Below are 112,918 nucleotides of genomic sequence, written 5' to 3'. Positions count from 1 at the left end.
GATTAATTTCATAAATGCTGCCCGACCTGCTGAGTTCCTCCAGTGTTTTCTGTTTGTGTTTCTTTGGATTTCCAGCATCTACAGAAATCCATGTGTTTGAGATATTGAAATGTACATACTTTTTGAAAATTGGAAATGGATGGAGACACATGGATGAGTGAATCCTTAAGACCATCAGATATAGGAGCAGAAGTAGGCCATTTGTCCCATCGAGTCTGCTCCACCATTCAATAGTGAGCTAATCCAATTCTTCTCGTCATCTCCACACCCCTGCCATCACCCCATACCCTTCGATGCCCTGGCTAATCAAGAACCTATCTATCTCTGCCTCAAATATACCCAATGACTTGTCCTCCACGGCTGCTCGTGGCAACAAATTCCACAGATTCACCACCCTCTGACTAGAGTGATTTTTCCGCATCTCAGTTCTAAATGGATGTTCTTAAATTCTGAAGTCGTGCCCTCTTGTCCAAGAATCCCCTACCATGGGAAATTAATTAATTCCCTACCATGCAGATGATACTAAGGTAGGTGGTGTTGTGGATAATGAAGTAGGTTTTCAAAGCTTGCAGAGAGATTTAGGCCAGTTAGAAGAGTCGGCTGAATGATGACAGATGGAGTTTAATGCTAATAATTGTGAGGTGTTATATTTTGGTAGGAATAATCCAAATAGGACATACATTGTAAATGGTAGGGCATTGAGGAATGCAGTGGAACAGAGAGATCTAGGAATAATGGTGCATAGTTCCCTGAAGGTGGAATCTCATCTGGACAGGGGGGTGAGGAACGCTTTTGGTATGTTGGCCGTTATAGATAAATAGATACTTTATTCATCCCCATGGGGAAATTCAACATTTTTTTTCCAATGTCCCATACACTTGTTATAGCAAAACTAATTACATACAATACTTAACTCAGTAAAAATATGATATGCATCTAAATCACTCTCTCAAAAAGCATTAATAATAGCTTTTAAAATGTTCTTAAGTAGTTTACTTAAATACATTAAGTCCTAACCCCGGCACTTTAACATATCTTACTCCTGGCGGTTGAATTGTAAAGCCGAATGGCATTGGGGAGTATTGATCTCTTCATCCTGTCTGAGGAGCATTGCATCGATAGCAACCTGTCGCTGAAACTGCTTCTCTGTCTCTGGATGGTGCTATGTAGAGGATGTTCAGAGTTTTCCATAATTGACCGTAGCCTACTCAGCGCCCTTCGCTCTGCTACCGATGTTATACTCTCCAGTACTTTGCCCACGACAGAGCCCGCCTTCCTTACCAGCTTATTAAGACGTGAGGCATCCCTCTTCTTAATGCTGCCTCCCCAACACGCCACCACAAAGAAGAGGGCGCTCTCCACAACTGACCTATAGAACATCTTCAGCATCTCACTACAGACATTGAATGACGCCAACCTTCTAAGGAAGTACAGTCGACTCTGTGCCTTCCTGCACAAGGCATCCGTGTTGGCAGTCCAGTCTAGCTTCTCATCTAACTGTACTCCCAGATACTTGTAGGTCTTAACCTGCTCCACACATTCTCCATGAATGATCACTGGCTCCATATGAGGCCTGGATCTCCTAAAGTCCACCACCATCTCCTTGGTCTTGGTGATATTGAGACGCAGGTAGTTTGAGTTGCACCATATCACAAAGTCCTGTATCAGTTTCCTATACTCTTCCTCCTGTCCATTCCTGACACACCCCACTATGGCCGTGTCATCAGCGAACTTCTGCACATGGCAGGACTCCGAGTTGTATTGGAAGTCTGATGTGTACAGGGTGAAAAGGACCGGAGAGAGCACGGTCCCTGCGACGCTCCTGTGCTGCTGACCACCGTGTCAGACCTACAGTCTCCCAACCGCACATACTGAGGTCTATCTGTCAAGTAGTCCACTACCCAATCCACCATGTGAGAGTCTACTCCAATCTCCGTTTGTTTGTGCCTTAAGATCTTGGGCTGCATGGTGTTAAAGGCACTAGAGAAGTCCAGGAATGTTATCCTCACAGCACCACTGACCCCATCTAGGTGAGAGAGGATACACACTCACAGCATACAAAATCACAGCATTGAGTATAGGAGTTGTGATGTAATGTTAAAATTGTATAAGGCATTGGTAAGGCCGAATTTGGAGTATTGTGTACAGTTCTGGTCACCGATTATAGGAAAGATGTCAACAAAATAGAGAGAGTACAGAGAAGATTTACTAGAATGTTACCTGGGTTTCGGCACCTAAGTTACAGGGAAAGGTTGATCAAGTTACGTCTTTATTCTTTGGACCGTAGAAGGTTGAGGGGGACTTGATAGAGGTATTTAAAATTATGACGGGCATAGATCGGGTTGACATGGATAGGCCTTTTCCATTGAGAGTACGGGAGAGTTGGGGGCAAAAATTTAAGGTTAACACTAGGGGAATTTCTTTACTCAGAGAGTGGTAGCTGTGTGGAACGAGCTTCCAGTAGAAGTGGTAGAGGCAGGTTCGGTATTGTCATTTAAAGTAAAATTGGACAAGTATATGGACAGGAAAGGAATGGAGGGTTATGGGCTGAGTGCGGGCCAGTGGGACTAGGTGAGAGTAAGCGTTTAGCATGGACTAGAAGGGCCAAGATGGCCTGTTTCTGTGCTGTAATTGTTATATGGTTATGGTTATTAACTTTACCATATCTAAACTGTTCAGGCCTTTTAACATTCAAAATATTAGTATAAATCCCCCTCATTCTCCTGAACTCCAGGGAATACAGCCCAAGTGCTGCCAGATATTCCTCATACGGTAACCCTCTCATTCCTGGAATAACTCTCCTGAATCTTCTCTGAACCCTCTCCAACGTCAGTATATCGTTTCTAAAATAAGGATCACAAAACTGCACACAGTACTCCAAGTGTGGTCTCCCGAGTGCCTTATAGAGCCTCAGCATCACATCCCTGCTCTTATATCCTATACGTTGAGTAACGAATGCCAACATTGCATTTGCTTTCTTCACCACCGACTCAACCTGGAAGTTAACTTTAAGGGTATCCTGCACAAGGACTCCCAATTCCATTTGCCTCTCTGCATTTTGAAGGATCTCCCCATCTAAATAATACTCTGCCCATTTATTTCTTCCACCAAGGTGCATGACCATCCATTTTCCAACTTTATATTTCATTTGCCATTTCTTTGCCCGTTCCCCGAAATTATCTGAGTCTCTCTGCAGTCTTTCTGTTTCCTCAACACTACCCGCTCCTCCACCTATCTTTGTATCATCGGCAATTTTAGCCACAAATCCATTAATGCTGTAGTCCAAATCATAGACATATATCGTAAAAAGTAGCGATCCCAAAACTGATTCCTGTGGAACTCCACTGGTAACTGGCAGCCAGACAGAATACGATACATTTATTCCCACTCTCTGTTTTCTGCTGACCTAGCAATGTTCAACCACGGTAGTAACTTCCTGTAATTCCATGACCTCTTATCCTGCTAAGCAGCCCCATGTGCGGCACCTTGTCAAAGGATTTCTGAAAATCCAAGTACACTATATCTATTTCATGTCTTTTGTCCACCTGGCTTTTAATTTCCTTTAAAATTTGCAGTAGGTTTCTCAGGCAGGGTTTTCCTTTCAGGAATCCATGCTGGCTTTGGCATCTCTTTGGCTTTGGCATGTGTCTCAGGTACTCCGTAATCTCATCCCTAAAAATCGATTCCAACAACTTCCCAAACCACTGATGTCAGGAATCCATGCTGACTTTGGCATCTCTTGTCATGTGTCTCAGGTACTCCGTAATCTCATCCCTAAAAATCGCTTCCAACAACTTCCCAACCACTTTTGCCGGGCTAACAGGACTATAGCTTCCTTTCTTCTGCCTCCCTCCCTTCTTAAATTGCGGGTAACATTTGCAATTTACCAGTCATCTGGTACAATGCCAGAATCTGTCGTTTGCTGAAAGATCATCGTCAAGGCCTCTGCAGTCTCTCCAATTACTTCCTTCAGAACCCGAGGGTGCATTCCATCAGGTCCAGGAGATTTATCCACACTCAGACCATTATCTTCCTAAGCACCTCCTCAGTCGTAATTGTCACTTTCCTGATACTCTTGAATGTCTGATATACTACAGACATCTTCCACTGTGAAGACTGATGCAAACTACTCATTCAGTTCCACTGCCATCTCTGCATTTCTCATTACAATATCTCCAGCATCATTCTGTATTGGTCCTATATCTACCCTTGACTCTCTTTTACCTTTTGTATACTTAAAAAAGCTTTTAGTATCCTCTTGGATATTAGTCCCATGCTTACTCGCATCATTCATCAGTTCCTTCTGAATGACCTTCCTAGATTTCTTCTGCAAGTTTTTAAATGCCTCAAATCCTCTATGTTCCCATTAGCTCTGGCTTCCTTGTACACCGTCTTTTGCTTTTGCTTTGGGTCTGACTTCACTTGTCAGCCTTGCTCTTTTCAATGTTTTGGGTGATTTTCACTAATTTCAAAGGACTGTGCCTCAGACAGCTGGGCTGTTGCAATGCATCTCTAAAGTCTGACAGCAGAGTAAGGAGTGAATCTTTGATGGAGCAGAGTCAGAAACCAAAGAGTTGCCAGCCTGAGTCAGGGCTTTGGGGCTCCGGAAAGAGATGGGGCCTGGAGTTTACAAGGAGGAGGAAGACAAGGAATCAGACCAACAGGATGTGGCTACAAATGAAAGATCAGAAACATTTGGAAACTGGTTGATCGAAAAAAAAGGTGGTTTATTTCTGCAAAATACTGGTGGAAATCAACAGATCAGGAAGCAAATGTGGAGAGGAATAAATAGACAACATTTAGGCCGAACCCCTTCAGAATGCCTGGACTGTATACTCCTCTGCTTAGCTGCTGCATGCATTGCAGAATTCCTCCTGCATTTTATGTGTATGTGTCTACATTTCCAGCAACAGCAGAATCTCTTGTGTTTCATATCTGCATTTTTAAGAATATTCTACTTTGGCATTAAACACGCAGAAAGTTTGCTGATATTAATTGTATTCATTATGGGGGCTGTTTTCTGTGTTAAAAGAGCTGCTGAGTTTTCTATACACAAAAAAATTGATATGGACATGTAACTGGTGCCTGCGGAAACTTTTAATGGCACCGTGATTACCCAGAAAGCGCTGCGTTTGAAAAATTCGGCATCTTTGACGCCTGCGCTAAAGCCCCGATTGAATGCGCAGGCGTCAAAGATGCCGATTGTCCCGAATGTTGCGCATGCGCAGTTCACAAAAGGCCTCGGAAACTCGGCGCAGGTAAGAACGATTTTCTGGGTCAGCCTTTACAACACCGACTGAGGGACAATTGCAGTGAGTCCAGTCACTCGACCCTCAATCCCGGCACAGTCCTGCTCTCGTCCCTCTTTCTCAGCCCCACGATCCTTATTCGGACCCCGGGGAGCTTCCGGCTGATGAGGGAATGGGAACAGATGGATCTCTCAGACAGAGCTGAGCTCCAGCTATCTAAATGTAAGGATTGGGAACTCGGAGATAGGGCACAACAATCTTTTACATCAGCTGTTGAGAAAATCACATTTGTTTTAACTCCAATCCCAAACAGGAGAAAATCTGCAGATGCTGGAAATCCAAGCAACACACACAAACTGCCGGCGGAGCCCAGCATTAGTACTCTTTTCCATAGATGCTGCCTGGCCTGCTGAGTTCCTCCAGCATTTTGTCTGTGTTGCTTTGTTCCACTTCCTCCTGGTCTGAACTTTTCTGCCCGTGAGAACATGTTTTGATTCATTCTCTCTGGGAAGGTAATTATATCAAACAGCTTTTTGCCCTGGGCAACGATTAGTTTTCACATCACAAATGTGTCAGATGTCTCCAATGAGACAGACTACTGCCCTTCCCTTCACATTCATTGGCATTGCCATCAATGAGTTCACCATGAGTTCACCTAGGGGAGGGTTCGGGGAAATATTTATGTACAATACAGAAACTGGTATTATCTGTGTCTATTGTGGAGATGCAAAAGTTGCTGGAGAATTTACAAGTGGGAAAAAGTGGAGTGATACTTGGATATGTGACTTTTTGAAGTGTAATTTAGCAAGAAAACCACATATGGACAAAGTACAAAAGCTCTGGTGAGAAAATCCTTCATTACCCGTTACAGGCCTGTTACACAGGTTGTGTGAGAGTGCAGGTGAACTTGATCAGACCCAGAGGAGATCAAAGTTCTTTTCAACAGTGATTTGCTAGCTGTTAAAATGAATACCTCTCTATATAAAATTCACTGTGCACATGTTGACACTGGATTAAAAAAATGCACAATACAGGCTTCATGTGCACACTGGTCATTAGAAATTAGAGGGGACATTGGTGGGAAGGTGGGGCGACCTCCATTGTCCCTGTTGCCCTCACCTACAAGATGTGCATCCAGATGCAGCTTGTAACCCTGCACTTAAGGAGTTGGAGCTGGAAATGGATGAATTCCGGATCATCCAAGGAGTTGGAGGAGGTGATAGATATGATATGAAGAGAGGTGAGTTACACCCAAGGTGCAGGACACAGGAAACTGGGTGAGAGTCAGGAAGGGGAATGAGGTTAAACAGCCCTCACAGAGTACTCTTGTGGTCAACCCCACAACAACAGGTAGACCACTTTAGAAACTGGTTGGGGGGGGGGGGTGGGTTAGTTAGGGGAACAGAACAAGAGGGGACTAATACCTTTGTGGTAAGGCTTACTACAGCTAGTGTCGGGGAGGGGGGGCTGATGTGGTTAAAATAAGTTGTAGGGGGAATGGGAGCCAGAATGAGAGAACAGATAGTGGAAAGGGTGAATTGAATTGAATTTATTACATACATCCTTCATATACATGAGGAGTAGAAATCTTTTGGTTACGTAAATGTGCAATGTGTAATTTGTAGTAATTCATAATAAATAGTTTGCACTTAGGACAGTCAGTATAACATAGAAATCAATTAATCAGTCTGATGGCCTGGTGGAAGATGATGTCCTGGAGCCTGCTGGTCCTTTTGCTGTGGTACTGTTTCCTGGATGGTAGCAGCAGGAACAGTTTGTGGTTGTGGTGAATTGGGTCCCCAGTATCCTTTGGGCCCTTCTTCCTCAGTACAGCTGTTCACCCTCTCAACAGCAAAGGGATTTACCCTGTCTCCATTCCTTCTGTAATCCACAACCAGCTCTTTAGTTTATATGACATTGAGGGAGAGGTTGTTTTCTTGACACCAGACAGATGTTGTTCAGACCTGTTAATTTGTAACAGCTTCCCAATATTTTTTGCTCTATTATTTACCCTCTCTTTAGCTTTTATGTTGGGTTTGGCTTCTCATTTCAGCCATGGTTGTGTCCTCCTGCCATTCTAATGCTTCACTGGGATGTATCTACCATGCACCTCCCGAATTGTTCCCGGAAACTCCAGCCATTGCTGCTCCATCGACATTCCTACCAGTTTCCCCTTCCAATCAATTTTGTCCAGCTTCTCTGTCATAGAAACCTGGAGAAGTTCAGTGCAGAAACAGACCATTTGTCCATCTAGACAATGCTGAAAACATTTAAGCTGTCTGATGCAATGACCTGCACTGGGACGATAGCCCTCCATACCCCTACCATCCAGCTGCCTATCCAAACTTCACTTAAATGGTGAAATCGAGCTCACATGCACCACTGTGCTGGCATCTCATTCCACACTCTCACAGTCGATTCAGTGAAGAGCTTTCCCACATGTTCCCGTTAAATTTTCACCTTCCTCACTTACCCATGACCTCTGGTTGTCATCCCACCCAACCTCAGTGGAAAAAACCTGCTGCATTTACCCTATCTGTACCCTCATAATTTTGCATACTTCCAACAAATCCTCAAAACAATGTATAGTTTCCTTGTTTATGCTTAGAGCCTTGTTTAGGTGCATAAGATGATGAGGGGCATTGATCATGTGGATAGTCAGAGGCTTTTCCCAGGGCTGAAATGGCTAACAGGAGGGGGCATAGTTTTAAGGCGCTTGGAAATAGATACCGAGGGAAAGTCAGGGGTAAGTTTTTGCATAGAGAGTGGTGTGTGGGTGGAATGCACTGCCAGCAGCGGTGGTTGAGGCAGATACAATAGGGTCTTAGACAGGTACATGGAGCTTAGAAAATAGAGGGCTCTGCGCGAGGGAAACTCTAGGCAGTTTCTAGAGTAAGTTGCATGGTTGGCACAACATTGTGGGCTGAATGGTTTGGAATCTGCTGTGGATTTCAATGTTCTGTGTTGAACAGTGAAATAACTTTGGCTATCCTACAACCCTCTGATAACCACCCTCCCCCCACCCCCCATTCACTAAGGATGATTTGGTTATCTCTGCTAGGGGCCCGACAATTTCTGCACTTGCCTCCTGTAGGGTCTGAGGGAGCACCATGTCATGTCTTTTTCCACACTCCCATAGACCCTGTGTCCATCTCCTGAGTAAATAGAGATGAAAACATATTTAACATCTCCCCCATCTGCTTTGGTTCCTCACGTGGATTGCCATTCCGGTCTTCCAGAGGATCAACTTTGTGCCTTACAATCCTTTTGCTCTTAATCTATCTCTAGAATCCCTGAGGATTATCCTTCATCTTTTTTGCGACAGCAACCTCATGCCTTCTTTTAGCCATCCTGATTTATATCTTATTTGTTCTCTGGCATTTCTTATCCTCCATAAGTACCTACCTGCCTATCCCTGTTATACAACTCCATTTTGTGCTTCACCAGGGTCTCAATATTTCTTGAAATCCAAGGTTCCCTACAGTTTCTATCTGTATCTTTTATTCTGAGAAGCACATACCCACTTTGCTCTTTCAAAATTTCACTTTGAAGGCCTCCCACTTACCAAGCACACCTTTGCCATAAAGCAGCCTGTCCCAGTCCACAGTTGCCAGATCCTAGTATCTTAATTCCAGGTGTTGATCCATTCCCTGAACACATCCACCTTTCCTATCATGCTCCTTGCATTGAGATATACAGGGTTCAGCATATTCACTGCACCATGCTCAACGTTTTTCATTCCTGACCTTGTCTGAGGTCTGAACAACATCTGTCTCCACAACCTCTCCTCTATCTGTTCTGTCATTCCCCCTGCAACTTTAGTTTACCCTCCCCCATGCCCCACCTCCCACCATGCAGCTCTATCACCCCTTTGGTTTTCATCTCCCAGATCAATAAAAAGGAGGTGCATACAGGCAGATAGGAACAAATGGGCTACTTATGAGATACAGGAAATTCAAGTGAACACTGATGAAAGAAGGCATGAGGTTGCCCCAGCAGACAAGGTGAAGGAGAATCCTCATGGATTCTGCAGATATGTTAAGTGCAAAAAGATTGCAAGGGAAAAAATTAATCCTTTGCAAAATCAGAATGATAATCCGTATGAGGAGACAAAATAGATGGGGGAGATTTTTTCTGCATTCGTATTTACTCAGGAGGTGGACACAGAGTCTATAGAAGTGAGGCAAAGCAGCATCAACTTCATGGAGACTGTACAGATTACAGAGGTGGAGGTGTTTGCCGTCTGAAGGCAAATTGCCATGGATAAATCCCCAGGGCCTGACAAATTGTTCCCTCGGACCCTTTGGAAGACAAGTGCAGAAATTGTCGGGGCCCAAGCACAGATATTTAAATCATCCTTAGTGACAGGTGAGGTACTGGAGGATTGGAGGACAACCAATGTTGTTCCGCTGTTCAAGAAAGGCTCTAAAAATAAACTAAGAAATTGTACATTGGTGTGCTTGACATCAGTAGGGGAAAAGTTATTGGAACTTATGTGCAGGAACCAGATATATAAGTATTTGGATAGATGTGAATTGATTAATGATAGACAACATGGCTTTGTGCTTGGTAGTTCATGGCTCACCAATCTTATAGAGTTTCTCGAGGAAGTTATCAAGAAAGTGGATGAAGGCAAGGCAGTGGATGTTGTCTACATGGACTTCGGCAAGGCACTTGACAATGTCTCATATGGGAGGTTGGTCAAGAAGGTTCAGTACTCAGCATTCAAGATGAGATAGTAAATTGGACGAGACACTGGCTTTGGGAGAAGCCAGAGTGTGGTAGCAGATGGTTGCCTCTCTGACTGGAGGCCTGTGACTAGTTGTGTGTCATAGGGATCAGTGCTTGATCTGTTGTTGTTTGTCATCTATTTCAGTAGTCTGGATGATAGTGTGGTTAACTGGATCAGTAAATTTGTGGATGACACCAAGATTGGGGTGTAGTGGACAGCGAGGAAGACTATCATGGCTTACAGTGCGATCTGGACCAGCTGGAAAAATGGTTTGAGAAATGGAAAATGAAATTTAATGCAGACAAGTGTGAGGTGTTGCACTTTGGTAGGACCTACCAGTGTAGGTCTTATACAGTGACTGGTTGGGCACTGAGGAGTGTTGTAGAGGAAAGGGAACCGGGATGTCTGTAATTCACTGAAAGTGGTATCACAGTTAGATAGAGACGGAAAGAAAGATTTCAGCCCATTGGCCTTCATGAACCAAAGCACTGACAACAGTAGATAGATGAAAGTTGTAAAAGAGGTTCCGAGAGTTCAGAGAAAATTCACAAGGATTTTGCCAGGTCTGGAGGACTTGGGTTATGAGGAAAGATTGAGCAGGTTAGGACTTTATTCCTTGGAATGTAGAAGATTGAGGGGAGATTTGATTGTGATAGAGGGGCATAGATAAAATGCAGGCTGGCTTTAACCACGGAGATGGTGTGGAACTACAACCAGAGGCCATAGGTTAAGGGTGAAAGGTGAAATGTTAAGGGGAACATGAGGGGAAACTTCTTCACACAGATGGTCATCTGGGTGTGGAATGAGCAGCCAACACAAATGGTGAATGCGAGCTGGATTTCAACATTTAAGGAGTTTTGTGTAGGTACCTGAATGGTAGGGGTGTGGGAGTGGGGAGTTTAAATAGTTTAGCACAAGCTAGATAGCCCAAAGGGCCTGTTTCTTTGTTGGTACTTTTCTGCAAGAGCCTTTAACAGCTGTGCGGACCAACCATTCATCTCAGCAAGAGATTTTTATAAGGCATTAAAACTGTGGCACTTTAAGTTAATAATACATATAAGAAAATCCCAGCTGCACGTCAAGAAAGACTATTTGTGTGAGAATTTTTCAGTTACTGTGTGGCGAGGCACCCATGCAGCTCAGCAGGAACAGGGAATAATACCAATGGAGGGAGACAAACTGAGCCAAGGCACAAATTGGAGACCACAGAAATGCCCCATTCCTATAGAAACAAGAAGAGCATCAGGGAATTGATGGTTATTCCAGATACCAGCACTGTGCCCAGTTAGAAGATGATTTCTCTGTCCAACTTGGGTGGAACCTCACTGTAACAGTGTGATGCTGGATCAGACCTTGGCAACTCAAGTAATCTCATCCGAAATGTTGTCCTACACCCAGTGATGGATTTTGTAAATCTTTTTACAGGTTAAAAACGAGAAGGAATTTGTCTCCCGGAAGCTCAGACATGGCACACCAGTTTTGCTGTCTCTGTCTAGATATTTAAGAAGTGAAGCAAGGGATTCAATCGACCATCCTACCTGATCAGACTACGGGGCAGGATTCACTCAGTCATTTGTCCAACTGGCACGCCCGTCATTTTACACAGGGGAGAGCCCATTCTTCTGCTCAGACATTGAGAATGGATTCAGTCAGTCATCTCAACTGAAAGTACATCAGCAAGTTCACACTGGGCAAGGTCATTCACCTGCTTAGTCTGTGTGTAAGAAAGCACTTAGTCTGTCATCCCACCTGTGGACACACCAGTCAGAAGCTGGTCATCTGCTGAATTTCTGGGAAAGGATTCACTCGGTCATCTGACCTGATGGCACACCAGCGAGTTCAGACCGGGGTGCGGCCGTTCACTTGCTCGGACTGTGGGATGAGATTCACTCGGTCATCCACCCTACAGAGTCACCAGCGAGTTCACACTGGGGAGAAGCCATTCACCTGCTCAGTCTGTAGGAAGGGATTCACTCAGTCATCCAGCCTACAGAGTCATCAGCGAGTTCACACTGGGGAGAAGCCATTCACCTGCTCAGACTGTGGGAAGGGATTCACTCGGTCATCTGACCTAATGGCTCACCAGCGAGTTCACACCGGGGAGAGGCCATTCACCTGCTTGGACTGTGGGATGAGGTTCACTTTGTCATCTCACCTACTGACACACCAGCGAGTTCACACTGGGGAGAAGCCGTTCACCTGCTCAGTCTGTGAGAAGAGATTCACTCACTCTTGCACACTACTGATACACCAGCGAGTTCACACCGGGGAGAAGCCGTTCACCTGCTCAGTCTGTGGGAAGGGATTCACTCAGTCAGCCAACCTGCAGAGTCATCAGCGAGTTCACACTGGGGAGAAGCCATTCACCTGCTCAGAATGTGGGAAGGGATTCACTCTGTCATCCCAACTACTGAGTCACCAGCGAATTCACACTGGGGAGAAGCCATTCATCTGCTCAGTTTGTGAGAAGAGATTCACTCACGCTTCCAGCCTACGGAGTCATCAGCTGTTTCATACTGGGGAGAAGCCATTCACCTGCTCAGTCTGTGGGAAGGGATTCACTCGGTCATCTGAACTGAAGGTACATCAGAGAGTTCACACTGGGGAGAGGCCGTTCACCTGCACAGACTGTGGGAAGGGATTCACTTGCTCATCTACGCTGAAGGTGCATCAGCGAGTTCACACTGGGGAGAGGGCGTTCAGCTGCTCAGTCTGTGGGAAGGGATTCATTCAGTCATCCAACCTGCAGATACACCAGCGAGTTCACACTGGGGAGAAGCCGTTCACCTGCTCAGACTGTGGGAAGGGATTCACTCGGTCATTTGAGCTAATGGCTCACCAGCGAGTACACACCGGGGAGCGGCCGTTTACCTGCTCGGACTGTGGGAAGGGATTCACTTTGGCATCGAAACTAGTGAGACACCAGCGAGTTCACACTGGGGAGAAGCCGTTCACCTGCTCAGTCTGTGAGAAGAGATTCACCAACTCTTCCACCCTACAGAGACACCAGCGAGTTCACACTGGGGAGAAGCCTTTCATCTGCTCAGTCTGTGGGAAGGGATTCACTCGGTCATCCCACCTACAGAATCATCAGCGAGTTCACACTGGGGAGAAGCCGTTCACCTGCTCAGAATGTGGGCAGGGATTCACTCAGTCATCCCACCTACAGAGTCATCAGCGAGTTCACACTGGGGAGAAGCCGTTCACCTGCTCAGTCTGTGGGAAGCGATTCATTCAGTCATACACCCTGCAGATACACCAGCGAGTTCACACTGGGGAGAAGCCATTCACCTGCTCAGAATGTGGGCAGGGATTCATTCAGTCATCCCACCTACAGAGACATCAGCGAGTTCACACTGGGGAGAAGCCATTCACCTGCTCAGAATGTGGGAAGAAATTCACTGATTCATCCACCCTACAGAGACACCAGCGAGTTCACACTGGCGAGAAGCCGTTCACCTGCTCAGTCTGTGAGAAGAGATTCACCAACTCTTCCAGCCTACTGACACACCAGCGAGTTCACACTGGGGAGAAGCCTTTCACCTGCTCAGTCTGTGGGAAGGGATTCACTCGGTCATCCCACCTACAGAATCATCAGCGACTTCACACTGGGGAGAAGCCGTTCACCTGCACAGAATGTGGGCAGGGATTCACTCTGTCATCCCAACTACTGACACACCAGCGAGTTCACACTGGGGAGAAGCCATTCACCTGCTCAATCTGTGGGAAGGGATTCACTCAGTCATACACCCTGCAGATACATCAGCGAATTCACACTGGGGAGAAGCCATTCACCTGCTCAGAATGTGGGCAGGGATTCACTCAGTCATCCCACCTACGGAGACATCAGCGAGTTCACACTGGGGAGAAGCCATTCGCCTGCTCAGAATGTGGGAAGAAATTCACGGATTCATCCACCCTACAGAGACACCAGAAAGTTCACACTGGGGAGAAGCCGTTCACCTGCGCAGTCTGTGGGAAGGGATTCACTCAGTCAGCCAACCTGCAGAGTCACCAGCGAGTTCACACTGGGGAGAAGCCATTCACCTGCTCAGAATGTGGGAAGGGATTCACTCTGTCATCCCAACTACAGAGACATCAGCGAGTTCACACTGGAGAGAGGCCATTCACCTGCTCAGAATGTGGGAAGAAATTCACTGATTCATCCACCCTACAGATTCACCAGTCAGTTCACACATTCTGAGCTTTTCACCTGCTCAGAATGTGGGAAAGGATTCATTCAGTCATCCCAACTACTGGCACACCAGTCAGTTCACATTCTTATTAATGCCTTGCTTTTGCTTGCTGAGGACATTCATTTTAAGAGAGAGAGTGATTAAGAAGTCAAATCAGTCTGGCTTGCAGCTTGTTTACATCGCTCACAGCTTGTTTAGATTTAACCGAGGACTCAGACACTCAGAGTCAGGCGGAGATGAAGGAGGAAAAATGGAAGGATCGAAACCAGGGAACTAGTAGCCAAGGGTCACTGCTTAGAGCTTTCCTATGCCCACAAGGGTGGGTTAAGTATCAATTCACCATACATCGAATGTGTGGTTATCACCTCATTTGATCCTTAGGTGTGGATCCGAATTGGCGTATCCTGTGAAGACCACTTATGTGTTAACCCTTGTCTGGGTGTAATGTGATAATTTACTTGAAGATGATACCCCTTGTGACAAGTCACTTTCGGTGATAATTCGTATGTGATTTGAAACGACAACGGATAAAGTCTACAGCGACTGTTCTCTCATTTTACCACAATGGAACCTTTGGAATTCGATGTAATTGCCCCCTCTCGACATTTACCCTGGATTACAAATATTTCTCTTTCATCACCTATTCCGTGGATGAACTGAACTTCCATACTTTACCATCTCAAGACTCTAAGCCTTGTTTCCGTCGAGCTCAATAGTTTGGGAGTTATATTTACACACATATATACACATAACACTGTTAACTTTTATTTATCTTGCTTAATTTACTTTGTTATAAGTAGATACTAATAAAGATAGTGGTTTTAACATCAAAACCAGACTCCAGGAGCAGTCAATTGCTGCTGGTTCATTTCTAAAGCTTTTGTTTCTAGGTTTTTGTTCGTAACAAAATTGGGGCTTGCATCTGGGATATGAACAAATTTGAGGGTGTGTTGATTAATTATTGATTTCATTGGAGAAATCCCTTTTGATTTATTTGTGTGTGCAAAATCAGCAGCAATGGATGTTGTTATATGTCTGGTAGCACCAACCTCTGAGGCATTAGAGGACGTCAGAAGGATCGTGTTGTTGTGTATTGCGAAAAGGTTTAAAATTGCTAAGGTGAAATTGACAATGAGGAAGGCACAGATGCAGAGGATTATAACTGAATGTTATGTATTTGAGGGTGTGTTTAACATGGAGGAGTTGGAGGTGTTTCCTAAAAGTAAACCTAGTGAGCTTGAGCTCCATTACAAGTTAGAAAAGTTAAAGATGGAGGCTGCGGAAAGGCAGAGGCAGTTTGAGGCTAGAGAGGCAGAAAAACAGAGGGAGGACGCAGAAAGACAGAGGGTGTTCGAGCTGGAAAAGATAGAGAGATTGCAGCAAAGGGGTCTAGCGTTAGACTCTGGTGATAAGTCTGTGGGCAGTCGGGAAGTTAAATTGGTACCTCCACTTGACGAGGCAGAGGTTGATAAATACTTTCAGCATTTTGAGAAGGTTGCTCAGAGTTTAAAGTGGCCAAAAAGGGTTGGCCTATTCTCTTACAATGTGTAATTGAGGGGAAGGCTCAGCAAACCTATTCTGCTTTGACAGTTGATGAAGCAGCTGATTATGACATAGTGAAACAGGCTGTGCTCAAAGCTTACGAGTTGGTCCCAGAATCATACAGGCAAAAGTTTAGAAATTCAAGGAAATCTGTGAACCAGATTTATATGGAATTTGCTTGTGAGAAGTTTGTGTTTTGACTGCTGGTGCACATATAAAAATATAAATGATGATTTTAACAGCTTGAAAGCATTGGTTGTAATTGAAGAATTCAAAAGGTGTGTCCCTGATGACATAAATACGTATTTGGATGAAAAGGATGCTGCTACATTGCAGGAGTCTGCTAGATTAGCAGATGAGTTCGCTTTAACTCATAATGTTAAATTTACCCAGAATAAGAGTTTCCAAAAGAGTAGCAGGGATCACCAGGGTAAACCAGAAATTAAAGCTGGGACTAGTGACAAGAGTAACGATGAAGGGAAGCAGTTGAAGGAGAAATATTCTGGTTTGTCTTGTTACTGTTGTAATAAGCTGCTCATATGATGGCTAACTGTTCTATCCTGAATAAGAAAAACAAAAAGGAGGCAGTCCCAAATGCCTGTATTCAATATATTGAAGCACCTATAAACCCACAGGGTTCTGAACATTCTGTTGAGGCTCAGTTAAGGACTGAGAGGTCTGACCGAGTTAAGAAGGGATTTGATCATTTTATGTTAGATGGGTTTGTATAAGTAAAGGAACGGTCAACCCCAGTACCAGTGAAAATCTTTGAGATACTGGGGCTTCTCAGTCACTTATATTAGACAGCGTTCTAAAGTTTGGTGATGAGACTAACACTGGCGAGGTAAATCTTATTAAGGCATTGGGAGCGGCATTTTATTATAGGCATTGGGGCTTCTGTGCCATTGCACAAGGTAACTTTACAGTCAGGGTTGGTTTCCAGACCTGTTAAGATTGGATTATGTTCCAGTTTACCAGTGGAAGATGTTACTTTGCTGTTAGGGAATGACCTGGCAGATGGTAAAGTAGTTCCTGCAGTGCAGTTGACAACTAAGCCAACCACTGACGACCCAGAGATGGATTTTAACATTTATCCTTCCTGCGCAGTAACTCCAAGTATGGCTAAAAAGTCTGCTGATGCAGACGGTTCTGTGCAGCATGATTCTGATACCCATGATAGCCAAAATCGGGATTCAGGTTATGCTGACTTGTCAGGGACTTTTCTGCCTTCATTGTTTCAACAGGATTCAGGTAGTAAGTCTGATGAGAAAGACTTATCCCTGTCTAGGAAGGAGTTTATAGCAGAATAGAACCGGGACCCTGAGATTGAAGTTTTAAAAGAAACAGCTCTCTCAGATGATGAGATTAAGAAAATGCAAGTCGGGTATTATCTCAAGGATGGAGTGTTAATGAGGAAGTGGAGGCCACCTGCCATACCTGTGAGTGAGGAACGGACAGTTGTTCACCGAGTTGTAGTTCCTAAAGTGTATAGGATAGAAATGTTAACTTTGGCCCACAGTATGCCCTTAGGTGGCCATTTTGGAGTGAATAAAACTAAACAGGATTATGAAGGAATTTTACTGACTAATTTGAGGAAAGATGTTGTGATCTTTTGCAGAGCCTGTCACACTTGTCAAGTTGTGGATAAACCTAATCAGGTCACCCCAGTGGCCCCACTCCGGCCTATACCTGCATTCAGTGAACCCTTTTCCAAAGTTATTGTGGATTGTGTTGGCCCATTGCCAAAGACTAAAGCTGGCCATCGGTATTTGCTATCTATTATGAGTACCTCATCCAGATTCCCAGAGGCAATACCTCTCAGGAATATTAAAGCTCAAACTGTGACGAAGGCTCTTACCAAGTTTTTTACTCTATTTGGTTTGCCTAAAGCAATCCAGTCTGATCAAGGAAGTAATTTTACATCTGGTTTATTCCAGCAGGTGGTTTATGAACTGGGAGCTAAATGAATTACATCATCTGCATACCATCCGGAATCACAAGGGGCTTTAGATAGATTTCATTCTACCCTCAAAACAATGAATAAGACATACTGTGTTGAAAATGGAAAATACTGGGATGAAGGAATATATTTTTTTTGTTCACAGTAAGAGGGTCAGTACAGGAATCACTGGGCTTTAGTCCATTTAAATTTGTATTTGGTCACTGCGTGAGGGGACCTTTGACCTTGTTAAAGGAACAGTGGATTGTTGGGATGTACATGTTAACTTCTTAGACTATGTTTTGAAGTTCAAAAACAAACTACACCAGTCCTGTAGCCTAGCAAGACAGAACTTATAGATTTCTCAAAGCAAAATGAAGTTTTGGTTTGATAAGCAGGCTTGTGAAAGAAAATACCAGGTGGGGGGTAAGGTGCTTGCCTTATTTCCAATGTGGATGAATCCAGTTAAGGCGAAATTCAGTGGACCGTATGAAATAGTCTCTCAAGTAAATGACGTGAATTATGTTACTAAGACACCCGACCGACACAAACCAACACAGGTCGTACACATAAATATGATACAGACTTATTTTGACAAGCAGGCACCATCTATGGGTGTTGTTATCAAAACGTATGAATCTGGCAACCCTGAGAATGAAACAATTGACTCATCTGAGACTTTTCACAAGCTAAATATGGTCCCAGTTAGGCTAATGAACTCAGTTGTTCAAGAAAACATTGATAACAAGTTGGCTCATCTGCAGCCAAAGCAACAACAACAGCAGAAGAAATTAATTCTGAAGTTTAAAGGTTTATTTCCCAATGTTCCCAAGCAAACCACGGTCGCAGTACACGACGTAGATTTCGGACCAGCCAAACTGATTAAACAACACCCATATTGCATGAAGGTAGAAAAGTGTAAATTGGCTGAGCAAGAAATTGAATATATGCTGAACAATGGTATTATTAGGCCTGTGATTATGGACTGTGCCTCTAAGAACCATGTCTGTAAGAGAGAGAGAGAGAGAGAGAGAGAGAGAGAGACGAGCACAAGCGGCTTGTTACAGAGACAGATAGAGCGGAGGGCCTGCATGATGGACAGCTGGTGTTCAGCACAATGGTATTTAAAGGAGTGTTGCTGTTTGTTTTTTAGGACAGGCAGACACACAAAGGCTAGTGGGAAGAGTTGTCACTGAAGTTTTAAATGCCCACGGGGGGGGGGGGGGGTGAGGATCAGTTAAGAGGAATCAGTCTGTGCCTATTAGTGCATGTAAGAGCGACCCTGTGAAATCTGCTAGAAACCCTTGCCTGGGTTGGTAGATTGTCACTTGAAGATGCTGCTCTTAAGTTGGTCATGTTTGGCTAACTTGGAAGATTTGGAGGACATCGGAAGAGGGTCGATGACACCTGTTTGGATGCCAAATCTCTCACTCACTTCAATCCCGTGAACTGAACTAAATATCCTTACCGCACCAGCGTAAGACTGCATCATTTACCAGCTAAGTTTGGGAAATATATATTTACACCTATATATGCATAACACTGCTAGATTTTGCACTGATTATGGAAAGGTAAATGCAGTAACAAAAACAGATGCATATCCTATCCCTAGGTTGGATGATTACATCAATAAGGCTGGAAAAGCTAAATTTCTTACAAAGATTGATCTGCTGAAAGGGTATAGGTGTGTTCTATTGACGGACAAAGGTAGAGAAATTTCTGTGTTTGTGACACCTTCTGGGTTGTACGAATACAAAGTTTTGCTGCTTGGAATGAAAAATGCTCTAGGAACATTGCAGAGAATGACTGATTCTGTAATTCGAGGGTTGGAACACACAGATACCGATACTGATGACTTAGTCACAGGGAGTGACACTTGGGAAGAGCATATCTCTGCAGTAGAAAAGCTGTTTGACAGGCTTTCCCAGGCCAACCTTACAGTTAACTTACCGAAGAGTGAATTTGGCCATGTCACTGTGACCTATCTTGGCAATGTTGTAGGTCAAGGCAAATTGGTTCCTGTTCAGGCAAAAGTCCAGGCAATTTTCTGAAGTTTCTATTCCGACTGGTAACAAGGCTCTTGGAAGGTTTCTGGGAACAGTTGGATATTATCGTAAGTTCTGTAAGAACTTTGCTTGTATCGCTTTTCCGCTGAGTAATCTCCTGAAGAAGGGCGAAAAGTTTGTTTGGACCGAGCCTTGTCAGAAGATTGATTGAAAATTATTATTTGAGATTAGGCCAATCAGTGTAGTGTCGTCAACAAATTTAATTCACAGATTGGAGCTGTGAGTGGCGACACAAGTCGTGGGTGCACAGAGAGTAAAGGAGGGGGCCAGGGAGCAACCCTGAGGGGTATGTGTGCTGAGGGTCAGAGAGACAGAGGTGAGAGAGTCCACACTTAGCACCTGCTGACGATCTGACAGGAAGAGCGGGATCCAGCTGCACAAGGCAGGGTGAAGGCCAAGGTCTCTGAGCTTCTTGTCGACACTTCACGCCTTGGTATGGCTACTGCTCTGCCTATGATTGCAAGGAACTGCAGAGCTTTGGAGAACAGAGAACATCAGAGAAACAAGCATCTCCTCCATTGACTCTTCCTACACTTCCCCTACCTCAGAAAAGCAGGATATGAACTCAAAGATCCTCACAATCTGGACATTCTTGCTGCAAACCTGCTCTCCCTTCAAGGAAGCGATAGAAACACCTTAAAGTGTGTACCACCAGGCTCAAGGTCGGCTTCCTGTCTGCAGTTAGAAGCCAAATGAATGATAAAATGGACTCGACCTCACAATGTAACTCGACGTGACCCTGCACCATATGTCTATCTGCACTGCACTTTCTCTGCAGCCATAATGCTTTGTTACAGTTATTGTCTTGTCATATATCAGCTCAATGTATTGATCTGTGTGGATGGTACGTCAGGCAAGATTTTCACTGTAGCTCAGTACATGATGATAATAAACAATATCCCCATTTTAATTGTGTGGAAATATTAGACAGACTGAGATTCTGCTTTGGAACCACAGAAGGAAATTTAACTGTTGACTTTTCTGAGAAATACCAATAAATAGAATAGGCTTCAATCTCACATTACGGTAACTGGGATCGTGACCGGTGGTGGGTCTCCCATATCAATATCAGAATCAGGTTTAATAGCACCGGCATATGCCAAGAAATTTGTTGTCTCTGCGGCAGCAGTAGAACCTAACTCATAACAATAGATTTTAACAGCTATGAATTACAAAAATATACATATTCTATAGTTAAATTAAATCAGTAGTACAAAATTTAAAAATAATACAAATGTAATAAACTATTTTAATTGTGTGGAACTGTTTGACTGGGTTGTTGCTTTGGAAATTCTGGAGTGAACGGTACATATTTATGAGAAGCTCTGATAAATCAAAAGGCTAAATTCTCACATAAATGGGTCACACATCCAGAAACATCGGCTGCACTTCAGCCAGTAAAGAGTGGAATGAAACATGCTGAAAATATTGCAGAAAAAGAACATTGTCCACACGCAACGAGAGGAAGTGACAGATCTGGATCTCACGTCCTTGTCTGAACGAGGAAAGATGAAGCTACACGTACACATAGAGCAGTGACCCGCAGATGCTGCAGATCTGCAGAGAAACGTGAACAGGAAACGGGATCAGGTGACGGGTGGAGGGTCTCCCATCTGAACCGCTGACTCCGCTCCTCACCCTCACACACTGCCTGACCCATCCGCTGCATTTCCCACATTATTCCATACTTACACCAGATACGTGTTTAGTTTTTCCCTCCATATCTTCCCTGTCCCTTTCCCTCCACCCCCAGGTCACAGAGTCATGGGCTCAATTCCCATCCCAGTACAACACACAATTCAGACCCAAACAGGAAATGTTCAGTGTTCATTTAAATCAATCTATGTTTATAAACACTAATTTCTATTCATATTCCTCCAGCCTCACTGGACAGGAACACTGAAACATCAAATGAGAAACAGCAAGAGGAGGCCATTCAGCCCCTCTAACCATCAACAAGATGGCGGCTGCTCTCCCATCTCACATGTTTCTGCATGATGCTCATTTCCTCGATCCCTTTGGTCTCCACATATCTGCAGGCCTCTGTTTTATGTGAGGACGATCACCGAGTATTCACTATCCTCTGTGGTGGGATTTACAGACATTCCCCACCCTCAGAGTGGAGACATTTCCCCTCATCTCAGTCCGGGGCAGTCCATCCCCTTTTTCAGAGACTGGGATTCCTGGTTCAACTGGTAATGATGTTGTGTATTTCAATGTGTTCACCTCTCAGTCCTCGATTCTCCAAATGAAAGGTTTATCACATTTGATCTTTCTTATATGATGACCCCACCACTCCAGGGGGTCAGTCTGGTGAATCTTCATTGCACTCTCTATAACAAATACTCTCTAACCTCTTTGTTAATCCTCTATGGAATTAATTTCCATCTTCTGTTGCCCCAAACACTCACCTCCCACCCCGTCACTATTTCCACCTTCCCACCTCCCCCTCACCTGGATCCACCTCTCACTCCCCAGCTCTTGCCCCATCCCCACCCCTCACCTCTTTTCTCTGACTATTTCCCGTCCACTCTCAGTCCAGAGGGAGGGTCTCGGCCCGAAATGTTGACGGTCCATTTTCCTCCACAGATGCTGCCCGACCCACTGAGTTCCTCCGGCAGTTTGTTCTTTGGTCAGTAAACCCGTGTTAGTATGGGGAGCGGGATTTTACACCATATTCCAGGGACAGTCTCAACAAATCCCAAATAATTGTCACTTTGCCCGGACCATTGGCCCCGCTTGCAGGGCAACAGTCTGCCGGTGTTTGCCCTCCAATGTGGTGAATCCCTCTGCTCGCCACCACCGTGGTCTCAGACATTTCCACAGATGAGCCCCTCCTGTCCCCACCGGGACAAACATCCTGTCTGCCCACTCTCACACCATCTTCATCCTTTCAGTAAAATCATCCTCCTCTCTCCCGGAATCGCTGACGGGCCGAGCGGTCTCCTCCTACCTCTGAGCGATACATCAGGTTCCGGGCGCAGGAGACGCTGCACAAACGCCCCAACTTCCCTCGGAGGGAAATGGAAATAAATCAGAAAGCGAACATTTACTTTGGGATTTGTTCCGCCCTGACGGGAGATCGACGCTTGAGCGGGAAACGGTTTCAGCGGGGTAACGCCCACTGGGCTTGTTCGCCTCCGTTACTGGTTGTAACCAGTGATTGACATCGCTTCGTACCAATGGGAGTAGCGTAGGTCCTGAAGCTTTGTTTTTCAGCAGTGGGGGAGGGGTGGTCACGTGATTGGTAGCTCAGCCGTTAAACCGATAAAGCTCGAGCTCTCCAGCGCGTGGGTGACGTAAACACCGCGCACGCCAGGGCAGGTCCCGGTGTGGGGACCTATGTGTGACGTCAGTCGCGTGGATTCACCTATGTGACGTCACCCGTGGGAGAGCGCTCCCATTTAATAAAACACCTGAATGGACGTTTCTGATGATTTCAGTGGGACAACATTAATCACGGGTTTCATCACTGAATCCAGTGTTGTCTGATGTAAAGTCCCTGTTATGTGTCCGGCTGTGCCGTGTTGTTGGTGGAGTGGGCAGCGTGGTGTTTGTCTCGATTCGGGTCACAACACCAGAATTGCCAGCGGGGTCCAGACACAGTGTATTAGTCAACAGAAAACCTCTCGTCCCTGTAGTCTTTGTCTCCTGGTAAACTCAACATCCTGACAATGTGGACCATAGACACCCCTTCCTCTTTAAAGTCAGTTATACATTCAGACAGCTGATCGCTGAGAGGAATTATATTTATTAGTCATTAAAGTTCGCCCAGATTCGTTTGGACGGATTTGATGTGGAGTTCGGGGGTGTCGCAGTGAAAAGGCCGGACGGCCGAACTCTCTCCGTTGTCCAAACATCCTTCCAGGTGAGGCGACACTTCACCTGTGAATCTTCCGGGGTCGCCTATTGTGTCCGCTGCTCCCGATGCGGCCGCCTCTACACTGGTGACACCAGCTCCTCTGCAGTTGTGCGGGGTAGGGTTGTTTTTTTGGGGGGGGCAGATCGATGTTATATCCTTTTGTGCGTGGGGGGTGGGTTTTGGGGGTTGGTGATCGGGATGCCGTTCTTTTTGGAGGGGTGGGAGTTTGATTTTTCTCTCCGAACGACTTTCATGCTCTTTCTTTGTTTTGTGGTTCTCTGGAGAAGAAAATAAAACGCAAGAGTTGTTTATGGATACCTGCTTTGATAATAAACTGACCTTTGAACTATCCGCTCCCAGCGGGACTTCCCGGTGTTCAAACATTTTCATTCCGATTCCCATTCCCATTCCCGTTCCGACGTGTCAAACCATCGCATCCTCTTCTGCCAAGTTAAGGCCACCCTCAAGGTCCAGAATCTGCACCTTATATTCCGTCTGGGTAGCCCTCCCCCCAACCTGATGGCATGAATATCGATTTCTCCTCCCGGTGAACAAATCTCCCTCCCTCCCACTCCCTCTCTTCCTCGCTGACTTTTCACGTCCTCTCACGTGCTTAGCACGTCTCTCTGGGTCCACTGCTCCTATTCGCCACTCTCCTCTCCTATTAGATTCTATTATCTTCTGCTCTTGAGCTTTCCCATCTACCTGGCTTCACCTATCACCATCCAGCCAGCCATTTTCTCGCCCGCCCCGATCTTATTCAGATATTTCCCCCATTCCATCTCAGTCCTGAAAGAGGGTACAACTGGAAACGTCAACTGTCGACTCTTTTCGATAGATGCTGCCGGGCCTGCTGAGTTCCGCCAGCATTTTGTTTGTGTTGCTCTGGATTTCCTGCACCTGCAGACTTTGTCGCGTTTGTGATTTACCACTCCGCTGTCCCTCCCGCCTCCGATTACAGGGGGCTCTGCATGGACCGCTGGCCACTAGTGGCGATATGCAGGCCTCCGGCCGCGGGTGTCGCTGTACGGACCTTCGGCCACTAGTCGCAATGTGCAGACCTCCGGCCACCCGCGGTGCTGCGGAGAACCTCCCGATAAACGCATGCGCAGTGCCGACAGCCGCGGTTGTTGGCGGTTCTCCGACTCGAGCGGAGGGGTGAGTGGTGTTTGATCCCGGCGGGTTTGTGTAAATTTGGGCCGGTTGGATTGGGAAAGGACCGGGCCCGAGCTCTGCCGGACGGCTGCAATCTTTTAGCTGCCGGAGCTGTTCGAGGGGTGATTGATAAGTTCGTGGCCTACGTTAGAAGGCCGAAAGTTATGTAGCTCTCGGTACATGTACGTGCAGTTCAACTCTTTGAGTGATTATGCAGAAAGTTTGAACAATAACTTTTGCGGGTTTTCTGTTTCAGATAATTGAAAATTGCTAGGTTTTCTAAAATCGACCCCTTCCACCTTAGGCCACGAATTTATCAATCATTGCCCTATTCATGTGATGAGCACGTACACAAATTGGGTGTCACACACACACACACATATATATGTATGAATGGGGCTTTTTATAATGTCAAGCACTAAACCAAGATGAAAGAAAGATATATGAATTCCAGAGCTCCACAGAAACACAGTGATAGTTAAGACATTAACAAGATTATAGCCAGTCACTGCATTTCAGTATACAACTGGTACAATAAAACATATTTAATTTAATTTAATAATATGATAGTTTTTCACGATTGCATTCACCAATTATCATGAAATTGAATTATCAAGCAAGTGAAGTAATGTTTGCTTCGAAGCCATAGGGTTGTTAGTGAGAAAAATTTACTTTCGTTTTAGTGAGTAATCCACGGACCACCACAGTCACAGTTCCACGATTTCACCAGAAACGATCAAATATCCTATCCTAATGTTATTAGTGGTATTTTCCCCACCAGCCACCAACCCCTCTCCCTAACCCCCGCTGTTAAATTTCCTGCTTGTTTATTTTGACTTATTTTCTAACAGAAGTACTGGAGTGGTTCTCCGGTGAGCTCCGGCAGCATTGCACCCCTGTTTAGATCCAAGTAAAATGGACCCGGGGATCAAGCTGCCCTGGTTTATGAGGTGTTGAGTGAGTATTTCTGGTCTGGGATCAAATGTTTGTTTCTGGAGTTCCTTTGGAAGCAATGACTGCTAATCTGAGGAGAGAATGAGTTTGTATTCCATCCCTCACAAGGAGAGGCTGTGAGTAAATGGTCTGTTCTGTGTTTGAACCAGTAGAAATAGACCTGTTTGAACTGTGTTTGGAAATTCCTCTTCGCTGTCACCTGTCTGTCAGACAGTGGAAATCAAACAGAAACTCAACTTGCACTAAAAATCAAAAATTCTGAATCCATTCTGACAAAAGATTGTGAGCCTGAATCGTTAACTTTGTTGTTCTCCTCACAGCAGTTCCTTACCTGTTGAGCGATTCTGGTGAATTCAGTTTCTTTTTATTCCATTCACTCTGGAATGGTTTAAATTTCCTGATTGTCTGTTATGCTTGGGAATGTGTTCAGTGCAGTTGTTGGTAAGAAGGTTCACATGAATAATCTCTGGAATGATCGGCTTTATGTATGAGGAGCATTTGATGGTTCTGGGGCTGTGCTCAATGGAGTTCAGAGGGACGGTGGGGGTGGTGGAGGGATTAGTAACAAGGTTCACGTGAATAATCTCAGGAATGATCGGCTTTATGTATGAGGAGCATTTGATGGTTATGGGGTTGTGCTCAATGGAGTTCAGAGGGACGGTGGGGGTGGTGGAGGGATTAGTAACAAGGTTCACGTGAATAATCTCAGGAATGATCGGCTTTATGTATGAGGAGCATTTGATGGTTATGGGGTTGTGCTCAATGGAGTTCAGAGGGACGGTGGGGGTGGTGGAGGGATTAGTAACAAGGTTCACATGAATAATCTCTGGAATGATCGGCTTTATGTATGAGGAGCATTTGATGGTTATGGGGCTGTGCTCAATGGAGTTCAGAGGGACGGTGGGGGTGGTGGAGGGATTAGTAACAAGGTTCACGTGAATAATCTCAGGAATGATCGGCTTTATGTATGAGGAGCATTTGATGGTTCTGGGGCTGTGCTCAATGGAGTTCAGAGGGACGGTGGGGGTGGTGGAGGGATTAGTAACAAGATTCACGTGAATAATCTCAGGAATGATCGGCTTTATGTATGAGGAGCATTTGATGGTTATGGGGTTGTGCTCAATGGAGTTCAGAGGGACGGTGGGGGTGGTGGAGGGATTAGTAACAAGGTTCACATGAATAATCTCAGGAATGATTGGCTTTATGTATGAGGAGCATTTGATGGTTATGGACCTGTGCTCAATGGAGTTCAGAGGGACGGTGGGGGTGGTGGAGGGATTAGTAACAAGGTTCACGTGAATAATCTCAGGAATGATCGGCTTTATGTATGAGGAGCATTTGATGGTTATGGGGCTGTGCTCAATGGAGTTCAGAGGGACGGTGGGGGTGGTGGAGGGATTAGTAACAAGGTTCACGTGAATAATCTCAGGAATGATCGGCTTTATGTATGAGGAGCATTTGATGGTTATGGGGTTGTGCTCAATGGAGTTCGGAGGGACGGTGGGGGTGGTGGAGGGATTAGTAACAAGGTTCACGTGAATAATCTCAGGAGTGATCGGCTTTATGTATGAGGAGCATTTGATGGTTATGGGGTTGTGCTCAATGGAGTTCAGAGGGACGGTGGGGGTGGTGGAGGGATTAGTAACAAGGTTCACCTGAATAATCTCAGGAATGATCGGCTTTATGTATGAGGAGCATTTGATGGTTATGGGGTTGTGCTCAATGGAGTTCAGAGGGACGGTGGGGGTGGTGGAGGGATTAGTAACAAGGTTCACGTGAATAATCTCAGGAATGATCGGCTTTATGTATGAGGAGCATTTGATGGTTATGGGGCTGTGCTCAATGGAGTTCAAAGGGACGGTGGGGGTGGTGGAGGGATTAGTAACAAGGTTCACGTGAATAATCTCAGGAATGATCGGCTTTATGTATGAGGAGCATTTGATGGTTATGGGGTTGTGCTCAATGGAGTTCAGAGGGACGGTGGGGGTGGTGGAGGGATTAGTAACAAGGTTCACGTGAATAATCTCAGGAATGATCGGCTTTATGTATGAGGAGCATTTGATGGTTATGGGGCTGTGCTCAATGGAGTTCAGAGGGACGGTGGGGGTGGTGGAGGGATTAGTAACAAGGTTCACGTGAATAATCTCAGGAATGATCGGCTTTATGTATGAGGAGCATTTGATGGTTCTGGGGTTGTGCTCAATGGAGTTCAGAGGGACGGTGGGGGTGGTGGAGGGATTAGTAACAAGGTTCACGTGAATAATCTCAGGAATGATCGGCTTTATGTATGAGGAGCATTTGATGGTTCTGGGGTTGTGCTCAATGGAGTTCAGAGGGACGGTGGGGGTGGTGGAGGGATTAGTAACAAGGTTCACGTGAATAATCTCAGGAATGATCGGCTTTATGTATGAGGAGCATTTGATGGTTATGGGGTTGTGCTCAATGGAGTTCAGAGGGACGGTGGGGGTGGTGGAGGGATTAGTAACAAGGTTCACGTGAATAATCTCAGGAATGATCGGCTTTATGTATGAGGAGCATTTGATGGTTATGGGGTTGTGCTCAATGGAGTTCAGAGGGACGGTGGGGGTGGTGGAGGGATTAGTAACAAGGTTCACGTGAATAATCTCAGGAATGATCGGCTTTATGTATGAGGAGCATTTGATAGTTCTGGGGTTGTGCTCAATGGAGTTCAGAGGGACGGTGGGGGTGGTGGAGGGATTTGTAACAAGGTTCACGTGAATAATCTCAGGAATGATCGGCTTTATGTATGAGGAGCATTTGATGGTTATGGGGTTGTGCTCAATGGAGTTCAGAGGGACGGTGGGGGTGGTGGAGGGATTAGTAACAAGGTTCACGTGAATAATCTCAGGAATGATCGGCTTTATGTATGAGGAGCATTTGATGGTTATGGACCTGTGCTCAATGGAGTTCAGAGGGACGGTGGGGGTGGTGGAGGGAATAGTAACAAGGTTTACGTGAATAATCTCAGGAATGATCGGCTTTATGTATGAGGAGCATTTGATGGTTATGGGGTTGTGCTCATTGGAGTTCAGAGGGACGGTGGGGGTGGTGGAGGGATTAGTAACAAGGTTCACGTGAATAATCTCAGGAATGATCGGCTTTATGTATGAGGAGCATTTGATGGTTATGGGGTTGTGCTCAATGGAGTTCAGAGGGACGGTGGGGGTGGTGGAGGGATTAGTAACAAGGTTCACATGAATAATCTCAGGAATGATCGGCTTTATGTATGAGGAGCATTTGATGGTTATGGGGTTGTGCTCAATGGAGTTCAGAGGGACGGTGGGGGTGGTGGAGGGATTAGTAACAAGGTTCACATGAATAATCTCAGGAATGATCGGCTTTATGTATGAGGAGCATTTGATGGTTATGGGGCTGTGCTCAATGGAGTTCAGAGGGACGGTGGGGGTGGTGGAGGGATTAGTAACAAGGTTCACGTGAATAATCTCAGGAATGATCGGCTTTATGTATGAGGAGCATTTGATGGTTATGGACCTGTGCTCAATGGAGTTCAGAGGGACGGTGGGGGTGGTGGAGGGATTAGTAACAAGGTTCACGTGAATAATCTCAGGAATGATCGGCTTTATGTATGAGGAGCATTTGATGGTTATGGACCTGTGCTCAATGGAGTTCAGAGGGACGGTGGGGGTGGTGGAGGGATTAGTAACAAGGTTTACGAGAATAATCTCAGGAATGATCGGCTTTATGTATGAGGAGCATTTGATGGTTATGGGGTTGTGCTCAATGGAGTTCAGAGGGACGGTGGGGGTGGTGGAGGGATTAGTAACAAGGTTCACGTGAATAATCTCAGGAATGATCGGCTTTATGTATGAGGAGCATTTGATGGTTATGGGGTTGTGCTCAATGGAGTTCAGAGGGACGGTGGGGGTGGTGGAGGGATTAGTAACAAGGTTCACGTGAATAATCTCAGGAATGATCGGCTTTATGTATGAGGAGCATTTGATGGTTATGGACCTGTGCTCAATGGAGTTCAGAGGGACGGTGGGGGTGGTGGAGGGATTAGTAACAAGGTTCACGTGAATAATCTCAGGAATGATCGGCTTTATGTATGAGGAGCATTTGATGGTTCTGGGGTTGTGCTCAATGGAGTTCAGAGGGACGGTGGGGGTGGTGGAGGGATTAGTAACAAGGTTCACGTGAATAATCTCAGGAATGATCGGCTTTATGTATGAGGAGCATTTGATGGTTATGGGGTTGTGCTCAATGGAGTTCAGAGGGACGGTGGGGGTGGTGGAGTGATTAGTAACAAGGTTCACGTGAATAATCTCAGGAATGATCGGCTTTATGTATGAGGAGCATTTGATGGTTATGGACCTGTGCTCAATGGCGTTCAGAGGGACGGTGGGGGTGGTGGAGGGATTAGTAACAAAGTTCACGTGAATAATCTCAGGAATGATCGGCTTTATGTATGAGGAGCATTTGATGGTTCTGGGGTTGTGCTCAATGGAGTTCAGAGGGACGGTGGGGGTGGTGGAGGGATTAGTAACAAGGTTCACGTGAATAATCTCAGGAATGATCGGCTTTATGTATGAGGAGCATTTGATGGTTCTGGGGTTGTGCTCAATGGAGTTCAGAGGGACGGTGGGGGTGGTGGAGGGATTAGTAACAAGGTTCACATGAATAATCTCAGGAATGATCGGCTTTATGTTTGAGGAGCATTTGATGGTTATGGGGCTGTGCTCAATGGAGTTCAGAGGGACGGTGGGGGTGGTGGAGGGATTAGTAACAAGGTTCACGTGAATAATCTCAGGAATGATCGGCTTTATGTATGAGGAGCATTTGATGGTTATGGACCTGTGCTCAATGGAGTTCAGAGGGACGGTGGGGGTGGTGGAGGGATTAGTAACAAGGTTCACATGAATAATCTCAGGAATGATCGGCTTTATGTATGAGGAGCATTTGATGGTTCTGGGGCTGTGCTCAATGGAGTTCAGATGGACGGTGGGGGTGGTGGAGGGATTAGTAACAAGGTTCACGTGAATAATATCAGGAATGATCGGCTTTATGTTTGAGGAGCATTTGATGGTCATGGGGCTGTGCTCAATGGAGTTCAGAGGGACGGTGGGGGTGGTGGAGGGATTAGTAACAAGGTTCACGTGAATAATCTCAGGAATGATCGGCTTTATGTATGAGGAGCATTTGATGGTTATGGGGTTGTGCTCAATGGAGTTCAGAGGGACGGTGGGGGTGGTGGAGGGATTAGTAACAAGGTTCACGTGAATAATCTCAGGAATCATCGGCTTTATGTATGAGGAGCATTTGATGGTTATGGGGGTGTGCTCAATGGAGTTCAGAGGGACGGTGGGGGTGGTGGAGGGATTAGTAACAAGGTTCACGTGAATAATCTCAGGAATGATCGGCTTTATGTATGAGGAGCATTTGATGGTTATGGGGTTGTGCTCAATGGAGTTCAGAGGGACGGTGGGGGTGGTGGAGGGATTAGTAACAAGGTTCACATGAATAATCTCAGGGATGATCGGCTTTATGTATGAGGAGCATTTGATGGTTATGGGGCTGTGCTCAATGGAGTTCAGAGGGACGGTGGGGGTGGTGGAGGGATTAGTAACAAGGTTCACGTGAATAATCTCAGGAATCATCGGCTTTATGTATGAGGAGCATTTGATGGTTATGGGGTTGTGCTCAATGGAGTTCAGAGGGACGGTGGGGGTGGTGGAGGGATTAGTAACAAGGTTCACGTGAATAATCTCAGGAGTGATCGGCTTTATGTATGAGGAGCATTTGATGGTTATGGGGTTGTGCTCAATGGAGTTCAGAGGGACGGTGGGGGTGGTGGAGGGATTAGTAACAAGGTTCACGTGAATAATCTCAGGAATGATCGGCTTTATGTATGAGGAGCATTTGATGGTTATGGACCTGTGCTCAATGGAGTTCAGAGGGACGGTGGGGGTGGTGGAGGGATTAGTAACAAGGTTCACGTGAATAATCTCAGGAATGATCGGCTTTATGTATGAGGAGCATTTGATGGTTATGGGGCTGTGCTCAATGGAGTTCAGAGGGACGGTGGGGGTGGTGGAGGGATTAGTAACAAGGTTCACATGAATAATCTCAGGAATGATCGGCTTTATGTATGAGGAGCATTTGATGGTCATGGGGCTGTGCTCAATGGAGTTCAGAGGGACGGTGGGGGTGGTGGAGGGATTAGTAACAAGGTTCACGTGAATAATCTCAGGAATGATCGGCTTTATGTATGAGGAGCATTTGATGGTTATGGGGCTGTGCTCAATGGAGTTCAGAGGGACGGTGGGGGTGGTGGAGGGATTAGTAACAAGGTTCACGTGAATAATCTCAGGAATGATCGGCTTTATGTATGAGGAGCATTTGATGGTTATGGGACTGTGCTCAATGGAGTTCAGAGGGACGGTGAGGGTGGTGGAGGGATTAGTAACAAGGTTCACGTGAATAATCTCAGGAATGATCGGCTTTATGTATGAGGAGCATTTGATGGTTATGGGGCTGTGCTCAATGGAGTTCAGAGGGACGGTGGGGGTGGTGGAGGGATTAGTAACAAGGTTCACGTGAATAATCTCAGGAATGATCGGCTTTATGTATGAGGAGCATTTGATGGTTATGGGGTTGTGCTCAATGGAGTTCAGAGGGACGGTGGGGGTGGTGGAGGGATTAGTAACAAGGTTCACGTGAATAATCTCAGGAATCATCGGCTTTATGTATGAGGAGCATTTGATGGTTATGGGGTTGTGCTCAATGGAGTTCAGAGGGACGGTGGGGGTGGTGGAGGGATTAGTAACAAGGTTCACGTGAATAATCTCAGGAATGATCGGCTTTATGTATGAGGAGCATTTGATGGTTCTGGGGTTGTGCTCAATGGAGTTCAGAGGGACGGTGGGGGTGGTGGAGGGATTAGTAACAAGGTTCACATGAATAATCTCAGGAATGATCGGCTTTATGTATGAGGAGCATTTGATGGTTCTGGGGTTGTGCTCAATGGAGTTCAGAGGGACGGTGGGGGTGGTGGAGGGATTAGTAACAAGGTTCACGTGAATAATCTCAGGAATGATCGGCTTTATGTATGAGGAGCATTTGATGGTTCTGGGGCTGTGCTCAATGGAGTTCAGAGGGACGGTGGGGGTGGTGGAGGGATTAGTAACAAGGTTCACGTGAATAATCTCAGGAATGATCGGCTTTATGTATGAGGAGCATTTGATGGTTATGGGGTTGTGCTCAATGGAGTTCAGAGGGACGGTGGGGGTGGTGGAGGGATTAGTAACAAGGTTCACGTGAATAATCTCAGGAATGATCGGCTTTATGTATGAGGAGCATTTGATGGTTATGGGGTTGTGCTCAATGGAGTTCAGAGGGACGGTGGGGGTGGTGGAGGGATTAGTAACAAGGTTCACATGAATAATCTCTGGAATGATCGGCTTTATGTATGAGGAGCATTTGATGGTTATGGGGCTGTGCTCAATGGAGTTCAGAGGGACGGTGGGGGTGGTGGAGGGATTAGTAACAAGGTTCACGTGAATAATCTCAGGAATGATCGGCTTTATGTATGAGGAGCATTTGATGGTTCTGGGGCTGTGCTCAATGGAGTTCAGAGGGACGGTGGGGGTGGTGGAGGGATTAGTAACAAGATTCACGTGAATAATCTCAGGAATGATCGGCTTTATGTATGAGGAGCATTTGATGGTTATGGGGTTGTGCTCAATGGAGTTCAGAGGGACGGTGGGGGTGGTGGAGGGATTAGTAACAAGGTTCACATGAATAATCTCAGGAATGATTGGCTTTATGTATGAGGAGCATTTGATGGTTATGGACCTGTGCTCAATGGAGTTCAGAGGGACGGTGGGGGTGGTGGAGGGATTAGTAACAAGGTTCACGTGAATAATCTCAGGAATGATCGGCTTTATGTATGAGGAGCATTTGATGGTTATGGGGCTGTGCTCAATGGAGTTCAGAGGGACGGTGGGGGTGGTGGAGGGATTAGTAACAAGGTTCACGTGAATAATCTCAGGAATGATCGGCTTTATGTATGAGGAGCATTTGATGGTTATGGGGTTGTGCTCAATGGAGTTCGGAGGGACGGTGGGGGTGGTGGAGGGATTAGTAACAAGGTTCACGTGAATAATCTCAGGAGTGATCGGCTTTATGTATGAGGAGCATTTGATGGTTATGGGGTTGTGCTCAATGGAGTTCAGAGGGACGGTGGGGGTGGTGGAGGGATTAGTAACAAGGTTCACCTGAATAATCTCAGGAATGATCGGCTTTATGTATGAGGAGCATTTGATGGTTATGGGGTTGTGCTCAATGGAGTTCAGAGGGACGGTGGGGGTGGTGGAGGGATTAGTAACAAGGTTCACGTGAATAATCTCAGGAATGATCGGCTTTATGTATGAGGAGCATTTGATGGTTATGGGGCTGTGCTCAATGGAGTTCAAAGGGACGGTGGGGGTGGTGGAGGGATTAGTAACAAGGTTCACGTGAATAATCTCAGGAATGATCGGCTTTATGTATGAGGAGCATTTGATGGTTATGGGGTTGTGCTCAATGGAGTTCAGAGGGACGGTGGGGGTGGTGGAGGGATTAGTAACAAGGTTCACGTGAATAATCTCAGGAATGATCGGCTTTATGTATGAGGAGCATTTGATGGTTATGGGGCTGTGCTCAATGGAGTTCAGAGGGACGGTGGGGGTGGTGGAGGGATTAGTAACAAGGTTCACGTGAATAATCTCAGGAATGATCGGCTTTATGTATGAGGAGCATTTGATGGTTCTGGGGTTGTGCTCAATGGAGTTCAGAGGGACGGTGGGGGTGGTGGAGGGATTAGTAACAAGGTTCACGTGAATAATCTCAGGAATGATCGGCTTTATGTATGAGGAGCATTTGATGGTTCTGGGGTTGTGCTCAATGGAGTTCAGAGGGACGGTGGGGGTGGTGGAGGGATTAGTAACAAGGTTCACGTGAATAATCTCAGGAATGATCGGCTTTATGTATGAGGAGCATTTGATGGTTATGGGGTTGTGCTCAATGGAGTTCAGAGGGACGGTGGGGGTGGTGGAGGGATTAGTAACAAGGTTCACGTGAATAATCTCAGGAATGATCGGCTTTATGTATGAGGAGCATTTGATGGTTATGGGGTTGTGCTCAATGGAGTTCAGAGGGACGGTGGGGGTGGTGGAGGGATTAGTAACAAGGTTCACGTGAATAATCTCAGGAATGATCGGCTTTATGTATGAGGAGCATTTGATAGTTCTGGGGTTGTGCTCAATGGAGTTCAGAGGGACGGTGGGGGTGGTGGAGGGATTAGTAACAAGGTTCACGTGAATAATCTCAGGAATGATCGGCTTTATGTATGAGGAGCATTTGATGGTTATGGGGTTGTGCTCAATGGAGTTCAGAGGGACGGTGGGGGTGGTGGAGGGATTAGTAACAAGGTTCACGTGAATAATCTCAGGAATGATCGGCTTTATGTATGAGGAGCATTTGATGGTTATGGACCTGTGCTCAATGGAGTTCAGAGGGACGGTGGGGGTGGTGGAGGGAATAGTAACAAGGTTTACGTGAATAATCTCAGGAATGATCGGCTTTATGTATGAGGAGCATTTGATGGTTATGGGGTTGTGCTCATTGGAGTTCAGAGGGACGGTGGGGGTGGTGGAGGGATTAGTAACAAGGTTCACGTGAATAATCTCAGGAATGATCGGCTTTATGTATGAGGAGCATTTGATGGTTATGGGGTTGTGCTCAATGGAGTTCAGAGGGACGGTGGGGGTGGTGGAGGGATTAGTAACAAGGTTCACATGAATAATCTCAGGAATGATCGGCTTTATGTATGAGGAGCATTTGATGGTTATGGGGTTGTGCTCAATGGAGTTCAGAGGGACGGTGGGGGTGGTGGAGGGATTAGTAACAAGGTTCACATGAATAATCTCAGGAATGATCGGCTTTATGTATGAGGAGCATTTGATGGTTATGGGGCTGTGCTCAATGGAGTTCAGAGGGACGGTGGGGGTGGTGGAGGGATTAGTAACAAGGTTCACGTGAATAATCTCAGGAATGATCGGCTTTATGTATGAGGAGCATTTGATGGTTATGGACCTGTGCTCAATGGAGTTCAGAGGGACGGTGGGGGTGGTGGAGGGATTAGTAACAAGGTTCACGTGAATAATCTCAGGAATGATCGGCTTTATGTATGAGGAGCATTTGATGGTTATGGACCTGTGCTCAATGGAGTTCAGAGGGACGGTGGGGGTGGTGGAGGGATTAGTAACAAGGTTTACGAGAATAATCTCAGGAATGATCGGCTTTATGTATGAGGAGCATTTGATGGTTATGGGGTTGTGCTCAATGGAGTTCAGAGGGACGGTGGGGGTGGTGGAGGGATTAGTAACAAGGTTCACGTGAATAATCTCAGGAATGATCGGCTTTATGTATGAGGAGCATTTGATGGTTATGGGGTTGTGCTCAATGGAGTTCAGAGGGACGGTGGGGGTGGTGGAGGGATTAGTAACAAGGTTCACGTGAATAATCTCAGGAATGATCGGCTTTATGTATGAGGAGCATTTGATGGTTATGGACCTGTGCTCAATGGAGTTCAGAGGGACGGTGGGGGTGGTGGAGGGATTAGTAACAAGGTTCACGTGAATAATCTCAGGAATGATCGGCTTTATGTATGAGGAGCATTTGATGGTTCTGGGGTTGTGCTCAATGGAGTTCAGAGGGACGGTGGGGGTGGTGGAGGGATTAGTAACAAGGTTCACGTGAATAATCTCAGGAATGATCGGCTTTATGTATGAGGAGCATTTGATGGTTATGGGGTTGTGCTCAATGGAGTTCAGAGGGACGGTGGGGGTGGTGGAGTGATTAGTAACAAGGTTCACGTGAATAATCTCAGGAATGATCGGCTTTATGTATGAGGAGCATTTGATGGTTATGGACCTGTGCTCAATGGCGTTCAGAGGGACGGTGGGGGTGGTGGAGGGATTAGTAACAAAGTTCACGTGAATAATCTCAGGAATGATCGGCTTTATGTATGAGGAGCATTTGATGGTTCTGGGGTTGTGCTCAATGGAGTTCAGAGGGACGGTGGGGGTGGTGGAGGGATTAGTAACAAGGTTCACGTGAATAATCTCAGGAATGATCGGCTTTATGTATGAGGAGCATTTGATGGTTCTGGGGTTGTGCTCAATGGAGTTCAGAGGGACGGTGGGGGTGGTGGAGGGATTAGTAACAAGGTTCACATGAATAATCTCAGGAATGATCGGCTTTATGTTTGAGGAGCATTTGATGGTTATGGGGCTGTGCTCAATGGAGTTCAGAGGGACGGTGGGGGTGGTGGAGGGATTAGTAACAAGGTTCACGTGAATAATCTCAGGAATGATCGGCTTTATGTATGAGGAGCATTTGATGGTTATGGACCTGTGCTCAATGGAGTTCAGAGGGACGGTGGGGGTGGTGGAGGGATTAGTAACAAGGTTCACATGAATAATCTCAGGAATGATCGGCTTTATGTATGAGGAGCATTTGATGGTTCTGGGGCTGTGCTCAATGGAGTTCAGATGGACGGTGGGGGTGGTGGAGGGATTAGTAACAAGGTTCACGTGAATAATATCAGGAATGATCGGCTTTATGTTTGAGGAGCATTTGATGGTCATGGGGCTGTGCTCAATGGAGTTCAGAGGGACGGTGGGGGTGGTGGAGGGATTAGTAACAAGGTTCACGTGAATAATCTCAGGAATGATCGGCTTTATGTATGAGGAGCATTTGATGGTTATGGGGTTGTGCTCAATGGAGTTCAGAGGGACGGTGGGGGTGGTGGAGGGATTAGTAACAAGGTTCACGTGAATAATCTCAGGAATCATCGGCTTTATGTATGAGGAGCATTTGATGGTTATGGGGGTGTGCTCAATGGAGTTCAGAGGGACGGTGGGGGTGGTGGAGGGATTAGTAACAAGGTTCACGTGAATAATCTCAGGAATGATCGGCTTTATGTATGAGGAGCATTTGATGGTTATGGGGTTGTGCTCAATGGAGTTCAGAGGGACGGTGGGGGTGGTGGAGGGATTAGTAACAAGGTTCACATGAATAATCTCAGGGATGATCGGCTTTATGTATGAGGAGCATTTGATGGTTATGGGGCTGTGCTCAATGGAGTTCAGAGGGACGGTGGGGGTGGTGGAGGGATTAGTAACAAGGTTCACGTGAATAATCTCAGGAATCATCGGCTTTATGTATGAGGAGCATTTGATGGTTATGGGGTTGTGCTCAATGGAGTTCAGAGGGACGGTGGGGGTGGTGGAGGGATTAGTAACAAGGTTCACGTGAATAATCTCAGGAGTGATCGGCTTTATGTATGAGGAGCATTTGATGGTTATGGGGTTGTGCTCAATGGAGTTCAGAGGGACGGTGGGGGTGGTGGAGGGATTAGTAACAAGGTTCACGTGAATAATCTCAGGAATGATCGGCTTTATGTATGAGGAGCATTTGATGGTTATGGACCTGTGCTCAATGGAGTTCAGAGGGACGGTGGGGGTGGTGGAGGGATTAGTAACAAGGTTCACGTGAATAATCTCAGGAATGATCGGCTTTATGTATGAGGAGCATTTGATGGTTATGGGGCTGTGCTCAATGGAGTTCAGAGGGACGGTGGGGGTGGTGGAGGGATTAGTAACAAGGTTCACATGAATAATCTCAGGAATGATCGGCTTTATGTATGAGGAGCATTTGATGGTCATGGGGCTGTGCTCAATGGAGTTCAGAGGGACGGTGGGGGTGGTGGAGGGATTAGTAACAAGGTTCACGTGAATAATCTCAGGAATGATCGGCTTTATGTATGAGGAGCATTTGATGGTTATGGGGCTGTGCTCAATGGAGTTCAGAGGGACGGTGGGGGTGGTGGAGGGATTAGTAACAAGGTTCACGTGAATAATCTCAGGAATGATCGGCTTTATGTATGAGGAGCATTTGATGGTTATGGGACTGTGCTCAATGGAGTTCAGAGGGACGGTGAGGGTGGTGGAGGGATTAGTAACAAGGTTCACGTGAATAATCTCAGGAATGATCGGCTTTATGTATGAGGAGCATTTGATGGTTATGGGGCTGTGCTCAATGGAGTTCAGAGGGACGGTGGGGGTGGTGGAGGGATTAGTAACAAGGTTCACGTGAATAATCTCAGGAATGATCGGCTTTATGTATGAGGAGCATTTGATGGTTATGGGGTTGTGCTCAATGGAGTTCAGAGGGACGGTGGGGGTGGTGGAGGGATTAGTAACAAGGTTCACGTGAATAATCTCAGGAATCATCGGCTTTATGTATGAGGAGCATTTGATGGTTATGGGGTTGTGCTCAATGGAGTTCAGAGGGACGGTGGGGGTGGTGGAGGGATTAGTAACAAGGTTCACGTGAATAATCTCAGGAATGATCGGCTTTATGTATGAGGAGCATTTGATGGTTCTGGGGTTGTGCTCAATGGAGTTCAGAGGGACGGTGGGGGTGGTGGAGGGATTAGTAACAAGGTTCACATGAATAATCTCAGGAATGATCGGCTTTATGTATGAGGAGCATTTGATGGTTCTGGGGTTGTGCTCAATGGAGTTCAGAGGGACGGTGGGGGTGGTGGAGGGATTAGTAACAAGGTTCACGTGAATAATCTCAGGAATGATCGGCTTTATGTATGAGGAGCATTTGATGGTTATGGACCTGTGCTCAATGGAGTTCAGAGGGACGGTGGGGGTGGTGGAGGGATTAGTAACAAGGTTCACGTGAATAATCTCAGGAATGATCGGCTTTATGTATGAGGAGCATTTGATGGTTCTGGGGCTGTGCTCAATGGAGTTCAGAGGGACGGTGGGGGTGGTGGAGGGATTAGTAACAAGGTTCACATGAATAATCTCAGGAATGATCGGCTTTATGTATGAGGAGCATTTGATGGTTATGGGGCTGTGCTCAATGGAGTTCAGAGGGACGGTGGGGGTGGTGGAGGGATTAGTAACAAGGTTCACATGAATAATCTCAGGGATGATCGGCTTTATGTATGAGGAGCATTTGATGGTTCTGGGGTTGTGCTCAATGGAGTTCAGAGGGACGGTGGGGGTGGTGGAGGGATTAGTAACAAGGTTCACGTGAATAATCTCAGGAATGATCGGCTTTATGTATGAGGAGCATTTGATGGTTATGGGGCTGTGCTCAATGGAGTTCAGAGGGACGGTGGGGGTGGTGGAGGGATTAGTAACAAGGTTCACGTGAATAATCTCAGGAATGATCGGCTTTATGTATGAGGAGCATTTGATGGTTCTGGGGTTGTGCTCAATGGAGTTCAGAGGGACGGTGGGGGTGGTGGAGGGATTAGTAACAAGGTTCACGTGAATAATCTCAGGAATGATCGGCTTTATGTATGAGGAGCATTTGATGGTTCTGGGGTTGTGCTCAATGGAGTTCAGAGGGACGGTGGGGGTGGTGGAGGGATTAGTAACAAGGTTCACGTGAATAATCTCAGGAATGATCGGCTTTATGTATGAGGAGCATTTGATGGTTATGGGGTTGTGCTCAATGGAGTTCAGAGGGACGGTGGGGGTGGTGGAGGGATTAGTAACAAGGTTCACGTGAATAATCTCAGGAATGATCGGCTTTATGTATGAGGAGCATTTGATGGTTATGGGGTTGTGCTCAATGGAGTTCAGAGGGACGGTGGGGGTGGTGGAGGGATTAGTAACAAGGTTCACGTGAATAATCTCAGGAATGATCGGCTTTATGTATGAGGAGCATTTGATAGTTCTGGGGTTGTGCTCAATGGAGTTCAGAGGGACGGTGGGGGTGGTGGAGGGATTTGTAACAAGGTTCACGTGAATAATCTCAGGAATGATCGGCTTTATGTATGAGGAGTATTTGATGGTTCTGGACCTGTGCTCAATGGAGTTCAGAGGGACGGTGGGGGTGGTGGAGGGATTAGTAACAAGGTTTACGTGAATAATCTCAGGAATGATCGGCTTTATGTATGAGGAGCATTTGATGGTTATGGGGTTGTGCTCATTGGAGTTCAGAGGGACGGTGGGGGTGGTGGAGGGATTAGTAACAAGGTTCACGTGAATAATCTCAGGAATGATCGGCTTTATGTATGAGGAGCATTTGATGGTTATGGGGTTGTGCTCAATGGAGTTCAGAGGGACGGTGGGGGTGGTGGAGGGATTAGTAACAAGGTTCACATGAATAATCTCAGGAATGATCGGCTTTATGTATGAGGAGCATTTGATGGTTATGGGGTTGTGCTCAATGGAGTTCAGAGGGACGGTGGGGGTGGTGGAGGGATTAGTAACAAGGTTCACATGAATAATCTCAGGAATGATCGGCTTTATGTATGAGGAGCATTTGATGGTTATGGGGCTGTGCTCAATGGAGTTCAGAGGGACGGTGGGGGTGGTGGAGGGATTAGTAACAAGGTTCACGTGAATAATCTCAGGAATGATCGGCTTTATGTATGAGGAGCATTTGATGGTTATGGACCTGTGCTCAATGGAGTTCAGAGGGACGGTGGGGGTGGTGGAGGGATTAGTAACAAGGTTCACGTGAATAATCTCAGGAATGATCGGCTTTATGTATGAGGAGCATTTGATGGTTATGGACCTGTGCTCAATGGAGTTCAGAGGGACGGTGGGGGTGGTGGAGGGATTAGTAACAAGGTTTACGAGAATAATCTCAGGAATGATCGGCTTTATGTATGAGGAGCATTTGATGGTTATGGGGTTGTGCTCAATGGAGTTCAGAGGGACGGTGGGGGTGGTGGAGGGATTAGTAACAAGGTTCACGTGAATAATCTCAGGAATGATCGGCTTTATGTATGAGGAGCATTTGATGGTTATGGGGTTGTGCTCAATGGAGTTCAGAGGGACGGTGGGGGTGGTGGAGGGATTAGTAACAAGGTTCACGTGAATAATCTCAGGAATGATCGGCTTTATGTATGAGGAGCATTTGATGGTTATGGACCTGTGCTCAATGGAGTTCAGAGGGACGGTGGGGGTGGTGGAGGGATTAGTAACAAGGTTCACGTGAATAATCTCAGGAATGATCGGCTTTATGTATGAGGAGCATTTGATGGTTCTGGGGTTGTGCTCAATGGAGTTCAGAGGGACGGTGGGGGTGGTGGAGGGATTAGTAACAAGGTTCACGTGAATAATCTCAGGAATGATCGGCTTTATGTATGAGGAGCATTTGATGGTTATGGGGTTGTGCTCAATGGAGTTCAGAGGGACGGTGGGGGTGGTGGAGTGATTAGTAACAAGGTTCACGTGAATAATCTCAGGAATGATCGGCTTTATGTATGAGGAGCATTTGATGGTTATGGACCTGTGCTCAATGGCGTTCAGAGGGACGGTGGGGGTGGTGGAGGGATTAGTAACAAAGTTCACGTGAATAATCTCAGGAATGATCGGCTTTATGTATGAGGAGCATTTGATGGTTCTGGGGTTGTGCTCAATGGAGTTCAGAGGGACGGTGGGGGTGGTGGAGGGATTAGTAACAAGGTTCACGTGAATAATCTCAGGAATGATCGGCTTTATGTATGAGGAGCATTTGATGGTTCTGGGGTTGTGCTCAATGGAGTTCAGAGGGACGGTGGGGGTGGTGGAGGGATTAGTAACAAGGTTCACATGAATAATCTCAGGAATGATCGGCTTTATGTTTGAGGAGCATTTGATGGTTATGGGGCTGTGCTCAATGGAGTTCAGAGGGACGGTGGGGGTGGTGGAGGGATTAGTAACAAGGTTCACGTGAATAATCTCAGGAATGATCGGCTTTATGTATGAGGAGCATTTGATGGTTATGGACCTGTGCTCAATGGAGTTCAGAGGGACGGTGGGGGTGGTGGAGGGATTAGTAACAAGGTTCACATGAATAATCTCAGGAATGATCGGCTTTATGTATGAGGAGCATTTGATGGTTCTGGGGCTGTGCTCAATGGAGTTCAGATGGACGGTGGGGGTGGTGGAGGGATTAGTAACAAGGTTCACGTGAATAATATCAGGAATGATCGGCTTTATGTTTGAGGAGCATTTGATGGTCCTGGGGCTGTGCTCAATGGAGTTCAGAGGGACGGTGGGGGTGGTGGAGGGATTAGTAACAAGGTTCACGTGAATAATCTCAGGAATGATCGGCTTTATGTATGAGGAGCATTTGATGGTTATGGGGTTGTGCTCAATGGAGTTCAGAGGGACGGTGGGGGTGGTGGAGGGATTAGTAACAAGGTTCACGTGAATAATCTCAGGAATCATCGGCTTTATGTATGAGGAGCATTTGATGGTTATGGGGGTGTGCTCAATGGAGTTCAGAGGGACGGTGGGGGTGGTGGAGGGATTAGTAACAAGGTTCACGTGAATAATCTCAGGAATGATCGGCTTTATGTATGAGGAGCATTTGATGGTTATGGGGTTGTGCTCAATGGAGTTCAGAGGGACGGTGGGGGTGGTGGAGGGATTAGTAACAAGGTTCACATGAATAATCTCAGGGATGATCGGCTTTATGTATGAGGAGCATTTGATGGTTATGGGGCTGTGCTCAATGGAGTTCAGAGGGACGGTGGGGGTGGTGGAGGGATTAGTAACAAGGTTCACGTGAATAATCTCAGGAATCATCGGCTTTATGTATGAGGAGCATTTGATGGTTATGGGGTTGTGCTCAATGGAGTTCAGAGGGACGGTGGGGGTGGTGGAGGGATTAGTAACAAGGTTCACGTGAATAATCTCAGGAGTGATCGGCTTTATGTATGAGGAGCATTTGATGGTTATGGGGTTGTGCTCAATGGAGTTCAGAGGGACGGTGGGGGTGGTGGAGGGATTAGTAACAAGGTTCACGTGAATAATCTCAGGAATGATCGGCTTTATGTATGAGGAGCATTTGATGGTTATGGACCTGTGCTCAATGGAGTTCAGAGGGACGGTGGGGGTGGTGGAGGGATTAGTAACAAGGTTCACGTGAATAATCTCAGGAATGATCGGCTTTATGTATGAGGAGCATTTGATGGTTATGGGGCTGTGCTCAATGGAGATCAGAGGGACGGTGGGGGTGGTGGAGGGATTAGTAACAAGGTTCACGTGAATAATCTCAGGAATGATCGGCTTTATGTATGAGGAGCATTTGATGGTTATGGGGCTGTGCTCAATGGAGTTCAGAGGGACGGTGGGGGTGGTGGAGGGATTAGTAACAAGGTTCACGTGAATAATCTCAGGAATGATCGGCTTTATGTATGAGGAGCATTTGATGGTTATGGGACTGTGCTCAATGGAGTTCAGAGGGACGGTGAGGGTGGTGGAGGGATTAGTAACAAGGTTCACGTGAATAATCTCAGGAATGATCGGCTTTATGTATGAGGAGCATTTGATGGTTATGGGGCTGTGCTCAATGGAGTTCAGAGGGACGGTGGGGGTGGTGGAGGGATTAGTAACAAGGTTCACGTGAATAATCTCAGGAATGATCGGCTTTATGTATGAGGAGCATTTGATGGTTCTGGGGTTGTGCTCAATGGAGTTCAGAGGGACGGTGGGGGTGGTGGAGGGATTAGTAACAAGGTTCACGTGAATAATCTCAGGAATGATCGGCTTTATGTATGAGGAGCATTTGATGGTTATGGGGTTGTGCTCAATGGAGTTCAGAGGGACGGTGGGGGTGGTGGAGGGATTAGTAACAAGGTTCACGTGAATAATCTCAGGAATCATCGGCTTTATGTATGAGGAGCATTTGATGGTTATGGGGTTGTGCTCAATGGAGTTCAGAGGGACGGTGGGGGTGGTGGAGGGATTAGTAACAAGGTTCACGTGAATAATCTCAGGAATGATCGGCTTTATGTATGAGGAGCATTTGATGGTTCTGGGGTTGTGCTCAATGGAGTTCAGAGGGACGGTGGGGGTGGTGGAGGGATTAGTAACAAGGTTCACATGAATAATCTCAGGAATGATCGGCTTTATGTATGAGGAGCATTTGATGGTTCTGGGGTTGTGCTCAATGGAGTTCAGAGGGACGGTGGGGGTGGTGGAGGGATTAGTAACAAGGTTCACGTGAATAATCTCAGGAATGATCGGCTTTATGTATGAGGAGCATTTGATGGTTCTGGGGCTGTGCTCAATGGAGTTCAGAGGGACGGTGGGGGTGGTGGAGGGATTAGTAACAAGGTTCACGTGAATAATCTCAGGAATGATCGGCTTTATGTATGAGGAGCATTTGATGGTTATGGACCTGTGCTCAATGGAGTTCAGAGGGACGGTGGGGGTGGTGGAGGGATTAGTAACAAGGTTCACGTGAATAATCTCAGGAATGATCGGCTTTATGTATGAGGAGCATTTGATGGTTATGGACCTGTGCTCAATGGAGTTCAGAGGGACGGTGGGGGTGGTGGAGGGATTAGTAACAAGGTTCACGTGAATAATCTCAGGAATGATCGGCTTTCTGTATGAGGAGCATTTGATGGTTATGGGGCTGTGCTCAATGGAGTTCAGAGGGACGGTGGGGGTGGTGGAGGGATTAGTAACAAGGTTCACATGAATAATCTCAGGGATGATCGGCTTTATGTATGAGGAGCATTTGATGGTTCTGGGGTTGTGCTCAATGGAGTTCAGAGGGACGGTGGGGGTGGTGGAGGGATTAGTAACAAGGTTCACGTGAATAATCTCAGGAATGATCGGCTTTATGTATGAGGAGCATTTGATGGTTATGGGGCTGTGCTCAATGGAGTTCAGACGGGGGTGAAAGGGGAGGGGGTGGTTAAGTAAACCTACCGAATGCTGAAAAGCCTGGATACAGTGGACATGGAGAGGATGTTTCCATTAGATGGAGAGTCTGTGATCTGACAGCACAGTCTCAGAATAAAGATGCTTCCCTTTAAAGCTGAAACGAGAAAAAATTTCTTCAGCCAAAAGATGTCTGATCTGTGGAATTTGTTGCCACAGAGGTTGGTTGAGGCTGCCATTTGAGTATATTTATGGCCGAGATTAATACACTCATGATTGCTAAGTAGCTTCAGGGTTACAGGAGGAAGGCAGGAATATGGTGTTGGAATAAATCTCAGCCATGGTTGAGTGGTGGAGCAGACTTGATGGATCGAATCACCTAATTCTGTTCCTGCATCTTATATCTGACCATGACTGAACGATGACTCCTTCCTATCCCATATCAGGTTTTGTGACGTGCGAGGACAATTACAGATTTGTTCACTGAGATCGTTATATTTGTCTTCACTGTTTAGATTTCAGTGAGCAGGAATATTTTGTTCTGCTTTGTATTGTTAACATGGTTCCTTATCTCTCTTGTTAAAGTTGGACCTGTGGTGAGAGATTTATCTGAATAAAAACCCACAACTGGAAGCAAACCGCGACTGAAGACGAGGGAACAGCAACATGTGAACCAGCCCGAGGACTGAGAGCACCGACTGGAGAGAAACCCAGTGTTTCTGGGTTTCAGTGGTTCTGGGACTCAGGGTTTCCATTGATTCAGTCAGGAGCAAGTTTGGTGAGTCTCATTTACTCAAACACTGGTCCTTTAGACATTACATACTGTACAAAATAAAGTAGGGAATAGTTGAGGTGAGAATGAATGTATCAGTTAAGTCTGTCAGACCCAGTTGCAATCAGGTCTGTAATGTACTGTCAGTATCCCAGCTCTTTAAAGTCACTCACATTCCCTCAGTGTTTGCTCATTTGAAGAGCTTGCATCTTCTGAAGTAGCTTTTGGTCAGTTCTGAGTGTGGAGAGGGAAAGAGGGGTGTTTATATTTACTATCTTGCAAAAAGAAGTAATTGTTTGCAATTACTTGCTGCAAACTCACTACCCATATCCTGTACATTCTCAACCAGATTATTGACATAATGTAGATGACAAGTAGCAATGGGTGTTACCCTGGGGAGCTCCAGGAGACACGGGTCTTGACTCCAATAAACAACCTCCCATCATCACCATCTGCTTCCTACCGTCGAGCTGTTCCCAGACTCTAGGCTCTGTGACAAACACAATGTTAGCAGCAAGATTAGACTGATTAATATAAAGAAAGATTTGTTGCTTTGTAAAAGCTGTCTGATGAAATGGACCAGATCCTCCTTTGCTTACAACTAAATCTGCCCTAGGACCCATCCTCCCGGGTCACACTGTGTCCGATAACCCACATCCCCAACCTCCCTTTACCCCGTCGGTAGCCCCACAACATTCCCACCATTTACCCCACACCCGTACATGTAGACAGATCCTCATCACCGACATCCACTCTCACAGCTTGGGGAACCAGAACTAACTGATCCTACATTCCCGGCCCTGACGGTGCAGCCGTCTGGCTCGGTCCCGGCCCTGACAGTGCAGCCGTCTGGCTCGGACCCGGCCCTGACAGTGCAGCCGTCTGGCTCGGACCCGGCCCTGACAGTGCAGCCGTCTGGCTGGGTCCCGGCCCTTTCCCACTGCAACCGCCCTTCGATTTACACAAACCCGAGATCAGCTCCTTCCTCATCGCCGCCCAACCAGGCTCAGAGCTCGTTAAGGAGCCTCGTGTGTGGCACCTTGTCAAAGGTCTGAAAATCCAAGTACACAACATCAACCAATTCTCCTTTGTCCACCCTGCTTATTATTTCTCAAAGCTTTCCACCACATTCATCAGGCAAGATTTTCCCTTGAGGAAACAATGCAAAGTCCAGCCTATTTTAGATAGATAGATAGATACTTTATTCATCCCCATGGGGAAAATCAACTTTTTTCCAATGTCCCATACACTTGTTGTAGCAAAACTAATTACATACAATACTTAACTCAGTAAAAAATATGATATGCATCTAAATCACTATCTCAAAAAGCATTAATAATAGCTTTTAAAAATTTCTTAAGTCCTGGCGGTTGAATTGTAAAGCCTAATGGCATTGGGGAGTATTGACCTCTTCATCCTGTCTGAGGAGCATTGCATCGATAGTAACCTGTCACTGAAACTGCTTCTCTGTCTCTGGATGGTGCTATGTAGAGGATGTTCAGGGTTTTCCATAATTGACCGTAGCCTACTCAGCGCCCTTCGCTCAGCTACCGATGTTAAACTCTCCAGTACTTTGCCCACGACAGAGCCCGCCTTCCTTACCAGCTTATTAAGACGTGAGGCGTCCCTCTTCTTAATGCTTCCTCCCCAACACGCCACCACAAAGAAGAGGGCGCTCTCCACAACTGACCTATAGAACATCTTCAGCATCTCACTACAGACATTGAATGACGCCAACCTTCTAAGGAAGTACAGTCGACTCTGTGCCTTCCTGCACAAGGCATCTGTGTTGGCAGTCCAGTCTAGCTTCTCGTCTAACTGTACTCCCAGATACTTGTGTGCCTCCAAGTAGCCCGAACTCACATCCTTAACAATCGACTCCAACATCTTTCAAACCACTGTCAGACCAAGTGGCCTATAGTTTCCTTTCTTCTGCCTCTCTCCCTTCCTGAAGAGTGGAGTGACTTTTGCAATTTTCCAGTCTTCCAGAACCATTCCTAAATTTAGTGATTCTTGAAGGATCATTAGTAATGCCTCCACAATCTCTCCGGCCACCTCTTTCAGAACTGTGTGTGTAAACCATTTGGTGTAGGTGACTGATCTGCCTTCAGATCTTCAGTTTCCAAAGATAGATAGATACTTTATTCATCCCCATGGGGAAATTCAACTTTTTTTCCAATGTCCCATACACTTGTTGTAGCAAAACTAATTACATATAAGATTTTCAGTCTTGTTGTGGTCCCTTCTATACAGGTCTCACCTTCCCTGGAAGAGAGCCATGGAACCAAAAATCCTCTCCCCTCCCCTTCCCTCCCCCCTCCACATGCCTGATGTCATACATGGGTTTGCTACACCGGGGTCTGACATCACGTGTGTGGTTCCTTACGTCTGTGGGTTTGTTTCTCGTGGTTGTGCAGTTTAATCTTTCTTCAGTTCAGACAAGGGAGTGAGATCCAAATCTGTCACGTCCTCTCATTGTGGGTGGGCATTTTTTTCTATCGTCTCCATTCCACTGTTACAAATTGCCGAATTGCAGCCAGTGTTTCGAGGTATATAACCCGATTAATGCAAGAGGGAAGCCTTTTCTGTTTTTCCGGGCTTCTCAAACATTTGTACACCTCAGTGAAATCTCCCTCCAGAAGTTCCAGAGGAGAAGCTCAGTCTGTCTAATATTCCCACACAGTTAAAGTGGGGAATCGTTGGTTATTGTCATGTACCGAGCTTCAGTGAAAATCTTGTCTTGCATACCATCCTCTCAGATCAACACATTACAACAGTAGATGATGGTAAAACTTTAACAGAGTGTAACAAAGCATTATGGTCACAGAGAAAATCCACTGCAGGTAGACATATGGTGCAAGGTCACATCGAGTTACATTGTGAAGTCAAGAGTCCATCTTATAATGCTGAGGAACATTCAGTTTGCTTATAACAGCAGAATGGAAAATGTCCCTAGGCCTGGTGGTAAGTTTTCTGTTTTTATGTTTTCATTTATCTTCGACCCGATGGGTGGTTGAGAATTGAGAATGTCTGGTCTGGAGTTCTGGGAATCTTTAATTATGTTGCCTGATTTACTGAGGCAGCAGGAAGTATAGAGCGAGTCCATGGAGGGGAGGCTTGCTTCCATGATGTGCTCAGCGAAGTCCACAGTTCTCTGCTATTTCTTGAAGTCAAAAGAAGAGAGTAGCCACACAAAGGTGTGATGTATCCGGATGAGATACTTTTTAATGGTGTAACTTAAATTCGCCGGACCAATAACCACACCACAAGCAGTTCTTTACTTTATCCTTATGACCAGTTTATTTGTTCAAACTCAGCCGCTGAGAAGCTCGGAGCCAAGCATCAGAGAGACAGAATTCCTCTCCCTCTGGGGGCTCGTGACGAACCTCTGTGTAACATGCAGAAGCATTACAGTTTATAGAACTAGGAAACAAAGAGCACTTTAGTTCAACCAGCAAGTCTGTCGGAACAAAACTTACCGTAGATTCCGGACTACAGAGCGCACCTGATTAAAAGCCGCTGGCTCTAATTTTAGAAATAAAATCAATTTTTTAATTGTACAGGCCGCACCGGATTTTAGGCCGCACCGAATTTCCGGCGGACCGGATTTTCGGCGCACTGGATTTCCGGCGGACCGGATTTTCGGCGCACTGGATTTCCGGCGGACCGGATTTTCGGCGCACCGGATTTTCGGCCGCTTGTAATATGAGATATTTACACAGAAAGATATTACACGTGTTGGGCTTCAAATTCTGCCCTGTGTTCGTTTTGGAAGAGAGACAACCAACACCGGATTACAGTGCAGCGTGGCTTTATTGCAGAACGTGTTTTGCCTTCCCCTTACATTCTGCTCTTATTTATACTCCTTTTTCCCCCAAACCAAACCCTCGCTACACATATTTGGTAAGGCTAAACTTTGTTATACCTACCGGTATTTGGTAACATCGGACACTTGTGTCCTTATTGGCCCGATACCATTCACACACGAGTTTTACTGTTTTTTTGTTTACTGAATCGCTAGCAGTTTCGGTGCAGCGGAATCCTCAGTTTCGCTCCCTCCCTCGTACTGCTGTCTAATATCACGTGAGCCATTCCTGACCTGAAGCGGCAGTCCCAAATTAAATCCTAACACACGTGAGGATTTTTTAAACTTTTAATTAAATCCGTATGGTAACATAAACAAATACATATTGCAAATGCTTTTTTTCGAACCGTGCCTGTAACACGGCTACTTTTAAAATACATACCTATCGGTAACACACAAATTACGTTGGGTATACTTTTTTACTGAACAGTGCATGAACAACATTCCAACATCTCCTAACGACTGGTTAAAAAATATATATATTCTGCAGCCTACCAGGAAAAGTTATTGATCGCCTTCTTCATCTTCCTCCTGCGCACTAAAACCATCAAAGTCCTCTTCTTCAGTGTCCGAATTGAACAACCTCAGGATCTCATCACTCACTTCAATCTCTTCGTTGTCGCTCTCACTTGAGCGCACGCGATCCTCTTCATCACGCAGCAGTCCAGCCTTTCGAAACCCGTTGGTGATGGTGGATGTTGTGGCATGGCTCCAAGCATTTAGGATCCACTGGCAGACTTGAGTTAAAGATGCTCTTCGCATGTGGCCTGTTTTGGTAAAGGATTTCTCGCCGCTCGTCATCCAAGTCTCCCACTCAATGCGTAGTGCCACTTTAAATGCCCGGTTCACGCTGATGTCCAGTGGCTGCAAATACTTCGTGGTGCCCCCAGGAATCACAGCTGGAATTGAGTTTGTACTCTTGATGGCAGCTTTTTATGAATCTGTTATATGAGCCCTCATGCTGTCCATAACGAGCAACGCTTTTTTTATGTGAAAAAATCCCCCCGGTCGCTTGGCGTAGCACTCTCTGAGCCAATCCTTCATTAGACTCTCCATCATCCAACCTTTCTTATTGACTTTCACCAAGATTTCTTTTGGGAATTTTTCCTTTGGCATTGTCAGCCGCTTAAAAATCACCATCGGTGGAAGCTTTAGTCCGGATGCTGTGCAGCTCAGAACACAAGTAAAATGCGTTCTCTCATGGCCACTTGTTTTCAGTATGATGGACGAGTCACCTTTTTTATTAACAGTCCGAGTGAGAGGCAGGTCAAACGTCAAAGGTACTTCATCCTTATTTATGATTTCATCTGGCCCGATGGAATTCTCCGCTATCTTTGTTTGAGTGAATGTGCGGAAGTTAGCAAGTTTTTCCTCATGGTCGGGAGGGAGCTGCTGACAGAGAGTCGTGCGTACCCTGATGGACAGGCCTTTTCGTCTCATAAATCTAAAACACCACGATGGCCCACCTCTAAAATCTTCGATTTTCATTTTGGTGGCGATTGCTTTAGCCTTCAGTCTGATCTGCAAGGTGGAAACACCGCGGCCGCCTGCTCTCTGTGTGTTAACCCAGTCTTCAAGAAAGTTTTCAAGTTCGGGCCATCTGCTGTGATTACCTCTGAAAGCTTTTGTCGTCTTTTTGCATTGATTCAGTTCTTCGCGCTGGCGTCTCCACCGTCTCACCATCGATTCATGTATGCCAAGATTACGCGCAGCAGCTCGATTTCCTTGTTCAACCGCCAGATTGATTGCCTTTAACTTAAAAGCTGCATCATATGCTTTTCTTCGAGTGTTTTCCATGTTGATGAGGGTGAGTACAAATGGCTGATTTACAATAATTTGTGAAGTGCGCTTGATTTATCTTACAATTTCATTGGACCTCTGTGAACTACTCATCAATTTTATTGGTCTACTGTTACGAGGCAAAATGTTTTGGCGGCATGGGAAAAAACCTTCTATTAGCCGCACCTTATTATAAGCCGCTATGTTCAATGCTGTTCAAAGCATGGGAAAAAAGTAGCGGCTTATAATCCGACATCTACGGTAATTTCTTAGATTAGAGAGTCCACTAAATCAGGGTTTTAATTAGAAATGAATGTTCTGTCCAATCCTTAACAGTTATTCTCCTTCGTTAGAGAAAGGAGGGAACTCAGTTCATTTCGTGTCTCATGAGAACTCAACTCCACATAATGTTCCCAAGAGACATCTGTGAGTCGTTAATCTAAACAAGCTGCAAGCAGATTCTTCAGTGAAGGACAAAACAGAAATTTGCACACTATCCAGAACAGAGCACACATAAGTTCGCACTTAATTTTAACCCGTTATTTACAAGAGTCCAAGAATCATTTCTTACATCCCCCAATACCCTTAAAACTTTATCATTCCTCCTTTTTATTATTGCACTATAACCTTTCAAAACAGATTGTTGCTTCTCCAACATGATAGAAAACATGGCCAATAATGTAGGATACAGACAATAAACAAAATTAATACAATCAGACTTCCAAAATGCAAAAACAACCTCCAGAAGTCCCCGGATATATTGAAGGGCCAGGGCCACCCTCCCCTGCCTTACTGGTCCAAAATTGTGCAGCTTACTGCCAACATCTTGAATTTTCTGAATCTCTTGGGTTATGTGTTTAGACAAGTCAGTAATATTGGAAGATTCATCGGGGTATAAGTACAGCATTCCTTACCTATGATAGCACAGGTCCCTAATTTTTCTGCTAATATAAAGACTTGGGCCATCTGATTCTGTCATTTTGGTGAATTGCAATTGCAATCATCTCAGTTACCTGTGCTTGAGTGTCAATCAATCAATCAATCACTGCTCCGGCTGTATTATTGGCCAATTCTTCTACAGCGGCTGCTAAATTAATTATTTCCCTGGAATTTCTGGCTACCCCATAGGAGGGAGAGGCAATCATCCGAAATCTCTCAGATTCCGTTATACCCCTTCGTTGCCTATTCCGATGGGGTGATCCTGAGGCTGAGCCAGGATCCTCAAGTGTGGCACAAGGTCGGCCAAGTAGCAACAACCACTCCAACCCTCGTCCCCCCTCAAGAACCCGTCTGGTGGGGTGTGGTTCCATGCCGCTGCCCTGTTCTTTCTCCCGGCAGCCAGGGGTAGGCCCCGTTTCCACAAACCCAATAAGTTCCATTTAGTGGTTCAAGGGTATCATGTTTGATTCTCGGTACAGTTACTATTTCCCACTTGATAGGGTGCACTCTCATTCTGGTTACACCAACAAGTAGTACTAGTTTCTTGTGTAAGTTTTGCCAATTTATCTTTCAAAGTACCATTGGCTTGTTCCACTATGCCACTATGTTCCAGGCAAGGATGGACACACACACAAGTCCCCACTGGTCTCATACGTTTCTCCTGGTGTGTCTAAAGGGGTTGTTCCCCAGATCCTCTTTTATCCTTACTCACGGGGTCTCAGATGTCAGTCAGGTTGAGATGATGCAATCCCTCAACCAGCCCACTCTGGTCCTCCCCTGAGGGCTTCAATGAATAGTACAGTACTCAATACACAATTCTGTTTCCAATTGACAATGGCCATTATCAGTGATTCTGTCTTGCTGAGGCCAGGACACATTCCAAGCCTTGTGTATTCTGGACGTCTCTCTCTCATTTCCTGGGTCTCAGACCCGAATTAATAGCGATCTTGCGATTCTCAAAAAGGAGGGGGCTACTTTTTGTATTTTGTACTTTGTACTTTGTACCAACCAGAGTTGTGGCACATTCGTAAAACCCCCTTCCTTCAAAGCTTTTTTACCATCGGTAAAAATGAATTAAAATAGAGTCTTACAGGATTTCAGAATCTAACACAATACAGTAATACAGTCATACATTCAATTCAGCATCTAAACAGTTAACGATTACATTGTCACTTCCTTTAATATCTTAACATCTTGTACCTTACTAAAGTCTTGTAGCATCAGACTCCAATTTAATAACTACCTATTTTTATTTTCCTTTTCTCCAGCAAACAAAAACTACAGAGTTGTGATCTTATCTTACGTGTATACTACAAAAGTTCATGCAAATACTCATCTTTATTGTACTTTTCAAACTTAACAGTCAATCTTCCATGGGGGTTGTCTTTATTATTCACATGCTTTGACGAAATCCCTTAAAACCGGATCCTGCTATTTAAAATGGCATCCCATCAACCCTCGCCCCTTTTCCAGTTAACTCCCACGTGGTGAGCTTGTGCACCAGTGTGGAATAGGTTTTCATAGGTTCCTTTCAAAGGAGTTATTTTATCAACAATGTGTTCCAAACTTAGACCATTTTCTGAATTTCCACACAATTCTTTAATTTTAAGCAAGTTGCTGGTTTTCTCTTCAGGACCCTTCATGCTATTAGTTCTCAATTTAAGATCTGCAAACGATCCCTCTTTGCTCAAACAGCATTTCGAATTCTGCTTTTTCACACCACACTCTTGAATAACAATAGCGTGTGGGGCACCTTTACATTCCAACTCAACCTGTAATTGATTCACAGGCACTAAGCCTTTGTCTCTGTAGCCTGGTTGCTGCTTCTGACATCAATCCAGACTTTAAATTTTCTTCATTCAATTTAGGAACTACACTTTTCCCTTTTCCTTCAATAATAATATTCACCTCATCAGCTCTTAACTCCTCGCTAACTTTTAACACACCTTCGAACACAAGCAACTGGGAATTCTCACTTCCCACTATACAGACAGTGTGATGTTTGCTTCCAGAATTTGCTGGTATTTAATTTAATCCATTCTTCCCTCTACAGTAAAGGTTCTTGCAATTCAGAAAAGTACGGTTCCCATACCAGGCAGTGATGCAGCCAGTTAGGATGCTCTCAATTGTGTTCCTGTAGAAAGTCCTTAGGATTTGGGTCCCCATCCCAAACTTCTTCAACCATCTGAGGTGAAAGAGGTGCTGTGCTTTTTTCACAACACAGCCAGTATATGCAGACCATGTGAGATCCTTGGTGATGTTTATGCCATGGAACTTAAAGTTGTTCACCCTCTCAACCCCAGATCCATTGTTGTCAATAGGGGTTAGCCTGTCTCCATTCCTTCTATCCAGATTCCAGATGAGCTGAGGACAGGGAATTATGATATTCTAGCCATTATTGGGACTTGTTTGCACCCAACAGTCTGAGCGATTCAGAGGAACAAATTTGTAGAGAGATCGCAGACCATGCCAAGAAACAAAGGTTGATTTAGTAAGTGATTTTAACTTTCCATATATTGACTGGGACTCCCATACTGTGAAAGGAATAGATGGGGTAGAGTTTGTCAAATGTGCCCTTAATCAGTACCTAGAATTCCCGATGTATATGTGTGCAATAAGCTGTTAGGAAATGATCCACGGCTGGTGACAGAAATTAGTGATCATAATGCCATGAAATTGAAAGTAAATATGGAAAAAGAGAGGTCTGGACCACGGGTAGAGATTCTCAATTGGAGAAAGGTCAATTTTGATGTTATCAGAAAGGATCTGACAAGTGTGGTTTGCGACTGGCTGTTTTCTGGCAAAGGAGTACTTGGTAAGTGGGAGGCCTTCAGAAGTGAAATTTTGAGGGTGTAGAGTTTGTATGTGCCTGCCAAAATAAAGGTTGAAAGGTAACTCGTGCAGGGAACCTTGGTTCTCAAGAGATATTGAGGCCCCGGATATTTTGTTCCTCTAAATGCCTCAGACTGTTGGGTGCTGCCAAGACTCATTAACGACTGACTCATTAATCATCATTCCAATTCCTGATCTCATCTGACTTTTTTTTTAGTCATCTTCTGTTGGTTCCTAAAAGCTTCCCAATAGTTTTTGCTCTTTTGTTTGCCCTCTGTTTGGCTTCTCATTTCAGCCATGGTTGTGTCCTCCTGCCTTTCCAATGCTTCCACTTCTTTCGTAAGTATCGATAACTCAGCTCCCGAGTTGCTCCCAGAAACTCCAGCCATTGCTGTTCCACTGTCACTCCTACTTGTTTTCCCTTCGAAGCAAGTTAGACCAGCTTCTCCATCATAGAAACATGGAGAAGTTCAACACAGAAACAGGTTATTTGGCCCAGATAGTCATTGCCAAAAAAAACATTTAAGCTGTCTGATGCATCTACCTGCACTGGGACCATCGCCCTCCATACCCCTACCATCCAGACTCCCATGCAAACTTCTTTTAAATGGTGAAACCGAGCTCACATTCATTGTGCTGGCATCTCATTCCACACTCTCGCGACCATTTCAGTGAAGGGCTTTTCCACATGCTCTCGTTAAATTTTCACCTTCCCCACTTACCCAGAGCTCTGGTTCTCATCCCACCCAACCTCAGTGGAAAGAGCTGCTGGCATTTTACCTATCGTTTTCCTCATAGTTTTGTAGACTTCTAATAAATCCTCAAAGCAATGTATAATTTCCTTGTTTATGTTTAGAGCCTTTTTGTTAGGTGGATAAGATGATGAGGGGCATTGATCGTGTGGATAGTCAGAGGTTTCTTTCCCAGGGCTGAAATGACTAACACAAGGGGGCATAGTTTTAAGGTGCTTTGAAGTAGATACCGAGGGGATGTCAGGGGTAAGTTTTTTTTACACAGAGAGTGATGGGTGCGTAGAGACTGTTTCAGTTCCTGTGGGACCAGGCACCCATTCAGCTCATTGGGAACAGGGAATAATACCAATGGAGAGAGACAACTGAGCCAGATCACAGGTTGGAGATGGCAGAACTGCCCCTATGTTATAGAGACAGGAAGAGCATCAGAGAGTTTGATGGTCATTCCAGATACCAGCACTGTGCCCCGTTAGAAGATGATTTCTCTCTCCAACTTGGGTTGAACTTCACTGTAACAGTGTGATGTCAGCTCACACCTTGCCAACTCAAGTGATCTCATCTGAAATGTTGTCCCACACTCATTGATCGATTTTGTAAATCTTTTTACAGGTTAAATATGACAAGGAATTTGTCAATGGGAATCTCAAACACAACACACCAGTTTTGCTGTCTCTGTCCAGATATTTAAGAAGTGGAGCAAGGGATTCACTCGATCATCAGACCAACTGGCGTGCCCGTCATTTTACATGGGGGAACGCATTCACCTGCTCAGACAGTGGGAACGGATTCACTCGGTCATTTCAACTGAAGGTACATCAGCAAGTTCACACTGGACAAGGCCATTCACCTGTTGTAAGTGTGAGAAGGGATTCAGTCAGTTATCCCACTTGTGGACACACCAGTCAGTTCACACTGGGCAGAGGCTGGTCATTTGCTGAATTTGTGGGGAATGATTCACTCGATCATCTGACCAAATGGCACACCAGCAAGTTCAGACTGGAGAGAGGCCGTTCACCTGCTCAGACTGTGGGAAGGGATTCACTAAATCATCTCACCTACTGAGACACCAGTCAGTTCACACTGGCGAGCGGCCGTTCACCTGCTCAGACTGTGGGAAGGGATTCACTTGCTCATCTAAACTGAAGATACATCAGCGAGTTCACATTGGAGAGAGGCCATTCACCTGCTCAGTCTGTGGGAAGGGATTCACTTGCTCATCTAAACTGAAGATACATCAGCGAGTTCACACTGGAGAGAGGCAGTTCACCTGCTCAGAATGTGGTAAGGGATTCACTTCTTCATCCCAACTGAAGGTACATCAGCGAGTTCACACTGGGGAGAGGCCGTTCACCTGCTTGGACTGTGGGAAGGGATTCACTTACTCATCCCAACTGAAGGTACATCAGCGAGTTCACACTGGAGAGAGGCCGTTCACCTGCTCAGTCTGTGGGAAGGGATTCACTAAATCATCTCACCTACTGAGACACCAGTCAGTTCACACTGGCGAGCGGCCGTTCACCTGCTCAGACTGTGGGAAGGGATTCACTTGCTCATCTAAACTGAAGATACATCAGCGAGTTCACACTGGAGAGAGGCCATTCACCTGCTCAGTCTGTGGGAAGGGATTCACTTGCTCATCTAAACTGAAGATACATCAGCGAGTTCACACTGGAGAGAGGCAGTTCACCTGCTCAGAATGTGGTAAGGGATTCACTAAATCATCCCAACTGAAGGTACATCAGCGAGTTCACACTGGGGAGAGGCCGTTCACCTGCTTGGACTGTGGGAAGGGATTCACTTACTCATCCCAACTGAAGGTACATCAGCGAGTTCACACTGGAGAGAGGCCGTTCACCTGCTCAGTCTGTGGGAAGGGATTCACTAAATCATCTCACCTACTGAGCCACCAGTCAGTTCACACTGGCGAGCGGCCGTTCACCTGCTCAGACTGTGGGAAGGGATTCACTCAGTCATCTAAACTGAAGGTACATCAGCAAGTTCACACTAGGGAGTGGCCGTTCACCTGCTCAGTCTGTGGGAAGGGATTCATTTCTTCGTCCCAACTGAAGGTACATCAGCGAGTTCACACTGCGGAGAGGCCGTTCACCTGTTCAGACTGTGGGAAGGGATTCACTTACTCATCCCAACTGAAGGTGCATCAGCGAGTTCACACTGGAGAGAGGCCGTTCACCTGCTCAGTCTGTGAGAAGGGATTCACTTCTTCGTCCAAACTGAAGGTACATCAGCGAGTTCACACTGGGGAGAGGCTATTCACCTGCTCGGACTGTGGGAAGGGATTCACTTGCTCATCTCAACTGAAGGTACATCGGAGAATTCACACTGGGGAGAGACCGTTCACCTGTTCAGAGTGTGGGAAGGGATTCACTCAGTCATCTCAACTGAAGGTACATCAGCGAGTTCACACTGGAGAGAGGCCATTCACCTGCTCAGACTGTGGGAAGGGATTCACTTACTCATCCCAACTGAAGGTGCATCAGCGAGTTCACACTGGAGAGAGGCCGTTCACCTGCTCAGTCTGTGAGAAGGGATTCACTTCTTCGTCCAAACTGATGGTACATCAGCGAGTTCACACTGGAGAGAGGCCGTTCACCTGCTCAGTCTGTGAGAAGGGATTCACTTCTTCGTCCAAACTGAAGGTACATCAGCGAGTTCACACTGGGGAGAGGCTATTCACCTGCTCGGACTGTGGGAAGGGATTCACTTGCTCATCTCAACTGAAGGTACATCAGCGAGTTCACACTGGAGAGAGGCCATTCACCTGCTCAGTGTGTGGGAAGGGATTCAGTAAATCATTTCACCTACTGAGACACCAGTCAGTTCACACTGGCGAGCTGCCGTTCACCTGCTCAGACTGTGGGAAGGGATTCACTTCTTCATCCCAACTGAAGGTACATCAGAGAGTTCACACTGGAGAGAGGCCATTCACCTGCTCAGACTGTGGGAAGGGATTCACTTCTTCATCCCAATTGAAGGTACATCAGCGAGTTCACACTGGAGAGAGGCCGTTCAGCTGCTCAGACTGTGGGAAGGGATTCACTCAGTCATCTGAACTGAAGGTACATCAGCGAGTTCACACTGGAGAGAGGCCATTCACCTGCTCAGTGTGTGGGAAGGGATTCACTAAATCATCTCACCTACTGAGCCACCAGTCAGTTCACACTGGCGAGCGGCCGTTCACCTGCTCAGACTGTGGGAAGGGATTCACTTGCTCATCCCAACTGAAGGTACATCAGCGAGTTCACACTGGAGAGAGGCCATTCACCTGCTCAGACTGTGGGATGGGATTCACTTACTCATCCCAACTGAAGGTACATCAGCGAGTTCACACTGGAGAGAGGCCATTCACCTGCTCAGACTGTGGGAAGGGATTCACTTCTTCATCCCAATTGAAGGTACATCAGCGAGTTCACACTGGAGAGAGGCCGTTCAGCTGCTCAGACTGTGGGAAGGGATTCACTCAGTCATCTGAACTGAAGGTACATCAGCGAGTTCACACTGGAGAGAGGCCATTCACCTGCTCAGTGTGTGGGAAGGGATTCACTATATCATCTAACCTACTGAGCCACCAGTCAGTTCACACTGGCGAGTGGCCGTTCACCTGCTCAGACTGTGGGAAGGGATTCACTCAGTCATCTAAACTGAAGGTACATCAGCGAGTTCACACTGGATAGAGGCCATTCACCTGCTCAGTGTGTGGGAAGGGATTCACTCAGTCATCCACCCTAATGGCACACCAGCAAGTTCACAGTGGGAGAGGCCGTTCACCTGCTCAGACGGTGGGCAGGGATTCACTTGCTCATCCCAACTGAAGGTACATCAGCGAGTTCACACTGGGAGAGACCATTCACCTGCTCAGTGTGTGGGAAGGGATTGACTCAGTCATCTCATCTACAGACACACAATCGAGTTCACACAGGAGAGAGACCGATCAGCTGCTGAGACTTTGGGAAGTAATTCTGTCAGCAAAATCAACCAAATGTGCATCATTGAGTTCACAGTGGGGAGAGGCCGTTCACCTGCTGTGAATGTGGGGAGCGATTCACTCAGGTCATTTAACCTTATGTAACTCTTGCTTCAGCTAGCAACTTAATATAGGGGGTGATAGCCCCTGAGCTTGGCCAAACCTAAGCAATCTCGTTTGTGTGAATGCTGCATGATGTGTCCCCTGTTACAAATCAGTACCCCAAAAATAACAAATGGTACACAATATGCGATTAAACAATTGAGCTATTTAATTCTTACTTTGACTATAGGATTAGTAAAAGAAACAAAGAAAAGTAAAAGGGCCCTTTCTCTCCATTCGTGTCTTCTCATCTCTCCCTGGCAAAAGACCGTGAAAATCTACCTTCCAGACTCACAGGAAAGAACAATATCTCTCCCATTCGATAGCTAGGCACTCCAAAACCCTGTTATTTCCAGTCATAAGCTAAACATTGCTGCTGCAGAGAGACCATTAGCTCAGCAGTGAAACATAACAGAGAGACCATTACGTTAGCAGTGAAATCTCACAGCATGTTACACTTGTGACACACTACCGGGTTCACACTGGGGAGAAAGTTTCAATAAGCTGCATGCTGGATATTTATCCATCACTGTTGCTAAAGCTATTTTGAGAGTGACTATCAGTGCTAAACTCTGCAATTATTGCTGCTGCTCACCACATCAATTTCTGGGCATGGGAGGAGTTTCTTCTACTGCATATTCACCTTTAATGGGACTGGAGTTTAATATTGGCTGGGGTGGAGTGTGGCCAGTGAAGAAGTGGAGCTTGGAGGCTTTGGCTCAAGTAGTTTTGGCAGATGGATTGTGCAATCAAGATTTGAATAGCTCCTGGAGGCTGCGCCTGTCTGTGAATGGAGTTACAGCAGTTTCTGAGCTGCTCCTAGTTTTGTCCCTTTCCCCCTAGTTTAAACCGAATTTAATATCTTCAGTTGCTGATTCTTGAAGGGGAACCATATATCTTTGAGGAGTGGGAAATACTTGTCTGAACCTAGTGATAAAGGCAACGGGAAAGGAAAGATGCAAAAGGAAGGATCGGATGAAATGCCATTGTGGGCTGAAGATATGGCTTGGACACAGCTCATTTAAAGACTAACTTGAAAAGAATAGTAATGAAATGATGTCATTTCTGGGAAAACTTAAGGATCTGGAAGCTCAAGTCACTACACACAAAGAGGAATTGAAGATAATTAAGCAAAAATTGCTTGAAAGTAAAATAAAGTAAAACTCGTTTGGAATGATATCGAAGTAAGATTATATACCTGGAAACTAGGTCTCGCCGAAGGAATACACAAATTGTTGGGCTGCAGGAAGGAGTTGAAAATGGAGATTTAACTGCTTACATTGGTAAGCTTTTTCATACCTTATTTCCTTCTATATTATCACAGCCGCCTACTATAGAAAGAGCACACAGAACTTTTACTTCAAGATCTCAAGATCCAAATAAACCAAGGGCTGTTCTGGTTTGTTCTCATTATTTTAGGATTAAAGGTCAAATAATGTGACAGGCAAGAAAACAAAGTTTTTAGATTTGAGACATCTGAGCTCGGTTTTTATGAAGATTTTCCTAAGGAGGTAATGGAACAAAGATTAAAATTTGCTCTGGTAATGAAACAGGCATATGATAAGAAATTGTTTCCTTCTTTGCATCACCCAACAAGAATTAAAGTTTTTCCTCCTGATTCTCCTCCTCGTACATTTTGTGATCCTAAAGTTGCACTGGCGTTTGTTTAAACTATACCTGCTGCGACTGCCGATTGAACTGTCTGGCATATTATCTGCATAATAGCATTTCGGAAAGAAGATTTATGAAGGCTACTTGGTCATTTCATTGAGAGACTATTGTTACGTACCCGTGACACGTGACAGTGGTACCCTTGTCACGTGACTGGGGTTGAAGTTATACTGGACTTGATGTAATGGTCTTGTGATGGTGGAGTGATGTCATTTTCCCGCCAGTAGAGGTCATGTGACAGGTTTTTTTTTACAGGGTATAAAAGGATGACCCACCCTGTTAGGTGGGGCAGTGCGTGGCTGGATTTGCCAAGATGACTTCATGTCACTGCGTGATTTAATGTCATGACTTAGTTTAGTTAAAAATGAAGTTTTATATAATGCCTAAAGTTTAAAAGGTCATAGCCAACGGTTTCTTTGCTGATGGAGAGTGAAGAAAAGTTTGGAAGATGGAGATCGAGGAGAATCGATTTTCGACGGTGGATTGATTTCGACCTTGTTTGATCCTCATTCGGAAGGATTTCGTTGACTATTCTCGTGTTAGTCTCCGCTGGAAATAGCGGGAGATTGAGAATAGTGTGGAAGGAAGGTCAGTACCTTTAAACCGTTATATTTAATAAAATTCGACGTGGGAAAGTTCGACGCCGGGGGAATCGAAGGACATCGACGTGGAAGAGAATTTACATCGCTTTAAAAAGTCTCACCTTTTAAAAGTACCGTGAGCTTTTGAACTTTCGGCATACCGCTTTAAACAACTGTTTTTTTTTCAATACCGCTTTAAAGACTGTTTGGACTGCAACGCTATTAAGAACTGTTTAAACAGCCGCACAGCAGCTGGGTTCGGGTCATGTTTGAGTTTGTTTACTTTTGAGGGGGTTTGTTTTCAGTGTTTAATAAACGTGTTATTTGTTATAAAAACCCTTGTCTAACTCATCTATATTTATTGTTGCCTGAATAAGTAACACTATTAAAAGAAGATTAGGGAACTTGTTTATTATTGCATATCATTGTTTTTTTTGGTAAGAGATTTATGGTTCAGGTATGACTGTTTAAATGGTTATTTGGACATTCGACGGAGAAAAAGAACATAAAAGGACTTACTCCTTTAACCTAATATCTGGTTTGATATTTTTTGTGTTTTTTTCTTAATTAACTAACTGGTGGTTTTTCCTACTAATGGGGCTATTTCCTTCTCTTATATATACTTAGCGGAGGTTTCAATTATTTGTATACTATTAGTTTTAAAGATTGTGTTGATCTGTTATTAAACACTATGCTTGGTTTCTCTAGGTAATATGTTTTAGATTTTAATAACTGCTTATTTTTTAAATTCTTTTCAATATATTAAAAAATGTTTTTATATAATGAATATTATTGCATCTTATAACTGAATTTAAAGCTTTTTTAGGGGATTTAATGTTAAGTTTAAGATGGAGCTGTTTTTTCTTTTTAAGAGATAACAATTTTTTGGTTTCCTCTTTGTTTAAAAAAAGATTAAATATAAACATAGGATAGTTTGTAGATGCTGGAATGTAAACATTTTCCTTTGTTGAGACTTTGTCGTTCCTCTTACAAGGTCAGTGGGTTTCATTTTTTAACTGGGGGAGGGATAGAGAACCTTTTTTAATCTTTTTTTTCGGACAGACAGAGCAGTCTTGGCTGTGTTTTCGATCATAGGGTGCCTGCTTTTTCTGGGCTGTGGGGGGAGTGGGATGGGGATAGAATTAGGGTTTTTTTCCCATTGGGTGGTTCCGGAGCATGTGTGTTTTCTGTGTGGTTGTATTCTCCATCGCCACCATTTTTGATCATCCCGTATTGGTATGTGCTTGGCACATGTGTAAAGTAGAATAAAATTATAGTATGGAATCTAAACAGATTAATGTAATAAGTTAGAATGTACGTGGTTGGAATCATCCTATCAAATGAAAGAAGTCTTATAAAATCATTAATCGATTTCAACCTGATACAATTTTTGCCCAGGAGACGCATATCAAGGAGGGAGATCAAAATAGGTTTTTTGGATCATGGAAGAGTTTGCAATTTCACTCCACTTCTCAAAGTAAAACTAAGGGAGTGTCTATTTTTATTAAATCCAATATATCGTTCATTCAAGAGGACATTAAGTCAGATTCTTTTGTTGATTTTTAATTGTTAAAGGAGTAATTTGTAACAGAAAAGCTGTTTTGGTCAATTTGTACGGTCCTAACTTAGATGATCTTTTTAAAAAAAAATGTATTTGCTTTACTGCCTCATTTAAATTAATATATGTTGATAATGGGCGGGGATCCTAACTGTTGTTTAAATCCTTTGATTGACAAGAGCTCAACCAACCAGCAACTTCCAGATCACTCCACATTACTTATTGATTCCTTTTTGACAGATTTTTGGATTGATTGAATTATGCAGATATTTACACCCTGATGATAGAGAATATTCTTTTTTGTCACATGTTTATAGAAAATATTCAAGGATCGATTATATTATAGTTGACCCTTACTTCTTGCCTCGTGTTAAATTGTGAATATGACACTATCGCTGTATCTGCTCATGCAGCTTTCAGTTTGTCTTTCGAATTTGAAGATGCCATCCTTGCCCACCCACCTTGGCGCCTGTCTCAGACGTCATTGCAGAATTCAGACTTTGTTAGCTTCATTGAAAACCAGGTAAAATATGTTTTTTCTTTTTAATGTTATAGGGGGTACATCTAAATGAATCAAATGGGATACATTTAGAGCATTTTAAAGTGCTCAGATCATTTCTTATTCTGCTAACCTGAAAAAACAGACTAAAGTAGAATTAGATAAGATTACCAAACAAGTTAAAGACTTCAATAATATGTATGCGATTTCCCCTAATATTGACTTATTTAAACAAGGATGGAACTTCAATCACAATATAATTTATTATTAACTCATCCTATTGAAGGCTATTTGCTTAAGCTAAAAAGTCAACTTTATATGTCTTGAGATAAAAATAACAAACTGCTTGCATCTCAATTAAAAACGGCCAGAGCCAAAAGGCAAATTTTGAAAATCTGTAGGAAAGATGGTACCCTGACTTGGGAATATGAAGATATTAATAAGATTTTTCAAGATTTTTATACTGAACTTTTATGAATCTAAATTTCCAGTAGATTCTTCTAAAATGATTTTTTTTTACGAGAGATTGTTTTTCCTCGAATTTCTTTTAAGGATCAAAAAACTCTTGATGCCCTAATTACCAAAGCCAAAATTCATAAAGCTATTTTTTCAATGCCATCTGGTAAGGCCCCTGGACTTGATGGGTACCCTGTAGAATTTTATTAAAAAATTGGAAAATTGCTGTCTCAGTATATGTAGGAAATGTTTAAGGACTCTTTTGTGAAAGGCGATTTACACTTTACTTTTTAATACACTTCTATTGCTTTAATTCTTAAAAAGAATAAAGGTCCTTCTGATTGTGCCTCATATAGACCTATTTCATTATTGAATGTTGATACTCAGATCCTGTCAAAGATAACGGCCAATTGGTTGGGAAATTTTTGGGTAAAGTTATTTTTAAAGATCAAACAGGCTTTATAAACGGCCGTTATTCCTTTTCAAATGTTTGGAGATTATTTAACATTATATACCCATCTTCTTTTAAAACTCTATAATGTGTCATCTCTTTCGATGCTGAAAAAGCGTTCGATCGCTTATTGCATGGAAATACTTATTTAATGTTTTAGAGAAATTTGGTTTTGGTGTTAATTTAAATAATTGGATTAGAATGATATATAAAACTCCTATTGCCTTTGTTATTACTAATAATTGTAGATCTCTCTTTTCAGCTTTCACGGAGGACAAGACAAGGTTGTCTATTAAGTCCTTTGGTATTTAACTTAAAATTAGAATCCCTTGGTATCACTCTTCATGAAGCTAAAGATATTCATGGGATTCTTGTGAATGAGATTTCTCTACGCTGACGATTTTCTGGTTTATGTATCCAATCCCGAGGAATCTCCCTGCCTTGCTAAATTTATTTCATGAATTTGGAGATTTTTCAGGATATAAAATAAATTTTAATAAAAATGAATTGTTTCCTTTAAATGAATCTGTTTCTATATATGGTAATACTCCTTTCAACATTACGGATTCTTTTAGATATTTATGTGTTATAATCTCTAAAAGAAAAAGGATCTTTACAAAGCTAATTTTGTTCCCTGAGTAGATTCTATGAAGTATTTATTTAGTGGATGGATCCCACTTACATTTTCACTTGTTGGTCACATCCATATAGTCAAAATGCTGATTTTACCAAAATTGTTATATTTATTTCAGAGTATCCCTGTTTTTTTAACGAAGATGTGTTTTTGATCGGATTGATTCTATTATCTCATCTTTTATATGGAATGATAAAAGACCAAGAATGAGTAAATGTCACTTACAAAAATTGAAAAAGGATGGAGGTCTTACTTCGCCTAATTTAAGAATGTATTACTGGGCTGTTAATGTGCAATATATGTCCTTTTGGTTACACTGGGTTGATAAGAACGAACGGCTAATTTGGGTCGATTTGGAATTGAAAGCTGTGAAACAGTTTTATTTAACCTCGTTATTGGGATCTGCTTTACAATTAGCTAAAGTTGCTAATTTAAATTGATACCCTGTGATTAAGTATTCTTTACAAATTTGGCTCCAGTTCTGTAATTTTTTAATATTAAAAAAATTAAATTTTGTAGTTTAATTTATTATATTTTTTAAGCATTATTTGAATGATCCAATATTTTTACTTTGGAAAATAAAGGTATCAATTCTTTTTTGGATCTATTTAAAGAAGATAGACTGATTCCTTTTGAACAAGTCGTTGATAACTATTCTTTTTCGTACTCACACTTTTTACAATACCTTCAAGTTAGACATTTCTTACAAAAACATTTAACTAATTTTCCTTACATATTGAATGCTGGCTTGTTAGGTATTCCATTGGAAGAATTTATAAATTACTATCACAATGGGATAAGTGTCCTTTATTTAACATTAAACAAGATTGGAACTTAATTTGACTTTTATGACGGAGGACTGGACACAGATTCTGAAGTTGGTTAACTCTTCTTCGATTTGTGCTAGTCACGCACTGATTCCATTTAAAGTTGTACATCATTACTATTTGATGAAGGAGAGATTGTCTAAAATGTTTCCTGATGTTGATAGTTATTCTGATAGATGTAAAACTGAGACAGCTACACTGACACACATGTTTTGGCCTTGTTCTACACTGGAACAGTTCTGGAAGTCAGTTTTTTTTCTACAATTTCTAAAGCACTTAAAATTAATTTACAACCTAACAAATTAGCTGTACTTTTTGGAATAATTCCTCAAAATATCCAAGCTATTTCTTTGTCTGACCAACATGCTATTGTGTTTGTTACATTGATAGCTAGGAGGGCAATTCTGTTGAAGTGGAAAGATACGTCGGCCCCACTCTGTTACAATGGTTCTTCCAAGTGATGCTATGTCTTAGTTTGGAGAAAATTAGAAGTTGAACCTTTGAAACTGTGTTTGATTTTGAGAAAAGAAGGGGTTCATTTTCTCGTTATTACCATTTGAGTTAATTGATAATTTTCTCCACGATCTAATTGTATTTTTTTTTCTTTGCTGGCGGTTTGATGGTTATCTTTAGAAGCTTTTTGTATGACGCATGGCTCCGGGGTTGAGTTCTTAATTTTTTTTTCCTCACTTTTCTTTGCTTTAGTTTTTTTTTTTCCTTTTTTTGTGTTACCATATTTTTCAATCTTTAAAACAATGTTTTTTTTCCCTTGACACATTGTAAGTGTTATTTACTTCGATGTACTCTTGTTATTTTGGACAATAATAATGAAAAGATTTGAATAGATCAGACTCAGCAGAAAGCAGCTGATTGGGCAATCGAGGTCAGGTGACCAAGCAGTCTGATTGGGCAATCGGAAATTGAATAGCTCAACAAACAAATAAAAAGAGGGGTAGCTCAAGCGGAGCGGCCAGTGAGTGAGTGGGGCCAGAGCAGCAGTGGAGCTTTGAGGCTTTGACTCGAGAGGTTTTGGCGAGCAGAGGCGGAGGACAAACTTGCTCCCAGTGGGTAAGGCCGGGTAAGGTTCTTTAATTAATTTAATTAACTTAGGAGTTGGTGATGGCGGCAGTAGATAGGGCAGTCCAGTGCTCCAATTGTAGGATGTAGAAGTCAGGGACAGCACAATTGTCTCTGATGACTACACCAACAAGAGAAGCATCCAGTTTCAGCTCTTGTCAAACCGAGTTAGGGAACTGGAGCTGGATGAACTTCGGATCATTCGGGAAGCAGAGGCAGTAATAGATCGAAGTTTCAGGGAGGCAGTCTCCCCTAAAAGTCAGGAGACAGGTAACTAACTGGGTGACTGTCCGGAGAGGGAGGGGGAATAGACAGAGAGAGCAGAGCACCCCTGTGGCCGTTCCCATCAACAATAAGTTTACTGTTTTGGATATTGTTGGTGGGGATGACCTACCTGGGACAAGTTGTAGTGGTCGTGTCTCTGGCACAGTGACTGGCCCCTTTGCTGAGAAAGGAAGGAGGGAAAAGAGGAGAGCAGTAGTGATTGGAGATTCGATAGTTAGGGGGACAGATAAGAGGTTCTGTGGGAAAGATCGAGAATCCTGGATGGTGTGTTGCCTCCCTGGTGCCAGGGTCCGTGATATCTTGGATCGAGTTCTTGGTATTCTCAGGAAAGAGGGTGAGCAGTCAGCTGTGGTCCAAGTGGGGACCAATGACATAGATAGGAGTAGGGATGAGGTCCTGAAGAAGGAATATAGAGAGTTAATATTAAAGTTAAAAAGCAAGGGTGGGAATCTCAGGATTGCTGCCTGTGCCACGAGGCAGAGAGGGGAGGAACTGGAAGTCTTGTCAGTTGAATGGGTGGCTGAAGAGTTAGTGCAGGGGACAGGGGTTCAGACTTCTGGAACATTGGGATCTCTTCTGGGAAAGGTCTGACCTGCACAAAGTGGACCGGCTGCACCTGAACTGGAAAGGGACCAATATCCTGGCGGCCAGGTTTGTTAGAGCTGTTGGAGAGGGTTTAAATTAGTTTGGCAGGGGGTGGGAGTCAGAATGTGAGAGCAGAGATTAGGGTACAAGGACAAGGGCATGATGCTATGTGTTCTGAGATGGTGAGGAAGGACAGGCAGGCGATAAAACATAAATGTAGCCACAAAGAGGTTGAAATGTGTCTATTTCAATGCTAAGAGTATTAGGAATAAAGTGGATGAACTTAGAGCATGGATCAGTATGTAGAGTTATGATACTGGCCGTTACTGAAACCTGGCTGGAGGAAGGACAGCATTGGCTGATGGAGGTACCGAGGTTGAGGTGTTTTAAAAGGAATAGGATGGGAGGTAGAAAGGGGGGGGGGAGAGTAGCATTACTGGTCAGGGATAGTTTCACGTCTATAGAAAAGGGAGGACACTGCAGAGGGAGTGTCCATTGAGTCGGTGTGTGTTTAAGTCAGAAATAGGAAGGGAACAATCGCGTGTGCTGGGAGTAGTCTATATGCCCCCAAATAGCCCTCGGGACACCGAAGAGCAGATAAGCAGGCAGATTTTAGAATGGTGCAAGAAATACAGGGTTGTAGTTATGGGTGATTTCAACTTCCCTCATATTGATTGACACCACCTGACTGCAAGGGGGATAGATGAGGCTGAATTTGTCAGGTGTGTTCAAGAAGGATTCCCGATACAGTATGTGGACCGGCAGATGAGAGGAAAAGCCATACTAGGTCTAGTTCTAGGTAATGATCCTGATCAGGTGGCAGAGCATTTTGGTGAGAGTGACCTCAACTCCCTTAGCTTCAGCATTGCTATGGAAAAGGATAAAAACAGGCAATGGGAAAGTGCTTAACTGGGGAATGGCTAACTGAAGGAATGAGGCAGGAACTAGCGGGAGTAAATTGGAAACAGATGTTCAAAGGTGAAAGCACAGAAGTCATGTGGAGGAAGTTTCGGGAACACTTGTGCTGGGTTCAGGATAGGTTTGTCCCACTGAGGCAAGGAAAAAATGGTAGGAAAAGGGAACCGTGGCTGACAAAACATGTGAGGCAACTCGTCAAGAGAAAGAAGAAAGCATATGTTAGATATAAGAAGCAGGAAGCAGGAGAGGCTCATGAGAAATATAGGATAGCCAGGAAGGAGCTTAAGAAAGGATTTAGGAGAGCTTGAAGGGGGCATAAAAAGGCCTTGGCATCTAGGATTAAGGAAAACCCCAAGGTGTTCTATGCGAATGTGAAGAGCAACGATGACAAGAATGAAGATGGGGCCGCAAAAGGATAAAGAGGTCAACATGTGCCTGGAGGTGCAGGAGGTTGGAGAGTTCCTCAATGGATACTTTGCTTCAGTATTCATAAGTGAAAAGGATCTTGATCAGGGTGAGGTCGAAATAGAACAGGCCTGTGTGCTGGAGAATGTGGAGATTAAGGAAGAGGAAGTGTTGGATCTTCTTAAAAACCACAAATCCCCAGGTCCGGACGAGATATACCCCAGGTTGCTGTGGCAAGTAAGAGAAGAGATCGCTGGAGCAGTAGCTATGATCTTTGAATCCTCTTTGGCTGCACGGGAGGTGCTGGAGGATTGGAAAACGGCTAATGTAGTTTCCTTGTCAAAAAAGGTAACAAGAGAAACCTGGTGAGACCTGGTATAGACCGGAGAGTCTTACGTCGGTGGTCTGCAAACTATTGGAAAGGATTCTTAAGGATAGGATCTACGAGCATTTGGAGAAGTACAGTCTACTCAAGGAGAGTCAACATAGCTTTATGAAGGGAAGATCGTGCCTCACGGGCCCAATTGAGTTTTTTGAAGAGGTAACAAAATAAATTGATGAGGGTAGGGCGGTAGATGTCGTCTACATCGATTTTAACAAGGCATTTGACAAGGTACCCCGCGAAAGACTCATCCAGAAAGTCATGAGGCATGGGATCCGTGGATCCTTGCTGTTTGGATAAAAAAATGGTTACTGGAGGAAAGCAGGGGTTAGTTGTGGAAGGAAAGTATTCTGCTGGAGGTCTGTGACTAGTGGAGTGCTGCAAGGATCAGTCCTGGGACCCCTGCTCTTTGTGATGTTTATAAATGACCTGGATGAAGACGCAGGAGGATGGGTGAGTAAGTTTGTGGATGACACGAAGATTGGAGGAGTTGTGGATGGAGCTGTAGGTTGTCGAAGGTTACAAGAGGGTATGTACAGGATGCAGAGTTGGCCAGAATAGTGGCAGATGGAGTTCAATCCGATTAAGTGTGCGGTGATGCATTTTAGAAGGACAAACCAGAAGGCTGAGTACAGGGTTAATGGTCAGTTACTTAAGAGTGTGTATGAACAGAGGGACATTGGCGTTCAAATCTATTCATCCCTCACGGTTGCTGCACAGATTAATAGAATAGTTAAGAAGGCCTATGGGATGCTCGGCTTCTTTAATAGGGGGATTGAGTTCAAGAGTAGAGAGGTCATGTTGCAACTCTACTAAACTTTGGTGAGACTACACTTAAGGTATTATTTTCCATTCTGGTCACCTCATTATAGGAGGATGTGGAAGCTATGGAGAGGGTGCAGAGGAGATTTACAAGGACATTGCCTGGATTGGAAAACAAGTGTTATGAGGCATGGTTAGCAGAGCTGGAACATTTTTCTTTGGAGCATAGAAGGATGAGAGGGGTCTTTATAGAGGTCTACATGATTATGAGAGGCATAGATAAGGTGCTAGCCAGTACCTGTTTCCCAGGGCACGAATAGCAAACACCAGAGGGCAGACATACACAGTTAAGTTAAGGGAGAGACGTTTATGGGCGACATCAGGGGTAATTTTTTTTTACACAGAGGGTTGTGAGTGCCTGGAATGACTTGCCAGGGATTGTGGTGGAGGCTAAAACATTAGGGGTATTTAAGAGCCTCTTGCACAGGCAAATGAATGAAAGAGATATATGGCTTGGCTTAAAATCGAGTGCCGAAGGGTCTGTATTGTGCTGTCATATCCTGGTGTCTAGTGTCTTCTAGTGTCATTTACAATCGGTGTCCACGTACTTGCCATTGGTGCCTGTTAGTGCCCTTGGAATTCCGGGGCTTAGTACTGATAAATACCCATACAATGGCTACTTTTCGTTGAAGCTGGCATTTATGGAAGCAGATGTTGGGGTAACTGAGACTATGGAAACGGATGGAACTCTTTTTATTCTTGTGAGAAAGTTCCAAGGAGCATGCAAAGAGAGAAGTAGAGAGAACTTTTTGAACACCTTGTCCATTCACCATGTGTTCAGAGCTGCTTTTGAGAAGGTGCAAGTTCCTGCTAAGTAGGATGATGAGCGGAAAGGGGGAACAGTGCGGTGCATCCTGTCTCAACCTGTCATGTAACATTCTGGGAGCAGCTAGAGCGACCGGAAACCCTAAAGTTGCTGAAATGTTCGAGGAATGGAAATGGAGATTAACTGATAACGTGTTGGAACGTGAAGACGCCTTTTCCACTGGCAGTTCTGAGTTTGATTTCTTAAAGAGTACTTGCCACGGTATTAGAGCAACCGAGGGCATCCCTTTCCGAAAGAGGTCTCGCCGATTGGTTCCAGCGGGGGTTCCTGACATTCATCCGCAGCTGATGAAACAGAGGGAAGCTGAGTTTAGTCATGGAGCAGGAGCGCCTAAGACGCCGGGAGACCCGAGTGATAGACACGGGGAGAGACGGTCCAGTAGTCAGCTGGGTGACACGAGTGATAGAGACTGTCCAGGGGGTGATTTGATGCGCGAACCATTCAATCTCCTGAATTCCCCTGAGTAGAGACCCAGAACCAGCACATGCTTCTCGCATGACAAAGCTTTCAACCCGGGAATAATTTTCTAAACCACCTCTGAACCGTCTCCAGTGACAACACAACCTGTCTCAGACAAGGGGCTCCAAACTGCTCACAGTACTCAAGGTAAGGCCTCATCAGTGCATTTCAAACCCTGAAAATTCCATCGCTGCATCCATACTCCATTCCTCTGGAAATGATCGCCAACATCGCATTGGCCTTTCTCACCACTTTCGCAACATGCATATTCACCTTCAGGGAATGCTGGACGAATAACGTTGAGTCCTTTTGCACCTCAGATTTTCCAATTTTCTCTATGATCAGAAAATAGTCTTCCATTTTATTTCTTCTGCTCAAGTGTAGCACCATGCATTTCGTGCCTGTGTTTCATGTCTGGCACTTCTTTGCCCATTTTCCTCATCTTCCTCTGTCATTTTGTAGACTTTCTACTTACACCAGATTTCCTGCACCTCCACCTATCTTCATCTGGACCGCAAACCTGTCCGTATGATCGTCAATTCCAGCATCCAAGTCATTAACATATAAAATAAGAGTATTCATCCATCAGTTGTACTGTATCCTGCAGTTCTGTTACATATTATGCTACCTCAATTGCAACTCTCTTTACGTTTAATCTAATACGCTGATTTTGTCCAGATTTTATTTTTATAACTTTTGAAATCATATTTACTATCTGTATTAAGTATTTCAGCTTTACGTGAATAATTTCAAATCGTGCATATTCGATCCTCTGTCAATGTGTAATTCATCTGGTTGTCTCTGTGAGAGGTTAAATCTAAACAAACTCCAGTGAGCTTCATAGTTGCCCTGGATTATTGCGTAAAATAACGATTAATATTGCTATTATCATTATTCTTTCACTTGACTTGCACAGATTGCTGTGTTGTACACATTGAGTGTTTTGACCGTCCTGTTAGTGCGGCCCTTCATGGATTTTATTGTGTTTCTTGGATGCCCGCAGGAATGTCAATCCCATTGCTTCAAATGGTGATATATGTATATAGATATGCTGTGATGCAACATTTACTTTCTGCTTTGAACTTTGAACCAATTGGGCCGAAGGCTATTTTCCATGCTGTACGACTTAAAATATCTGCATTGCAACGGAAAGTGAATATAATCCAGTCCGGAATGATCAATCCGATATTCCCAAATCCAGAAAGGTGTTCAACGCACGTTACTGATCTCCGCGGATTAAGAACGACTATGTAAAATGTCGTTTCAATATAGAAACCAACAACGTGTTTGAATGGCCCCAATGTCATTCTGTCCAAACAACAGCCACGGTTAAGAAGGTGACACAAACACTCTTCAACGAGGCCTCTTTCTCATCAAACGCTGCAGCCTGAATCCCATGTAACCCGTTGTTCTGCACTCTGTTGTGACTAAAACAAAATCTTTATCTTAATTGAGACTTTCTCATACTCCCAAACAGACTAGGCTTTGATCGCTGCAGTAAAATTACAGTGATTGCATTATAAATAACAGCACGTGAAAAACAGAGTATTTACCAGGAGTGGGGTTCGAACCCACGCGTTGGAGACCAGAACACTCGCGTTTACTAGGAAGTGACTTACTCGCCTTAAGTCTGGCGCCTCAGACCACTCGGCCACCCTGACAGCACCTGCACTACTGTCTCCACATGCCAGATAAACATCTGTATTTCGGAATATTCTGAATGACTGCTTTGATGACAGGGTCTCAGATTGCCGAGCATGTGCGGAATCAGCGCGTACAGCATCACAGCACTGGAATTGTGCTGCACTCCGTTCAGGTCATCCTCCAGAGAAAGGATGACGCGGATTTGGAGAGTGTGCAGAAGAGCATCACCAAGATGCTACCTGAATTAGACGGTTTGTGCAATAGCGAAAGTTTGGGTAAACTTGTTCTCTTTCTCTGGAGCATCAGAAGTGAGGGGGAATCTAATAGACGTTTCTTAGATTTTGAGGCATAGAGAATGGTAGAGTACGCAGAAGTTATCTCCATTCCAGGGTTTACATGTCTTTAAACGATCCCCTCTTAGGGCATACAATTCAACTAAGAGGGGATCGTTTTAAACAAGATGTGCCAACACCCTACCACTCTATGTCGGCAAGACCAAGGACTGATTGTTGTCCTCAGCAGAGGGAAAACCAGAGGTCCTTGAGCCAGTTCTCCTTGGAGGATCAGAGGTGGGACATGTCAGTAACATTAAATTGTTGGTATGACTCTTTCCTCTACTTTCTTAGGAGACTGCGGAGATTCAGCATGACATCAAAAACCTTGATGAGCTTCTATAGATGTGTCGTAGAGAGTATATTGTCTGTCTGCATCAAGACGTGGTACGGAAATACCGTACCTTTGAAGGAAAATCTTTAAAAAGTTAGTGAATTCGGCCCAGTCCATCACGGGAAATGCACTCCCAAACATTAAGCAGATCCACATAAAATGATGTGATCGGAAAACAGCATCCACCGTCAGAGGTCGTCACCATCCTGCCATGCTCTTTTTGCGCTGCTGTCATCGTGTAGATGGTACAGGAGCCTCAGGACTCGCACGGCCACGTTCAAGAACAGTTACTACCCATCAGCAATCAGACCTTTGATCAACAGGTGATAATGTACGCTCACATACCCATCCATTAAATAATCTGACAACCAATGATTTCACTTCAGAAACCTTTCTATATTGAATAGCTGAGTATGCCAGGAGGAGCTCAGCAGACCAGACAGCATCTGTGGAAAAGCGTAAGCAGTCGGCGTTTCGGGACGAGATGCTTCACCGTGATTTTGTTTTCTGAATAAATCACTCACTCAGAATTCGGTGTACGGTGATCTGTTGCAATACGATGAACAGTGACAAAAAACATAATCTTATCCTCCAACAGTTTTTCTAATCCACCTCAAAAACCCAGGGTTTGTTTGCAGAAATAACGTCGCCTCGATTGAATGCTTAAAGACAAATTTTGTCAGGAGTGGGATTCGAACCCACGACCCCAGATGGAGACCAGAACACTCCCGTTTGTCGGATGGACTTTCATTCCTTGAGTCTGGCGCCTTAGACCACTCGGCCACCCTGACAACTTTTGATGTGTGTTTGAGAACGGAATAAATGCCTGATTTGTAAGGAAAGTCATATCCACACAAACACATATATCATCCTGTCAATCGGAAATGAAAGCGAGAGTGTTACAGTTTGCTCAGATTAGGCAGTTTCTGTGGAGAGTGAAGCTGTAAAATATTACAATTCAAAGACTCGTGAGACGCGTCTCGGCAAGAATTTGGGAAGGACGTTTGTTGAGATGGATGAGAACGCTTGGAAGTCTCATCGCTTTCACATTTAGGGAAGCGGAGAAATAAACGTTTATAGACAGGACTGAATCTAAAAACTGGGTGGGAGTTGATCGCAACAATGTCAACAGAAACTGAACGCAGGAGGTTTTAATTATACCCGGCAACGCTGCTTTACAGATGGATGTTGGTAAGTAGACTACAAGGCTCAGTAATCTCATGATTTTGGGATAAAGCGAAGATGTGACAAGGTTCACAAGGAAATGAGACATCGTGCGGAAAGGCCGTTCGGTCTCCTGTGTCTGTTTCATCATTCCATCATGGATGAGTTATGACAGTCAGAATGTTGTTCAGGCTTGTATGTCAATGGAGGTGGAGAAATGGGGATTGTTTGTACTGTGGCCAGCCAGGACATTTCTAGGATACCTGCCCTCAGCGACCAAAAGGGAGTGCTCAGCAGCGAAAATGGAGGTGGAGAAATGGGGCTTGTTTGTATTGTGGCCAGCCAGGACATTTTCTAGGATGCCTGCCCTCAGCGACCAAAAGGGAGTGCTCAGCAGCGAAAATGGAGGTCCTGGTGAGCCGGACGATACTCCCTTCAGCTCGCAAGACACGGATTCAGAACCCCGCTACCGTGAATTACCAGCGACTGTCTCTATCCCTATCCGCTTTGGTGGATTCTTGTACCGAGTGCAATCTGCTGGACGCTGATATAGCCGCCCAGGCTGGAATACCTCGCGAGCCGCTAAGTACCCACCTGGAGGTCCGGGCTCTGGACGGAAAACTGCTGGCTCGGCTGACCCACAGTACGCCACCCCTGACCTTGATGCGATCCGGCAACCGTCGGGAGGAGGTACGATTCAGTCTCATTCGTTCACCTCAAGCCCCGGGAGTTCTAGGGTATCCATAGCTGACCCAACACAATCCCCACATCGACTGGTCTACCGGGAGGATAGCCAAATGGAGCCAGTCTGACACGCCATCTGTCTGCGGTCAGCCCCATCTCCCAGCGACCCCACCTGTCCCGGAACACTTCGATTTGCCGCGAGTCTCCACAGAATACCATGGCCTGGGACCGGTATTCAGTAAACAACGGGCCCTTTCCTGCTTCCTCAGCGTCTATATGATTGTGACATCGAACTTCTCCCCGGGGCTTCGCTACCTACCACTCACCTTTTTAATCTATCCCGACCGGAGAGAGAGGCAATGGAGAAGAGCATCAGCGAGTCCCTCATGGCGGGCATTTTCAGACCTTCATCTTCCCCTGCAGGCGTGGGTTTCTTTTTTGTAGAAAAGAAGAGCTGGTCGTTTCATCCTTGTATTGATTACAGAGGCCTAAACAGTATAACAGTTAAGAACAAGTACACTCTACCCCACGTTAGTTCAGATTTGAGCCACTGCGCGGAGCCACCATTTTCTCAAAGCTGGACCTTCGTAACGCCTACCATCTCGTCAGGGTGAGGGAGGGAGACGAGTGGAAGACGGCCATTAATAAACCTCTGGACACTTCGAATATGTGGTCAGGCCGTTTGGCCTCACCAATGCTTCCGCCGTTTTTCAAGCCCTCATTAATGACGGACTGAGGGACTTTATCAATCGGTTTGTATGCGTTTACCTGGATGATATCCTGATATTTTCTGGCACCCCCCCCCCCCCTCAAGAACACGTTCACCTTCTCCGTCAAGTCCTCCAGAGACTGTGGGAGAACAAGTTATCTGTGAAGACGGAGAAATGTGAGTTCCACGTTCCTTCGGTCAGCTTCCTGGGAAGCATTGAGAGCGGGCAGGTGAGAGCAGACCCCGAGAAGATCCGGGCAGTGGAAGAATGGCCTAGGCCCACGATCCACAAACAACGTCAACAATTCCTGGGGTTTGCTAACTTCTACCGCCGATTTATCAGAGACTACAGTCGAGTGGCAGCCCCCTTTACCTCGCCTACTACCCCCTACTGTTGGGACTCCGAAGCTGACGGCGTTCACCGACATGAAGAGGCTCCCATCGTGGTCCATCCGGACCCAGCCAGTCAATTCACTGCCGAGGTGGACGCCTCTAACTCCGGGATAGGAGCGGTCCTGTCCCAAGGAGCAAGGTCGGACGAAAAGCTTCACCCCTGCACCTTCTATTCTCGCCGACTCCCCACGCCTTGCGGAATTACGACGTGGGGAATTGGGAACTCCTGGCGGTCAAACTAGCCTTGGGAAGAATGGAGACACCGGCTGGAGGGGGCAGAACAGCCGTTTGTGGTTCATAAAAACCTGGGGTATGTTCAGACTGCCGAACGTTTGAACTTCGACATTTGGGCCGAATAATGCCGTTTGACTCCAATATGTCTCCAAGGAGGACACTTCCAGCGCAAGAAGTATCCTCCCATCATCCTGCGTGGTTGCCCCCCTCACTTGGGAGATCGAGTCGAAAGTAAAAGAAGCCCAACGGGATGACTTCGACCCCGGCAATGGACTCGGTGATCGCCTGTATGTGCCCGTTTCAGTCAGGTCTCAGGTTCTGCAATGGGGGCACACGTCTCGGTTCGCCCGCCACCCCGGAGTAATCGGACCCAAGTTCAAGGGAGATGTCAGAGGTATATTTTTATACACAGAGAGTGGTGGGTGTGTGGAATGCACTACCAGGGACGGTGGTAGAGACGGGTACAATAGGGTCTTTTAAGAGAATCGTAGGTATATGGAGCTTAGGAAAATAGAGGACTATGTGGTAGGGTACTTGCAGGCAGTTACTAGAGTAGGTTACATGGTCGGAACAATGTATAATGAACGGTATTTTGCTGCAGATTTCTATGATTCTACGAAATTCACAGGAAATCTCTTCTCCCACCGAGTGGCGACAAATTGCAACAAAGAGAGTGAGAGGTAAACGGCAAGAAATAAATTTTTAAATACTGATATGGAACAGAACCATGGGCAGGGACCAGATGGGCCGAGTGTCCTGTCTAGTGTATATTGTGAGTGTGTTAGAGACACAGAATTTGATACAGAACCTTCACGGATCCACAGTATTAAACACCAGTCTAGTTCAAGGCTAACATCAGCAGAACAGACTCCTCCAATGCTCAGCGACCAGGGTTCAGTCCTGGATGCGATGAGCAGCTGCAAGAACTGCAGAATCTGACAGTAACAGTACCTCATGAACCTGCAGCTGCCTTCAGTCACCGTGATGGTTAAACATTTAACACTGAGCTGATTTCAACTTCCTCCCTGATGTGAAGTTGCTGGTGCTGCAGCAGCTGGGATGATTGAGTAAAACTCTTTGCTCACTCCGGACAGAAATGTGGCCTCTATTTATTGTGAACTCACCGGAGCATCACAAGGTGGGTTAACTGAATGAGTCTCCGCGCACACACGGAGCAGGTGAACGGCCGCTTCCCAGTGCGAAGCTGCTGGTGTATCTGCGATGGCCGACTGATTCCCTTCCAAAATGAGAGACAGTGAATGACGTCACATTGCTGTTATCGTCATGGCAATGTATCCAATCAGATCACGGACATGAACACGTGATCGGGCTCTCCTCGTAGCGAGTGGGCGCTGTCTTCTCCAGCATCTCGGCCTCCACATTCAAGGATCGATGGCATTCACACGCTGGTGAACTGACAGATACAGCGGAGATATCGTTCTGTTGTGTTTGTGATTCCCACACACACATCTTTTGACATTTCTACACTGTTAAAAGTTTACAGACCACGTCAGTGGGCGGAAGACAACATTTCAACTCAGATAATTTTAGTCTCCATGGTGCCTTCAGAAAAAAGCACTGTCACAGCTCAAAACCATTTGGAGGAACAAGATTTCATCTTCTAACTGGCTACAGTTCCGGCATCAGGGTCAATATCAAACTCTCTGCTTCCCTCTCTGTATCAAAATGGATCATTCCTCCCCTTCATCAGTCTGTGACTTGGCTCAGTTTGTTTATCGCCTTCGCATTCTGAGCATACACCACACACTCACTAAGATCACATTTTATTTACACGGCTGCGACTAGAGACGTTCTGATTATTGTGTCCCTCATGGCATCTGACTGTGGTAAACTCAGAGTCAGCAATGGTATTGATCCTCAGGAGTAGGTGATTAGGCTTTTTCATTGGAGATCGATAAACTGCCGGTAGTGTGTGGCTGGATGAGTAGCCCATTTTCAGACTGGGAGAAGGGAGCGTTTGGAGTTCCCCAGAGATCAGTCCCTGACCACAGTTGTTCACAGTTTAATGGCCTGGCAGAGGCAGCGAGATGTGAGATGTCCCAGTCTGCTGATGACAAAGGAAGACTGGAGTTGGGGGAGGGGAGGCTATTCAGATGCAATTTCGTAGCTTTGCAATCAGTACATAGTGCACTGTGGGGCTGCAGTGGCGGGTTCCATTGCTGGGATCAGTGTTCAGTCACTGTGGGCTATGAGGCTTTTGTGAATAAAGCACCGTTCTCCAATTTAGAATCTCAAGCCGCAGAGCAAGCTTATCGTGTGTATATATGCAGGTCTGTCGTTTCTATATTTACGTTGTAATTTATGGCATTGTGACAACTAGATGTAGCCGTCCACGACCACTCGATCCATGCCTTTTAATATTCTTTGTAAATTCTTTGTAAATTTGTCGCATCTAAAACAACGGAACCCCGAATATGGAGGTGAGGATGGGGTTCAAACGGAGAATTAGAGTGTTGTGCAATGGTCTCTGTCTCCCCTCGCAACACACACACACAGAAAGACACACACATAAACACACACGGTGCCTAAGATCTGTATGTGGTGAAACCTCTTTATCACCGGTGAGGCCGGACGTGCTTCGGGAGTCGGTTTGTTGAGTAGTTTTGCTCCATCTACAACAGGAACTTTTTCCGTAACTAACCTTTTTAAATGCACTTCTTGTTCCCAATTAGACATATCCGTACACGGACATTTGTACTACCACAATAAGGCCAACATCCGGTTGGGGAAGCAACACCTCACATCTCAGATCCTGACAACATTTGCATCGACTTCTCGAAACTCTAGTAATTTCTGCTCTCTACTACTACTCTCCTTTTTCCGTTCCCCCTTTTGCCTAGCCGAAGACCCTCTTCCTTCTCTTTCTCCTATGGTCCACTCTCCAATCCTCACCTATCAGAATCCTTCTTCTTATCAGTTCTCCTTTTCCCCATCACCTCCTAGCTTCTCACTTCACCCTCACTCCCACACCACAGAAATTCCTCCACTCAGCTGGCTTGACAAATCACTTTCCTGTTTATACTCCTTCATCACCCCTCAGCTTCTCTTTCTGCCTCATTCCCCCTTCTTTTCCAGTGCTGATGAAGTGTTTCTGCTGGAAACGTCGACACTTTACCCCTCTCCGGAGATGGTCACTCTCCTGAGGCGTTTATCCAGCATTTCGCGTGTCACTCCGGATCTCCAGCATCTTCAGGATCGCTGCGTTGGGACCTGGAAGTGCACATGAAAGAAATGCATATTCACTAATCACATCGCTTATATTTTATTGAGTGGGGCTAATAAAAAAAAAATCGACAAAACCATCGGAGATAAATTGAAATCAATTAAAGTGGGGACCATTTACCCCTGAGGTTTAATCGAGTTTATCCGGGAGTGAGCGTTCGGTGGGGGGAGGTGTCTGTGGGTGGAACGCCTTCTTGACGAATCTCGTATTCCTATTGGTTGGTAGCCTAGATTGACATTATCTGATGCCAATAGAAGCAAAATATCGCGCAAGTCATTTGACGAGAGGTTCTCGTTGTCTGGGAGATGACAGGAGTACCGCTTGCCCCACGGACCGCGATGCTGCGGAAGCTCCGTGAGAGGGCACGTGTGCAGTAGGCGGGGCCGTGTAGTAGCGCAAAGAGCGATGGGGAGTCTGCAGGATGAGTGAATAGGAGCGAGAAACGCGTCTCCTCTTCCAGACCGTGTTGCCCAGCAACCGTTCGATTTCCCAGTCACTGCTGGGGTCCAGAATTCACACTGAAAACGGGATACAAATACACAATTAGTGCAATATTAATGTTATGCATGGCAAACTAAAAGCTTACATGTGCCTTCGCAAGCACTCATGCGATTGGTTTCCTCCAAATCAGTTGTCACCGATGCTCTTGTGAACAGAGAAATGTGCATTCGTAAGTCAGCGAGCCCCTCAAAACGGCTACTTCAGGCAGTAATCTGATTTGAACCCGAGGGCCAATAAGAATAATTCAAGTGTAAGCGGAGAGACTGCTCTTTTTGCGTGTGCCACTGTTTAGAATGGCTTTGGCACATCAGATTTAGGCGAGATCAGGTTTGGGTGAGGTACATTGTCTTATAGGTTACTCTCTCTGTGCCCTCAGTGGTTCATTCCTCATTTGTTATGGCGGTGCAGATTAGAGCGAATGGCTCCTGGGAAGGGTTCTGTACTGTGTGTGGGATGTGGGAAGTCTGGGAGAACTCCAGTTCCCCAGATAAACACATCTGTATCAGGTGCACAGAGTAGCGCCTCCTGAGAGAAGGTATTAAGAAACCGGAGCTGCAGCTCGATGACCTTCGACTCACACGGGATAATGAGTGGGTGATAGACTGGAACTAAAATGAGGTAGTGACCCCTAGGTTGCAGGACACAGGCAACTGGGTGGCTGTCAGGAGAAGGAGGGGAATTGCTCAGCCACTGTGGCCGTCCCTCTTATTAATAATACACAACTTTTGATACTATTGAGGGCGACGACCTACCCGGGAGGAGCCATAGTGACCGGCTCTCTGGCACTGAGTCTGGTTCTGCGGCTCAGAAGCGCAGAGAGATGAAGATAATTGCGGTGTTGATAGGAGATTCCTTAGTCGGAGGGACGATGTTCTGTTGGAGCGATAGTGAGATCCACGTGGTATGTTGCCTCCCCGGTGCCCAGATCAGGGGTGTCTCGGATCGGGTCATATTATTCTCAAGGACGAGGATTCGGGGCCTCCTACTCCGGAGATTTATCGATCGCACAGGAGCAGCGGAAGCGAAACAGGCATGTCAGAAATTTCACCAGATGTTCCTCCGTGCTTCTCACGTCCGTCTCCATCAAATCAGGATTGTGCACGGCCCCTACTTACAGATAACAGATATTCATTGCTGGAGTAGCCGCTGGGCCCTGCCGTCGCGCTGCCATCTTCTCACGAAATTCTCACTTGGAGCGTTGTCAGCAATTCTTGTCCCTGATCGTTGAAAGGATGCGCTGAAACTGGAGAGGGTTCAAAGGAGTTTCACGAAAATTATTCTAGGATTGAAAGGCTTGTTATATGAAGCGCGTTTTGTGGCCCTGGGCATGTATTCAGCAGAATTCAGAAGAATAAGGGGTGACCTAATCGAAACCTATCGAATGGTGAAATAGAGTGGATGGGGAGCATGTTTCCTATGGTGGGAGAGTCTAAGACCAGAGGATACAGATAGAGTGGATGTGGAGATGATCTTTTCTATGGTGGGAGAGTCTAAGACCAGAGGACACAGCCTCAGAATAGAGGGACGTCCTTTCAGTACGAAGATGCGGAGGAATTTCTTTAGACAGTGAGTGGTAACTGTGCAGTTCAAGTCTGTATGTATTTTTAAGGCAGGGGTTTATAGATTCTTGATTGGTCAGGGCATGAAGGGATACGGGGAGAAGGCGGGTGTTTGGGGCTGAGGTGCAAATATCACTGAGCTATGAAGAAACGTCGGAACATTCTCGACGGGTTGTTTGCAAATAAAGATACAAAATACATATCAGAAAATGAATTATTCTCATCTTAATTCCCCAGGAATATTCTAAGCGAGTTTTGAAGTAGTTTCGTTCAGCTAGCTCCGCCCACGGCCCCCGCCCGCGCCCTCTCGCCGATCTTTCGTGACCAGGGCAACACACACAATGCTGGAGAAACGCTGCAGGCCAGGCAGCATCTATGGATGGGAAGAAAGATTTGCCGTTTCGATTCAAGACCCTTCAGCAGGACTGGAATGGAAGGAGAAGAGGCCAGATCATTGATTGATTGGGAAGGTACGAGCTGTTGTTCTGTGAAACTCGTAGTCCAGGGTCTGTGTGCGAGAAGCTGCTTGTCCGGTCACATTCCTGAGAACAGGGAACCGCCTTTGGGCTGAAATCAAATCGAGCCGGTTCCGCAAATCACTCTCATTCGGGTGTGTGGAAAGCCGCTTTAATATTGTATTTAACCCTTCCTGCAGCAGGGGAGAGCGATAGAATCTATATCTATATTCTGAGAGAAATGAGGGGAAACGTTTTCACACACTGCATGGTGAGAATGTGGGACGAGCTGCTCCCGCATTGGTGCATGTGAGCTCGTTTTCAACGTTTCAGAGAAGGTTGGATAGACACATGGATGGGAGGGGCATGGACGGCTGTGGTCCGAGGGCAGGTCGATGAGAATAGGCAGTCCTTTTCACAGAATAGATGGGCCGAAGAACTGTTTCTGTGTTGTACATCTCTATGACTGTGAACCTATGTCTCGTTATTGGAAATCAAACCCACGTCCAACTTCCATTAGTTCCCACTCTCACTGCCCTCTGAGCGAAGAAGTTTCCCCTGATGTTCACCTTAAATAGTTCACCTTTCGCTTCACACTTAACCCATGACCTCTAGTTCCAGTCATACCCAACCTAACCGGAAAAAGCCTGCATGCATTAACCCTATCTATACCCCTCAGAATTTTATGTACCTCTGCACTGTTCCCTACGCCACAACGGGGGCTTCCTACGCACAGGACAGATCCCCGTATCCCACGTTGCAAACTCTTTCCTTCAAGCTAACTGTTTTGCAATCTTTTGCTCTCTCTCTGCCCCGGTTTCTTTCCCTCTCTCCCTCTCCCTTTCTATTTCATCTACTCCCTCTCTCGCTTTCTGTCACATATTTCTGTCGCTAATACGGGTGTTTCTCACTCTCCATCATATTCAGACTTTCTCTCTGTTTTTCTGTCATTCCTTTCTGACTCTATCCCTCTCAATCTTTCCCCTTCTCCATGCCACCATCTCCATCTGCCTCACTCTCTCTCCTCCTATCTCTCTTCCTCTCTGCCACCACCTATAACAACTCTCTCCCACTTTCACTGACCTCATCCCCTTCAACGCTTTCCCTCTCACTCACTCTTTTCCTCCTTCCCTCCACCCTCTCCCACTTATCAATCTCACTACCTATTTTCCTGTTTCCTCTCTTACTATCCAAATCTCTCTCCTCTCTCTCTTTAACTCCGATCCCTTTAGCTCTCCTTCCCCCAACTTCTTTATTCACTGCACCCTCTGTCTTCTCCACTCACTCTCTCCGTTCTCTTTCTGCAGTTTGCCGAAGTGCTGAGCTTTGGTCTGCACTGCCGTGAACATTTTAAAAATAGGGGATCATTCCTTTCCTGGCTACCATTATGAATGGTATAACACCCGGACTTGTTATAATTTTCAATCAATGCGTCATTCCCTTCCAGTCAGCCGGGTTAACTGCGGTGAAGGTTGTTAGTTTCTCCGACTCTCCCTCCCCGACGGCCATTCCAATAACAGTGAGGACGGCCATCGCAAGTTCGTGCGTCACTCCCTCAATAGCGCCCATTTCCAAACAACCTATCACTCCCTTTTAGAACTGGCGTCTTTTAAGAAAGATAAATTTCTCAAATCTTTCTGGCGCAGTGTTAACCGAGGGCGAAGGTGTTTCTTAAAAGAATTTGCCAGGATGGAAATACAATAATCGGTTGGTGCTGGTGTCAATAAATGAATAGTCATAGATAGATAGATAGATAGATAGATAGATACTTTATTCATCCCCATGGGGAAATTCAACATTTTTTCCAATGTCCCATACACTTGTTGTAGCAAAAACTCATTACATACAATACTTAACTCAGTAATAATATGATATGCATCTAAATCACTAACTCAAAAAGCATTAATAATAGCTTTAAAAAAGTTCTTAAGTCCTGGCAGTTGAATTGTAAAGCCTAATGGCATTGGGGAGTATTGACCTCTTCATCCTGTCTGAGGAGCATTGCATCGACAGTAACCTGTCGCTGAAACTGCTTCTCTGTCTCTGGATGGTGCTATGTAGAGGATGTTCAGGGTTTTCCATAATTGACCGTAGCCTACTCAGCGCCCTTCGCTCAGCTACCGATGATAAACTCTCCAGTACTTTGCCCACGACAGAGCCCGCCTTCCTTATCAGCTTATTAAGACGTGAGGCGTCCTTCTTCTTAATGCTTCCTCCCCAACACGCCACCACAAAGAAGAGGGCGCTCTCAACAACTGACCTATAGAACATCATCAGCATCTCACTGCAGACATTGAATGACGCCAACCTTCTAAGGAAGTACAGTCGACTCTGTGCCTTCCTGCACAAGGCATCTGTGTTGGCAGTCCAGTCTAGCTTCTCGTCCAACTGTACTCCCAGATACTTGTAGGTCTTAACCTGCTCCACACATTCTCCATTAATGATCACTGGCTCCATATGAGGCCTAGATCTCCTAAAGTCCACCACCATCTCCTTGGTCTTGGTGACATTGAGAATCATACATCGGCGAACGGGTTTGGTTTGTTCCCAGAAGAAAGGGTGAAATTACGTGTCCCGGAACAGAGAGTCATATAAAACGACAGCACAGAAACAGGCCCTTCAGCCCATCGAGGCAATACCGAAGCCAGTTAAACTGCCTACACCCACCTACCTACACCGGGCTCATAACCCTCCATATCCCTGCTATCCATGTATCCATGCAAACTTCGACTGAACTTTGAACTCAAGCTCGCCCGCACCCCTTGTTTCACGATGCTGTCACGACCCTCTGAGTGAAGACGAATTACTTAAATGCAACCCTAGGTAATTTCTAGAGTAAGTACATGTTCGGCACAGCATTCTGGGCCGAAAGGCCTGTATTGTGTTGTAGGTTATATAAGTTTCTGTGTTTCCTCTCACCTTCCCCATAAACTTCTCACATTTCACCCCGATTGTAGCCGTATGCAACCTAAGTAGAAAAAAAGCCTGCTTGCACCAACTCCATCTACACCCCTTGTAATTGTGTGCACCTCTATCAAATCCCCTCTCAATCTTCCACTTTCTGAGGAATCCATTCTTACCCTGCTCAAACTTCCCTTATAACTGAGGTCCCCCCCGACCCGGCAACATCCTGTTTTGTTTTTTTCTGTCCTCCTCCAACCTTGTTTACACCTTTCCTGCAGATTGGTGAACGAAGCTGCACATAATTCTTCAGATCAGACTTCGCCGCCGTATGACCGTGGTTGGTCCGACAGAAGTGCAAAACCTTGCTCTTTTCTGCATTAAATTCCATCGGGCCATTTTCAGCCCATCTTTACAATTGGTGCAGATCCTTCTGCAAGCCACGATACCGTCCTCATTGTCCACCACAGCCCCAAACCTGGTGCTATCCGCAAATGTACTCATCAGTGAACCAGATTATCCTATAAATCATTATAGATGACAAACAGCAAACGACAAAGCGCCTGTGATCCCTGTGGCTCTCCATCCTGAAGCTGCGTCTTCTTGTCCTGGACCCTCTCACGTTCTTTCCACATCTACTTTGTCTAGGCCTTTCAACATTCAAAAGGATTCAATGAGATCCTCCCCCACCCCCGAACTTATACTTCTGAATTCCAGCGAGTGCTGACCCAGAGTCATCACACCTTCCTAGTGTGATATCCCTTTCTTTCCTGGAATCGTCCCTCCTCTCGACCCTTTTAAATACCAGCACATCCTTTCTAAGCTGGGGGACCGAAACTGTTCACAATACTCAAGGTGATGCCTCACCCGGGCCTTTTTAAGCCTCAGCATCACATCCTCGTTCTTGTATTCTAGACCTCCTGAAATAAATGCAATCATGGCATTTGCCTTTTTGACCACTGACTGAACATGCAAGATAAACTTCTGGGTGTTCTGCAAGGATTCCCAAGCCCATCTGCAAATAGTACGAACATTTATTTCTACTACCAAAGTGCATAACCATGCATCCGTATCATCTGCAACCTTGGCGACAAACCCATCGATTCTATCATCTAAATTTTTAATATACAGCAGGAAAAGAAATGCTCCCAACACCGACCCCTGCATAACACCACCAGTCACTGGCAGCCGACCATAAAAACGACACTTTTATTCCCACTCGCAGTCTCCTACCATTCGGCCAAGGTTCTCGTGGTCAGTGGATGAAAAGTATCCCCACACACAAACTTCTGTCCCCTGCCCTGCCCCATTGCTTAATTACTGATTCAGTATCTCACGCTCTGTAATTGGGATTTCTGCCTACCGATGAAGAAAACGTTTGAACAACTCTATGCCACCTAGTCCATTTACAATACGGGATTCCCAGTCATTATGTGGAAAATTAAAATCACCTACTATAGCAACTACAAGGTTCTTGCAACTGTCTGAGATCTTTCAAATGTGTTCCTCTAAATCTCTAGGACTGTTGGGCTGTCTTGAATATAGTCCCACCAACGTGGCCATACAGTTCTTAATTCTCATTTCCACACAGAACGCCTCACTTGTCGAGTTCTACGATTTCTCCTGACTGAACACTGCCGTAACATTTTCTCTGACTGGTAACGCCACTCCTTAGTTCATCCTCCCCGCTGTTACGCCTTAAGTAATTTGACCCTGAAATAGCTGTGACCGGTGTGGAGTGTTTGAGCTGAAACGCGCCCTGCGCCGGACAGCCCCGTTCATACAGAGGGTGGTACCTCATCCCGCTGGATCAACTTGACAGCCTGGCACTGGCTGAATAAAACGGAGATTCTCCGCCTTGCTGGTTGCGTCACAGGAATAATGAGGAAAAGAGAGATCTACACGGAAATCCAGACAGAAACTATTTGCGACGGCAAGGGAAGATTCTCACAGCCTCTGTAATTCTATCTGTGTTGGCTACATTTTTCCTAGTCCCCTCTCCTCCCGCTGACAGACCTGTACCAGACCGGTGAGGAGGTGTGGAACCAGAACGGCGGACTGCCTCATTAACCCCGGCTCATCCGGACCTGTCTACCTGTGATCAGCGACTGACTCTCTATAACCGAAAAGCGTCGGGAGGAGCAGCGCAGACTGAATTCTTGGTTCATGGTCGGCACATTCATCATCCCAGACAGCACTGAACACCGTCCGGTTTCAAAATCAGAGGTAAATGTTGTTTTCGATTTTGCAAATCAGTGTGCGTTTGGAGCGGGGCTCGGCTTTTGACGGGATCGGGGGGGAGGGGATACAAGGGGAGAAGGAAGCTCTGACACGTTCAACGAAGTAATTATTGACCAAATGCATTAAAAGCAACGACGTCGTCACCTTCAGTTATACCCATTTTCTGCGGCAGGTTCTACTGAGTCAGTGCAGATGAACCTTGCGCACGAATAGTGATATTTAAAATGTCCCCCGGGGCAGGGCAGGGTCCCTACTATGATCTCTCTCTCTCTCACAGTTAGACACAGGGACACACACACACGTACACAAAATAAAAACTAACTACTCAGAATAACAGAGCGACCGTGAGATTCTACTGTTTTACTGTTCGGAACGTCGCAGTAGAGAATGCCTAAGATCAACTTATTGAGTTAAATCGCAAAAAAAAAAACAAAAACAATGACATTAAAACTACAAATGATGGGAGTGGGGGTAACATTAAATACAGAACTCTGACAAAGTCTGGTAGCAATTGTAACAAGTAGTCATTCAGATTGAAGACACTTGGGATCTTTCTTTTCTATATCGACGGGTGTTCATTGTTTTATTTTTCTGTAAAAGAAATACTTAAGTACAACATTAAGCTACCTTTGTGCACAGTTAAAGTGGAGTATCGAACTGGTTTGTTCGGTTTCAGCAGAGAATCCGCCCTGTGGACAGGCAGCAGCTTGTACACGGAACATCGCGCTGTGAGTCACCCAGGACAGCAACACCGGCCCCTCCCCGCAGCTACTAAATATCTGTCGCTGGACTGGTTGCAATGAAGTTAGCAGAAAACGACTTGAAAACATATTGACACGGAAACAGAACATTCTTGGTGAACTGAGGTGAGAATAATTCAGCTTCTGAGATTTATTTCGAAACGTTATTACCAATCATCACGTTATCTGTGTTTTGAAACAGTAATCGAGAAGTCATCATTTCTGTTGTAACTCGCCTCTGGCCGTGGTGCTGTTAGTCATCCTGCAGTTTTCTGTCCGCACGTGTGATATTTCCCACAATTTATGTCCAGATTAAAAACAGTTCTCAAAAGCCAGCCTGCGATAAGCTGCTTCGCCAACACGGGTTCCATTTCCAAATATGTCACTGCAGATCAATGCATGCTTTTCCTCTTTGTGACTGTGTTGATTGTCGCTGTTTCGAGCTGGGGGTGGGGTCGGGAAATAGTTACAAAAAGCGGAAGGTGGTATTTCAAAACAAAAACCATGATTTTACTGTGTGGGGCAGAAAGATCGATGGGCCGAATGGTCAATTTCTGCCTGGTATGTTCACAAGAAACGATATGACTACAATTACCGTAAATCAATTTAATGCGAACGGGCCAACACACGTGTAAATTACCTGTCGATGAACCGAAGCCAAACATTGCTGCAATTATATCATCCAGGCCGTTAACATAGATGATAAGCAAGAATGGATCCAGCACCGATCCCTGGGGCATCCCACTACCCACTGGTCTCCAGTCAGAGGGTTAAACTATCTTTTAGCATTTGCTGGCTTCTCCCGCGAAGCCAATTTATAACCACATCCAGCATTTCTAAGCCCCTGAACCTCAGACCATGAGACCATAAGACAGAGGAGCAGCATTAGGCCATTCAGCCCATCGAGTCCACTCCGCTATTCCATCATGGCTGCTCCCGGATCCCACTCAACCCCATACACCTGCCTTCTCGCCATATCCTTTAATGCCCAGAACGATCAGGAAACGGACAACTTCCCCCTTAAATATACACACGGACTTGGCCTTCTCTGCAGTCTGTGGCAGAGCATACCACAGATTCACTACACTCTTCAAAAAAAAATCTTCCTTACCTCTGATCTGAAGGGTTGCCCCTCAATTTTGAGGCTGTGCCTTCTAGTTCAGAATACCGCCACCATCGGAAACATCTGCTCCACATCCATGCTATCTAGTCCGTTCAGCATTCAGTAGGTTTCAGTCAGATCCCCACGCATACTTCTGAATTCCACTAAGCACTGGCCCAAAGCTGCCAAACGCTCCTCATTTGTTAACCCGTTCTCCAATGACAACACATCCATTCTGAGAGATGGAGTCCAAACCTGTTGGCAATACTGCAAGTGCGGCCTAACTAGTGTCTTATAAAGTCTCAGCACAACCTCCTTGCTTTTATGCTCTATACGGACAAACAAGCTGGGTGAACTCAGCAGGTCGGGCAGCATCCGTTGAAAGGAGCAGCCAACGTTTCGGGCCGAGACCCTTCGTCAGGACTGAAGGAAGAGGTGGCAGGGGCCCTATAAAGAAGGTTGGGGGAGGGGAAGGTGCAGGCGGAAAACCAATCAGAGGAAAGATCAAGGGTTGGGGGAGGGGAATCAGGGAGGGGATAGGCAGGAAAGGTGAAGAAGGAATGTAAGGGAAAAGCAGTATGGGTAGTAGAAGGCAGAATCATGAGAGAGGTGATAGGCAGCTGGAAGAGGAGGCAGAGTGAAAGTGTGATAGAGGAAGGGAGAGGGAGGGAATTACCAGAAGTTGGAGAATGCAGTGTTCATACCAAGGGGCTGGAGACTACCCAGACGGTAGATGAGATGTTGCTCCTCCAACCTGATGATGGCCCCATCGTGGCAGCAGAGGAGGCCATGTATGCACATATCTGAATGGGAATGTGAAGCAGAGTTGAAGTGGGTGGCAACCGGCAGATCCTGTCTGTTGTGGCGGACGGAGCGGAGGTGCTCGACGAAGCGGTCCCCCAATCTGTCTCGGGTCTCGCCGATGTAGAGGAGGCCGCACCGGGAGAAATGCCTGAGAAATTAGACTGTCGAGTCAACTGACTCTGTCTGGCCTTGCGCTTATTGTTTTATTTTACCCTTTAACGACGTTTGCATTAAAGTCTGTGAAATATCGATCCATTTGAGTGTCTCTCAATCCGCAGTTGGGCCATATCCCCACCGTTGTGACAGACGCTGCTTGAGCCAGCAGGCTTTCTCACTGGATGTTGGAAGGGCAGGTGCTTCGAGGTGGACAGATAGATGAAGCCTTTCTTTTCCCAATCTGTATTAACAACTTCTCTGAAGGAACAAATACAACATTTAGAAGTCCCTTGGTGATACAAAACATTGGAATTTATACTATATTTTGTTTATGAAACACAAATTGTCTAATTTCTGTTCAATTTGAAGTTTAATTGTCATTCAACCGGACAGGAAACAGCCAAAAGAAACATGGTTACTCCGGGGTCAAGATGCAAGACGTAGTACCAGTAGTCACACACAGCACAACGCACATATCGCACATTGAAGGGAGCAAACACATATGCGATGTCACTAACAAACAGTCACAGAAAACACGTATAGTCGGACACCATGAGCTCAAGAATGCTGCAGGAGCAGACAGTCGGATACAATAGATGTTGCCTTCTACCGAGCGAACACCGGGGTGGGGGTGGCTTCACCGGCTACAGCGTGGACGTAACGCCACGTTGCCTCAGGTGGAGTGTAACGAATCTGACCCCTCTCACTGGGTGTCTGCAAACAGGCGATGCCGCAGAATGCTGCAGGAGCAGACAGTCGGATACAATAGATGTTGCCTTCTACCAAGCGAACACCGGAGTGGGGGTGGCTTCACCGGCTACAGCGTGGACGTAACGCCACGTTGCCTCAGGTGGAGTGTAACGAATCTGACCCCTCTCACTGGGTGTCTGCAAACAGGCGATGCCGCAGAATGCTGCAGGAGCAGACAGTCGGATACAATAGATGTTGGCTTCTACCGAGCGGACACCGGGGTGGGGGTGGCTTCACCGGCTACAGCGTGGATGTAACGCCACGTTGCCTCAGGTGGAGTGTAACGAATCTGACCCCTCTCACTGGGTGTCTGCAAACAGGCGATGCCGCAGCTTGAGCCCGAGTCCTTGCTACGACGAGGCTACGCAGCTACCCCGCCGTTTGCTAATAGATCATTGATTCAGAGTTAGACCACTCCTCACTGACAGCGTCCAAGAGGGTCTTGTTATCGCAATAAACGGGTTTAAGACGATTCCTCGCTGTTAGTCTACACACAACCTCGCACAGCGACACCTCCAATACCTCTCTGACGCAGGTAGCAGCACGATGCACACCAAGTCCAGCTCCTTCGCTTTCTTCCCCAACGGGAAACTCACCGGTGCGGTAAGCCAGCAATATTTAAAGTTCTTAATGTTCAGGAGGAACATTATTACAAACCTTTACAAAGAACAATAACACCCAAGGGGAGGGAGATAGTGCAAAAGTGTTGGAAAGTAGCAAGTGTATCCAGGTGAGTTGGTGTGATAGTCAGATGGACGCTGGCGTGGTCTAGCGCTCGGTGTTCGGACGTTTCTTTTCTGTTACTTATATAACTGATTTGGATGCGAATGCATAGGTCTTGATCAATACGTCTGCTGGTGAAACATTATTAGCAAGACCTGCTGAAACTGAAGATTAGCTGATATAATGGGGGTTCTAGATCAGTTAGGAAAGAGGACGGAGGCGTGCCAAATATACTTCAATATATTGGTGCATTTCGGAAAACAAACCTACACAGAATTTGTTCCAGGTCGCCAGCGAGTGTCATGGAGCAGAGGGACCGAGGACTGTAATGAATTGTTCGCAGGGTCACAGGGTGGTGAAGACGGCGTTTATCCCGCCGGCTTTCATCAAGACACTATGAGTGCAGGAGTTGGGATATTATATTGCAGTTGTATATGTCGTAGGTGAGTCTATGTTTGCAGTACTAAGCATAGTTATGGCCGTTGCATTCTGGAAATTCCTTCTCTAAACTCCAGATAATGCAAAGAAGATTTCCGATGATGTTTTGAGTACCAAAAGGCTTGAGTTAGAAGGAGACGATGATCACACTTTGTCTTCACTCCTTGAATGTAGGAGAATGAACAACGACATTACAGAAGTGTTTTAAATTTTGAATGGCAGAGATTTAGTGGACATTAACAGCCATTGTCCGAAGTCAAGGGAAACCAAACGACATAGATTAACTATGAGAGGTAAAGGTTTAAAAAGGGTATGAACAGCAAATGTCTCACGCAGGGGTATGAAGCAACTTCGGCCTTACGCAGTAAATCGGGATAAGCTGTCTTGGTACACCAGTCGGCATGGATTCGTTGGGCCGAAGAGTTTTTATACATGGTGCATTTATCTCTGAATCTATCGGCGAGATGCGGCAGATGCTACTGGACAAGCAATACGTAGAATTTACTAGTAATTGGTCATACTTGGGTCTGAAGCTCTGATGCATCTATTCCATTTCCCTCACACCCGAATCTCCCTCCGCAATACCAGGGATAGGCTTCTTCTTGTCCTCACCTGCCACCCCATTAGCCTTCGCATCCAGCACATAAATTTCCATGACTTCTGCCATCTCCAATGGGATCTCACCTCCTCCCCCTCCAATCCCCGCCACTTTCGGCTTCGCAGCGATTCCTACGCGAATCCCATATCCATTCGTCCCTCCCCACTGATCTCCCTGCTTGTACTCATTCCTGCCAACCACACCTGCCCGTACACCTCCACCTTTTCTGCCAATCGGGACCCCAAGCAGTGCTTCCAGGTGATGCGACACTTGAGCTGAGAGTTCGTTGTGGTCATCTACGGCATCTGCTGTTCCAGGTGGGGCGTCCTGTGTATTGGTGAGATTCGACGTAGATTTGTAGACCATTTCACCTCTCCAGAAAAAGCGGGATCTCCCTGCAGTCACCGATTTTAATACAACTTCCCATTCACATTCCGACATGTCAGTCCATGGCCTCCTCGACTGGCGCGATGAGTTCACACTCAGCTTAGAGGAACAACACCTTATATTCCATCTGGGTAGCCTCCAACCTGATGGCATGAACATCGATTTCTCGAAGTTCTGGAAATACGATTCTTCAACATTCTTCGACCGTCTCCGATCAGATTCACATTTCTCCAGCCCTTTACCCTTTCACCAATCAAATTCTTAGCCTTTCACTTCGCCCCCTACTTATTCTGACCTCGTTTTCTTTCAGGTTCTGCTGAAGCGTCTCGATCTGAAACGTCGACTGTTTATTCCTTTCCATAGATGCTGCATGACCACCAGAGTTCCTCCAGCATTTTGTGTTTAAATCCCTGGTACTTATTCGCTCTGTTTTATTTCTGTTATTCAGAGCATTACCAGCAGTTGGGGCGTTCTTCCACCGAGACCAAATTCAAGAAGACGGCAATCAACCATCATCAGTCAGAGTCAGAATGGACGCAGGTATGCTCAGTGTTTCTTTTTTGTCCATTGAACCTCCGTCCGTATGGTGCACATACAACATTGAACTTAGCCTATAGAACATAGAAATCTACAGCACATTGCAGGCCCCTGGCCCAATGTTGTTCCGACCATGTAACCTACTCCAGAATCTGCTTAGAATTTCCTGAGCGCATAGAGGATATAGGTTAAAGGTGAAAGTTTAAAGGGGATTGAGGATGCATGACTTACACTGAAAGTGATCGGTGTCTGGGATGTGCTTTCAACGGAGCGCTTGAGTAAGCAGGAAACGGAAGGATATTGTCCATGTGCCTGTAGATGAGATTGGTTTAAATTCACACCGTGGTCGGCATAGTCATGCTGTGGTTTTCTATTGTCCACAGATCGGAGCTCTGAAATCTCCGCCTTCCTGTCACACTGTGTCGATCACCAACTGTTCCAGTTGACGAAATTCTATCGGGACCGACTGGAGCAGGCGATTGAGGAGGTTGTGGAGGAACTCGGCCTCATGTTAACAGGCGACGATCATTTCACGGGACGGGAGCATCACGTAAGTCGAAAGGACACAGACTGAGTGCAGATTCTTCTAAAGCTATTACAGACCCACAGTATTGGTGCACAAGAAATGTCGGTCATTGAAAGGCCGAGATACTTATGGTCAATAATAACAAAAGTGTCCCCAGATGCAGCTACACTGAGCCTTTATTAAACCAATAGCAGCCTCTATCAGGTTTAGACTGGTTAAGGTATAGCCAATCACTGACATGAGATTTTGGTACTGTGCCAACCTGATGGAACTTGCAAGTGTACAGAAAACCACTTCACCCCAATCTGTCTCATTTCCCATTACATTCGCAAAGCTCAATCTTTATTGCCACACACCAGTTTGCGTTCGCTTCATAACCCGTGTATAGTGACTGGTTTCGCAGATCATCTGTCGAGTCTGCCTTCACCCCCAGCATCTATTGACCAGACACTACTGAATATCGTCTCTCTTGTGAACGGCTGAAACTCTTGTATTTGAGCAATTATCCCATTATACCTCGTGGTTCAGTGAACTTCTGTTGCTTGTGTCTGTTATATTTACAGGTTTAAAAAAAAAATTCCTACCGTATATACTGTTAAGATTACAAGACATATGATCAGAATTAGGGCATTCGGCCCGTCGAATTTGATCGCCATGCCATCATTGCTCTCAACCCCAATTTCCTGCCTTTCCCCATATCCTTTAGAACGAACATAGAACATAGAATAGTACAGCACATTACAGGCCATTCGGCACTCAAAGCCTGCCTGCCATATAACCCCAAACCTTAAATTTATCCATATACCTGTCTATGTAGTCTGTGTCTATATACCTGTCATAGCAGTCTCTTAAACTTCCCTAGTGTATCTGCCTCCACCACTGACTCAGGCAGTGCATGCCACGCACCAACCACTCTCTGAGTGAAAAACCTTCCTCTAATATCCCCCTTGAACTTCCCTCCCCTTATCTTAAAGCCATGTCCTCTTGTATTGAGCAGTGGTGCTCTGGGGTAGAGGCGATGGCTGTCCACTCTGTATATTCCTCTTAATATCTTGTAGACCTCCACCATGTCTCCTCTCATCCTCATTTTCTCCAAAGAGTAAAGCCCTAGCCCCCTTCATCTCTGATCGTAATCCATACTCTCTAAACCAGGCAGCATCCTGGTAAATCTCCTCTGTACCCTTTTCAATGCATCCACATCCTCCCTATAGTGAGGCGACCAGAAAATACACAGTACTCCAAGAGTGGCCTAACCAGAGTTTTATAGAGCTGCATCATTACATCCCGTCTCTTAAACTATATCCTTCGACTTATGAAAGCTAACACCCCATAAGCTTTCTTAACTAGCCTATCTAACAGTGAGGTAACTTTCAGGGATCTGTGGACATGTACCCCTAGATCCCTCTGCTCCTCCACACTTCCAAATATCCTGCCATTTACTTTGTACTCTGCCTTGGAGGTTGTCCTTCCACAGAGTACCACCTCATCCTTCTCCGGGTTGAACTCCAGCTGCCACTTCTCAGCCCACTTCTGCATCATATCAATGGCTCTCTGTAATCTTCGACAATCCTCTACACTATCTACAACACCACCAACCTTTGTGTATTCTGCAAACTTGCCAACCCACCCTTCTACCCCCACATCCAGGTCGTTAATAAAAATCACGAAAAGTAGAGGTGCCAGAACAGATCCTTGTGGGACACCACTAGTCACAATCCTCCAATCTGAATGTACTCCCTCCACTACGACACTCTGCCTTCTGCAGGCAAGTCAATTCTGAATCCACCTGGCCAAACTTCCCTGGATCCCATGCCTTCTGACTTTCTGAATAAGCTTACTGTTTGGAATCTTGTCAAATGCCTTACTAAAATCCATGTAGATCACTTCCATTGCACTACCCTCATCTATATACCTGGTCACCTCCTCAAAGAACTCTATCAGGCTTGTTAGACACGATCTACCCTTCAGAAAGCCATGCTGACAGACCCTGATCAGACCATGATTCTCTAGATGCCCATAGATCCTATCTCTAAGAATCTTTTCCAACAGCTTTCCCACCACAGACGTAAGGCTCACTGGTCTATAATTACCCGGACTATCCCTACTACCTTTTTTTGAACAATGGGACAATATTCGCCTGCCTGCAATCCTCCGGTACCATTCCCGTGGACAATATGGACATAAAGATCCAAGTCAGAGGCTCTTCCCTCGCCTCGTGGATCAGCCTGGGGAATATTCTGTCAGGCCCCGAGGACTTATCCGTCCTAATGTACTTTAACAAATCCAACACCTCCTCTCCCTTAATATCAACATACTCCAGAACATCAACCTCACTCATATTGTCCTCACCATCATCAAGTTCCCTCTCATTGGTGAATACCTAAAAGAAGTTTTCATTGAGGAACTCTCTCACTTCCACAGCCTCCAGGCACATCTTCCCACTTTTATCTCTAATCGGTCCTACCTTCACTCCTGTCATCCTTTTGTTCTTCACATAATTGAAGAATGTCTTGAGCTTTTCCTTTACCCTGCTCGCCAACGCCTTCTCATGCCCGGTTCTTGCTCTTCTCAGCCTCTTCTTAAGCTCCTTTCTTGCTACCCTATATTCCTCAATAGACACAGCTAATCCATGCTTCTTAAACCTCACGCATGCTGTCTTCTTCCACCTGACTAGATTTTCCACCTCACTTGTCACACATGGTTCCTTCACACTATCCATTCTTTATCTTCTTCACCGGGACAAATTTATCGCTAACATCCAGCAAGAGATCCTTAAACATCGACCACATTTCCATAGTATATTTCCCTGCAGAAATATCATCCCATTTCACACCCGCAAGTTCTAGCCTTAGAGCCTCATCATTTGCCCTTCCCCAATTAAAAATTTTCTGTTCTTTCTGATTCTATCCTTTTGCATAATAATGCTAAAGGACAAGGAGCGGTAATCATTGTCCCCCAGATGCTCACCCACTGACAGATCTGTGAGCTTACCCGGTTCGTAAGCATTCCCCTTAGTCGGCCTGTCAACATATTGTGACAGGAATCCATCCTGGACACAGTTAACAAACTCTGCCCCATCGAAACCCTTGGAACTAATCAAGTGCCAATCAATATCAGGGAAGTTAAAGTCACCCATGATAACAATCTCGTTATTTTTGCACCTTTCCAAAATCGGCCTCTCAATCTGCTCCTCGGTATCTCTGCTGCTACCAGGGGGCCTATAGAGTATCCCTATTAGAGTAACTGCTCCATTCCTGTTCCTGACTTCCACCTATACTGACTCAAAAGAGGATCCCGCTACATTACCCACCCTTTCTGTAGCTGTATTAGTATCCCTGACCAGAAATGCCACCCCTCCTCCACTTCCCCCCTCTATCCCTTTTAAAGCACTGAATCCAGGAATATTGAGAATCCATTCCTGCCTTGGTGCCAGCCAAGTCTCTGTAATGGCCACAACATCATAATTCCACGTATGTATCCAAGCTCTCAGTTCATCACCTTTGTCCCTGATGCTTCTTGCATTGAAGTACACGCACTTTAGCCCTTCCACCTTACTAACTTTACACCCTTTATTCTGCTTCGCTTTCTTCAAAGTATCTCTATATGTTAGATCTGGATTTACTCCATGCTCTTCTTTCACTGCTCTATCGTTCCGGGTCCCATCCCCCTTAAAAATCAGTTTAAACCCTCCCGAACCATGCTAGCAAATACCTTTGAATACCTTAATAATCAAGAACCTATCAGACTCCTGTTTAAATAGATGGATGTATTGTATATGGATTTCAGTAAGGCATTTGACAACTTTCTCTTACAAGGCTCTTTCAGTATGTAAGGAAGCATGGTATCGAAGGAGAACTTGCTGGGATCCAACCTCGGCTTGACCACAAAAGGCCAAGGGTGGTTGTAGCTGGTTGGTATTCTGAAAAGAGGTCGGTGACTCCTCCTGTTTGTGATTTTTATATATGACCTGAATGAAGAAGTAAAAGGGTGGGTTAGTAAGTTTTGCGGTGTGGTGTATAGTCTGCAGGGTTGTCAGAGGTTACAGCGGGTCATCGAGAGGATGCAGAACTGGGCAGGAAAGTGTCAGATGGAGTTCAACCCAGACAAGTGTTCATTTTGATAGTTCAAATTTGAAGACAAAATACCATATTAACAGTAAGACGCTTGGCAGTGTGGAGGATTAAGGAGATCTTGACGTCCGTGTTCAAAGGACGCTCAAAGCTGCTGCGCAGGTTGACAGTGTTTTTAAGAAGGTGTGTGGTGTGTTGGTATTTATCAACCGTGAGATAGAGTTCAGGAGCCGTGCGGTAATGTTACAGCTATATTGGACCGTAGTTAGACCCCCTTAAGGTACTGTGTTCAGTTCTGGTCACTTCACAACAGAAAAGAAGTGGATACTATAGAGAGAGCGCAGAGGAGATTTGCTGGATGAGAGAGCGTTTCTTATGAGAACCGGTTGAGTGATCTTGGCGGACAATGTTTTTTTAAGAGATAGGTACTTGGAGTTTAGAAACATAGATGGCTATGTGGTAGGGAAATTCTAGGCAGTTTCTAGAGTAGGCTATATGGTCGACACAACATTGTGGGCCGAATGGCCATAAATACACTATGTTCTAAAAATACCTCATGGCTTGGCTTCCACGGTTTACTGTGGCAATCAATTCCACAGATTCGCCACCCTCTGGATAAAGAAATGTTGGCACATATATTACTGAATGACTATCAATAAAACCACGATATGCTAAGTATGCGTACGTGAACAAAATATTATCTAGAGACCGCCTTCTAATTACCATTACGTACCGGGGCACATTCAATTATTCCCACCCAGACTGAATGGTATCGAAGGGCCACACATGATATCTAACCATAACATTCCCCATTTGATGTCTGATAATCCCAGGCCAAACTCCTTTTCGCCATTACTACCAGTTGCATTGATATTCTTGACATGCTCAGAACTCTTAAAGTTGCTGGCTGCTCCTCGGTGCAAGTTCCCAGCTGTAGGCTGAAACCGGAGCACTCATGTTACCAGGCAGTTAAGCCTGAGTCTGCCACAGTCCATCATGTGAGCCTGCTTGGTTTTAACCAGCAGTTTACCCCGGGGAAACCCGACAGTGACACTGTCATTGCTGGATCTGGTGTTTTCTCTGTCTGTGTTCAGGATGGACCCGTACCCATCCAGTGTCCGCACTCCCTGTTCCTGCAGATCCTTTCCTCCTGCCTGCAGCCCGCCTCTCTCCGTCTCTCAATATACTCCCCATTGCTCATTACAGAGCGTGACTGAGCTCGCAGAGAAGGGAAACCGAGCGGGCGCTTCCGAACTCCTCCTGGATCTGGTGATGGAGAAGGGCTCCGGGGCCCGGAGGGTGATGTGGGAATCCTTTGTGAAACTACACCACCATTTACCGAAGCTTAACAGAATATTGAAGGAAATACAGGAACGTGGTATGTTGAACAATACACTGTGTGTTACAGATGTAAATGCTGCCGAATTTATAGTGTTGCAGAGAGCAGACGTCATGCAAGTTATTCTGTTTTAAACAGGTGATGCGCAGTTCGCCTACATGGACACCGAGCGGGGTTTGTCTGAAGTGCCCACACACCTAAAAGGTAAGTTGAAATACCAACCTTTTTATTTCGCTCTGAGAATATTTACCCCTGTTTAGCTCGTGTTGGAATCTGGGCGCCTGGAGGACTGAAAGCCATTTAGATTTGCCATAGTCCTCAGACAGCCTGCCAACTTTCGAGCTTTTGAGCAGAAACCTCCAATACGAGTCCAGTATTCGGCCAAGAAGCTGCCCTGAAGCTCTTTCGATTCTTTTTCATCTGATCTGAACGCTATACTCCCTTGTTGTTCGCACCACATCTCCAGGGTAAAGACGTTGAGCACCCTGTCTGTGTCCGTCATGACAAGGTACCTCTATCCGCCCACCCCTCAACCTCCTAGATTCCATCGAATAATATCCAGTTCCATGCAATCTTTCCTTGTAACTGTGGTCGTCGAGTTCTGACAACATCTTGGTGAACCATTTTTACACTTTCTCTAATTTACTAACATCTTTATCATGACAAGGTGACCAAATCTGTACAATGACTCCTCGTGAGTCAGTAACATCTTACAACTGCAACGTGTACTCAAAACGCTGACTGACATGCTTCAGTCTGCCGAAAGCCTTCTTCACCATCCAATCTACCTGAGATTCTGCTTTCAGTGAAATCTGCACTGGCACGTCCACATCCCTCTGTTCAATATCAGAACCGCAGGGCTCTACAATTTGTTTTATACTACAGGCATTAAAAGAGATATCAGAGGTAGTTTTCTTTATCCTTTACCCAGAGAGTGGTGTCTGGAATGCGGTTCCGGGGTTAATGGCTAAAGCTGATAAATTAGGGTCATTCAAGCGACTCTCAAATAGGTACATGGATGAATGCAATATTGAACGTTATGGACTACTAAGGAGTGGAGGATTTGTGTGATCGTAGTGTTTGTTAAAAAGTTGGTACAAAAGCCCAGTTCAGCAGAATTTAAACTGTAAAGGGAGTACGTATTTCTGTAAAAGTGGAACATTGAAATATCCAGGACTGTGCGTTGACCTCGTGTTCATCAGAGCTTTGTGAAACTGCAATTATTAACAAAGTGGCAAACGCCACCATCAGGGAAGACATGATCCCATGGGACGCGGGAACTAGGAAGTTTAAATGATTTTGCTATGGTATTCATTTTCAGCACTGTATGTAGGCCGGATCCCCACCGGCAGACAAACATTGTCTGAACTTCTGCAAAACCTTTAGCAGCGAAAATGTGTTGGGGGACTCGTGACAATTACATATAGTTTTCATAATGTCCTCAGGCGTTCAGAGGAAACACAAAGAGACTCTGCGCGCACAGACACTTTTCCCTGATGTTGTGATGGATGCACAGTGTCATAGACTATTACAACATGGAATCGGGCCTTTCGGTCAAACACATCCGCGCGAATAATGTTACCCAGCGAGTTAGTCCCATCTTCCCCCGTTTGGCCCATAACCCTCTAAAGTTCTCCTGCCAATGTGCCTTAAACCTTGATAATATGCCCAGATCACCCACTTTATCTGTCAGGTCATTCCAAATGAGAAAATGTGTTGGGGGACTCGTGACCATTACATTTTTTGTTCATAATGTCCTCAGGCGTTCAGAGGAAACACAAGGAGACTCTGCGCGCACAGACGGAAGAACTGAGAGTGAACACGATCCTGATGAGCGAGAAGGAGAACGTTTTCCAGCTGGTTGATCGATACGCTGAGCTCACGGTCATTTCCACTGTTCGAGATCGGAGACTAGTGGAACATGAACTGCTGGCAAGAGGCAGAGTCCACGAGGAATGGAGGGAGAAACATCTCCGCAGAGAGCTGGAGAAAATCCGCATTGCTCATTTGTTTCAGAGCAATGACTCACATCGTTTTCGAGACAAAATGAAGAAATTATTTACACCACCGAGGTCTGGGTGTTCTGCAGCTGTGGCCGGAGTCCCAGGGATCGGAAAAACAACAATGGTACAAAAGATTGTTTATGACTGGGCTACGGGAAAAATATACGAACAATTCCAATTTGTCTTTAGTTTCAAATTCCGGGATTTAAACTCCATTAATTGCAGAATAAACCTGAGGGAACTGATTCTGGATCACTATCCTTACTTTAGGAATATCCTGAGAAAGGTCTGGAAGAACCCAGAGGGATTGCTGTTTATATTTGATGGTTTGGATGAATTCAAACACAGAATCGATTTTGCTGACAGTCGGAGAGACACAGAACCCAAGCACCAGTGCCCAGATCCCGAGTGCTGGTGTGAAGTGTCGGATATTGTGTACAGTTTAATCCAGGGCAAGCTGCTCCCAGGGTGTTCAGTGCTGGTGACCACCCGCCCCACTGCGTTACATTTATTGGAAAAGGCCGAGATCAGAGTCCGGGCTGAAATCCTGGGATTTGTTGGTGAGGAACGGAAGGAATATTTCTTCAGGCATTTTGAAGATCAGACGGTGTCAGCAGCTGTTTTCAAACACGTGAAAGAGAACGAGATTCTGTACACTATGACCTACAACCCCTCCTACTGCTGGATCCTTGTTCTAGTACTGGGACCCTTCTTCACACAAAATGTCAGGGGCACGCAGCGAATTCCCAACACCATCACCCAACTATATTCCTACTATATATACAGCATCCTGAAAAACCACGGCCGTGAGATTGAGAACCCTCGTGATGTGTTACTCAGAGTTGGTCTGATGGCCTTTAGAGGAGTGTCCGAAAAGAAAATTGTGTTTACAGGTGGAGATTTGATCAACTACGACCTGCAGCCTTCCCAATTCCTGTCCGGGTTCCTAATGGAGCTTTTGGAGAGAGAAGATTCTGCCCGGAGCGTGGTGTACACATTCCCACACCTCACCATCCAAGAGTTTGTAGCTGCAGTCGCACAATTCCTGAATCCACATCCCGGGGATATCCTGAAATCCCTCAGTGAAGCCCACAACACGACAGATGGGCGATTCGAGGTATTTCTCCGTTTTGTTGCTGGTCTCTCCTCCCCAATGACAGCTCGGGGCCTGGAGGACTTTCTGGGTCCATTTCCTCATGAAACAACCTGCCAGGTGATTGACTGGGTGAAGGAGGAGTTTCAACGCCAGAGTGGAAACACAGAGAGTGAAGCTGGTAAAAGGAGCCTCCTGAACACATTGCACTACCTGTTTGAGTCTCAGAATAGTGGACTGGCTCAGGCCACCCTGGGATCTGTGGAAACACTTTCATTCAGTGGAATGACACTGACCCCGATTGACTGCGCTGTCCTGTCTCATGTCATCGGACTCTGTGATACAATAAAACACCTGGACCTGGAGAAATGCAACATTCAGTGTGAAGAAATCCAGCGGCTGGGACCCGGGCTGCACAAGTGCCACGAGTTGAGGTAACTTGATGTATCTCTCACTCTGAACTGTGAAACTTTTCCATTGTGTTGTTTCAATATAAAAGAATTTGGCTAAAATTGTAGTAAATCAGATTGTGAAGAACTGTGACGAATGCCCAGGGGGTCGGTCAGTAAATCTCCAAGGACGGGAGGGTTCTGTGGTTCCTTGTGAAGAGACATTGGAGACCATCAGATTAGTGACAACGGCCATTGGTTTAATGGTAGTAAATCACAGGAGTAGCCGTGTTTCTCGCTGCCTGTGACACGTCCATTGAGGATGTTTCTTCTCACTGTCAATGACACCCAGACCGACACTGCCTGCACCGTGTGGGTCAGAGATTCACACCATCTTCCTGGTGAGGGACTAGTGAGGGCCAGTAGACTCTCCTAGTGAGAGGGTGAGGCAGAACTCTGTGAGATTGTCCCGTCCTTGTACTTCCCTGTGTGTGATTATCATCATCGCTCCACTTATGCGTATTTGCTCACTATCAGATACGCAGTCCAATGTGAGCACCTCCTCTCCAGATTGTGGGCCTAACCCCTATCGCTTCCTCTTGCGGGATCATCGTTTCTAATCGCTAGCCTTCTGTGGGATATGTCTGCTTCATCCCCGCCCCACCACCGTCCTCCTGTTGGATCCCTCTTTCCCATCCCCTTCGTCCTGTGGATCTCTGTGCACCAATCCCCTTCCTCCTCTCTGAACTCTCTCCCAGTCTTCCCGCCCCCCCCCCCCCCCCCCCCGCTGGATCGCTCCTCCACACCCCTTCCATCCTGTGGAATCTCTCTTCACCACTCCACATCCTACTGACGGACAACTCTTCCCCATCCTCCTTCATCCTGTTGGGTCTCTCTTCTCCCATTCCTCTTCCTCGTGGCGTCTCTCCTCTCCATTCCCCTTCATCCTCTTTTATGTCCCTTCCACATCCTCCTTCCACGTGCCTGTTCTCTTTTCCACACCCGCCTTATTCCTGTGGGAACACTCTTCCCTATTCTCTTCATCCTCCGAGATCTCTCTGTAGTAATTCCCTTTCTTCCAACGTTACTTTCTTCGCCACCCCCCCTCCATCCTGCCGGATCAACTTCCCTCGTCCGCTTTCTCCAGGCGGATGTCTGTTCCCCAGCCCCGTTCAGCAGTAGAGTCTCTCTGCCGCATCCTTATCTTTCTGTGGGATCTCTTTCCAAGTCCACTTCCTCCTTTTGGATAACCTCTTCCACATCCTCCTTACTACTGCGGAATGTTCATTCGCATCCCACTTCCTCCTGTGGTATCTTTCATGACTTCTTCTTGTGGGACCACCCTTCGTATTCCCCTTCCGACGGTCGGATACCTCTTCCACAAGCTCTTACTCTGAGAATCTCTTTTTGCGCATTCCCTTGCACCTGTCCGATCACACTTCCACGTCCCATTTCCCCTGTGGGATCTCTCTTCCTCCCGTCGGATCTCTGTTCCCATTCCCCTTCATCCTGAGGAAATATCTCCTACATTCCCCTTCTCACAGTTGGAACTCACTTCTGCTGGGGATCTGTCTTGCGCGGTCCCCTGCCAACTCACCAATCTCTCTTCCCCATCCCAACCCCGTGTGGCATTACTCTTCACTATTCCCTTCCTCCTGAGGGAATCAATCGTCCTACCTCTTCCTCCTGAGGGATTCTCCTTGCTATCTCCCTTTTTCCTGTCGGATTTCCCTTCCCCATGCCCCTTTTTGCCGCTGGAGTCTCTCCGCCTATTTATCTTCTTCTGTTGTGGGGGACTCTTCCACAATCGCCTTTGAACATCTTCCCATCCAACATGATCTTCACCATGGGAATGTATCTAAACTTCAATCCTGCTCCTTCCGACGCCCATGAAACAGGAATATCTTTCTGACCACCGGGATTGAGACAGAATAAGTGGAGTTTGCAGGGTCACACCGACAGAATAAATTACCTCCATTCGGTGAATACCCTGGGGCTGGTCAGCGAGGGACATTGACAATGATGGGAACTCTGTTCCGTGGTTTACTGAAGGGTTTAATGTTTCCTGAAATATCAGAGTGAGATAAATTCCCTCAGACCCACGTTTTGAATCACTTTGTTCATCAATTTTCCGTTTGTGTTTAGAGTTGGGCGCAATGAACTGGGAGATGCAGGAGTGAAACTGGTGTCTGCGGCTCTGAGGAACCCAGAGTGTAAAATACAGAAACTGTGGTAAGTACCAGACTGTGGGAGATTGTGTTTACAGTCACTGGGTGTCTGACACTGAACATTAATGTGATCAGTAATTCTGTCACTGATAAACACTGGGGATTTGTACCGTCTCCTGTCTCTCTGTGTCCTTCACCCTCACTCTCTCTCATCTCCAGGCTGAACAATGTCGGTCTCACAGATTCTGGTGCCGAGGATCTCGTCTCTGCTCTCAGTACAATCCCATCACTGACGGAGCTGAACCTGAGTGAAAATGAACTGGGAAATTCAGGAGTGAAACTGGTGTCAGCGGTTCTAAGGAACACAGAGTGTAAAATACAGACAGTGCGGTAAGTACCAGACTATGGGAGATAGTGTTTACATTCACTGTGTGTCTGACAGTGAACATTAAAGTGATCAGTAATTGTTTTACTGATAAACACTGGGGCTTTGTACCGTCTCCTGTCTCTCTGTGTTCTTCACTCCCTATCTCTCATCTCCAGGCTATTCAGTGTCGGTCTCACAGATTCTGGTGCCGAGGATCTCGTCTCCGCTCTCATTACAACGCGATCACTCACGGATTTGGACTTGAGTGTTAATAAACTGGGAGATTCAGGGGTGAAACTGGTATCTGAGGCACTGAAGAACCCAGAGTGTAAAATACAGAAACTGTGGTAAGTACCAGATTGTGGGAGATTGTGTTTACAGTCACTGGGTGTCTGACACTGAACATTAATGTGGTCAGTAATTGTGTCACTGATGAACACTGGGGATTTGTACCGTCTCCTGTCTCTCTGTGTCCTTCACCCTCACTTTCTCTATCTCCAGGCTGAGTGGTGTCCGTCTCACAGATTCTGGTGTCGAGGATCTCGTCTCAGCTATCATTACAAACGGATTACTAACGCGGGCGAACCTGGGATCAAACTGGCTCACAGACCGATCTGTCCCCGCTCTTCGTCGCCTTATACTGGCAGTCCCGAGTCTGGAGCGGATTGTGTAAGTGTTAAGATTCAATATGATAAAAAGAAACAGCAGATCCGTAGGTTTTCTGGTGATATTTGTCTGTGAGTGTTGTTGAAACCTTAACTCCAGTCCTCCAGTCCCCTGTTACTGACATTGGTGGGTAATCTGTAATCTGAATATTTTATCTTTTTTCTTCCATCTGTTTCAGGCTGGTGAAGAATCGGTTCAGTCAAACCGGGGTGAAGGAACTGAGGTCTCTCCAAGAAACCAGACCAGGACTGAGCGTGATATTTGACCATCGGAATATGTGAAAATTTTCCCCCGAGGGATGAGGACATTTAAGCAGAATTCCCGGTTTTATCTTGAACGGTCGCCTTTAATTGCCGCGACCCAGAATTAATTCCAATAGACTCCGGCTCCAGCCGAGTGTGCTCTGACGTCAGAACCAGTCCCATAGTCGAGTGTTTCCATCTGCAGTGCAGCGGCCCTGCTTCCGCCGGATGTCCTGGTGCAGGTTTTGCCAAGGGGAACCGGGGACTTACACAGACAGGAATTGCAAAGCGGGCCATTGTTACTCGGGGACACCCGTGTCCCGGGTTGGATTATTCGGGAAGGGGATCGTTTTTCTCACTTTGGGCTGAGGACGGTAATTCGTCAGTCTTGCCACTATAGTGATGTTAAATTAACAAATACCTCGGCAGCGATCTCGGACACTGCCCTGAGGTGTGATTTTATAATCATCGATTCCCCGATTCAGAGTAACGGTGAGAAACGGGATTGATTATTCAACCTGTCTCCCGTTGTCGTCAGTCAGTTAATTGTGTGTGACTGTGTATGAATCTGGAGCAGCTTATTTATTTCCGTATGTTAGAAACTCATAGGTAGTTTAATTTACATTTATCATGATGAAATCAATAAAACACCGTAAATTCCTGTCCTGGTATCAGATGCGTCTTACTATGGGTAAAAAAAAACACAGACCTCAGATTACTGCTGCCCCGCGCACCCAGTGCACTGTAACAGTGGTTTATATCACTTCACAGAAAAGCAGAATCTCATTTGCAGCCTGATGAAAGTCAGTCTCACAGAGTCTGGTGACCTCCCGCGCTCTCCTCGCTCGAAGAATCTCCCATTCTCTCCTCGCTCCCTAACCCGCACAATCTTCCCACCGCGCTTTCATCGCTACCCTCCCCAAACCATCCCGCTCCCATCCGCGTGCGCAACTTGCATGCCTATCCGCCTGGGGTCACTCTTTGCAACGACCACCGGCCTACCGTCCTTGTTTTCGCATCCCGCGCTCATCTTGCGTCGGCCACATTCTCGCTCTCTCGCTGCTGAACAGTGAACCAATCCGTACCACACAGCCGAATACACTCCATTGTCGTATCATTCCCGTGCTTATGAAAGTCTGTTAAAAATCTGGAGTATATCTACTTCAGGAGTAATGTCCAGGATCTCGTCCTCCAACTCCGCCGATTCTGCGCTCTCCTCGCTTCCCACCAGCACCCGGCACTCTAACTCACCTCGTTGACGTCCACACTCTCCCTACGCCAGACCTCCAAATCGCTCCCCTGCGCCCCAACTACCTCGAACATCTCCCCACTCACAGCCTATAACCCTGCATATTTCTGTCGTCCTCATGCATCAGCCTCTATAACTACCCTCGGCAGGACATTCCTGTCTTCCCGCCTCACTGTGGAAATAAGAAAATCCCCTAAATCTTCTGCCATTTAATGGAAAATTCTGTGCCTATATTAATATCTCTTTAAATTCCCTAATATATCTGCTTTTACCACCATCCCAGGCAACTCATTGCAGGCACCATCCACAGTCTGTGTTAAAAAAAACCTGCCCCACCCCCACATCTCCATTGGAATTGCTACGTCTGACTTTAAATGTATGCCCTCTATTGTTTGACATTTCAACTCTGGTAGAAATATCCTGTCTGTCAACTTTATTCAAGCTTCTCATAAACTTTTAAATCTCTATCCGCAGTCTCCTGCCCTCCAGAGGAAAAAAAAAAACAAGTTTATCCAAACTCTTGTTATAGCCCATGCCCGGGTAAAAGTCTTCTGCACCCACTTCAAAGCCTCGGCATTCCAGTTCAAATTTCAAAGTAACATCTATTAACAGATTGCCTACTTGTCACCACACATAACACTGGGATTTTTTTTGTGCGGATATGATTAGCAGATCTATAGAACAGTAACTATATACTGTATACATCAGGAACGATGGACTGGACACAGATGTGCAAATGCAGATATAACTTTCAGTCGGTCACGTCGTTGTTGGTCTGCAACAGACCGGGCCGTAGGTTTACAGAGCTGAACATCCCGAGTGAAATAAACTAAAAACGTACAACCAGATCTCTCTGATAAAGTGGGAGAAGGGATTTTATTCTATTGATTTAGTCAAATTGAATTCAAATTTCCAGGTACAGAGGAGATCAGCAGGAACGAGCAGCTTTCGGCCCGAAACGTTGACTGCTACTTTCCATAGATGCTGCCCGACCTGCTGAGCTCCTCCAGCTTGTTGTACATGTTGCTTTAACCCCAGCCTCTGCAGTGTACCTTGTGAGTACAGAGGAGATGTCAGGGGTAGGTTTTGTCACGCAGAGAGTGGCGAGTGTGTGGAATGGGCTGCTGTTGGCGCAGGTGGAGGCGGAAATGATAGGGTCTTTTAAGAGTCTACAGGATGGCTACATGGAGCTCAGAAAAATGGAGGCCTATGGGTAAAGCCTAGGTAGTTCTAAGGCAGGGACATGTTCGGCACAGCTTTGTGGGCCGAAGGGCCTGTATTAAGCTGTATTAAGGTAGTGATGCGTCATTTATTGTTACGACGATGTCTGTATTTTTTTTGTGTTTTGCATTACCTTTGGCAGAACTAAAGTGCCCCTGCCCATTTGGCTTCAGAAAGATAAATCACAGTATTAACCGTCATTATTTACAGTGGCATGCAAAAGTTCGGGCACACCGGATCAAAATTTCTGTCACTGTGAAAAGCTAACCGAGTAAAAGACTACCTGATTTCCAAAAGGCATAAAGTTAAATATGACACATCCTTTAATATTTTAAGCAAGACTACTTTTTTATAATTTCCAGCTTTTACAGTTTCAAAATAACAAAACAGGAAAAGGGCCCGAAGCAAACGTTTGGGTACCCTGCATGGTCAGTACTTAGTAACACCCCCTTTGGCAAGTATCACAGTTTATAAACGCTTTCTGTAGCTAGCTACAGAAATTCTTGTTTGGGGGATTTTTGAACATTCTTCCTTGCCATAGGCTTCTAGATCTGTGAAATTCCTGGGTCGTCTTGCATCCAGTGCTCTTTTGAGGTCTATGCGCAGATATTTGATGATGTTTAGGTTGGGGGACTCTGAGGGCCTTGACAAAACCTTCAGCTTGCGCCACTTGAAGTAGTCCATTGTGGACTTTGAGGTGTGTTTAAGATCATTATCCAGTTGTAGAAGCCATCCTCTTTTCATCTTCTGCTTTTTTACATACGGTGTGATGTTTGCTTCCAGAATTTGCTGCTATTTAATTGAATTGTTGCCGCGCAATTTACAATTCGCAATTTGCACAAGCCCAAAGCATGATCGACCCACTCCCGTGCTTAACAGTTGGAGATGTGTTCTTCTCACAAAATTCTGTACCTTTTTTTCTCCAAACATACCTTTGATCATTGCAGCCAAAAAGGTCTATTTTACCTTCATCAGTACACAGAACTTGTTTCCAAAATGTATCCGGAGTGTTTAGATGTTCCTTCGCAAACCTCTGATGCTGAATTTTGTGGTGAGTGTGAAGGAAAGGTTTTCTTCTGACTACTCATCCATGAAGGTGATATTTGTGCCGGTGTCGTTGCACAGTAGAACAATGCACCACCACTCCAGAGTCTGCTGAATCTTCCTGAAGTTCTTTTGCAGTCAAACGGGGGTTTAGATTTACCTTTCTAGCAATCCTACTAGCAATTCTCTCGGAAAGCTCAATATGATCTCCACCGTTCCTTTTAACTGCCATTTCTTAATTACATTACAAACTGAGGAAACGGCTACCTGAAAATTCTTTGCTATCTTCTTATAGCCTTCTCCTGCTTTGTAGGCATCAATTATTTTAATTTTCAGAGTGCTAGGCAGCTGCTTAGAGGAGCCCATGGCTGCTGATTGTTGGGACAAGATTTGAGGAGTCAGGGTATTTATAAAGCTTTGAAATTGGCATAACCTGGCCTTTGCTAACGATGACTGTGAACAAGCCATAGTCCTAACAAGCTAAGTAAGGTCGGAGATCTTGGTAAAAGTTATCTGAGAGCTTAAATCTCCTGGGGTGTCCAAACGTTTGTATGGTGCTCCTTTACTATTCTTTCACTCTAAAATTGTACAAAACAAAAATAATCCACTACCCTTGCTTAAAATGTTGAAAATAATGTTTTAACTTTATGACTTTTGGAGATCAGCTCGTCTTCTACTCACTTAACTATTCACAGAAAGAGAAATTTTGACCAGGGCTGCCCAAATATTTGCATGCCACTGTATGTTAAGTTTACTTTTTTAGCCAATTAAGCAATAAACTTCCAACCTAAATGGTAAGAACTGCTGAATTTCTGTTCAGTAGAACGTTTGGAAGGAGGGTTCGATTTTGCTTGTGGAAAATCGTGGAAAAAGTGACGGAATTTACCGGGGTGATATACAAGTTTGAAGGGCAGAAGTAAAGTAGATGGAGCGATTCTGATCTCATTGTGGACGGTCGGAACCGGAAGAATAGAATTAATGCATCTCGAAAAATCTAACCGAGGATGAAAGCACATCCTACACAGCGAATAGA

At 45.5% G+C, this 112,918-nt stretch overlaps 3 protein-coding genes and 1 non-coding gene across 7 annotated transcripts; 3 read left to right on the top strand and 1 right to left on the bottom strand.

Moving 5' to 3' along the window:
• The first annotated feature begins 5,206 nt into the window (after nt 1-5,206).
• LOC140724141 (uncharacterized) lies at nt 5,207-15,380 on the top strand. The gene is made up of 2 exons (XM_073038617.1): nt 5,207-5,258; nt 11,407-15,380. The coding sequence occupies exon 2, from the start codon at nt 11,804-11,806 to the stop codon at nt 14,183-14,185; it is 2,382 nt and encodes a 793-aa protein (XP_072894718.1). The 5' UTR covers nt 5,207-5,258; nt 11,407-11,803; the 3' UTR covers nt 14,186-15,380.
• Nucleotides 6,071-66,179, top strand: LOC140724140 (uncharacterized). 4 transcript variants are annotated; one of them, XM_073038615.1, is made up of 4 exons: nt 24,707-24,744; nt 25,593-25,811; nt 46,005-46,197; nt 56,968-60,197. In XM_073038615.1, exon 4 carries the CDS (start codon nt 57,333-57,335, stop codon nt 60,048-60,050), a length of 2,718 nt encoding a protein of 905 aa, XP_072894716.1. In that variant the 5' UTR covers nt 24,707-24,744; nt 25,593-25,811; nt 46,005-46,197; nt 56,968-57,332; the 3' UTR covers nt 60,051-60,197. The 4 variants fall into 4 exon arrangements, 2 of the variants coding, with proteins under 2 accessions (XP_072894717.1, XP_072894716.1); XR_012098044.1 differs by lacking the exons at nt 24,707-24,744; nt 25,593-25,811; nt 56,968-60,197 and adding exons at nt 64,666-64,775; nt 65,921-66,179 and having other exon boundaries at nt 46,009-46,197; XM_073038616.1 differs by lacking the exons at nt 24,707-24,744; nt 25,593-25,811; nt 46,005-46,197 and adding an exon at nt 6,071-6,091.
• A 9,686-nt stretch (nt 66,180-75,865) lies between these two features.
• On the bottom strand, nt 75,866-75,979 carry trnal-caa (transfer RNA leucine (anticodon CAA)). Its single transcript has 2 exons — nt 75,942-75,979; nt 75,866-75,900 (listed from the first exon to the last, which is right to left on the bottom strand). It is a non-coding gene; the product is annotated as a tRNA-Leu (tRNA).
• Nucleotides 75,980-89,986: 14,007 nt separating this feature from the next.
• Nucleotides 89,987-108,976, top strand: LOC140724145 (NACHT, LRR and PYD domains-containing protein 3-like). Its single transcript, XM_073038624.1, has 11 exons — nt 89,987-90,139; nt 95,420-95,511; nt 95,892-96,058; nt 101,311-101,482; nt 101,582-101,647; nt 104,145-104,973; nt 107,074-107,160; nt 107,316-107,486; nt 107,640-107,810; nt 107,965-108,132; nt 108,308-108,976. The coding sequence occupies exons 2-11, from the start codon at nt 95,502-95,504 to the stop codon at nt 108,408-108,410; spliced, it is 1,944 nt and encodes a 647-aa protein (XP_072894725.1). The 5' UTR covers nt 89,987-90,139; nt 95,420-95,501; the 3' UTR covers nt 108,411-108,976.
• Nucleotides 108,977-112,918: the final 3,942 nt, after the last annotated feature.

This window comes from Hemitrygon akajei, unplaced genomic scaffold, assembly GCF_048418815.1.
Source record: "Hemitrygon akajei unplaced genomic scaffold, sHemAka1.3 Scf000167, whole genome shotgun sequence".
Classification (NCBI taxonomy): Eukaryota; Metazoa; Chordata; class Chondrichthyes; order Myliobatiformes; family Dasyatidae; genus Hemitrygon; species Hemitrygon akajei.
Note: the sequence above shows the minus strand (reverse complement) of the source record. Positions and strands in the feature narration are given on the sequence as shown.

Coding starts and splice junctions, on each gene's coding strand:
- LOC140724141 (XM_073038617.1), top strand. CDS start 11,804: ATGGCACACCAGCGAGTTCAGACCGGGGTGCGGCCGTTCACTTGCTCG.
- LOC140724140 (XM_073038616.1), top strand. CDS start 57,333: ATGGCACACCAGCAAGTTCAGACTGGAGAGAGGCCGTTCACCTGCTCA.
- LOC140724145 (XM_073038624.1), top strand. Junction 104,974..107,073: donor CACAAGTGCCACGAGTTGAG/GTAACTTGATGT, acceptor GTTTGTGTTTAG/AGTTGGGCGCAATGAACTGG. Junction 107,161..107,315: donor TGTAAAATACAGAAACTGTG/GTAAGTACCAGA, acceptor TCTCATCTCCAG/GCTGAACAATGTCGGTCTCA.